The sequence below is a fragment of the Vulpes lagopus genome, chromosome 10 (genome assembly GCF_018345385.1).
Source record: "Vulpes lagopus strain Blue_001 chromosome 10, ASM1834538v1, whole genome shotgun sequence".
Lineage (NCBI taxonomy): Eukaryota > Metazoa > Chordata > Mammalia > Carnivora > Canidae > Vulpes > Vulpes lagopus.
This window is the reverse complement of record NC_054833.1, coordinates 72,839,190-72,983,368: the sequence shown is the minus strand read 5'-3', so window position 1 is coordinate 72,983,368 and position 144,179 is coordinate 72,839,190. Positions and strand designations below refer to the sequence as shown.

Below are 144,179 nucleotides of genomic sequence, written 5' to 3'. Positions count from 1 at the left end.
ATGAAAATACTCTAGCATAACTGTTTAAAATGAATTACCATATTTAAGTTTAAGCACACTGCGCCATCAAGAGGGTCTTAGAGGGCAGTTCCTGCTGAGGGAGATTCTGGCATTCTGCTTTCCTTCTGCAGATGCCCACAGTGGCCTGGGGATATGGTTCTCTTCCGTTCTTGTATATATTTAAACATGCTTTGGTTAGGCATTTATAAATTGTGCACTATGAGAAGGTTTGTTAAAACACGAGTAGACAAAATGGCCCTGAGCTAGGATGAGAGTCCTGCCCGCTCTAAGCCACAGAAGCCAGAAACCTAGATGTTAAAGTTGTGCCCACCTGACTCCCAAGAGATCATCCATGATGACAAAGAGGCCAGAAAATGGAGCTACGATGGCATAACTGGGTGCGGCTGGGGAAAGATCTTTTGCTTTAGCGATAAAACTATTATGTTACACTGTCTCAAGTGAAATGCATTCTGTGGAGCAGAATGAAGCAAAGTATGTTTAAAAATGAAGCAAAAGGGAAATAAGTATAGGAAATTCAAATGAAATTGAGAGTAAGGTTGGCACCTATTACAAAAGCCATACTGCCTCCCTGAGCTGGGCCCTCAATCAGCACCAAGTCCTAGGTTGTCAAACCCACGAGAAAAACATGATCATACAGTTCGCCATAGCTATTTGCCCTGTGTGTAGGTTTGGTATAAAAAAAGTACTAATAATATCTGCCTTGAAACATTCGTGTGACGATGAAGCAAAATTTGTGAGGCAATTATATACATAGTCTTTAGTAAACAGAAGATTTGGGTGATTCTAATGATTATTATGGTTTCTCCAAATGCCGAGGCCATTGAAGGGCCAAGGGGAGGTCTTCTGTGTCTGCTACCATATCTACCATATAGATGTCTTATTCTGTCTCTATTCATGCATTATCCCTTGAATTCCATCTGTGAGGCAGAGGTTTATGGTTGCTGTGACTCTCTGTCACAGGCTCATTGATTTGAGGCCTTTACCCTGTTGGAATTCTAAGGCAGCAGTGGGTAGTTGAAGATGGATATTTTAGGCGAATCTGTGACTGATTCCGTGGCCCAGGCTAATGTTTGCTGCTGATGGGAAGCTGCAAGAAATACATGCCAGCATTGCTGAAAACCTCCTGGACTAGATGGATTTATTCATTCACCAAGCATTGCTGAGCACTCTCTGTATGTACAGGCACTGTGTGAGACGGCTAGGGGTACAGAGGTGAGTAAGACAAAGTCTTTGTTCTCAGAATGCTCATGCTGGTAGAGGAGCATCCACAGGTAGTTAACAAAAATATGGTGCAAATGCTAGTGTGTTCATTTCCTCTGGCTGCTGACAGATGACTGTAAACCAGGTGGCTTAAAACAACAGAAATTTCTTTTTTCACAACTCTGGAGGCCAGAAATGTGAAATCAAGGTGTTGGCTGGTCTACGCTTCCTCTGAAGGTTCCAGGTTCCTCTGAAGGATCCTTCCTTCCTTCTTTCAGCTTTTTGTGGCGCTAAGTATTCCACATGTGTGGCTCCAGTCTCTGTCTCTGCTTCTGCCTTCATATGTATCTGTCTTCTCTTCTCTCTATTTTAAGGATACTTGTTATTGGATCGAGGGCCCATCCAGATAATCCGTGATGGTTTCAGCTCAAGATCCTTAATTAATCTTTGAAGACCCATTTATGAAACAAGATCACATTTGTGGGTTCTGGGTGGACATATCTTTGCAGGGAGTAGGTGGCAGTGGCTACACTTCAACCCGCTTCATCTGAGAGAAGTCCAAGGAATGCTGGAACATAGAGGAGAGCAACCAGCCCTACCTTGAGTGGGGAGGGAAGAACAGGATGCCTTCTCTGATGAGATGATTTTGGGGGGCAAGTACAAATCAATGAGGGAGACCTTGGCTGAGAGTGAAGTAAAGGTGGAGGCAGGAAGTAGTCACTGATTTAATGCATATGGTTTCAATGCATAATACCTTTGTTGTTCTATTTAAAAGTATACTGCTGGGAATAATTGTTGGGAAGATTCCAGAACTCCATAATCCAAGGTGCTTCTGTAGACTACTGACTTACTGCTAGATGGAAGGCAGGCCACATGGTAGCTACCCAAATCTTACCAAACAACTTAAGTGCATAGTGATGGGCTGGAATTGAAGATTTTGGTGCAAATCTCAGTTGTGCAATTTACTGTACAATTATCATGGAGCCTGCTTAACTGATGTAAAGCTCAGTTTCTCACTTGTAAAAAGGGATTAATTCTAATATCTGTCTTAATCAGAGTGTTTTATGAGAAATAACAGGCACACAAAGGTTTTGGGAACTCTAAGATGCAACCCAAATGTGCATTATTATGGTTGTTTTGAAATTCCACTGTTGCTTCAGGAAAGTCACCCCACCGAGCTGATGTATACCTCCTGCCAAAACAAATCTCCACATGTGATTTTATCTAGCATCTCTCAAAGTCCAAATCCCAGATGTGCTAAACAATAACCAGAGAGTAAAGATATCACGCCATTTTGAGGATCTTAGTGGGATATCAAAATGACCTCTTTTACATTAGAAATTTGTGACAGTAAAGTTTTGATATCAACTGACTTGAATTTGATTCTTGGATATGCCGTTTATTAGCAGTTTAATCTTGGGCAAACCTGCTTGAACTTTTTTTTTTATTCCACTTAAAAAGTAAAATAATTTGTTATAGAGGTGTGTTTAGGAAATGTGATACACATTGGAAGTTACCTAGCATAAATCCTCACACATAGTTGTGATAAGCATGTTGCTAGTGGGGATTTCGATGGGAAATATACACTTTATTTTTTAAAATTTTTTATTTAAATTCAATTTGCCAACATGTAACACCCAGTGCTCATCCCATCAAGTGCCCTCCTTAGTGCCTGTCATCCAGTCACCTTATCCCCCCACTCCTTCCATAACCCTTTGTTTCCCAGAGTTAGGAGTCTCTCATGGTTTCTCTTCTTCTCTAATTTTTCCCCACACAGTTTCCCTCTTTTCCCTCATAATCCCTTTCACTATTTCTTATATTCCACATATGAATATAGATACTTTAAACTTCTCTTTGCTGAGGGGTCCCCCAGCCAGCTCCCCCCTTCTCAGTTTTACTTCTCAGCTTTGTCAATGACCTATCAAGAATGTCCCCACCCCTTGGCCTAGAAATTTCAGAACAAATAGGTCTTTTCTACAGGGAGTAAGTATTTCGTGCCCAGGGCCTGGGAGATGGAGGGGGATGGGGGACCTGTTCTGTATAACTTTAGGCTTTCAGTGATATACCATCAGCCTGATATTTAGTTATCTCATCTCAAAAGAACACAGCAACTGGCCCAAATGACCCCAAATAAGCAAAACTGTCCCAGAGTAGCTTAAGTGCTAGTCACGATGTTTGGTGTTTGCACCCAGGTCTACCCATCAGTGTAGTGGTTCTACTAAATGGTTGGATCTGCTGAATCATATTTGAGGGGGTGCCATCTGTCCCTCAGATATTTGCCAAGCATTCTGTCATTGCTCAGTATTGTGCAGTGCATTTGGGGTCACACACAAGTGCAGTGAGACGGTCTCAGCACCCTGCAGAGCTCATTGTCCAGTGGGCATTATGACAGGGTGTGCCAAGTGCCTCCTGGAGGGTGCCGTTGGGAGCCCTAGAGAAGGGTGCTTGGAGGGGCAGTCAGGGGAAGCTTCCAAGGGAGACGTATTCAAGCCAGGTCTTAAAGGATGATGAAAAAGAAGCCAGGAAAAAGTGGAGACATTCTACATAGAGGGAGTAGGGGTGAAACAAGGAGGCCATTGTGGAAAGTAAGCCCAGAGGTTTAGACCTTAAAATAGAAGTCTTCATAATTCCTGTATTATAGGAAGGGAGGAGGACGGCAAGGTAGCCGGTGGTGAGTTATCACCACACAAGTCCTTAACCCCCGTTGCTTTCTTTTATATACAGGCCAGCCTAAGATGCAGTCTAAGAATTGTCTTAAGACTCTGGTAGGAAGGGAGAATCATGGGACTTAGACTAGCAAACCTAAAAAGCTATTTATAAGGAGGACTGGGCCACAGTATTTGTCCAGTAATGCATCAAAGCTCTGTTTGCTGACTGTCTTTGACCAGCAGAATATATGACCTATGATAGTCTGTGTATGACCCGATGTTTTCATCAGGGCAAGTCTTGTACTGTGGGTGGGTTGATCTAAATCCATATTGTAGAACCTGTGATGATGCACAGTCCACTCAGTTAAATCACACATTTACAGACACAAAAATTTACCAAAAAAAAAAAAAAAAAAAAATTAGACATGCATTGTAGCTATGCTGTTTCCTCTAGATCTCACCCTGATATTAGTGAAGGGTGCTGGGTGGGCCATGACCCTTTTTTCCTCTTGTTAGCTTTAAGTCTCTGTCTTCCCCCAACTGTTTCTCATCACTTTCCTGCCTCACACTGAAGTTTGCTTCTGGGAATGAGCGTCTGTCTGTCTGCTGCCTGTCGGCTCCTCTTGGAAGCAGCCTAAGTGTTGGGCCTCAACCATATGGACTAACCAGCTCTACTCCCTTCATTATTGCAGTTTCTAGCTCTGTTCCTAATTGTTATTGCACAAGTTTGTGTGCTCTAGAAATTAAATGCCAGTACTCAGGCAGAGTGTGCTCTGTTTTGGATGTCTTGTGGTTTGGGGAATCGTCTAATGTTGATAGTAAATTTATAGTTGAGGTTGGTCTCAGGGCAGGAGACCATGTACTGGGCCACTGCCTGGAAAAGCTCATCTATGCCCTCAGAAACTCCAGTCACAGAGCTCATAGAATGCTCTTACTTCAGCAGTGCAGGCATCAAATATTTAGCGACTGTCCACTCTTCTAATTCCAGGTACCAAAGTTCGAAAATGTCTTTCTCCTTCTTCACTGAGCCAGGACGGAGTGTTTGTATATTCCAAGCCATGGTGCATACTGCATTATTTAGTGCTAAGAACCAAACATTCTGGGGCAAAGAAGAGGGATACCTGTGGGAAGAAGTCTATGCAAGGGCCTCTTGCTCAGACCAGCCACCCTGCTGCAGAGTGATCAGCTGTCCTTGGAGCTGGGCTTGCCTTTAAAAAAATTATTTATTTTTATTAATTTTTAATATTAATTTCATAGGGCTGCTGTACCAAAATACAACAAACAGTGTGGCTTAAAACAGAAATTTACTTTCTCACAGTTCTGGGGCTTACAAGTCCAAAATCAAGGTGTCAGCAGGGCCATGCTCCCTCTGAAGGATCCAGGGAATCCTCCCCTGCCTCTTCCAGCTCCTAGTGGTGGCCATAGTCACCAGTGAGCAGAGCTCCAGTCTCTGCCTCTGGCCTCACTTGCTTTTCTTCCCTCTGTGTCTCCGTCCCCAAATTTCCCCTTCCTTACATTAGGTTTATGGCTTGCTCCAATCTAGTATGACCTCATTTTAATTTGATCACCTCTGCAGAGACCCTTTTCTCAAATATGGTCATATTCACAGGCATCTGGGGTTTGAAATTTAACTTTTTTTTTTTTTTGTGGAATTTTCAACCCACAGCCTGGGCTCTATCCACCAAATGCAGGTGGGCTGTGCTGGCCACCAAAGCTCATGTGCTTTGCCCTTGGGATCTGTTTTCATTTTCTAGTTCAAATATGCTTGGTCATCCAGAGGAATCAAACAGCTTAAGCATGAGCTTGGGCATTAAAACCAACGTTGAAACCTGCCTTCCCAGTGTATTACTTGCAAGATGTGGAGCAAGTCATTTCACTTCACTCAACCTCATTTCCTCTTCTGTAGAATGGGAACAGTGAGATTATCTGCATCACTAGGCTGTTATTAAGCCTATATGAGAACCTACATGTACGCTCTGCACTGTGCTATATGTTCTCATTTAATCTTTTCAGTAACGCTGAAGACACTGATATTTAGACCCCTGTTTCACAGTTGAGGAAATAGAAGGTAAGTGATTTACCCAAGATCACTAAGATACTAAAAATTATCCAGAGTTGGGATTCAAACCCAGATTTCCACTATGCTGCATTCGTCAAGGTAGACTTTTTTTTAAAGATTTTATTTTTTTATTTTATAGAGAGAATGGGGGAGAAAGAGCACATATAAGCAAGTGGAGGGGCAGAGAGGCAGAGGGAGAGGAGGAGGGAGAGAATCTCAAGGAGACTCTCCTGAGCACAGAGTCAATCTCATGACCCTGAGATCATGACCTGAGCCAAAGTCAAGAATTAGATGCCTGAGCCACCCAAGTGCCCCAAGATTAGACTTTTTTTTTTTTTTTTTAAGATTCTATGTATTTTTTTGACAGAAAGAAAAAAAACACAGGCAGGGCATGGGGCAGAGGGAGAGGGAAAAGCACACTCCCCCCTGAGCAAGGAGCCTGATGTGGGACTTGATCCCACGGATCATGACCTGAGCTGAAGGCAGATGCTTAACCCACTGAGCCACCCAGGTGTCTGCCAAGGTAGACATTTTGAATAAAGTTATCTAGAGCTGTAATCTGAGGGTTCCCAAACTTTTCATGTTGTGGTCCAACTTGTTATTTCTCTGAAGCCTTGTTTGCACTTAAGCCTTAAGGGTGGGAGAGGGTGCCTCGATGCAGCCAACTTGAACTGCTTGCTTTTCATCCCAGGAATTCCCATACATGGTTCAGAGTGGAGAAAACATGCACAGTTCTTTAGATTGCTGTTTTATTTTATTTATTTATTTTTAACTTTAAAAATATTTTATTTTTTCATGAGAGACACAGAGGAGAGAGAGGCAGAGACACAGGCAGAGGGAGAAGCAGGCTCCATGCAAGGAGTCCGACGTGGGACTCGATCCTGGGACTCCAGGATCACACCCCAGGCCAAAGGCAGGTGCTAAACCACTGAGCCACCCAGGGATCCCTAGATTGCTGTTTTATTTTTTTTTTTTATTTTTTTTTTTTAGATTGCTGTTTTAAAAGCTATTGTTGATTATTTGCTGTTCACATGGCCACATACTACAGTAAGAAGCAGCATAACATGATGGTTGTGTGTGGGCTCTGGAGCCAGATTGCCTGTGTTCAAAATCCATCTCCACAATATCGCAGTTATTTGGCCTTGGGCAGATTATAAATGTGTATCATCTGTATCCCCAGGTGTCCTTGTCCCTAAGATGGGGCTGGGAATGATATCATTGATCTTAAGTGTAAAGATCTAATGAGCTAATTCTTATAAAGCTCTTGGAACACTGCCCAACACACTGACCTACTGTGGTTATTTCCTGTATACAACAACCTCTAAAGCAGGTGTCGTCATCTCTATTTTACAAATAAGAAAACTGAGGCCAGAAAGGCCGTACACAGCCAGAGGTGGCAAAGGCAGGGTTCAGACCCAGGCCCACCTGATTCCAAAGCCCTTTGGTTAGAGCAGGGGTCGTAGATTCCCTACCACACCCCCCATACCTCTCACACACTGCCCGCTGCCTTTCCCTGGCCCATTATACATGTTCACCACCCAGACCCTCCATTGATTCACCTAGCATTGATTGATTCCTGCCTGGTCTAGCATGCTCTAGAGATCAGAGGCTGTGTTAGAAGGATGTGATCTGTCCTTTTCAACATGTCTTTCTGATTTTGGTAGTTTGGGAAATGTTTATTGAGTGCCCCTCTCTGGTTAAGGCATGGTGATAAGTACTTTACGTGACTTTTCTCATATACTTTCAGATTTTTTATTTATTTTACTTTTTATTTTTAAAGATTTTATTTTTATTTATTCATGAGAGACACAGAGATGGGGCAGAGAATAGGCAGAGGGAGAAGCAGACTCCCTGCAAGGAGCCCCATGCAGGACTCGATGCCAGGACCCTGGGATCACACCTGGAGCTGAAAGTAGACGCTCAACTACTGAGCCACCCAGGCGTCCCTCCTTTCAGATTTTTTAAAGGGAGCTTTACTATCTCTATTTCACAGAAACTTAGACTCACAAAGATTCCACAGAAAGACATCCCCTTTTTGTGGGCACCTTCATTCACTTCCTTACAGCTGGACATCCTAGTTTTTCCAGGCTGTGCAATTGAGAAAATCCTTAATAATGAGACAGAGAACCTCACCAAACCTTTCCCCTTATTAAAAGCCCAGAAATCCCACTGTGTTTTAATCATTTGATAAAGGGCCAACCACTGGCACAAAACTAGAGGGGGCATGATTCCCATTGTATTTGAAGTGTATGGGGCCCCCTAGAGTCGTGTGATGCCACTAAGCCCAGCTAGTGTGCGTCCTTGTGAAGTCGTGAGAAATCTTGCATGTTTTTCCATTTTCCACCACAAGAGGGAAGCATGCAACCACAAATGATTTGAAAACAGAGCAGGGATCCCTGGGTGGCGCAGCGGTTTGGCGCCTGTCTTTGGCCCAGGGCGCGATCCTGGAGACCCGGGATCGAGTCCCACATCGGGCTCCCGGTGCATGGAGCCTGCTTCTCCCTCCGCCTGTGTCTCTGCCTCTCTCTCTCTCTGTGACTATCATAAATAAATAAATAAAAATTAAAAAAAAAAAAAACAAAAAAACCAGAGCAATTCTTTAGATCTACTTCTTAAGCTAATTAGTTAATTAATTTTTACTTTTTTTTTTTTAAACTGAGGGGTTTCCATATGTAGTTTCTGGTAATATCCAGAATATAGGAAAATGTTAGCACTAATGAATATTCTTAAGGGAGTTAAATGAAAATTTTCTTGAGAATGCTCCAAAAAGGAAGTAAAAGACACATAAAAATTCTATATAAATTGCCATTTTTATAGGTCAAAATGGTTGAATATTGGCAATTTCTTTTTTTTTATTTTTTTTTAAAATTTTTTTAATTTTTTTTTTTTTTTTTTTTTAATGATAGTCACACACAGAGAGAGAGAAAGAGAGGCAGAGACACAGGCAGAGGGAGAAGCAGGCTCCATGCACCGGGAGCCCGACGTGGGATTCGATCCCAGGTCTCCAGGATCGTGCCCTGGGCCAAAGGCAGGTGCTAAACCACTGTGCCACCCAGAGATCCCGATACTGGCAATTTCTAATAAAACAGGAGCCCTCCTCCTAAGTGCAGTATGTAGGAGAAGGTCTCTCAAGCCTTGTGCATCTTCAAAGATTGTTTTTAGATTCAACCACATGAATTAAGAATGGCATTTGTGGAGATGGGGATTGCCTTCCTTACCTTCTCCCTCACCTCTGAGAATTCACAACTCTCTCTTGATGTTCCAGATTAGCACTTCTTACTTTTTTTTTTTTTTGTAATGATTTGTCAACTTATTGCTTTCTCTTTAGACCAAAAGTTTCTTGACAACTTGAGTCTGTCCTCTTCCCATGGTGCATGGTGTTTGGTGAAATGAATCCAGCAGTTTATGTAGTAACTGCTGGGTATGTGGGTGGATAAACAGATGGACAACAGACTGACCAATGCTAAAGGATGTATCTGCTCTGATGCAACCATTTTGTCTTTAATTTCAAAATATGCTCTAGGAGTCTTTTTTTTTTTTTTAGGATCATTTTTTTATTTATTCATGAGCAACAGAGAGAGAGAGGCAGAGGGAGAAGCAGGCTCCTTGCAGGGATCCCAACGTGGGAGTCAATCCTGGGTCTCCAGGATCACACTCTGGGCTGCAGGCAGCACTAAACCCCTGCACCACCAGGGCTGCCCTGCTCCAGGAGTCTTTGAGCCTGAGATTCTGTGCAACTCTGAGCCATCCAGCCCTTGGGATTCTTCAGACTTTGTACTTTCTTTATCATTTAATATAATTTCTCCTTTTCTTTGAAGGACATTTCCTAACTCTGTTAAAACACATATACTCATAGATAGGTATGAAACACAGCTACGTCGTTTCAGATTGATTCAAGGCAGTAATAAAGGCTAACACTTATGTAGGACTCACAAGGTGCTAAAACCAGCTATCCTATTCTTTATCTTTATTAACTCATCGTGTCTTTATACAACAAACCATGCAGTATGTACTGTTTTCTTTCTTTCTTTAACTCTTTAAAGGATGCATTGTTTAAATTGAAGTACGATTGACATGTAATATATTACTTTGAGGTGTACAGCATAATGATCTGCTTATTTGTATGTATTGCAAAATGATCACAGTAAGTCTAAGTAGGTGTTATTTTCAGGTCCCATTTTAAAGATGAGAAAGTAGGAGTACCAAGAAGTTAGATATTTTGCCCAAGATGACCCAACTAGTAAATGTTACTCTGCCTTTCACCTTGCTGTTGACTGGGGTTGCTCAAAGGGAGAAAGAGGACGACTTTCCTCTCTCCCTCTTCTTGCCTGGGTGAGACAGCAGATGGCTCAGAGCTGGCAAATGGGAGCCACACACCACTGAGCTCTGCTCAATGCTGGGAAGGGCTGCAAGTGGTGGCAAGTAATAGGAAGCTGGTCAGACTACGGTGAGTTGCCAGGAGGATTGCTCTAGAAGAAGTGTCTCCCAAAAGCCGATGGTAGAAAAAAAAAAAACAAAAAAAAAACAAACAAAAAAAAAGCCGATGGTAGAGTAGAAGCAGAGCCTCCCAGGAGCCTGAGATTGGAGGAAGCTTGGCAGCCACTCCCTGTCTACCCGCTGAGTTTATCTCAGCTTTGTTTTCCTCTCTCTCTCTGCAGACTCGGTTGTCAGTGTAAGTTGGTGGGTTTCTGTGTGTGTGTGTGTGTGTGTGTGTGTGTGCATGTGATCTTAGTTATAAAGTCATTTACTCAAATTCCTATGAACATTGCACATTTGTAAATCAAATAGGCTTATATACTTCTAAAATTCTTTGTCTTACAAGCAAATCTTGAAAATATTCAAGTTGTTCTCATATAATCTAATAATAATAACAGCAGATACTTTTTTTAGGGCATCCTATACCAGCTCTGGTTTTAGAACTTTCTGTGTATTACCTCATTCAACCGTAGCTGCACACAGCGAGTGAGCTAGGGGGTCTGTTATTCTTCCCATTTTTACAGATGAGGCCATGGACACACAAAGAGGCTAAATGACTTTTCTGAGGTCACACAGCTAGTGACCAGCAGAGCTGGGTTTCCAGCCCTATTCCCTGCAACACTACAGCAAATTATCTGCATCTGATGATTGAAACTTCAAACTGTGGATATGGTACAAAATTTTCTTGCATGTTCCAATGTTTATAATTTTGATAAAATTCTCTTACCTCCTTAAAATTGTAAGTCAAAATAGGTTACTTAACTACACATTATAAATTGGAAATGCAAGACTAATCTGTTAGATAAACTAATACCCCAGATTCTCCTAACATATTTAAAATAATACCCCAGATTCTCCTAACATATTTAAAATACCAAATATACTTAGATTTTCTCCCAAACTTACAGCAAAAATATTAATGCTACAAGTCTGATTTATTTTATTATTTGTATACTATGAGTTTGATTTATTTCATGTGCATACTTAATTCTAAATCTTTCTGTGTCTAAATATGCCCTCTTCAAGGAGCATCTGGGTGGCATATTTGGTTGAATTTCCAGCTCTTGGTTTTAGCTCAGGTCGTGATCACATGGTCATGATCTCACAGTTGTGAGCTCAAGCCCTGCATCAGCTCCACACTCCACTCAGAGCCTACCTAAGACTCTTTTTTCCCTCTCCCCCTGCCTAACTCCCCATGCATGAGCATATGTGCATGCACTTGCTCTCCCTCTCTCAAATCAATCAATCTTTAAAAAAATGCCCTCTTCAAAAACCAGTCTCTCACCCCAAATAATTAGGGGTGACCTTTCCAATTGAATTGGGGTGACATTGTCAGCTGACTGAAGTGCGTGTTGACCAGAGATCGGGATATGAAACCACCCCTGTCCAGAACACAATGCCAGTAGGGAGTCTCAAGCAGCTTTTGTTCACAGACCACATTCCCTAATTCTCATGTCTAATGAATCCGCAATCCCTACCCTCTTGAGGAGATTCATCTAACCTATTTTATGCTTGATCCTATTCTGAATTGTTTTCCAATTCTTTCCGTACATTGGGTCTACAAATCTTAGAGACATCTAGATGATTCATAGTTGCATCCTGCATGTAGCATTCAGGTATTCTTACATATTATGTGACTGTCAGTCATAATTTATGGATATTCTCATGATATGACTGTCCCTGGCCCACAGCTCCTGAGTTTACCTATCTTCTCAGTTCAAAGACTAACTGAATCAAATCTGTATACTTTTGAGTCCTAATTCTAGATACCTGGGAGGGAAAATATGATTGATCTAGTTTTGGTCAGGCATCTACTTCTGGTGATCATGGCCTGGCATCAGGGTCCTATAGTAGAATATGGCTAGGAGCCTACTCTTGTGTGGTGAGTAAGGGATAGTTCTCAGAGAAGAGAGGGGATAAATGGAAGGAAGATACTATGTGTAGAAGGAGTCAGAGGAAAGAGGCTGTTTGGGTGGTGTCTTCATGATGGAGGGAAAAATTCCAACAGGGCTCAGAGTAGCCCAAGGACTCAGAGTTGAAGTCTTGTGCAGGAAGCCGGCAGAGGAGCAGCTCTGGGCAAGACCCCATTGATCAGGATTGTCAGAGCTGCCTCAGCTGAGGAAGGAATCTGTTTTTGCATCCTTGTTAATCTTTTTCTAGTCTCTCCTTCTCAAAGCTATTTGATGTACCACTGGCAGCCAATTCATTTTCCAAAAACATACCAGTTTAGATTCCTTTTGCTTAAAAATTTCCATAGATTTCAGTACCTACAAAAGAAACTTTAGTGTGGTTCATGAGATTTTGTAATCTTGCCCCAACTGTTTCTCCTGTCTCACCCCATTACTGTAACCTCTCAAGAGCCATAGGTCTGTTCATGTACCTCTGGGACAGGGCCGAGGCCACCACATGAGGGTGGCTTCTCTGACATAAACTTAAGAACAAAGGTCCATGCTCTTCTTTCTCTTCTCCACCTCCTGAATATGAAAAAAAAATTCCTTATTTTATATCATTTTCTAGTTCACAAAGGCTTTCACAGACATTTGGTGAGGTCTTCATCACAAAAATTTTGTGAGGCAGATATTATCCCATTGTAGAGATAGGGAAATTGAGGATTGGAAAGGTGAGGGGGCTAACAGTTACTGACATTCTACTAGATGCCAGACGCAGCACTAAGTGTTTTCACATATGGCACCTGATTCAATTCGTGGAACAACCTTGAGAGCTGTCCCCATCTTACAGGCTTAGTTCAGTTAAGTAACTTGCTCAAGATTAAATTTCTTATGCAGTTGAAAGTCAGAGATTTGTATCTGGCTTCTAAACATGTGGTCTTTGCATTATCTTGCAATGCCTAGCCTGGGCTAACATTTACTCTATGCTTCCATACTGTTGGTGGGAGAAGTGAATGTTTCCCATCCATTGGGTCACACACCTGAACCACTCAAGCAGGCACCCACACTGTCACAAGGGCAGGGCTTCAGGCTGGGGGTCTAATGATCTCTGCTGCTTTTGGCACAATTAATAGCTTTCATTCTAGTGCTTACCCCAGAGACAGGGTTAGCGGTCCCTTTCCCCACGCCTAGTACTGTGGCATCAGCTAAAGAACGTAGTTAGCTACCCAATAAGTATTTACTGATGGAAAGAAAGCCAAAATGAATAAAGGATGGGCAAGCTTGCAGTTTCCATTGTGTTCTACTAGGGAGGTATCCGCAGCTCACAACAGGAGTTGGAAGTCTTTGTGAGGCCGGGAGCAAAGGGGTTCATAACTCTGCCATCGTGAAATTGATTGTACCCAAGACCAGTATGAAAGTTCCTTGTCTGAAGGGAGTAATCCTTAAATCCCCCATATGGTTTAAATGTAATTTGTGTCATTGTGAAGGAGTACTGGCAACGCAGGTGAATTCATTAGGCCAAATTGGGTTCGCTATGCTCGACAGTAACGTTTCCGAAGATGAAGTTCAACCTTTGCTGGAGAAGCTAAAACAGATGAGTTTCTTAATCGCTGCCCTACTTAGTCTGAACACCGTAGGAAGCTTCATGTTCTTACTGCCCCTTCTTTTTTACCACACTTCACAGCTCATCTAACATTGCTGCTTCTGGTCATATTTTTATATGGGGTTGAGTTCTACAGTGTCCATAAGATGATGGCTGAAGCCCATTTTTAGAATAGAAGCTTTTCTAGGGCAAGGGTTACTTACATCTTTTTGCTTTCGTTTTGCATATTGACAGACACGGTGCCAGACATATGTAGTTTCCGGCCGCGTTACTCTCTGTTCTGGGGTACAGAACTCTTTCCTGTGGAGGCTTGGAATCACTGTGCCCTTAAATTGCTGGGTATTTACTGACATGTGCCAGAGCCATGAGAGAGGGAATCTTCCCCAGTCCATGCCTCGCTGAAGAGGCTCATGCACAGGAAGGTAAGAAGGCCCACAATCCTGCCTAGATGTTTCCTGCAAGAAGGATGCAGTGGTTCAGCCACTGCTGAACTTAGTGATCTGATTCCACAGGGTAGACACGTGATCTCTCTTGATGCTCAGTGACTGCTATCTGTTTCCTTCTGTGTTAAACAGTTTTTAAAATATGAAGATGATCTACATGGGAGGTATATTTAAAAATCTTGAAATTAAGAGGCAAATAATAATCAACCTCAAGATCGCATATCAGGTACCTAGAAGGTTCAGATTGGAAAAGCACCAGTATTACTAAATTTGCAATATTTCCTTCAAAACTACTTTGGAAAACTGTTGTTTTTTAACTTTTAAGAATCAGAATAGTTACATTTGGAATACTTTCTGTATCAGTTTTTAGATGCATTAGAAACTGTTACTCGGTCCAGGTTTAATTCTGGAAAAGTGCAGCTTTTTATAAACTTAGAGTGTAAAAAAATATTTTTAGAAACAAGTTATGGTTCACACAAAAACACACTGGTAAGCAGAGGTGTTCTAGCTTGTGATGTGGCTACAGGCTTCAAGATAATAAAGCAAGTATTTCCTATCCTTTGAAGCCAGCTCTGTTGGATCTCATGCTGTGAACAAACCTACTTTTATGCTTATATTTTTTTTGTACTGAACATCTATTTTGAATTTGCATGATTATACCTTGATTCTTCATAACTTCTCATTCTATGAAATTGATTTGCATTAACTATAAACAGTAAATAAAATCAATGCGTGGGCAAAAAACTAACAAAATGTTAACTCTCTTAGTTCCAGCTTCAGGAGGAGCTTCACTGAGAGAGTGGCAGACCAGCAGCAGAGAACATGCTGTAATGTGTGGGCAGAGAAGCTTCAGCTGGGGATGTTGGAGCACCCTTATGACCAACTGCCCCTCAGTCTACCCTGGGATTTCAAGAACTTGTTAAGAAAACTACCAATTATGTGGTTGGCTGCTCTGTTATTCCCAGTGAAAAGATTATTGGGTTGATATTTCATAAATCTTGATTATTAAATATGTCAAGACACATATGCTGGCCTAATTTGCAAACCTATCTAGAACCAGATAAAACTTGGCACCAAACTTTAAAAAAAAAAAAAAAGAATTAAAAAAACTGTTTATTGTAAATCACAAAACAGTGGGTATGTAAACTGCTGTTAAAACAGCAAGCTTCTCTGCTTATGTCTCTGCCTTGCTCTGTGTGTCTCTCATAAATAAATGAATACAATCTTTAAAAAAATAAATAAAAACTGCAAGCTTAGTTCATAAATTAGTTTCTAAAGAATTTTATTTTTAAAAAGTAAATAAAGACCCCAAATAAATTATAAAAAGTGTCTTTTGGCCAACTGGTTTTTTCCTTAATAGATGTAGTCTTGTGAATTGTTTTAATGTTATGTCTCAGTCTTCCCTGCCCTTGGGCCAGTACCATTTGTCACTTGAAGGAGACCAGGCTTCCTTGCCAAGTGGCTGCTTTTGGCTCTTGGGCCTGTTCATTCAGCTGGTCCTGCACAGAGCAGCCCCCTAGTAAAGGAGCATTCTTGATTCAGAGAAGACAGTCTGCTGCTCCCCATCCTGTTTGCTTTTGGACCTTGCTTAATGAGTTAGTCGAAAAATAGCCAGGTTTTGTTTATCAAGGGATTATTCATGTTTCACGTGAAAACCTGGACTCCCAGTGCAAGTCAGACTCTCTAAACATGTAGTGTAACTAATCCTGGTTTACTTTTTAAGCATCCTTAACAAGTTCACCAAAACCTTGACAATGAAGTTTCTTAATTGTCAATTTCTGCTGAACTACATACAAAAGACACATGTATGCATTTAAATAGATCATTGATAAAATCTGAGGGACCAAATGGAGGTTGGATGTTAAATTTATTCAGGTAGAATGTCTTAAAAACATCTTAGGTTTAGTCCAAATGCATAGGACTTAATCTGCTTCACTAAAAATATTTTCTTAAAAGCCAAGTCTATTTAAAACTGAGAAAATGAGGGGTGCCTGGATGGCTCGGTGGTTGAGCGTCTGCCTTTGGCTCAGGTGTTCCCGGGGTCCTGAGATCAAGTACTTCATCGAGCTCCCCATACGGAGCCTGCTTCTCTCTCTGCCTATGTCTCTGCCTCTCTCTCTGTCTCCCATGTATAAATGAATGAATGAATAAGACTGAGAAAACAAAAACAAAATTTAATCTTAAGTTTGTATTATTTTTCCAGATAATAACTTGATCAAACCTCGTGCACTTAAAATACTTTTTTCCCCTCCCTGTGTTGCTTACATTTTCAAGGATTTGGTGTATCTCCATTCCCACATTTCCTTAAGTTCCAGGGACTGACCAAGCTGTTGATCATTCAGGGCATATTTGTAGATATCGGTTCTTCTAGAACCGAATTACTGTTTTGTTAAATCCTTTGGTGGGCAGTGAATAAATCTGTTCTGTTGGATGACTTCCTTCCAACTGGAATTGCATGTGGCTTGTAAAAAAATTACTTGGGTATCAAAATAATGGTGATATAAGGAAACCAGAGGTAACTGAGATCCCTCACTTCCATTTTAAGATTGACCTTTAACTTGCTAGATGGCATGGGCCAACTGTAGCAGCAGATGGCCTTCTCAGTGATGAGTACCCAGAGAGGCTCTGCTCTAAGGAGTGTTGGGAGCAGAGGGAGCCACACCAGGGTGTCCTGTTCGGGAGCCTGTTTCTTGGGACTGCACTTGCTGCATCTTTGCCTGGGCTCTGAGAGTGGAGTCTGGCAGGGATCCGGTGTTTGTGACTGAAGTCCGCCACATGCAGTATCCTTTGGAGCTATCTAACGGGGAGATGAGGCAAAAATAATTGAAGGGTATTCGGCGTGGTTATGTGGGCAGAAGTGTCTTCACCAAAACAACTCTGAAGATGTGGTGTGGGTGTGGGTGGGCGTGTGGCCCGTAACTTTTCAAAAGGGGTGACGACAGCAAGGAATTAACCCAGCTTCCTCATTGAGAGTGATCGTCCAGGCAAGACCTCTATTTTAGTTACTCAGATGACACTGTTGCAGCTTCAGATCGGACAAACTATTTTGAGGACCCTTGACTGCTCTCTGGACACCCGCTGAGCCAAGTGGTGAAAATGAAAGATGAGTGATTTTGATGAATGGATTTCTGGGAAATACAGAAAAATGGAAGAAGGGCCTCTCCCCCTGTTGACTTTTGCTACTGCTCCCTACTACGACCAGAAACCAGGAACTAGTGGATTACGGAAGAAAACCTATTGTTTTGAGGCGAAGCCATGTTATCTGGAGAATTTCATCCAAAGTCTGTTCTTTTCCATAGACCTTAAGGATCGCCAGGGATCCTCAATGGTGGTTGGTGGAGATGGGAGGTATTTTAATAAATCGGCGATAGAAACAATAGTGCAGATGGCAGCCGCCAATGGGGTTGGTATACGATAATTATTGTTACATATCTGGCTCTCCACATATGTTTCTTTCTTCATTTTGCAGAAATATACAAAAGTACAAAGATTAGTATGTTGTTTACACTTCAGTTCTACTAACATCCAGTTAGCGTTTTGTTGTGACTTCAGAGAACATATATTGGGATATTACTCCTGAAATTACATTAGTCACATTAGGGTATAGGAATGTAAATTCGGCTCCTTATGTGTTGTACTTTTTGCCTTTTGCTTGAAAAAAATACCTGTTGCTTTTGAGACATTTAAAGCACACCCCCAGCCTTCAGCTGTCTTATCTACATTCTAACCTAGTCCCCAGGGGTACCCTATCCTGTGTAAGAAGGCTCTAATGAGTGGTGGAGAGAGAAGGATTTTGTTTTCTTTCAATGGCTTCCTTGTTGAAGTTCAGTCATTTGTCAAACAGGAGAACAAAAGCCAGGGCATGCTGTTGTTTGTGGATCCTGGTAGTCATGCAGAAATGCCAGGAGGGAATTGGAAAATGTTAGGTGTAAGCCTACCAAGAGGACCTGTTACAGGGGAACCTGCTTATAATGACCTTGGACACAAAGAAGCCCTGTGTGCGGTGAATTTGTGCAGTAGGGTAGAGTTAATAACTCCTGTAAGACTATAATATAAGGAGGCTCTGCTAGTTGCTCTGCTTTGTGAAAAACTGCATTGGCTGAATTAGTTAGCCAAATCAGAAGGAATCTTGCACCAGTCTCAAGGATTTGCAGGAAGGTAGGCATCAGGACATTCTGTTTTGGCTCTGCAGATTCCTCCATGTCACCAAAAACATATTTTTAGTGTTTTCGATTATACTTAGCAATAATTTGGAGCACACGGTCCCTCAGAATTTATAAAAATTTAGCATGGCAACCAAGTGTGTTGGGCATTCATTGTCAGTCTATTTTAATAATATGCCAAGCAGATGTGATTGCAAAACCCAAATTAAAAACAAAAACACACCACCAAATTAAATTTTAAAATGTTTATAGATCCTATTGTTTATAATGCAAAGTTTCCTTCCTACCCCGTTGCGGAATCTGAATGCCTCTCATGTAAAAATTGCTGATAAAGCACTCAAATATGAAATTATTATGAAGCATACACATTTTTAAGATAAAATGTGACATGCTATAAATTTCACCTTTGAGGAGAGCTGCAAAGGGAATGGTATTAATATGCTTTTAATCTTGAGAGAAAGAACGAAAGGAACATTATTTCTTCGCATATATCTAGATCGTTGAGTGGATCTGGTACACTGTCCCCTTTGCTGTGATATATTTGACTTCATTTCATTTTTGTATGAAGCTGAAGGATGTGGAAGAGGTGGTAGGAATATGTAATTTAGGCAGACCCTATAGACTTGCTCAGATTTACGATCTGAAGTTTTGCTAAATAATACATTTAAGTGATAATAATTGACTAAATATGGTAACTGCCTATTTGTTAGAGCTGTGGCAGCCAAGCAATATTTTCAAATCTTCTCAAGAGCATTCTTTATTAAAAATAGTGTTGCATTTAAAGCAGTCCTGCAACCAAACTGAATTATGTAAAACATTTATTAGAGGACCAATAAAGCACTTTAATCTGATAAAGCCTATCAAATCCTAGATGGTCTGATTCCTTCTTTTCCTAACATATCCTCAGTTCTGACTATTTTCACATCCCTTTGCTTGTGGACAGAGCTCTAGGGAGGAAATGTAAAGGAAAGAAAATTCATTGCCACAGATTTTGGGAGAAGTCAGTGTTTTTTCCTCACCCCTGTCAATACCCACTCTACACTTAAGCTGATTCTTGGAAGGCTTTTCAGCCTATTGAGCTAAATGAAGATCATTTCATTTTTTTTCTTTTTATTACACTTTTATCTGGGACACTTATAGATCGTGGAACATAATTTGCCCTTATTAGGAGTTTCCCCTTTGTTTTTATTTGCATAGAGCTGTCTGCATTTACAGGAATTTTTTTTTTTTACATGATGCTTCTGTGAGCTAAGAAGTACAGGACATTGTAATGTACAAAATAAGACGTTAGTGGGGCCCTGTATATAATACTGATATCTCATTTTGGTCCCCAGAACTTTAAACTTAGAGATATGTTTAGAAATAAGAATATGTATGTATGACTAGCAGGGCAAGAAAATGGAACTTATTTTTTTGTGAAATATAAGAAAACACCAGGCCCTATTTATTTATTTATTTATTAATTATTATTATTATTTTTTTTTACCAGGCCCTACTTTTTAAAAGGAAATTTAGTTTGCACTCTGTTGTGTTTGAGTACAAAATGGCAGGTAAACAGTGAGTTATCCTTTCTGGTAGTGTGAATTATGTCACTTGGGAAAGAGGGGTGGGAGGAGAAAGGAAAAGTTTGATGGACTTTGAGTACTGGGTAGAGTGAGTTGGTTGACACTTGGGAGACAAGGAAGGATTTTTCTTTTTTAAAATTATTTTTTTTTAAAAAAATTATTTTTTTGTGTGGTGAGCTATACATAAAATTTTAGCAAGTCAACCATTTTTAAGTGTGCACTTATATGGTATTGATTACACTCACCATATTCTGGAACTGTCACCATTATCCATTTCCACAGCTTTTTTCTCATCCTATCTGAAACTCTCTCTACTCACTAAACAGTAACTTCCCATTTTTCCTTCCCCACCCCCTGGCAACCTCTGTTCTACTTTCCGCCCATGAATTTGCCTCTTCTATGTGCCTCGTGTAAATGGAATCCTACAATACTTATCCTTATGTGTCTGGCTTATTTTACCTAGGTATTGTTTTCAATGTTTATTTATGTTGTAGCATGTATCAGAATTGCATTCCTTTTTTAAGGTTGAATAATATTCTGTGTGTATACCATATTTTGTTTGTGCATTCACCTGTTGATGGACCTCTGGCTATTGTGAATAATTCTGCTATGAATATGGGTATACAAGTTACCTCTTTGAGTCCCTGCTTTCTTTTGTGTCTATAGCTAGAATTGGAAAATCTGTATCGTATAGTACAGGAAAGGTTTTTGAGTAGAGGAGAGACGCAGAAGTATGGTTTAAAAAGATGAACTAGGTGGGCCTGAGTTGGAAGGCTGGATTCAGCCAGGGTAGAATAAGGGAGGTACAGGTGGAAGAGAGAAAGGGGAGCCTGAGTCAGGAGCTGTGGCAGTGCTCCAGACATTGTTAAGGGAAGGAGGGTAGTAGAGTAATATCTCCTCTATATTGGGTTGAGGATTAATATTCCCAAGTGGGATTCACAGGGGAGAGTCTTCTTTGAGAGTAGAGACTTGGATTAGCTGTTACCTCTTCTTAGGCTGAAGAGAAGGAAGGTACCATGGACTTCCTTGCTCTGGTCTCTTGACTTTCTTATTCTTACTCCCAATATACTCCCCTTGTTCTTGGACCATTACTGACTGCAGATTTCACAATAACAAATGGTAGAGTAAGAGGTGACTCGGGTGGTGCAGCTTAATATTCATTCGTCAGTCTCCCTTTCCATACCAAATACATATAAAATCCGAGTACATGTCAGTATGCCTGATGTGCAAGTACAATTTCCAGATAACTCCATCCCCACTCTGGCTAATTAAATTGCCATCCTTAATTAAGCTCCTCCTACTGTTCAACCATATACTTTCACTCTTATCAAAACCACACCCAGAAACTGCTGGAAGGATGAGATGTTACTGTTCCCACTGTATTGAGTTAGTGGCCATCGCTGGCCACTAATTTGCCACGTGACCTTGCCCTGTCATCTCTCCCAGTGCCTCCCATACCAACTTTCCATAAACACTTATTGCTTTTGGATGGATGCAAGAATAGACAAATGAGCAGCATCATAACTTTGGACCTCAGCTTCTTCATCTACAAGACAGTATGAGGGAGCAGCTATGAGAATGAATCAAAATGCCATGGGTTTTAGAAAGCAATCTGTGGCTCAGGGATAATCATTAATCTTGATTTCACACCATCCACAGGTCCCTCTAGTCTATAGAGGAGCCTCAGTATAGCATCTACCCTGGTTATCACCACTTCCTTACAGAGACAAGGCATAACAAATGTATTAGTCTAACAAACACTGTTCTGAGATGGACAAATGAAAGCCAAGAAGCAACTGAAATGAACTGGCTGCTTTCTGGGAGGTGGTCGACAGCTGAAGGGTTGATGATAAGACAGACAAGCTTTCAGTGACTTGTAGGGGGGCAAAGGTAACAGTACCAGGAAAGTTTTCCCAGGGAATCCAAGTATCATCGATACATTTTCTACCATAAGTTATTTCTTCAAGCCTGTTTATCTGGGCTGGGTAAAAAGAAATAACAACCAGAAAAGTTTAAAACATTCCTGTACCTTTCTTCTCTCAAAACGGAGAATGGAATGAGGGCACAAACTCCTAGTTTTATGAATCTTTTTATGCAGTAGTTAGGTTTTCTCCAAGCATGTTAAGGGAACTGATGGAACTTCATCTTTTCCAACTTAAGTCATGTTGAAACAAATATAAATTATATTTTAGTGAAGGAGGATTTAGGAGCTGTGCTGATAGCATCTGTGAGCGATATGGGAAGATGAGTTAATAACACAGCAAACTACCACCTGTAGCCCTTTCCTGTGGGCGGTTCTGACTGGTTTAATCAGGAATAACTGCCAGCATCTTCTGCCGTAGGCCGGCAGGTCACCCAGGTACACCCACACACAGGTGGGTATGTCCTGCTTTGAGGAAGCCACCATATCAAAATCCAGGCTTGGCCAGAAAGATGAATTTATGAGGTGCATTTTGTAAAACTCTTCATATAAAGTTTGCCCTTTTTACTTTTTAAGAAAATTCTAATTTACATAAAGCCTTCTCCTTGTGTAGAATCCCTTTAACTAGCTAAACTTATATCCTCTCCCTCAATGTAGTTTAAAGTATGATTGAATTGGATAAAATGTGGATGATTGAATTGGATAAAAATGTGGGTTTTCTAACAATTTTTCTTTTTTTTTCTTCTAACAATTTTTCAGCGAAAATGATGAACCTGTTCTGGAAAGACTCTTTCAAATACTCTGTTTTCTTGCCAGAGCCTTAGAGCTCCCCCAGACCATACACTATTTTAAAACTACAGAGTCCCAAAACACTATCTAAAGGAATGGCTTTGTGTGAAGGAATGGCTTTGTTCAGCAATGCTGATTCTATTTAATAATAATAATATTCTACTTCATAATAAGATAATAATAACCCAAGATAAAGATGTTTGTTAAAGAACACCTTTTCTGGTTCAATACTATTTTTTTTGTCCATCTGCATGTTGTTCTGGTGTTTTTTGTGCAGTAGCTCTGGATTTATCGATGTTAAAGTGTGTGTGTTCTGAATTTCTTCTCTTAGATTGGTCGCTTGGTTATTGGGCAGAATGGAATCCTCTCTACCCCTGCTGTATCCTGCATCATTAGAAAGATCAAAGCCATTGGTGGGATAATTTTGACAGCCAGCCACAACCCAGGAGGGCCCAATGGAGATTTCGGAATCAAATTTAATATTTCCAATGGAGGTGAGTTTGCTGTCATTTTGAGGATAGTCAATTTATGTTCATTAGGATAAACTAATAACTGAAGCCTTGGAAGGCCAGGGTTCTGGTTCTGATCCTTAGCAAAGGAGTTCTTTGTTTCTTTTCAGTGAAAGTAGAATGCTTCTTATTCTGCTGTACCTGAATATGAGAAGCCATACACGAATGCTCATTAACATGATATTTTCTTCTAGAAAATTTTGATACTTTGCTGCCTAAATGATGGAATGGCAAATGTGCTGGTGAAAAGGAATTGACAAGCTCTGTGTTCTTTGCATTTTTGAGTCAGCTCCACAAAGTGACCCATGGTTCACTGTTTGATTTCCAGGTCCCGCTCCAGAAGCAATAACCGATAAAATCTTCCAAATCAGCAAGACAATCGAAGAATATGCAATTTGCCCTGACCTGAAAGTAGACCTTGGAGTTCTGGGAAAGCAGCAGTTTGACCTGGAAAACAAGTTCAAACCATTCACAGGCACGTTGACTTTCCTGCCTCTGCTCACTCTAGTTCCAGCTTCAACAGTTTGCCTTCCAAGGTTTTAATAAAATGGGTCTTCAGTTTTGGAAAGATCATGGTCACTAACCTCTGCATGCCTTCATTAGCAGCTCTGCGATTCGGTCTGGGAATCCAGAGACCTGGGCTCTCTGGCCCCTGCTGGGTATCAGCCCTGTGACTTTGGATAAATCCTTTCCAACTTTCTTGGCCTTGGCTTCCATAGCCATAAAATGCATAGCCTTGACCAGAAGACCTGTAAGATGACCTTCATAGCTAACTTTTATTGAGCTTTTATTGCATCCTGAGCTCTTAACATGCATTATCCTGCTTTATTCTTGAAGAGCCCTTGTGAGGCCAGCACTGTCTCAATTCAGTGTTTCCAGATGAGGAAACAAAGGTTGGGAGAGGTTACACGACAGGCTCAAGATCCCATAGTCAGTGAGTGGTAACCAGATTCAGACTCAGGTGTGAATGGTTCCGAAGACTGGGCTTTGAATCTTTTTTTTCCTGCCTTAAAACTCATTAAAGTCAAAATAAGCCTTCTTGGGGGCTAAATTGAAACTCCCTACATAGGAAACTGTGGTAGACACTTTGTGGTTGAGTGCCAAGGTATTAACGGTAACTGATGGAGTAAATGTTTATAACATTGTTCATATTAACACGAGGATGAGATGGTTAGTAATGGGACTTGCGTTTGGACTGTTCCAACATGTACTCATTCCTCTGGATTGCAATTTGATGGAATGCATTTTTTTGTTTGAACCTACACATCAAGAGCTGGCAGTTGCACCCTACCAAAGATAAACTAGCACCTTGGTATACCTTGAAGACATTCTTAGGGTTTAGAAAACACCAGTAGAGAATTGCTTAAACTCTTAATGTTTTGAAAATGTTCAGACCCCTGCACGTCCTACCAGAGCAATACTAAGTCCTTATATTTGTTTTATTCCTTCAGCAGTGCATGTGAAAAGTGGTTTATTAAAAAATTTTTTCCCTGCTTTTTTTTTTACCATTAAGTCCTATGGCAATTGGCCTAGAAAAAGGAAAGAAAAGCGGGCATTACGTTTTCTGTTACTTGTGACACCAAAATATGCTTCTTACGGTAATAGGCGAGGAGTGAGTGTAGCAGCAGAGCAGAGTTTACAGTCAGGCAAAGCTCTGTCAAAAACCCGAAGTGTGGGGATCCCTGGGTGGTGCAGCGGTTTCGTGCCTGCCTTTGGCCCAGGGCACGATCCTGGAGACCCGGGATCGAATCCCATGTCGGGCTCCCGGCATGGAGCCTGCTTCTCCCTCTGCCTGTGTCTCTGCCTCTCTCTCTCTCTCTGTGTGTGACTATCATAAAGAAAATAAAATAAAAATAAAATAAAATAAAAAAAACCCGAAGTGTGCCCCATCCCAGCTGTGTGGGCAAGTTACTTAACCTTTCAGACTCAGCTTTCTTGTCTATAAAATAAGATTAATAACATTTACCTCTCAGGAATATTGTTAGTATTGAAAAAAGAGATCATGTAACAGCCCAGGTGTATTGGAGCTACTTGATAATTATCCATTTATTTATTCATGAGAGGCAGAGAGAGAGAGGCAGAGACACAGGCAGAGGGAGAAGCAGGCTCCATGCAGAGAACCCAATGTGGGACTCGATCCCGGGACTCCAGGATCATACCCTGAGTCAAAGGCAGACACTCAACTGCTGAGCCACCCAGATGTCCTGATAATTATCCATTTAAAATAACTATTGTGGGTTTACAGAAATATAATCATTTCAGAATATAGTGTTTCTTTTTTTAAAAAAAATTTTTGAGGCAAGGAGAGGGAGAGAGAGAAGCCTAAGTATGCTCCACGCTCAGCACAGAGCCCAACACAGGTCTCAATCTCACTACCCTGAGATCATGACCTGAGAGCTGAAATTAAGAGTTGGACGCTTAGCAGACTGAGCCACCCAGGTGCCCTGAGGATAATATTTCTTAATGTGTTTAGTTCCCATGTTTTAATGTTGCTTTATTCTCACAGTGGAAATTGTGGATTCAGTGGAGGCTTATGCTACAATGCTGAGAAACATCTTTGATTTCAATGCACTGAAAGAACTGCTTTCTGGTCCAAACCGACTTAAGATCCGTATAGATGCCATGCATGGAGGTATGGAGCCATTTTCCTTTCTTTCCTTTCTCTCAGAGATATGAAGCTGCTCTCTACTTTGTATATCATAATGCTTTAACATGCCTTTTCTCAAGACTCTCTGTGGCATGGGTTTCTAAATGGTGATTTTGCAACCATGTCAGAGCATTATTCACATAGATAAACATCTAATTGTTGGCAGCAAAAACAGTAGAGGCGTTCCTCATGGTAAAGTAGGGCTGCGAAGATCAGAGTTTCCACATTAAGCATCAGGTTTTGAGTGCAACTGTTTCTGTGGATGCTTCCTCCCCCTCAGAAGATACCTTACATTCTTCCTAAACACCCCCATCTCTTCCAAGGGGGTGGGTGTCATTTGCTAGATGAGGTAAAAATGCTCCTGAGTCCCATACCCCACTCAGCTGCCCCCACATGTGCCTTTTCTTAGAAGAGCAGAGCTTACAAGAGCAAGCTGAGGATTAAATTCAGGAACAACAGTTGGGTGTCTCTCCCTTTTCTTCCTCTGTGGGTGTGTGGCTGGGTCAGCTGAGACAGCAGCCATCACTGTGAACTGGAACCATGAGGCTTTCTCACATGGAAGAACACGGGCATTCCCCAGCACTGAGGTGGTTTATTTGTTTTTTAATAAATTTAGAATCTTAGAGTCATTGAGCGGGAAGGATTCTCCCTAGCTTTGGAATCTAGCTGCCTGCCTAGTTGGGAAGACTTTCTCTCTGTAATTGAACCCTTTTGATGGTGCTATTCAGAGCCTCCTATTATACTGCAAAACCACAATTAGAAAACCTTCTTCCCATAGGCTGAAATCTTCCATCCCTGAACCTCACCTTTGGGTCCACAGTTGCTTTTGGAGTCCCACAGGATGGGTCTACTTCCTTACTTAGACGATACGATTCATCATTTCGAACTATTCAACAGGCATGTGTTGAGCACTCTACTACATATGCACATGCAGGCAGGCAGGGACTCACACGATGCTTGGGGAGATGAGATAATGTTGAAAAACCACTGCCAGGCCAACAAAATGAGGGTTCGATAGAATTTCAAGTATTCTCTTTGTGGTGTGGAAGAAGACATAGCTTGACTAGCAGTATTAAGAAAGGTTTCCTGGAAGAACTTGGCAACCAACTCAGCTTTTATGAAAGAAAGATCTAGGGTAGGGTGGTCATTTCCAGCTGAGGCAACAGCTGCCACAAAGCCGTGAAGTCGTAAGGCATATTATATATTATGGTAGGGAAATGAGAATGGTTTAAGAATGGACTTTGTTAACTAACTAGAATGTAAATAAAAACTTGAAATGAAAAAGCAAAAAGAATGGGCTTGTGATAGGCTGTGGGGTAGGAGAAGCTGGTCATGAAGTAGGCTTTGTTCTTCAGGCCTTTCAGGAGTTCCTCTAATGCCTCAGTTTCCATATTCTTCATAGCCCTGGCTCTTCTGACCTTATCCCATGGTGTGTCCATAGCCTCCTTCACATGTGGCCCCTAACTGGAGATGCATATTCTATACTGCTCTGAGCTCTGTGGCCTACACTGGTGTCAGTACCTGCCTTGATGAAAACACATTCTCAGCGTTTTAGAGATGAATGTTCTCGGTAATTGTATTGAATGTCGCCATAAACGTTATATGACTGGTTTTTCCTGATGTTCGTAGTTCTTCCTTTTTGTTTATGGTTTGTGTTTTTAACGAGTTTGTCTGATAGCTGGGTACAGCGGGAAGATTAGGGCTCAAAATCCCAGCTCCCACTCCTACTGGATATGACAATTTGGGCACATGGCTTCAACTCAGACTGGTTTTCTTATCTATAAAGTAGAGGTGATAATCATAATGCAAACATTTATAACATACGTACCAGATACTGTTCTCAGGGCTTCCTATCTATTAACTCACTGAATCCTCACAGCAACCCTGTTAGGTTGTGAGCTAGTACTCTGTTAGCTACTATTATTATCCTCATTTTGCAGATAGGGCAGCTGGGGACCTAGAGAGATTAAATAACTTTCCCAAAGTTGTATGGCCAGTGATGAACCGAGCTGGGGTTTGAACCCAGACACTCTGATTCCAGAGTCTAAGCTTGTAAGCACTCAGCCCTATCGCATTGTGAGCTCTTTTTGTTTTTGAAGGTGAAAATGGTCACCAAGAGCATGGCATAGGTATGCAGTAGGTCCTTCAAAGAAGTTAGCTCCCGTCCCTTCCCCTATTTGCTGTCCTCAACTAGCCCTACCTTTTCCAACCGAACCTCTCATTATTCCTTTTGCTAAATCCTTCTGCCTGACTTACTTCTCCACCAGTCCCTGAATAGAGGTTTCATGTTCTCATGGTCATTCATGCCATTCTCCTTAGAATGCCTCCACCTCCTCCCCTGATCCTGATGTGCTTTATTTAATAAGTCATATTTTCTGATTCTTCATTTTACATTTTCCATAGTTGTGGGACCATACGTGAAGAAGATCCTCTGCGAAGAGCTAGGCGCCCCTGCAAACTCAGCAGTTAACTGTGTCCCTCTGGAGGACTTTGGAGGCCACCACCCTGACCCCAACCTTACCTACGCTGCTGACCTGGTGGAGACCATGAAAACAGGAGAACACGACTTTGGGGCTGCCTTTGATGGAGATGGGGTGGGTACACGTGAGTTTAAGTGAACTATGATTATAGACCAGGCCTGGTCCTTCAAAGTGGGAAAAAGCAGGCTGCTTCTCTTGGGTCCTGTGGACTTCATGAGTGAGTGACAGTCAGGGCTAAGTTATTAGAAGACTCTCTTGAACAGGAATGAGTCCTTGAAATCTGTCCCATGTGTTTAGTTTTAAACATTCATGTTTTCTTTTTTTTTTTAATAAATTTTTTAAAAGATTTTATTTATTTATTCATGAGAGATACAAAGAGAAAGAGGCAGAGACACAGACAGAGGGAGAAGCAGGCTCCATGCAGGGAGCCCGACGTGGGACTCGATCCCGGGCCTCCAGGATCACGCCCTGGGCTGAAGGTGGCGCTAAACCGCTGAGCCACCCGGGCTGCCCTAGACATTCATGTTTTCTAAGAGTGGCAGGGTGATCAGGGCTCAGTTGTGATATGATGACTGGTGTGCTTCATGAGCTGGTCACGTTCTAGAAATCCATCCTAGGTTTATTCAACCCCTGGAAAAGGTTTTGGCCTTATAATATACCCATTTGTTCATTCACCTTAGCTAAATGATAAAACTATAATGAGAGAATTAACCTTTTATTCTTTCTCTACAATTAGTATCTTTATAATAAACAGGCTGTTTTATTTACACTGGTGACTAACAGACAAGGAAGAGATGTATTTTAGTTAGGTTTATATCCTTGGTACTTAGAGATGGTAGGCACTACACATATACTTAGCTGAAAAAAGTTTTTGTTGCTCTGTTCCTTAAATTCAGCTAGAATCCATTATTTCTTTAAAAAATTAACTTTCCAATATCAAAATTTTCAGAATCTTTCTGAAGCAGTGCATGATGGGAGTTTTCCTCCATACTCTGAGTTACTTGAGTACTTCCTGTATACCAGGCACCAAGGAAGCAGTGATGGTGGCAGCATGTTTTCCTGGTTTCTGCATCAAAATGAAGGGGTCACAATTTAGGAGCCCTTTCTTGAAGAAATCTGCTTTGTCCCTTGAAAGATGCCTGGTAGACTCACCAAACTATGTGAATAGCCAACATTTCCTTTCTTATTTCAATTTCTTCTCTCCTCTGGGAGAGAGGTGATTGATTCCAGAGTTTGGAAAAGGTCTGGGAGGTTAAAGTCAGCTGGCCTCTGGAGGAAGAACAGAGTTTTCGGTTCAGAAGGAGTTTCAATTCACTTTAATTGAAAACAGTTTTAGATTTTTGGCATGGGGATGCCTTCGGCACCGTGGTACTGTGCAGATCCATTAGAAACAAAGTCCAGTGTTTAGAACCCCGTATGAATAAAAGTATCCGTTTTAAATTTTATCATTTAAAATTCTATAACCCCTCCCCTGCCCCAATGTAAGATAGTTTGTTTTTTTTCAGCAGTTTTATTAAAAGCTCTTCCTTTGAATTCCCCCTTCTCCCAAAGGATCGAAACATGATTCTTGGCAAGCATGGTTTCTTTGTGAACCCTTCAGACTCCGTGGCTGTCATTGCTGCCAACATCTTCAGCATTCCATATTTCCAGCAAACTGGGGTCCGAGGCTTTGCCCGCAGTATGCCTACCAGTGGGGCCCTGGACAGGTAAGTCTCTCCATTTTCTTGCCTCACCAGGCTCTTCTCTATGTTAAGAACATTCTTCTTCCCCTTGCAGCTAGAGCATCTGAGATATAGTATATGCGAAATGTTTATTGTATTAAAAATTTTTTATTGAAGTATAATCAATATACAGTGTTTTATTAGTTTCAGGCATATAATATATTGATTCGGCAATTCTATGTATTGTTGGTACTCACCACAATAAATGGAGTCCCCATCTTATGGTTACACATAACCATATGATGTTATTGCAATATGTCTGACTATAGTCCCAACACTGTGCTTTTCATGTCTGTGACTTGTACCTCTTAATCCGCATCTCCTATTTCACCATCCCCACCCACCTCCCCTCTGGCAGCCACCCATTTGTTCTTTGTATTTAAAAGTCTGTTTGTGTGTTTGTTTTGCTTTTTATATTCCACATATTAGTGTTTATTTTATGAAGAGTGGGTGGGTTTTTTTCTGGATTAGATGTCCCCTCCCCATGCTTCCTTATGACCCTGCACTTCTCCCATTCCAGCACTTACCACACTGTTCTGATAGCTTGTTTGCTTAACTGTCTGTTCTGCTGGACTGTAAACTTCTACAGAGAAAAGACTATCTTATTTATTCACTTATATCCCATAGTGTGCCTGGTGCATAGTAGGACACACACTCAACACACCTTTAAAAAGTGAACAATTAGGGCAGCCCGGGTGGCTTAGCAGTTTAGCGCCACCTTCAGCTCAGGGCATGATCCTGGAGACCTGGGATCGAGTCCCATGTCGGGTTCCCTGCATGGAGCCTGCTTCTCCCTCTGCCTGTGTCTCTGCCTCTCTCTCTGTGTGTGTCTCTCATGAATAAATAAATATAATCTTTAAAAAAAAAAAAGGGGAACAATTAAACGTTAATGAAGAAAGGAACAGCTGGCGGCCTCACTACCCTGAAGACATCATTCTAGGGAATCATCACTGTCCTTTAGCACAGGTGCACAGTTTGAGCAAAAAAGTGATTTGAAGTAAGATGAGTGTATCAAAGAACTTTCAGAAAGACGTTCCACCTCCAGCCCTTGCTGAATGCCCATCCATACCCAAACACAGTAAAGGTTCATTTATCCCAAATGCAAATAAACAGAAAGCTCAAATAGTTAAGGAAAATTATATTCAGTTTTTATAAGAAAGGAACCAGTGACAATAAACACTTGATATCTCTGATTTGCTTATTTATTTGCTTATTTATTATTTCATAGCCCCTCATTTAAAAAGGCTTTAAGGTGTCTTGTGAGACTGCATGTAAAACAATTGCAAAAATATAAGAAATAATATATGAAGATTAGGGAGAATGTTTTTTTTTTATTTATTTATGATAGTCACAGAGAGAGAGAGGCAGAGACACAGGCAGAGGGAGAAGCAGGCTCCATGCACCGGGAGCCCGATGTGGGATTCGATCCTGGGTCTCCAGGATCGCGCCCTGAGCCAAAGGCAGGCGCTAAACCTCTGCGCCACCCAGGGATCCCAGATTAGGGAGAATGTTAATTAGAATGTGTTAGGTACCCAGTAAATCTTTGCTGAATGAATGGATAAGGAATGAGTGAATGAATAAAAGGTCAAGGTCAGAGAAGAAAGCAAAATGGATATAGCTAGGTTCTTCTAGTAATAAATAATGTTTGTTGAACATGGCCTTGTGCTAGACACTGAGTACTTTGTGTTTTAAGTCATTTAATTATCAAGCCAACCTCGCGAGGTCAATGCTATCTATAATCCTACTTTACAGGTGGGAAAACAAAAGGACAAGGAAATAAAGTTACTTGCCTGAGATTACCCTGTTAGTAAATGGCTGAGTCAGAATTTGAACCCAGAACCTTTGCTTCTAATGGGCCCAATTGGGCCATGTAGTAGTTTCCTACTGTGGGGGAGGGGAGAAGTGTGTGTTATAGAATTAGTGCTGACTTCCTTCTGCTAAGAAAAAATTAATGACTAATATTCATAGAGTGGTTTATACTCTACATGGAGCTTTTTAACATTTACCATCTTAATTGATCCTCACAGCAATCCTATCCTAAAGAAGAGGAACCTAAAGGTCAGAGAGGTTAGCTGTCTTGTTGAGGACCCCATAGCTAAATCAGAGCTAGAATTAGAACCTGGTGCTTCTGCCTCCACATCCTGCACCTGAAGTTGTGAGCTGGTTTCAGCCAGGCTGTTGTAATTAGACCTAGCAGGTCTAATTCTGTGTCATCCAAGAGCAGTTTAATTCTAAATTTTGGAAAAATTAATAATCTAAATATAGAATCACAATGGAAATAACTCATTACCCAGGTAAAAGTTTATTGTACTTTGAGCTTTCAAGATTATAGATTTAATTCTCCTCAAATGTTAGCATCTGACATTGCTTTGCTAGCAATAAGATGAGCATTCTGGAAGGCAGAACTTTTTTTTTTTTTAATTAATTTTTATTGGTGTTCAATTTACCAACATACAGAAAAACACCCAGTGCTCATCCCGTCAAGTGTCCACCTCAGTGCCCGTCACCCATTCCCCTCCAACACCCGCCCTCCTCCCCTTCCACCACCCCTAGTTCGTTTCCCTGAGTTAGGAGTCTTTATGTTCTGTCTCCCTTCCTGATATTTCCCAACATTTCTTTTCCCTTCCTTTATATTCCCTTTCACTATTATTTATATTCCCCAAATGAATGAGAACATACACTGTTTGTCCTTCTCCGATTGACTTATTTCACTCAGCATAATACCCTCCAGTTCCATCCACGTTGAAGCAAATGGTGGGTATTTGTCGTTTCTAATTGCTGAGTAATATTCCATTGTATACATAAACCACATCTTCTTTATCCATTCATCTTTCGATGGACACCGAGGCTCTGGAAGGCAGAACTTTTTTTTTTTTTTTAATTTATGATAGTCACACAGAGAGAGAGAGAGGGGCAGAGACACAGGCAGAGGGAGAAGCAGGCTCCATGCACCGGGAGCCTGATGTGGGATTCGATCCCGGGTCTCCAGGATCGCGCCCCGGGCCAAAGGCAGGCGCCAAACCGCTGCGCCACCCAGGGATCCCTGGAAGGCAGAACTTATTAAAACAGTGAATGAAATGCAGATTATTCCTCCTTTTCAGAGGGAAAGGGATCTTTTAAAAAAAAAAGTCATTTAAAAGTCTTAAATAGTCTACAGGTACATAGAAAGGAGTAAAAGATGTGTTGAAGGGGACAAGGGACCAAGGAGCAGTGTGCGGAAGTTGTACAAATGGGAGACCCCCTAGACTCTGTCCTTTCTGAGCCTTCTGGTGAAATGAAAGGAGCATTGACTGGGCAGCTGAATAGCAGGCCGTTGGTCATCCTGGCTGTGTGACCTTAGCCTGGTCACATAACCTCCTACACCCTGTGTCCTTTTCTGTAAAATGGTGATCTCTTAGACCCAATATTCTATGATTCTGTGATTCTAATTGCAGCATAACATCACTCTTTTGTTCTCTATGGAGTGGTGACAGATGCAGTCTGTATCCAAAACATGTTGAGTTTAAATAGCCTCAAAATTAGCTTTGCACTTTTTTGCTACTGTTGCTTCTTCTAAGATATTAAACTCAGTGACCTGAATTAATTCTTCCTTCTTCCTCTTCTACCCCCTTCTCTGACTCCACGTATAATGGCCCATTGTGCACAAGTTTTCTCCTACGATTTTCCACCCATCTTAGAATTATGTGTACCTCTGAGCAATGCTAAATGGGACCCTTGATTACAATAATGGTTGCTAGTTTTCCTCCTTCACGTGGCTAAGCTAACAGTCCTGCTGTGATGTAACTTTGATTTCATGCCTTTGAAGGGTGGCTAATGCTACAAAGATCGCTTTGTATGAAACCCCGACTGGCTGGAAGTTTTTCGGGAATTTGATGGATGCAAGCAAACTGTCCCTTTGTGGGGAAGAGAGCTTCGGGACTGGTGAGTGCGTGGCCTGTGCTATCGTTTCCTTGCCTGTAAACATGACTTGTGGGGAACGCTTCCCACTGCTAAGGCAGGACTGAAATAGCACCCGTGGCCGATGTGGCCTAAATCAAGATGCAGTTTATTTATAACAACCCTGATGAAGTGTACACATTTGAAAAGCCATGAGTGTGCTCAGCTGAGGAAGGCTAATTTTACTTCCAGAGGATTGCATCCACTAAGACAGGAAGTTTGGGGGCCTCCTGGGCGGCATGGTTAGTGCGTCTGTAGAGATTAAACAGAGCGATAAACATAGGTTTCTTCCCTCCGTGGTCAAGGAAACTTTTATAAATGTTTTCCTTTCTGGAAAGAAATATGGTGGAGCGAGTCAGTTTTTCGTTTTTATTTAAAAGGAGGTTTCAGTGCAGCATTAAATCTTTATCTTTCACAGGCCCAAGTTTGCTGTGGCAACAAGTTATGATTCATTTCGGTTAAAAGAAAGGAAACTGTTAGGGTGGAACATTTGCTAGGTGGTCAAGAAATTAAAAATATGTCCTTGTCCATGAGGATGTCTGCATAAATTGTTAGTCTGAGGAGAGAGGGGAACGTGGTGGCATGCTGGGGAGACATTTCAGGACCCATACACCCTACTTTCTGTGCTCTCCCTCCTCCTCTCTACCTGGCTGTCCAAATACTGAAGTCCTAACTTCCATGACCTTCCCTATTGCCTCCTCCGACCTACATCAGTTTCTCACCTCTTGAAACATCCATCCAGGCACATGGCCCTTTAGTCTTTTTACCCAATATTTTGAAGTAAAAGGACTGATCTTGGTCCTTCAGTACCAAAGCAAAGCAAGGATCAAAATCGAGCCTTCTCTAAGCCTTGCAACTGAGTTGTAGTTCATACTAGGTTAAAGAAAGGAGAATGCTGATTTTATTTCATTTCTTACAAAATCTGGCATAGGATGGATAGAATGAGCTGGTAAATTTGAGACATCTATGTACAAAGTTCTTAGAAATTTGGTATCCCTGAGGGAATTGTAATGCTCCTTGGTAATGAATTGATTTGATAGAATTGGAGAATATAAGAAAGATAGATGAATCTTGGGGTTGAACAGTGTCCACCAAGAAGACTTGATGGTTTCTGAACATTCTCTGTCTTTGGTCAGGGAATACAAGGCCACTGCTTAGCCCTATCCTACTTCATAAATATGGATGATGCCACGTTACTCCATGGGATACCAGATGAATGTCCACGAACCGATGAGGTGGTCTTATTCCATGAAATACCCACCCCTTCCCAATGTTATCAAGTACAGGCTTGCTTTCAGTCATTCTTTTTTATAGATGAAGCTGTCTTTGAAGGCAAGGGACCATGTCTTAACCTTTGGTTCCCTAACCCCCTGTACATGTATCAATGCTAAACATAGTGAAAGGGAGAAAAGTTTAGAACAAGGTTTCCCAGGGTGTATGGGTGTGTGGAAGGATACTAATTCCAGAACAGGGTTCTGAGTTCAGTAGAGATTGGGAAACTTAGAATATAGCTCTCTTGGATATTCATAATAAAATTAGCATTCAAAGATTCCAAAACATTCTACTGTAAGGAATCCTCTTTATACAGTTTTACCTAAACATACTTAGCTGTATCTCTCTCTCTCTCTCTGTCGTGTGTGTGTGTGTGTGTGTGTGTGTGTGTGTGTGTATTATATCTAGTAACATCTTGGCCCTACAGATCCATGTGGGAAGCACTGGGCAAGGTGAGTCCAAACCCTGGAGCCATATAGGAGTCCCTGATATGGACTGGCTGAGAAAAAACTTGGAGACAGCAAGTGGTTCCTTTCACATGACAGGCTTCACCTACTGGAAGGCAGCTTATGGGTCCTCTCCTCTCCAGGCTACCCATCCTTAGTTTCCCTGGTCATTCCTCACTTCACATTGTTTATATACCCAGCTACCAGCTTCTAGATGCTTCCAAGTTCATTGGACCCCTTAGATCATGTCCAGAACTGAGCCCAAATCTCCAAATGACCTAACTGAGAAGTAAAGACTAGAGCGGAATGATTATTTCTAGAGAACTGGACCCTGTGCTTTTTTTGGAAATAGCTTTCATTTATGTTAGCTTTCAGGACAGTTCATAATACTGTTTAGCCCATATAATGAGGATAATTAATCCCCTTTAATTTTGTACTCAGGCAAATTTGCCACGAAAGTTTGTTGTTCATTTGAGGGATTGATTTCTTTGAACCCAGACATTAGACTTTAAATTATTTCTTGCTAAAGTTTCTACCTCTTTATTTATTGACCCATTCAAATACTAAGTGCCAACCATGATTTTATCTTCCCTTAGATGTCTCTTCTATCCAAAGAAAGAATGCATCATGAGAATGATCCACAAGCTCTCTTTCCCTTTGAAAAAAGAGAAAATTGTTCTGTAATGTTTCTGAAATAAACATTTTAAAAACCAAGCTGCATAGCTATGGGTCTCTACTGCTGTGAATGAGTGGCAGCTGAAGTCATTTAACTGAACTTCTGATCTCCTTGTTTATAGAGGAGTTAATTTCCACCTGCTAGTTCCTTTCTGGTGACTGCTTCCTGAAGTTTCTTTACAATTTCTCAGAGTGGACATTAGTGATTAAACAAGCCTTGCAGTATTTCAATTCTATAGCTTCATTGAGTACAGGGTCATTTATTTCCGTATTTTTTCAGGTGAGAGCAGAGGCAATTTCTCGGGAAAGCCTCCCTAACCTTCCATTGTGGGTCCAGTCCCCTTCTTATTGACTGGGACACACATTTGTTGCATATACTGACACACACATGGCACACACATTTGTTGCATATATTATAGCTGTAATTTTAAAATTATTTATGGTTACTTAACTAAAATCTGTTGGCAGCACTAGACTATAAGTTCTGTGAAGACAGGAATTACATCTGTCTTATTCTCCATCATATCATATCCCCAGAGCCTCCTATACAGGCCAACATGGAATAGGGGCTCAGCAAACACTTGTTCAATGCATGAGTGAATGAACACACTATTCACTTGGTACCTTCCATTTAGATAAACAGAATCCTAGTGTTGGAAATGAACAGACTTTAAAAGTCATTCAGTGTGATTTCCTATGTGTTGTTGGAATCATAGTTGGCAGTCAGTGCTCTTCTACTTAAGCACCCATCTCAATGAAGAATCCTTACCTGATGTTTTGAAGCCATCTGCCACTCTTGTGGGGACTCTAACACCATTCCCACTCTGTAGTCCAGAGTCAGGGACCCAAGGTCTTTGTTGAGCTTTTATAAAGGAAAGGATGTTGACTTGCAAATAAGTGCAAAAGAGTCAGACTTCAGAATAACTGGCTCACCAAATAAAACAAACCATCAGCATTTCAAAACACAAGCCATAATATTACCAATGTTACCAAGCATACATTTGTCTGTCTGTGATGGAGGAACAGCAAGTGTCCACAGGATTACCATAGCCACAGAGGTTAGGACACTTCCTCACACATCAGCATTACAAATGCCAGAGTAAAGCGACTCAGAAGTGGGCCCCAGAACTAGACAGGGTGAACCTATTATTTTGGGTTGATCTCATGATGCAAAGTTATTTTTCCCCCTAACTGTGGATGATGATACACTTGTTTATACACAATGGCAGAGGGCAAAATGGTGTTCTGTCCCGCCTTGATTTTGTTGGGAAATAGGGAAGGAAATAGAAAGTGCAGTCCCAGATAGAATAGAATATCACTGCCTTTGAAATTCTCCCTCAGGAAAATGGAGGGCTGGGACAGAAGGTTAGGAAAGAGTTGAGGACGAACCAGGTATCATATAGAAATATGCCAGCAAATTATGATCTGGCCAGGTCTAGAGGTTAGTAACATTTTTTTCCTGTTTCATCTTTAAAAGGTTTTAGCGATGATGCATCCTATAGGAGAGATAACTTGAAGGAGCACAGCATTGATGTTTTGCAAATTTCTTTTAATTTCTTATGAAAAGTTTTTCATGTTTGTACTTCTTTTCATTGACTCATTCCTCAAATGTGTATTGAACTTTAACTGTATCCCAGATACTGAGTGAGACTTTGGGGCACAGTGGGTATGATCTTGTGCAGGGCTCTGTAGAGTCCACATTTGGGAAAAGAAGTCAGGCTGTAATCAGGTAATTACAAGTGTGCAAAATGATCAGTGGTGAAGGACAGGGTGCCCTGAGAGCTTTACTGTCAGGTAACCTGGTTCTGTGGTGTAGGGGATTTGATTTTCTGTCTGGTTCTCAGCACATTCTAGTTTGCAGAGCTCTTGAGTACATTTTCCTGTAGGTAAAGTCCCCATGGAAAAGTTAGAACATCCTGTCTCTGGAGATTTCCCAGACAGACTACCCCACTAAAACTAGGCTGATAACCTAATTATAACTAACTCAGTTAAACTATTACCTGCATGTCCATCTCCCTCACCTGTATGTCTATGCTTATCTGTGAGGGCAAGGAACATGTCTTATTCATCTTGGTATTTTCTCATGTACTTGGAACATGATAGGCACTGATTCGTATTTGTTGAGTATAAAATGGAGTTTGGGTTAAGACATGGTTCTTGCCTGTCAGATGCTTACTAGATTCCTCCAAAAGAAACAGTTCCAGGGTTAGTCACAAGGCAGTTCTGGGTTAAGTGCTAAATGGAAGGTCCGGAGGTTGCTAGGGGAGAGCCCCTGAAGGTTGGAGTGATCTAGAAAGCCTTCCTGAGGAGCTTACTTGAACTTTCAGAGTAAATTCATTTGTGTAATAAAAGCCAAAGAAGACAAGACTGTGGACAGAGCAGCTCTGCTGAACCTCCCAGCCAGTCAGCTGGCATCTGACCATTCTTGGGGCAAACTCTTATTGACTGTGTGCCAGACACACCAGCTAGGGATACAGCTCATGGTCTAGGTGGGGTAAGAACAGATAGGGGTGTTAGATAGACTAGGGGTGAGCATGGAGGGAAACAAGAAAGCCATCCTGGGCTGGGGTGAAGTTGAAAGTAATTGCAGATGTTAGCCAGGCAAATAGGTGTTTATGGAGTGGAAATTTTCAGGCAGAGAGAGTAGCGTGTGTAGAAGACCAAAAGGGAGGAGTACCTGAGTGGTGCCATTGGCTGAGCATCTGACTCTTGGTTTCAGCTTCAGTCTGATCTCAGGGTTGCAGGATTGAGCCCTGTGTTAGGGTCTGCACTCAGCAAAGAGCCTGCTTTTGTTTCTCTCTCTCCCTCACCCCCTGCCCCTCACCCCGCTCCCCGCCCTTTCTCTCTAAAATGAGTAAAATAAATCTTTTTTTAAAAAAGATGAAGAAGACCAAAGGGGAGCTAAAGATGGACAGAGAAAGAGAAAGACAGATGCAGATGCAAGTGTTTTCAGACAACTCCATATAGCTCTATTTCACTTGCTATTGCCCCATCCTGAGACCCATCCCCTGGCAGAGGCAGGCAACCAGCACTCCCCAGATGCCCATACTGGTAAATTGAACCTGATCCGATCCCTAAACTGTTGGCTTTTGGCTCCCTCAGCAAGGATTGACATTTTTCTTGGCTGAGGCCCACAGTACACCGTGACTGAGCTGGGTTTATACTTATCACAAGGTGCTGATTAGGCTAAAGCGAAGTGGCAGGTGTTTGAAGATGCTGATGGGGCAGGATTCCCATGCACTCAGTCCGTGAGCTGGCCCAAGTGTGAAGACACCCAGTGCAAACCCCACCTCTGCCTGTGTGTCAGCTAGGACACAGAGGGGTGTTTGCTGGCAGTGTTTCCCTTTTCTCAAAATTATAGGAGCTTGGCTTCTTTTCCTCTTTTTAAATTAAAAGAAATGATGCCAATAATTCACATTCATAGTAGGAAAATTAGATGAGGAAGAAGAGGAAAACACTGTAATGCCACTGTCCAGAGAAAGAAACATACTGGGTTCTATTCCATTTTCTTTACCAATATGTACAGTTAAGAGAGATTCTTTCTGAAAGTTTAATAAGATAGTGGAAAGCCCTCATTTTCCCCAAATGTTTCTTTGTTTTTCTCTTATCCATAATAGTATTTTGCATTTATACAGTACTTAACAGTTCATAAATATTTCAACTCTCTTATCACAGTAAAGTCTTACAGTTGTGTGAAAAAGGTAACATTATCCCCATTTTATAGTCAAAGACACCGAGACTTAGAAAAATTAAGGTAATAAGTAACAGAGTTTCAGATTCTGGTTTTGTGACGTTTAAATATAAAGCATCTTCCACTGAAACACAACTGCCATGACTACATAAGCAGCAACTTTAGAAACATACACACACATATATACACTATTGCCTTATTTTTTAATTTTTATTTTGTTAACTAATAGCTTGTCATCATTCATCAGATCCTAAAGAAAATGAAATGTGCCCAGACTTTTGGAGCACCTAGGTGGCTCAGTTGGTTGAACATCTGACTCTTGATTACAGCGCAGGTCATGATCTCAGGATCCTGAGATTGAGCCCCATATTGGGCTACATGCTCAACAGGGAGTCTACTTGAGAGTCTCTCCCTCTGTCTCTCCCCTGTTCTCTCTCTAAAATAAAATAAGTAAATTTAAAAAAAAAGAAAGAAAGAAAGAAAAAAATGTACCCAGACTTTCTGAGTATTAGAGTTACCTAGAGTTTTGATAACATGAAGGTAATTAGTGAGAGTAGTTAGAATTTCCAGAGAGACTAGAGGCTGTGCAAATGGAATAGAATATTTGAGTATGTTATCCAAGGCAGATATTTTGTTGGTGATATAGGTATGTGATTTACTTATCTCCAAGTAACTTGGTCAAGGTAAGATGTTTAGATTTTATTTTCATTTCCTCATAAAATAAAAAGCTGAATTATTTACTTAGAACAGGAAAAGAACAAAGGATAACTGCCTCCTATGTTCTCAGTCTAGCCTAAAGAAATAAATAAATACAAAATAAGAAAAAGAAGAAAAGAAGGAAGGAAGAAAAATACCCATGGGAGCACAGACAAATAATTCCAAGTTGTATACTTTTGTCATGAATTCTCAATATATAGGAGAAGCTGCCAGAATCTTGCTGCTCAGGGTGAACTATTGCCAAAACATCATTTGTAAACACTATAAGAGCCAGAGAGCTAATTTCTGTTCCTTGAGATAGCAATACAGGCAAATATAAAAGTTCATAGATAATAAAATCAGGTAAACCAAAAAATTGTTACATAAGATGCTAAAAGTATTGCCTAACTTCCATTTTTGTCAGCCTCCAAGTTCTGAAAACTGTTTATAAAAGTGGTATCTTGCTGAAGAGATCTTTTGAAAAAAGTTGGTGTTTTTATGAACCAAACAAGGGAAGGAAAAAATATTGTAGTAGATTAATTAACTGATGAACAACTGTAAAGGAATGCAGTGGATGAGTTTAACTATTCTGTGTGCTATTCTAGTCACCAGACTTAATTATAAGGATATGTAAGAGATGTCTCTAAGAAATACGTGAAAAGTGGGGTGAAAGGCTCAAAAATAGATGATTAAGGAATATGGTACCACAGCAGATGTTTTGAGCAGGTTGCTATGGGAGAAGAAAGAGAAAGAAAGTAGCTCATAACTGTGTAGGGAAGCTGGAAACTAGTCCCAGGTGGGAAAGGACATTTGAGTTGGGTCTAAAAGGATGAAAAGAGGAAGGAAACAAACTTAACTCATACTTATTACATAGTCAGCATTGTGAGATACTCGATGTTCTAGGAAGAGTAAGACCCAGTGGGAAGTCAAGAAGGGCACAAAGGCACATAAAGAATTCAAGGTATACTAATATACAAAGCACTGTCAGAGAGGGGTTGTACTGACTCCTATTCAGAAGTCGGAAAGTAGTGCTCAGTATGGTCCTCGTGTGGTGTGTTTTGTTTTTTTTTTGTTTTGTTTCCTTTTTAGCATTAGGATGTTAAGGGCAAAAAACGAGAGTTGTGTCCCACATCAGGTTCTTGGAAAAGGGTCTCCATGCTTAGAAGCACATCCAGATGAGCGAATCTGTGAGTTTTGGTAAAGATTTTAGCAAGTGCCTTAGAAGGGGACAGATGTGTCATAGTTGATCTAACCAAATCCCTGTTGGTTAAAGTAAGATGTCCTAGATTGGGGTTGCTGGATCCACAAGTAGATCCATTTTTAAGACTTTGATACTTTTTGCCAAATTACTCTCCAGAAGATTATACCTTGCCCTGCAGCAGCGTGCTGAAATCCCATTTCCCTTATACCTCTCCTGGTACTGGGTATTCTCATTTAAAAATCTGTGGCCATTTGTCAAGCAAGTTGCAATTTCTTATTGTAGTTTTAACTTTAATTTGCTTTAAAAAATAATACTAGCTTCTTATGTAATTGGGTACCTGTATTTATTCTTTGGTAATTGTTTATATCCTTGGCCTATTTTTCTATTGAAATCTCACTTTTTTCTTGTTAATACATAAATTTTTTTCTATACTGAGGTGCATTAAACATCTACTTTATATTGCAAATGTGGTTTTTTAAAAAGTTTTCTAGTGGCCTTTTATCTATAGCTATTTTGGTGGTAGAAATGATCATTTTTAATAGACAGATACATATTTTTCCTTTATGAATTCTGAATTTACCTGTATTTGCCATCCCCATGACTTAAAATATATATTTATATTTTTTTCTATTATATTTCTATTATATATTTAAATTATATTTATATCTCTATATATCTTTTATTTATACATCTCTTTGGGGATTTAAAGGTTTCCAAATTTTATATTTCAATGTGTAATCCATCTGAAAATCTTTTTTGGTACAGTGTTTTATAGCAGAAAAAGTTGAATTTTTTTCCAACTGTCTAGCTAGTTATCTAAATACTACTTAAAAAAGTAATTCATTCTTTTCCTACAGGCTTGAAGTAACACCTTAATCATATATTCTAGTCACATATGTGTTTGGGTCTCTTTCTAGATGCTCTCTTTTGTTTCATTAAACTACCAGACTTAATTATTGAATATTTATAATGGTGATGTTCTTCTGTTGTTTGGGTTTTTTTTTTCTCACATTTATACTTTATAAATGATATATCAAGTTCCACCAAACTATTCCACTTACATTTTTTTTTTTCCACTTACATTTTTATTGGCATTTGCTATAAATATCTCTATTACTTTGGGAAGCATCAACTTCTTTTCAGTATTATTTTGCTTTGTTCAGTATGTGGTTCCTTCCATGTATTTAAGTTCCTCAGTAAAGTTTTATGACTTTTTTGGTTGGGTCTATATGTTTACTCTTGAGTTTATTCCCAAATTATTTGGAGAAATCACAATTCTCATTGCTGCTTACTGTCCCTCTGCCAGGTTCTGATCACATTCGTGAGAAAGATGGACTCTGGGCTGTCCTCGCTTGGCTCTCCATTCTAGCTGCCCGCAAACAGAGTGTGGAGGACATTCTCAAAGATCACTGGCAAAAGTATGGCCGGAATTTCTTCACCAGGTAAGTCACAGCCTGGCTGGGGTACGGAGGTAGGGTGGGGAAGTAGGCAGAGTTCTCATGTGTACAAATTTTTTTGTCTCTCAAGTGATAATAAAATCCTAGTTCATCTAGCCTCTACAAATTGAGGGTTTTTAAAATAATTCAGTCTGGGTCACCTTTTATGTCAGCCACAAAGAAGAGGCTTAAAAATTTAGTTATCATAGTCAAAAGAATAAATGTTTTGTAAGCCTTTTTAAAATGTACTTGCAGGTGGCCATGATAATTGCATTGGATTTGGATTCTGAAGCACATATTAGAAATTTATTTCTGCCCCTTTGTGGATTGGGAAATCATTTAACCTCTCTCCAACAGAAAACTGTACTCATTTTTCTCATTTGTAGAAATGGAAATAACAGTCCACCGTTGAGTGGATTAAATGAAATATGAGTCTGAAAGTGTTTTATAAACTCTGGAGCACTCAAAGTATGGAAACTTTTTTTTTTCGTGAAATTATGGAAACAATTATGCTTAGTCTAAATCAACTTTTCTGACTCATTAAAATAGGTCCCCAAGGGCTGCATACTTGTCAATACTTCATTCATTGATTCAATAAATACTGTGTGCCTACTTTCTGCCAGGCACTGGGGATTCAGCAGTGAACAAAATACTTAGAATACTTAGTAATTCTTCTTTGCCTTGCATACTTCTATTTTTAAAAGTCATTAATGTTTTTTTTCAAGTGGTGGCTTTTTACTAATTCCAATATGCCTTTCCCCTGGTAAGCATAAAAATCTAACAAAATTTTTCCTAGACCTCACTGTTCTAATTATTGAAAGGAATTATGAGAAAAAGAAGAGTGGATGAATTGCTTATCTATAAGAAAGGCATACATGTAATTTCTTTGGACCTCACTTGCCTTTTCTATAAAATAGGTGAGTTAAATTAGAGAATTTAAAAAATACATCACAGATTGAATAGTCCATGATCTCTGGATAGTCTCACAAGAATTAAACCTTAAGCAACTCAGCCTCCTTAATTAGAATGCTTTTATCGACTTTAGAGACATTCATTGCTGTCTTTCTCCCTCAAGTCATTCTTTTGAGGATGGTATAAGTAAAAACTATCACATGGTACCACAACAGTAGCCCTGAAAACCAAGACAAGGATCTCTACTTTCTAAGAACCAGAAAAACCTGATAATTCAGAGCAGTAGTCATGAACTCTCTAGAGCCTAGAATGTCATGAAGACAGGACCATGTCTGTTTTTGTGCTTCATGGGATCACCAAACACTTCACTCATAGTGACACTGTAAATATGCTTTGAATAAATAAATGAATGAGTTAACAAGTGAATAGTAGCCACAATGGAATAAGGTTACGAAGGTTTGTTCAGAGAAGGGATCACTCTTGAATCAGTTAAAAGCCTCCTTCTAAAAATCGTTTTAACATATTTTTGTTAATTTCAGGTACAGCTTACTATCACAAATAAAGTCTCTAGAACCTGCATTTAGGCACTTTGTGTGCATTCTTTCATGCCAGCCTCAAAACATTTATTGATAAGGCAACAGATTTTGCTAGATGAAGCAACTTGCTCGTAGTTGCACAGTTAGTAAGTGATAGAGGCTAGATTCGTAGGTAGTTCTGATGCCAAAGTCCAGATTCTTTTGATTATGCCCTTTTGTGTCTAGGATTTATAGAACACTTCCCTCAAACACCCAAAGGTCACAGATGTAAAGCACAAACACCTGGTTATAATTTCTTGCTGTTTATCATTTTAACTAGGGGAAAAAGCTGACTTAAAGATTAAGGAGACTGTTGTCCTTGATTCATAGAATCCTGGAGCCAGAACAGGTTGGCCTTAATTCTCCAGTATTTCTCATGTCTCAGAGGTGTCATCTTGCACATATCATATTTGTTTCACTATTGCAAATAAATATAGACTCTGCTGTCTTGAGCTTCTAAAAAAATAACTCTCTCAAGAGGGTCAAGAAAAGCTACCTGTTGGGGATCCCTGGGTGGCTAAGTGCTTTAGCGCCTGCCTTTGGCCCAGGGCGTGATCCTGGAGACCTGGGATCGAGTCCCACGTTGGGCTCCCTGCATGGAGCCTGCTTCTCCCTCTGCCTGAGTCTCTGCCTCTCTCTCTCTGTCTCTGTCTCTCATGAATAAATAAATAACATCTTTAAAAAAAAAAAAAAAGGAAAAAGAAAAGCCACCTGTAAGAGTCTTTAACTTCATAAGAAAGAAATCAAGAACAGTTCTTAGAGTAATAATAATAGTCATAACAGTCAGATTTTTTTTTTTTTTTTTTTTTTTGCTTTGACATTTCTGTGTCTACACCAGCTCTTCTCTGCCAGGGTGAACCCAAAGCAGTTTAGACCAGAATCCACCTTCACTGATAGGACAGGGGTGTTTCAGATATAAAGAGTTAGGGTTTAGCTACTTCTATCTAGTCAGTGAAAACTTGGCCTCCCTTTAGGAAGCTCCTGTGGAGACTGGAACTCTCCTTCACCAAAATCTCAGCAGCCTCAGGCAGGTCCCAGACTGGGAACCATCTCAGCATTTATCCCAAAGAAACTCTAGGAGTTTGGAAGAGAAATGCCTGACTCATGTGTTTCTTGATACAGAGTCCTCTAGAGAGAGCATTGCATTTAATAATACCTCCTCAGGATGCAGTGATTAAATGTTAGACTCTCTCAAAAGCCTTTGAAGCTTCTAGAGCGAGCTTGTTCTGTAGAAAAGCCAAGATGGGGGTTTTCTGTTTACTCAGAATCTCTTAAACCTTCCCTGAAATCCTGCAAAGCCTTCTTCTCATCCCTGATCTGCTCCCTCCCCAGAGACGGACAAGCTCAGCCTTTTGCCAGCTTCTTCTAAAGTTAGGAGGTTTTAGGGGAGGGCCAAACAAATGATGAAGAAAGTCATAATCTACCTCAGTGTGATCTGAAGTCAGTGCATGGCCCGACCTTTGTGACTTCTTGCAGGTATGATTACGAGGAGGTGGAGGCTGAGGGTGCCAACAAAATGATGAAGGACTTGGAGGCCCTGATATCTGATCGCTCCTTCATGGGCAAACAGTTATCAGTGGGTGACAAAGTTTACACCGTGGAGAAAATTGATAACTTTGAATACAGTGATCCAGTGGATGGAAGCGTTTCAAGGAATCAGGTAGGAACAGATTGATGTGTAGTGGGAGAAAGGCCTCAGAGCTTCATCTCTGAAATCTCAAGAGAATAAGGCAAAAAGCCACTTAATCATTTGTCCTTTGCTACCTTTTTTTGTTGTTGTTGTTAAATGATTGCCAGCTTTTTGCTGGGTCACATATAACTTGCAAATATACTTGTAGGGAAAATGGGTTTTGCCCTGATTCTGTGTACTCCCCTATGGCCCTCATTCTGAGATTCTTAGCTTTGGCTCCAGAGGGATTTTTACATCCCCCAGAATTTTGTGCAAGACATGTGTTGAGTGCATGTGCAGAAGGGAGACCTAGAATCTAAAGCTGAAAAGGTGAACTACTGCCTTAGCTACCAATCCCCTTTTTTCTCTCAAGAGATTATAGCAGAATGCCAGCCATGAGAGTGGCATTATCATAGACATTTTTCTGGTATGTTCTAAAAAAAGAGAGAGAAAAGAAGAAGAAAATAATTGATGAGGCGTTCTAGACTTAGAAATGTTAGATAGCTGTTACTGTCGGCAGCACGTGACTTGCAGCCAGTCCTAACACAGCAGTGCATAAGCAAGACATCTCAGTTGAGAACCTGGATACAGACAGAGCTGTTAGGGTTTCCCTCACTGGGTGCCAGAGACCCAGGGTTGCAGGCTGGGTTGGTCCTTGACCAGGTTTCTCACAAATACCCGGGGCCTGGGGTCCTCTCTCCTCTGGTTCTGCTGTTGTCACAGATTAGACTCACCACTGATAATTTAGAAGTAGAGATAATAAAGAGGGAAATGAAAATTCTTTTACAGCTTTCCAGGTTGCTTTTTTCATGGACCTAGATTTTTGGCCTGGTCCTTCTCAAGGCATCCAACAACTTTGAAGGAGATGGACCGCAGGATTGATTTAGTGTCTGTCTGGAGAGCAGGCAATGGATGGGTGGGTGGAGCATGGCCACAGCGACCCTCAGCGCCAGAAGTGTCCCATCCTCGAAATGCTAGCACAGTAGGCTTTTTCCTTATGCCTTTTCACCCTCTGTGAGAACTCTGGATGATTGTAAGCGATGTCTGAGATAATTGGAAAAAGAGAGGTCAGGGGTAGAGTAGGAAGTGGGTATGGAAAGGGGAAGGTGGGGTCCAGAGGATGGCAGCGTATAAGTTTTTGTAGAGAAGCCTTCAGAGAGAAAGTGGGCAATTAGGGAAAGTAAACCCCAACTCTACAGTGTACCCAACATCTGTGAGGAAGGAGGAGGGGAGCTGAGGTGAATGTGGATGGGTGTCAGCATGAGCACGGGTATTGCTCTCTGCACTCTGTGAGGAAGGACTCAACAGCTTCATGTTCTATAATCAGAAAGTCTGAGCATCTAAATGGAAGACCAGGTAGGAGGGAGAATCTTCCAAAGTAGATATAGCATCTACCATCAAGTGAAAAGAATTTGGAAGCTTCAAGTTGAAGCTGTGGGAGAGGTAGACCAACCTGGTAGGTTTCTGAAAGCAAGAAACGATAAATGAGAATTAACGGTATCCTCCCCCTTGATGATGACTGAATCAGGAAGGTACTTCAAGTGTTTCATCTGCTATCTTTACTGCCGAATGGCACGATGAAACATGGGATGGGATTTGGTGACAAGCAGAGCTGTCTTTGGTGACATTGAGGAGCAGCGTCTTTCCTCCTGGTTGGTTTTTGACTTTATGTGAAATTCTTCTTTGTATGGAAGGATGATGGGCTCACGAAGGCAAGAGAGTTCTCAGATAACTGTCTTGCTGAACTTTCCTACCTCAGATGACAAAATACCTACCCAAGAGTCTTCAACCTCAAGTCCCCTGAAGCAAGAAGATTCTTGAGGATGAGAGATGCTGCCAGGAGGGAAAGAAGAAGGCAGCAGGGGGTCAGGGGCATGGGTTTGGCATGGCGCCCACACACACCCTGCTTGGAGTCCTCAGGCGTGGAGGGGAGGGGAGTGGAGGGGAGGGGAGGTGATCACTCAATCCTGCTTGCTAGGTTGGGAATAGCTGGCTTCATGTGAGGGCATGTGGCCTCATGTTCTCTGTTTGAGGCTCTTTATTGGCGATTTGCAAAGAGGTCTTCCTCTCATCTGTCTGGAATCTGTTCTGCTCTGGTTTCAGCCCATTCTGCCCAGGTTTTCCTCCTGATCTGGGGGTCAAATTTCTGCATCTAGCAACTTATTTGTTTACTTATTTATTAGGCTTCAAACTGGAATGGTTGGTCCATAAATTACAGGGAAGTGGGGAGAGGCAAGGGAGGGAAGGCCTGTGTCATACAGCATCTCTAGGCCCTGGATCAGATTTCCCACCTGACCCTGGGAATGCTTCTCTCCCCATGAGCTCAGTCCCCCTTGGCTGGACGCAGTGACAGTCTGACCAGGGCAGGATCATGACGCTTAACTGCTGTCATTTATCACAGATCTAATCCTCCGATTGATCAAGTATGGATGAAATTAGATCTCCAGGCTAATCCCTTGTAATTTGCCAGTCTTCAGTTTCCCTTCCAGCGAGTGAGGAAAACATCTCTGCTTATCCTCTCCAGGGCTTGCGGCTCATTTTTGCGGATGGCTCTCGCATCATCTTCCGACTGAGCGGCACTGGGAGTGCAGGAGCCACCATTCGTCTGTACATCGACAGCTATGAGAAGGACATTGCCAAGATCTACCAGGACCCTCAGGTGATGCCCAAGCCCTGTGCCCTGACTGGCTCATTCCGTTGGAGGGAATGATGGTAGTCGCACTATTTCTCAAATGGTCAAACACGTGTGCTCACTTTTCTCCATGTCTCCTTCAGTACATCGTAACAACAGTTAAGAGCTAACAATTATCTCAGCATTTTCTATTTGCCAAGTTCTGTTCTAAACCCATTACCGAAATGGAGGTACTCATTTAAGTCTCAAATGAGGTAGACTCTATTATTATCCCTGCTAGAGATAAAGAAACAGAGAAAGATGAAGTGGCAGCTAATAGGGTCACATGCCTGGTAAGCAGCAGATTCAGGATAACTCATCTTTATTTTTTCTAAAGATTTTATTTATTCATGAGAGACATAGAAAAACAGAGGCAGAGACATGGGCAGAGGGAGAAGCAGGATCCCCAGGGAGCCTGATGTGGGACTCGATCCCAGGGCCCCGGGATCACGACCGGAGATAACGGCAGACACTCAACCGCTGAGCCACCCAGGTGTCCCAGGATAACTCATCTTTAAACCAGCTCCTCTTTTGGCATTCTGGTCTGTCACTGGTCACTTGCCACTTTGCTTGGGCTGATAGCCTTTTCTGGCAGAGCACACACTGGTTCCAGATTTGGTGGTGGGGCAGAGAATTTCATGACCCAGCAACAAATGTCTATGTGGAAGAGTCTGCAGACTTGAAGCCTGGTGCTTTAGACTCCCAGCTGCCCAGGGTCTCCAGAAGTATGTCAGAGTGAGGAGGGTCCCTGGAGCCAGGGCTGGGGCAGAAAACTGGGATGACAGCCACTCTAAGGGAGGAGCCACGGGGAGACTATGACCCACAGGGGACTTTCACCTCGTTTGTTCCTCACACGATGGTCTTGACAAATGCTCCGACCAGAGTTCCATAGCCAAAAGAAGTGTAGGAGGTCCTGTGGTACATTAACCCCTTCTTCAGGATTCATAACACACTGTACCTTGAGGGCTCTGGGAGAACTTACAGGAAAGACACCTGTGAAAGTGGCATTTCACTATGCTTATTATTCCACAAAGATTTTTTTCTTCTAACACCTGATTAAAATCCTCGGAAACTCATTTGGAAAACCTTGGCATAGCAGTTTTGAGCATAAATTTTGGGTCTAGAAAGATCTTGTTTTCTTTTCTTTTTTTTTTTTTTAAGATTTTATTTATTCATGAGAGACAGAAAGAGAGAGAGAGAGGCAGAGACACATCTTGTTTTCTTTTTTTTTTTTTTTTTTAAGATTTTATTTATTCATGAGAGACAGAAAGGGGGAGAGAGAGAGAGAGAGGCAGAGACACAGGCAGAGGGAGAAGCAGGCCCCATGCAGGGAGCCCGACGTGGGACTCGATCCCAGGTCTTCAGGATCAGGCCCTGGGCTGAAGGTGGCGCTAAACCGCTGAGCCACCTGGGCTGCCCAGATCTTGTTTTCTGATTCAGCTCCTGCCACCTGAGTAGCTGTGTGTCTGTGGGCAAGGCGTTTCAGTGCTCTGAGCCTTGGTTTCCTGGCAGAACACGACCTACTTCTCAGAGTTACTATAGGGATTTAAGGAGACACGGGGTGCAAAATTCTAAACATTGTGCCTGGCACATGGGATTAGCTTTTGAGGAAGCTCTTAGAGTTATTTTTATTACAAAAAAAGAGGGAGGTGAGAGGATGCTTCACTTTTACATTTTTTACGGTGGCCAGACTTCAGTTTCAGTCATTGCCTGATCTCTGTTGTGCTACAGGTGTCCCTAAAACTTAAACCAAAGGCAGTGGTGTCTGCATTGTAGACCCACAAAATAATAGAGCAAGAGGGAAAAAAGCAGGGAATTGTGTTTTTTGTCTTAATACCTGGCATGTGGTAGATAATAAAGAATGAATGAAAGATGAAACATAGTCCTTGAAACATAGTCCTCTGGAGGTGAGAGGGAAGTGGGGGAGGAAGGAGGGAGGTAGGTGGGAGGGAAGAGGGGAGGAAAGCGAGAAGGGAAGGGAGAGAGGAGGAGGGGGGAGGGCTCTGAAGGGTATGTGGTGCCCACATTGCCTAGGTGTACCACCATTCCAGCTAGGAGATGCCTTCCCTTACTCTGGAGCTGCTGGGCCTCAGCCTTGGCCCTTAATGGGACCATTGGAGCCCCAAGGGGAAAGGCAAGTGGTGTGGTCAGCATATGGAGCTGCTTCTCCAGCTTTCATCCAGGAATAATGAGTTGGTGGAGATTAAGATGAGGGAAAGTAACAGTGGGCAGTAGGAAATGAACTATTTGTGGCTCTGTCCTTGAGTCATTTGGTTAAATCACTTCATGTTTTTAGGTACCAGTTTCCTCATCTCTAAAGTGGGCCGTTGAGCTAGAAAAGTGGTCTTTAAAATTTTTTTTAATTAAAAATTATTAAATAATATTTATATTTATAAAATATAATGTTCTATTATTCTGCAACAGCAGAGTTCTTTTATTTTTTTCCCCCTAAGTGAGAGGTAGTTGGGAGGGTAGTGCTGTCACATTTTGGAAAGATCTCTTTGGGTACAGTGGAGGAAACAAAGTGGAGGATGCAGAAGTGGAAGTGGAAGCACTGTATTGTTCCAGGTGAGAAAGAGAATGTTGATTAGGCAAGATCTGTGGCCCCAGGATGGAAAGAAATGGTCGCTGTTGAGAGATACTTAGAAAGGTAAAAGCCACTTAGGCTTATGAATAAATTGGACAAGGGGGATATGGGAGACGAAAAGGGTCAAGTGTAACTCTAAGTTGTTCATTAGCTTTACATGATAGACTGAGGTGTTGAGTCACTGAGATAGGGAATGCTGGAAGCAGATTTTAGGGGGAAAGATCTTTGTGTTTAGACTTACAGAGTTTGAGGAGACTTTGGAATATGGGAGGAGGCAGTTAGATGACTCTTGGAGACAGTCTTGGGGCTGGTACTATGACTCTGTGTCTAGAGAAAGTAATGGAAAAGATTCTCCTTGTGTCTCCCTCAGGTCATGTTGGCCCCCCTTATTTCCATTGCTCTGAAGGTGTCCCAACTCCAAGAGAGGACAGGACGCACTGCACCCACCGTTATCACCTAAGAAGACAGGCCAGATGCGGTACGTCTCTCTACCCTAGGACCCTCCAAGTCATCTGATCGAAGAGCATGGACACAAACAAAATGTATTCACCCAGGCTTTTTAGGATTTGTTTTTTTCTACTAACCAGTTGTTGGTGAATGGCATATTAGTGCAACACTGCCGATTGAGATGCCATGAGGGAAAGAGGACCCAGGGGCTTTTGCTAATGTCCCTCCCTTTTCATGCCCCTAGGCCCTGCTGTTGTGTGGGTTTTGTCTCCCTAGCACCACCTTCTGTTTACAATGTGAGATGGAAGTTGAACATCAGCTAGTGAGGCCATTTCTCATCCTTAGGATGTGCCAATGAAATGACAGCACAAGTTCCTTTCTCTTTGGTGATTCTTCCCCCATTAATTGTTTACATGTGATCCAGCAAAATGCAATTTCTGGTGCCTTCTCTCTGATCTGTTCTTTCCTCAGAGTGAGACGTACTTGTCTACAGATTTCTGCCTTGTTTTGCCACATAGTCCCATTCACACGAATATTTTGGGATATTAAAGCAAAATAAGCCACTATTTCTTGATGTCTTTTTTTCTTAACTTCAAAATGCTCTCTCAGAAAAGAAAGTAGGTTTTTTTTTGTTTTTTTGTTTTTTTTAAAAGAAGGTATTGTGTTTTGGTTGGATGTCCTAGCTAGAAAACAAAATGTTCTCTGTGCTAGGTTTAAAATTCTTATATTCAGGAACTGTAATTTCATATCTTAGTAGGGTCAACTGAGCCCTGGATCCATCTGAGGCAGATAAAGTAAGCACAACATAGTTAATTTGGAATGAAGGAAAGCAAGATGATTTTTAGGAGATCTTTTTGTTTGTTTTTCAGGAGATATTAAATAGCAAGCACGGTCATGTGCCTTGTGGTGTTGAGATACCAAAATGCCTATTGAGAGGACAGAAGCAGAACTCTTAGAATCTGAGAGCAGGATTACTGGCATTTGGCTGGATATCTTGAGCCCTTTGGCATCTTACTCATCTTAGAACAATTATTATCTTTAATTAAAGATTTTATTTATTTGAAAGAGAGAGCACGAGCAGGGGAGAGGGAGAAGTAGAATTCCCTGCTGAGCAGGGAGCTCGACATGGGGCTCCATCCCAGGATCCTAGGATCATGACCTGAGCTGAAGGCAGATGCTTAACCAACTGAGCTACCCAGGCACCCCATCTTAGAACATTTATATTCAACCCATGAGTGTAATGTAGTAGTTAAAAGCATAGTTTGGGGAGCCAACAGACCTGAGTTTGAATCCTTCTTGAGACTTTGAGTCACCTTTGAATATGTTCTCAGTATCTTTAAAATTGGGAGGAAGGGGTGCCTGGCTGGTTCAGTTGTAGAGTTGCAACTCTTGATCTCAGGATTGTGAGTTTCAAGCCCCTCATTGGACATGGAGCCTACTTTTAAAAAACATTTTAAAAAATCAGGATGAAAATAGTTCCTACTTTATAGGGTCATTGAGAGCATTCAATGAGTGAACCTGTGTAAAGCAGTGGGCACTTTATCTAGTTCACGGTAGGTTATCAAGTGGAAATTAAGATTAGGTTTATAATACTGTTTCAAGATTTTAAGGTGTTAGGAAAAAAGAAACTAACATTAACACTTGTAATGCATTTTATGGTTTACAGGGTATTTCCACAAAGTCATCTTGCCATACAGACTATTCCAGAGAGGTAGCTCAGCTCTGTACCCTTCCTCCACCCAGAGTGAACTCCCTGCTCCAGGTGACAGGGTCTCTGGGGTAAGATTTCCAGTGTTGTCACTTCACAAGAGGGTCTAGCCCAGCAAACAGAACTGAGTTTTCACAAAGATGAGAGGAAGCTGAGTGTTTATTGAACATTAAATGTCAGATGTTGTTCTGAGTGCTTTCCACATACTCTTTTTTTTTTAAGTTTTTTTTTTTTAATTTTTTTAATTTATTTATGATAGTCACACAGAGAGAGAGAAAGAGAGAAGCAGAGACATAGGCAGAGGGAGAAGCAGGCTCCATGCACTGGGAGCCCGACGTGGGATTCGATCCCGGGTCTCCAGGATCGCGCCCTGGGCCAAAGGCAGGCGCTAAACCGCTGCGCCACCCAGGGATCCTCCACATACTCTTTATATGCTGTCAGTCACTCTGTGAGGGACATACTCCAAATATTCCCTTTTTAGAGATGAGATCTGGTTACTTGCCCAATGTCGCACCACTGGATAGTGGTGACATATACCCAGATGGTGAAGCTCTGTTCTGCACGGTTTGCCAATACTTTGTCTTGCCCCTTTGATTGACTGGCTACTTCAAACAGGTGAAAGAAAGGTTTGTGCAGTTGCACAAATGCCCCTGTATTTTATTTTTTAAGGGGTCATGTTGTGTGCCTTGGGTGCCAGAGAGTGTTAATTTTGGCATCAATGTCTCCACCACCCTCTGGCCCTGGGATCTTTTTTTTTTTTTTTTTTTTTTTTTTTGAGAAAGAGCATGCAGAGGTTGTGGGTAGAGGAGGGCAGAGGCAGAGGGAGAGAGAATCTGAAGCAGGCTCTGCACTTAGTGTGGGCTCGACACGGGGCTCGATCTCATGACCGTGAGATCATAACCTGAGTTGAAACCAAGAGTCAGACACTTAATTGGCTGAGCCACCCAAGTGGCCCTGGCCCTGGGATCTTGATACTTGGGTATATCATTCAGCTAGGAAATGTATATTGATCCACATGAGGTGTGAGATGTCACAGGAAGGGAAGAATGTGTGGCACACAATTACTGCCCTCCAGCTGCCCCTAAGGCTAGCAGAGGGAATGAAGGCCAGCACAAGTAGGAGACTGTACAGGAGAATGGCCTAACGAGCTGGGTAGGTAGTACTTGATGCTGGAATCCAGATTTTCTAAGTACCTATTCAGTCTCAGATGTTGGGCTCCAGGCTTGCTAGTAACCCTCCAAGCAAGACATTATTATTCCTGTTCTAGAGCTGAGACAACTGAAACAGAACAGAAGCCTGAGTAATTTACCCCAGGTTCCCAGCTACCATCATGTGGTGGAAGTGAAATTTTGAATGCGAATCTCACCGACTTTCCCTGACCCTTTTCCTGACTCTCCATCTGTTGAATCAGCTGCAGAAACTCCCAAGTCTGTGGCCCCTGGAATGGCTTTAGAAATTTCTTCCTCAAAAAAAAAAAGAAAAAGAAATTTCCTCTTCACCCCGGATCATAATTCAGCTGCTTTCCCTGACCCCATGTGGCTACAGGTTTGGGAGTTAAAAGCTCAGGGTGAAAGAGGGAGATGGCTGGGGCCAAGGAGCAGTGGGGATGGGCATGGGTAAGTACCACATTTCCTCTTTCTGTGGCTTCTAGAGATACACCCCAACACATGTGCCCGCCAGGAATGCTGGGGGATGGGGCCCTGAGAGGCAGGCAGGCCAGCAGCCTGAAGCCAAGCTTCCCCGCCTGCCAGGATTGATGTGGTCTGTGAGTCAGGCCTGTTTTCCTTGGGGTGTGGTGGGGATTACAGTGAGAAAATTGGGTTGGAACTGTTGGGGCTAAACTCTGAAATTTCACATTTCCCCCTCCCTCTTGACATTCAGCTTTCATTTTGGAGAAGCAGATTCCAGTTCAGAGAAACTCCCCAGGTCCAAAAAATGGCCAGGCTTACAGGAGATGGGCCCTGCTTCAGAGAATGAAAACAAATACCAAGCTCTCTGCATTTCAGGGGGAGGCTAGTCCTTGATCCCTCTGCTTCCTCTGCCTCAGAGTTCATCCACTAGAGAAAAACTGGCCTTCCTGTAGCAGACACACCCCTCATGTTTTCACGTTCCGAACCCCCCGCAACGGGGGGTATGATAGGAGTAATTGCAACCATTATGAACGGAGTCAAATCACCTTACCTGAATTACTACAGAGATCCCCTCCTGGCCTTAGGCCTCCATTCTTGCCCCTCTAGTCCATTCTCCATGTCATCAGCTAGGTGCTCTTTCCAATGCTAATGTCCAAATGCCTCTGTGTGTACGGCCTGTAAGGCCATATATCCTGTCTCCCGCCTTTCCCACCAGCTCCTTGTCCTCTGCTCTCTGCCTTACATTCAGACATACGGAGCTACCTGCAGTTCGCTGGAAATACTGTGCTTTGTTGTCTCCTTGTCTTTGTAGCTGTTCTTCTGTCTGCCTGGATCACTTTTCCTTTCCATCCCATCCTCCACCACATCCCTTTAACTCCTGCCTGTTCCTTAAACACTGTTTTCTCTAAGAAGCTTTCTCTGAGCCTCCAATGTCTGGTTTGGGAATTTGGGTATTCCCATAGAACCCTCCACATGGCACTTACTATGCTCCATGTTGATAGCCTGTTTTCTTTCCATTTCTCCTGCTGCCCTGGGAGCTCCTAGAAGGCAGGGACTGGTTTTTCATCAGTGTTGAACCAGGATCTGCCTCACGCCCAGCACATAGCAAAAGTTCAAAAAGCAATTTTTGGAAAGAGTGAAGGAAATCTAATTACATGGCAGGATGCTTTCTTCAGCTATGACCCCCTGCCCTCACCCGGCCTGTGGGGTGTGATCATCTTCATTTTGCAGGTGATAAGTGAGTTGACCAACTTTCACAGTGAGTGAATAGCCAGCTAGGAACTCTCATAAAGTTTAGAGGTTGGAAGTGAGAAAGCACCCAGGACAGAGGGTCTGGGTAGATAACAGCAGCAGATGGGAGATATGTGTGTCATGGTCACTCTGCATAAAACTTAAATTTAAATGTTAAAAAGTATTTTATCTCCCATTGCTATAAAAGTTATTTGGAGGTAGGGTCGGGGAAGGGTTCTACCAAGTTAGCCTGGTATGGAAAGAAGTTATTTTTCTTCAAGAAGTAGAATCACCAAAGCCAGGCCCAAGTCCTGAAGACCACCTCCGAGCAGATTCATGGAAAGCAATGGGGTAAGGTAGGCACAGCAGCCCTGGGCCTTCCAGTGTTGGGGTGCACACAGTGTATACCTTCTGGAAGAGGGAGAGGCTTGTGTTGGTTCCCATTATGAGAACAAAAAGCAATCTTACAATTTGGCATGTCATTATACAAAAGAAGTGAGGTCACTGCCAGCGAGAGTCTGTCTCATGTCTGTCTGCTTGTCCTGTGGGACTTTTGAGGGCTCTGGTTTGGTTTTCAACAAATGTGAAGACTCTACCTAGATCTGTTAAGTTAGATTTGCGGGTGTGGGCTAATAAGTATTTTGTAAAAAGCATGTCTTCGGTGATTCAGAGTGCTGTTTTCCAGTTAAGAGTAGCAATCTGTTTGCTTTTCACGACAGCGTTTATTTTGTGAAAGTTCTTTATACATTGCTTTCTGACTTCATTTTTGCACTGTGATTAGAAGGGCAATTATCATCCTAGATAAAGAAATAGAAACTCTGAGAGCTTACATGGCCTGTGCAGTCTCACAATCACAATGTAGAGAGCAGACCTGCCACCTCCAACCCTTGGTGTTTGGGATTCTTTTTCTAGTTTACCATTGTTGTCAAACAAAGCACCCCCAAATCTAGTGTTGGTAAACTTGTGCATGATCTTATTATGCTCAGGGATTCTGTGGGTCAGGAAATCAGGGCACAGTGGAAATAGCTTGTCTGCCCTACAGTGTCTAGGTCCTCACCTGAGAAGACTCGACCAGCTGGGGAATGAGGAATGACTCAAATGCCCAGGGGCTGGTATCATGTGGAGGCACCTGGACTGGAAGGGTGGGTTCAATGGGAACTGTTGATGGACAGCTGCTCCAGTTCATGACCTCTTTAGCCTTGAGTTTCTCACAGCGTGATGCTAGCTACTTAGGAAGGAGCTTCTTCCCAAGAGCAAGTGTACCAAGAAAGCCAGGCAGGAGCTGTATTTTTCTTTCCTACCTACCTATATCCAACTGGTTTTGCCCAACTCACTCAGGCCGGCCCAGATTCAAGGGCAGGAGAGTTAACATTCTACCAATCTTGGGGGAATGGCAAGGTCACATTGCAGAAGAGCATGTAAGACGGGAGCTCTTGTAGCTGTCTTTGGAAAATACAATACAATCTGTCACAATTTTCAAATTTTTTCCCAGTAAATAAACCGTTCAGAGTCCTATGAATATGAGAAGAAATTTAATTTAGAAATTATTTTCACCAGGAGCATCCATCTGTCACTTATCTGAGTATAGACACGTGCCAGCACATCACATTCTCATACCCAGTACAGACATAATGAATCAATCGCAGCACTATTTCAACTAAGCTCAGATGGGGCTCCAGCAACCTCAATACAATACATTAGACAGGAAATAGTAATCAATTGCAGTGGGGAGATGAATGAAGACTTATTTGCTACTTGGGAATATTCTTACTTTCTGACCTTTACAATGTCTAACTAATACTTCACAGAGGGTGCAAAAGCCTATTTGAAAATAGATCAGTCTGTCTGTAAATTGATGAAAAATATGTGTCCAATAAGGAGAACATTAGTGATTACTGTTAAATGAAATAAATAGCCATTGATTTCAGAAACAGCATAAAACATACTAATAAAATAATTTTACTGGTATTTTTAAACTCCGAAGTGAACTGGAGTTTGATTTCACTATTTTAAAGTCATGGACCCAGCTTTTTCCTACACTTTGGTGCTTTCCATCTGCCACTTTGCTGCCTTGGCTATAATCATCCTCCATATCTGACTTCATGATTCCTATAGCTTGCATAGCACTTTTCAAAGCACTTCAGCTCACTGTCTCATTTCATCCTCAAAGCTGTCCTGTGCAATATATTTGCAGTAAACCTGACATTTAGCAATCAGATTCTTTGCCCCAGAGTGTACAAATTACTACTACAACTGCTACTACTACTACTTTTACTACTACTACTACTACTACTACTACTACTACTACTACTACTATTAATACTACCACTAACATGTATTGATCACCTTATTAAATGACAATGTGGATTGTCATTTAATTAAATTAAATCCTTATTACAACCCTAAAGATGGGAATTATTAGCTCCATCTTACAGATGAGGAAATGGAGGCTATGAGAGATTAGGTAATTTGCCTAAATTTGAAATTAGCAAGTGGTAGAATTGAGATTTGAACCTGAGTTCATCAGATTATAAAGTCCAAGTAAAATCTGGAGCTAGAACCAAAGCCTCACTTCTGTTGGAAAATAATTTTTTCAGGTCTAATTTTTAAAATGAATTTGGCAAGATAAATTGATAATAAAATTTGATGTATATTCTTTTTACAAAATTTACTTACTGGAGAAAGGGGTGAAAAAGCAGGGGCAGAGATGGAGAGAATCTTGAACAGACTCTCTGCCAAGCGTGGAGCCCCACAGAGGGCTTGATCTCACCACCCTGAGATCATGACCTGAACCAAAATGTCGAGTGTCAAGTTGGACACTCCACTGACTGAGCCACCCAGGCACCCAGTGTACAATTTGATAATATAATATAATGTTTTCTATTGATGGGTGGTGGTGGTCAGACATATTTATGCAACTGATAGTTGGGAAGGGGTCAAAGCTAGTTTAAAATAGAAGCCCAAGTTTAGGGGTCCCAAGTGTCCTCAGTAGGTCACCCCTTGCAGTGTGGTTGATTTATGGAAGAAAGACTTGGGGGTCTGTCCCATCTTTGTAGTCTCTCCAAACCAGTGTGGTTATTCTGTGGTTATTCTGGTTATTCTGTGGTTATTCTGGTTATTCTGTGGGGTAATTGCTTGGCATCATAAGAACAGCTCCTCTCAGAACCCCTAAATTCATGTTTATGTTCCTATCTCTATGCTCATCTGCCTTGAGCATGCTTTCTATCATGTTGCAATTTCCAGAGAATAAAAGACTACCTTCAAAATGTCTTTTATGTGTATGGATGGGTGGGAAGAGAACCTCTGACAACAGTGACCACGGATTCCTGCTTCAATATCCAGTATGACTCTGATCCAGAGTGGGCCCATCATGAACATTTGGGGTATAATGACCACCATCTCACCTGCCCTGCAGTCCAATAATGTCCTGACTTCCAGAGCAGGGGGACAGTGTTCAGCCCAGCTGGCTCCTTTCCAGCCTCCTTTTCCAGTTTTATCTCCAATCACAATCCACTTCTTCACTCCCTGTCTGTATAGTTCCCCGGGTATCTCATGCTTTTCCACATTGGCCTGACCTAGCTCATACTGTGACATCTGTTGGAAAATTTTTCCTTGTTGTATCAATGTGTTGTCTGCAGTGTCCCCATTCCTCTTCTTTTATTTTTTTAATGATTTTTATTTTGTATTTACTCATGAGAGACACAGAGGGAGAGAGAGGCAGAGACACAGGCAGAGGGGGAAGCAGGCTCCATGCAGGGAGCTCGATGTGGGACTGGATCCTGGATCTCCAGGATCACGCTCTGGACTGAAGGTGGCACCAAACTGCTGAGCCACCGGCTGCCCGCCCCCATTCCTCTTCTTTTTTTTTTTTATTTTTATTTTTTAATAAATTAATTTTTATTGGTGTTCAATTTACCAACATACAGAATAACACCCAGTGCTCATCCCGTCAAGTGTCCCCCTCAGTGCCCGTCACCCATTCACCCCCACCCCCCGCCCACCTCCCCTTCCACCACCCCTAGTTCGTTTCCCAGAGTTAGGAATCTTTATGTTCTGTCTCCCTTCCTGATATTTCCTCTTCTAAGAGAAACTAGCTTCTGCTAGAAGGGAAGACACAACCATGCTTGGTACAATGAGACACCATCACATTTCCTGGTCACGTCTGATTAGACCAGGGGTGAACTCCTGACTCAAGAAGGGCAGCCAATCTGCTGGCTAGTCAGCAACCCATCACCTATGACCTATGGCTTGGTTCAAAAGGATGAGTTAGAATAATCACACTTTCTATTGGAAATTTGAGGTAAGACAGGAACAAATTTGCTTGATTTGCCTTGCCAGGAGTAAGACTCTCTCCTTTGGGTGACCACAATACTTCATACCTCCTTACAGCAGTAGAAAAATGATGCCTTGCATTGTATTCCCAGGGATTAGTTCAATGCCTGTGAGTAGTAGGGACTCAATAAACGTGTAGTGAGTCCATAAACTCATGCAAGAAAAATTCACATTTCTTTTAATTTCAATACGATTTAAATCTGGCTCTGACCCTTATTCCAATAGGCTGCCAGGAATTTTTTTTATTGGACACTGTGTGTGATTTTTATTCCCATTTTCTACATCAAAAAGCAGAGGCACAGATAGTCTAGGTAACTTGATTGAAGTCACAGTTATAGTAAGTTTCAGATCTCTGAATGAAACACAGTAAGTCAAATTCTTGCTCTTAATCACTACCTCTCAGATTTCGTGTCCATCATTGTGATGCACTGATGAATGAATAAAATGCTCTTCTGACCTACAACTCCTTTCCACCATCAATTGGTTCCTCTCCGCATGTTTCTTCAGCACTTATTTCAATCATATTTAATCTATCCACACCTTTTGCAGAGAACTTCCCTAGTGTAGTAATTAGAATTAACAATGGGTACTTGCCTTATGCCAGTTACTGTTCAAGGAATATAGAGAAATATTGACTAAATATGGTTGAAAATTATACATTTTGAAATCTTAATTCAAGGTGCTGTTGGTTCAGGAAGGGATTCTTTTTTTAAAGCCCAGATGCTTTCCTTTTTGAAAAATTTAACTTCAGAGTAAAATTTTCCAGATCATCAAGTTAGCGTGCTTTCCTTTGGAAGTTGGAGCTTAAGTTACAAATTGGTATAGGTTCCAAATACTCTGGATATTTCCCATAGATAAAGTGAAGTGTGATGTGACATACCTAAGCAGTATGTTTATAAAAATTTTTTTAATGGATCTTGCTCTCGTCATTCTCTGCCTGGTGATTTGGAATTATTTTGCAATATAGTGCATTAATATCACACTGGTAAAGAGGTTTCTGCTCCAAAATAGTAACATAGGAAGACCCTGAACTCACCTCCACAGACACACCAAATCTACATGTACTGATAAAGCAATTCCTTCTGAAGAAATGAGGGCTGACTGAGCAGCTTTGGCACCCCAAAAATAGACCACACAGTGAACAGCAACAGAGAGGAGACGTGGAAATGAAGGGAACTCCTACCCTCCCCACCTCCATGCCATCAACTGCAGTGGGGAGGGATAATACTGAGCAATTGTGAGCTGATTTGTCTGCCCTGGGGAACAGAAAAAAAACCATGGTTTAAAAAGGCAGTTAGAGGGGCGCCTGGGGCTCAGTCGGCCTTTGGCTGAGGTCATGATCCCAGGGTCCTGGGATCGAGCCCCACCTCGGGCTCCTTTCTTGGCAGGGAGTCTGCTTCTCCCTCTGCCTTTGCCCCTTGTCCCCCACTCCTGTTCTTTCTCTCTCTTTCTCAAATAAGTAAGTAAAATTTTTAAAAGGGCAACTAGAATATGAAGGTACCATCCCTAGAACTTGCTGAAAGTCAAGGGAGCCACTAGAACTCTCTCTGGGTCAGAGGGGCTGGCAAGTGCCATGGTTTACATTCCCCTTCCACCTTGATAGATAGCAGCAGGGGCTGAGCATCATAGCCAGCCTGTCTCCTCAGGACACCCCTGTAGTGCTTACTATAGCTCTAACATCTTGCCAAAGTGACACAGGTGCTAAGAACCCTGAACACTCCAGACCAACACCATTTCAGTTCCAGACAGCTTTCTACATCCTTGGAACAAAGTGCTCTGGGACCTCCAGGCTCACACCTGTTTCAGTTCTAGCTGCCCCACCAGGTGCCCCCTGTGCAGAGCACCCCGAGAATGCCTAGCCCATCCCTGCCTTGGTTCTAGCCATCCTGCTAGGATGCCCCCTGTGTGGAGTCCCCTGGGGTACCTTGCTTGCACCCACTTTGGCTTCAGTTCTCCTGCCAAGACACTCTTTCTACTGGGGCCCTGGGACCATTCAGGCCCACTCCCCCTTCAGCTCCAGCCTTCCACTGGGGCAGCCCCAGCATGGAGTATCCCAAGACACCCAGCCCATCCAGCCACAGCTCCAGCCACCAGGCATGCACAGTCTCCATTGGGGACCATACGCATAAGACCATTCCTTCAAGTTTATGAGAAGTAGTTGTTCCACCTACATAGAAACGAACACAGAAAGTTAACCAAGATGAGGAGACAGGAATATGCTCCAAATGAAACAAGACAAAATCCCAGAAAAAGAACTAGATGAAACTGAGATAAACAATATTCCTGACAAAGACCTTAAAGCAATGATCATAAAGATGCTCCCTGGATTGGAGAGAGGGGGTGAAGAACTCATTGAGAATTTCAATGAAGAGAAAATATTAAAAAGTATCAACCAGAGTCGAAGAGTACGATAACTGAAGTGAGAAGTCCACTAGAGGGAATCAACAGTAGACTAGTGGATGCAGAAGCACAGATCAGTGATCTGGAATACAGGATGATGGAAAGCACACAAGCTGAACAGCAAAAATAAAAAAATATTTTTAAATGAGGATAGGTTAGAGATCTCTTGGACAACATCAAGCAAACAAGCATTTACATTATAGGGGCCCCAGAAGGAAAAGAGAAAGAGGCAGAAAATTTATTTAAAGAGATAACAGCTGAAAATTTCCATAAGGTGGAACCAGATGACCCAAGGAGGCCCATACCATGACACCCAGTAATGAAAACGTCAAAGGTTAAAGATAAAGAATTTTAAAAGCAGCAAGGGAGAAGCAAACAGGTATGTACAAGGGAACCCCCATGAGATTATCAGCTGATGTTTCAGCAGAAACTTTGCAGGCCAGTCGCGACTGGCAGGACATGTTCAAGTGTTGAAAGAATATTCCACCTGGCAAGGCTGTCATTCTGATTCAGAGGAAAGAAAAAGAGCCTCCCAGACAAACAAAAGTTAAAGGAATTCATCACCATTAGACTGGCCTTGCAAGAAATGTTATGGAGATTTCTTTAAGTGGGAAGTAAAAGGCCATAATTAGAAGTAAAATTATGAATTAAACGATGTAAACTATGATAATATACACATAAAACATGTCAGAGGGGATTTCAAAAAGTTCTTTTGGGGGCATCTGGGTGGCTCAGTGGTTGAGCGTCTGCCTTTGGCTCAGGTCGTGATCCCAGGGTTCTGAGATTGAGTCCGGCATCAGGCTCCCTGCAGGAAGCCTGCTTCTCCCACTGCCTGTGTCTCTGCCTCTCACTCTCTTTCTGTGTCTCTCATGAATAAATAAATAAAATCTGGAAAAAAAAAGATTTTTTAGAATGTGTTCAAACCTAAGTGACCATCAACTTCATGTAGACTGCGATATACTTAAGATGGTATATTAACCTTATGGTAACCAGAGACCCCAAACATATAATAGATACACAGAAAATAGAGTGAAAGCCAAGCATGACACTACAGAAAGTCATCAATCACAAGGAAAGAGAACAAGAGAAGAAAGGAGCATGGAAGAGCTACAAAAAAAAAAAGGCAGAAAAAAGTGAACAAAATGGCAATAAGGACCTACTTGTCCATAATTGCTTTAAATGTCAATGGCCTTAGTGCTCCTTAGAGATAGAGTGGCAGAATGGATAAAAACCAAACACGTATCCACATGCCATCTGCAGGAGACTCACTGCAGAGGTAAAGACACAAGGAGACTGGAAGTGGAAGGATGGGGAAGGATATCCATTCCCATGGAGCAATAAAATTGCACTGACAAAGGCAGTGTGGCGAGTGAGCTATTTTCCTCAGTGCTCTGTTAGAGGATTCTTACTATCCCTCTTTTCACTGATGAGGAAACTGAGGCCCAGAGAGGTTGTAAAACTTGTGCAAGGTCCAGTAGCTGTAAGTAGTAGTCAGCTACTCTAGAGTGCTGTTTTTAAAAAAATGAATTATAACTCACATCCCATGAAATTCACCCTTTTAGAGTATATGATTCATCTGTTTCTAGTGTATTCACCAGGTAGTACAGTGTGCAACCATTACCACTGTCCAATCCAGAATACCTTCTTTACCCCTAAAAAAAAACTGGTACCTATTAGCATTCTCTCCCCATTCCCTCATCCCTCCAGCCTGTAACCACAAATCTACTTTCTGTTTCTATGGATTTACCTGATGTGAGAATTTCATATAAATAGAATTGTATGATTTGTAGCCTTTTGTGTCCTTAGAGCTTTCTTGTTATCTCTCAGTGACAATGGGTGCCTTTTTCTTTTTTTTCCTAGTCCGTTATTTTGCTATTCACTGAAGCGCCCAGCTTTATGTGTGGTATGGGTATAGAGGGAAGAAGGTCAAGGCCAAAAAGCATTTGTGTCTTGGCCTAGTCTGTGGATGGAAAAAAGCCATCCCCTTTGAAGGGCACCTGGGTGGCTTAGTTAAGCATCTGACTTCAGCTCAGGTCATGAACTTGGGCTCCTGGGATTGGGCCCCAAATCAGGCTTCTCACTCAGCAAGGAGTCTGCTCATCCCTCTCCTTCTCCCTCTGCCCCTCCCCTTGCTCATGCTTGTGCTTGGTCTCTCATAAATACATACATACATACATAAATCTTTTTTAAAAAAAGCCACCTCTTTGATACTTTATAAACATGAGTTTCTCATAGGTTTGGGTTGAAATTCATTCCACTTGCATGGTCCTAGAGCCACCAACTTTAAAAAGGGCTCCAGACTAGTCACACCCTTGGGGTATCTGGGAGAAACAAACATGGAACTTCTCTGGAGACCCTCAATCCAAGATACACCCAAAGGAAAGTCCCACTGAGCAAATGCTGAGGTTTCTGGCCATCTCTTTCCCCCATGATGACCACACAGACCTTCAACTGGCCACTAGGGCATTCCTGGCCCCATCCCAATCTGTTTCTGACCTTCCTAATTTCTGTCTTCAAGATTCCTCTTCCTATCTCTGTCCTGAACTGAGCCAGCGCTAGCCCTGATACTTACATCACTTCTCTGGGTGGGAACCTCTATCACCCTCTCTCTACATAGCTACAGAACATGGTTCCATTAGTTCTGAGGCTGCTGGCTGCCTCCAGGGGGGGCAATTTTTCTTCACCTCTTAGACCCAGCCTAGTGGTGGGATACTACATCTGGGCATGACCCCACATGCATGGGGGGCCATGTGCCTGGACCCTACATGCTAGACCAGTACTGAGAGAATGGAGGGAAAAAGGGAGAATCAGGGACAAGCTCTAGGTTGGTCCTCATCCCAGTCTGTGGCATCTCGTGGACATGGCTTGGCCTGGTGAAGCCTGGGCTTCTCCTGCTACCAGAGCCCTCTTGTTGGCCAAGCCCAAGTCTGGTACGCATTAGACAGTGGGTGTGGGGAGCCTCTCCTGACTCCACCCACCTGAATTGAAGAGTGTAATCTCTGACTGTGCTCTGGGAACCCGAATTCCTTCTTCCACCACAGCCTGTGGCAGTGAGGCCGGCTACATGGAATGCTGGCGCTAAGTTCTGAGGTGGAAATCAAATCACTATCTGACTTAGAAAAACAGATTCAACACAGCAGTCTTTGTGAGAAGAGAAAAGACACGGAGCAGGCCAGAAACACGAAAGGAGTTGGTTGGCAGCTCCTCCCTGCCCTGCAGTAGGGAGCAAAGGCCCTCCTGCCTGTTTTCCTGAGAGACAAAGGCAGGGCCTTCACAGCCATTGCCAGGGCAGGATTCTCTACCTGGACCCTAACGGGCCAGGAAAATAACCAAGTCGGGGCACCCCTCCCAGACATGTTGAGGGTGTTGAGGAGGGTGTTGAGAGTGGTGACAATGAGCTCCATGAGCTCACACGTGGAGATGTGCTTTGCTAACAGCAGAGGACAAAAAGGTTGGTTCAGGCCCTGGGCTGTGTGCCCTGCATAGCGCCTTGGGCCTGCTGTTCCTATAGCCCTCGCTGCACACAAACACGTGACCCGGTCCCTGTTGCAGGGAATTGCCATCGAGGGCTAGCGCTGGCTCAGTTCAGGACAGAGATAGGAAGAAGAATCTTGAAGACAGAAATTAGAAGGTCAGAAACAGATTGGGATGGGGCCAGGAATGCCCTAGTGGCCAGTTGAAGGTCTGTGTGGTCATCATGGGGGAAAGAGATGGCCAGAAACCTCAGCATTTGCTCAGTGAGACTTTCCTTTGGGTGTATCTTGGATTGAGGGTCTCCAGAGAAGTTCCATGTTTGTTTCTCCCAGATACCCCAAGGGTGTGACTAGTCTGGAGCCCTTTTTAAAGTTGGTGGCTCTAGGACCATGCAAGTGGAATGAATTTCAACCCAAACCTATGAGAAACTCATGTTTATAAAGTATCAAAGAGGTGGCTTTTTTTAAAAAAGATTTATGTATGTATGTATGTATGTATGTATGTATGTATTTATGAGAGACCAAGCACAAGCATGAGCAAGGGGAGGAGCAGAGGGAGAAGGAGAGGGATGAGCAGACTCCTTGCTGAGTGAGAAGCCTGATTTGGGGCCCAATCCCAGGAGCCCAAGTTCATGACCTGAGCTGAAGTCAGATGCTTAACTAAGCCACCCAGGTGCCCCTCAAAGGGGATGGCTTTTTTCCATCCACAGACTAGGCCAAGACACAAATGCTTTCTTGGTATCTCTCAGTCGCAATGGGTGCTTTTTTTTTTTTTCCTGGTCCGTTATTTTGCCATTCACTGAAGTGCCCAGCTTTATGTGTGGTATGGGTATAGAGGGAAGAAGGTTCTCAGGTCCAATACCATCTATGTAGGCCCAAGACCTTCTCTTCTTTCCTCACACGACTGTTAAAATGTTGGTCTCTTGGTTACCAGAGGTTGGTAGAACTTTCCTGGGGAGTTATAATTTCAGCTACTTAATTAACCCTTTGTCTTCTAGCTTTACCCCATGAGGATTTCTCATAATTTCTTGCAAGTTCTATCGTGCATTTAAAAGGAACATTTTGCTATGGTTTTCGGAACATTTCTAGATAACTCCTAGGTAGTTGGGAAGCGTTTCAGTTGCTTAAAATCTGAAGTCCTTTCTGCTTCCACTCTTGTCCCTTCCATTTCAATCTTACAATAGCCTGTGTGGTCTTTAAAAAAAAAAATGCTATCCTGTTTTTCACTTGCTTACAACCCTCCAGGGGTTTCTCATAGCTTTCTACCAATTATGATATTGTTTTGTCAATGTTTTTGTATATCCTACAATCTTCTCCACTTCTCTCCTATGATGGAGAACCACTTTTCCATGGGGGAAATTCCTCCCCTATCCCATATGGCCCTGGGGCTGTCAGGCATGGTGCCTCCCTTTCTCCTTTCTTCACCCTCCACTTCTGTTCTAGCTACAGTTTTAGGAACACAGCCCCGGTTAGGTCAATCATGATAAGGCATCCCCAGGGACATAGTGATTGGCCTAATGGATATATATGTGACCCAGACTGGGCCAATCAGAGTCTTGTCTGCATTTTATTTTCCAAATGGAGATAGAGGAGTAACCTTCTCTTCCTTTTGAACCATAGGATTGTGAAGATGGAGGCCTAGTGAATATCAATTACTATTTTCTTACTGGATTGATAGAATCTGTCAGTGCAGAAGAAAATTAGGCCTGCTTAATACGAAATGCGGAAATAAACAGAAACAATTGATTAGCTGAAAAGGAAGTCTTAATGATACTATATGAGCTCCTGGATCCAGCCCTACCTGAAGCTTTACTCCAGACTTCCTAATTTAATGAATCCATAAATTGCCTTATCACTTAAACTAGTTTAAATTAGATTTTTGACATACATAACAAAGATACTTGACCAATATGAGGCCAAATCCTTTACATGGCACTCTAAGACACTGTGATCTGATCACTGCCTATTTCTCCTCACATAGTCTTTTTCTCTCTCTTGATGGCCCATCAATACAGAACTTTCCATTTTTCAAATGTTCCAGTCTCTTTCCTGTCTCAGGGCTTTCTTTTCTTTAAGCTTTTATTTATTTATTCATAGGAGACACACGGAGAGAGGCAGAGACATAGGCAGAGAGAGAGGGAGAGGCAGGCTCCCTGAGGGGAGCTCGATGTGGGACTCCATTCCAGGACCCTGGGATCATGACCTGACCCAAAGGCAGACACTCATCCACTGAGCCACCCAGGTGCCCCTGTCTCAGGGCTTTCACACATGTTGTTCTCCTCAGTCACTTGGCTTGACATATCCCTATACATCCTTCAGGTGTCTGCATATGGATCATGGCCTTAGGGAAGGCTTTCCTGACTGACTAGGCCAGAGTCCTCATCTCCCCATAAGCACCAAGTTCTCCTGCATCACCCTGTGCTTTTTCTTCTAAACACTCATCACCATATAATGAACACATTCCTTGTTTACTATGAGACAATTCCTTATTTACAGTCCATCTTCTCTGCTGGAATATAAACTTCATGAAGTTATGGACCATTTGCCTTGACCATTGTGTATTCAGTGCCTGGCACAGTGTTTGGCACAAAATTGGTGCTCAGTAAATATTTGCTGAATGAAAAAAATGAACAATTGAGTGTTTGGACTCCTAGGCCCATACTCTAGGTCTCTGTGGGCTTTGGTAACCAATGAAGGAACACTGGGGATCCTGATTCATAATGTGACTAGAGAAGGTTCCCTTGGGGAAGCTTAATTTGGTCAGGGTTTTTTTGTTTTGTTTTGTTTTGTTTTTTTTAAGATTTATTTATTGATTGAGAGAGAGAGAGAGAGAGTAAGGTAAGGGGCAGAGGGAGAGAATCTCCAGAAGACTTCCCTCTGAGCTCGGAGCTCAATCTCAGGACCCTGAGATCACAACCCTGAGGTCATCGACCTGAACAGAAATCAAGTAGGGGGCTTAACCGGCTGAGCCCCCCAGGTACCCCTGAGTCAGGTATTCTGAGCTGGATTTCTACCTGGCCAGGCCAATGCCGGCCTTGCTCCCAGGAGATGGCAGTGTTGTACAGTCTCTGACTCATCAAGCCTCCCAAAACAAACTCCCTTCTCTGAGGCCTGGGACATACCTTGCTGGACATTGGCACCTCATGTCCTGGAAGCCAAAGTCGACGGCCCTTTGAAATAGCTGTTTGTTCAAAGCAGCTCTGAAGCAGATCTTTGTTTCAGAGACCAGCAGTCCCCTGATCCAAGATAAACAAGCTCCTGATGGATGGAATGATCGATGTGGGGTGGTACTCTGTTCTAGAACTCCACCTTCCTCAGGGCATCAGCCTTTGTGCTCTACGACCTCCTAGGAGAGAAGGCTCAGGACACAGCACCTCCCAAGGCTGTGGGGAGTCTCCCCACTCACAATTTCTCTCCAACCCACAGGTTGCTACTGAGGGTGCAAAATAGGCCAGTGACCAGCATGGATGCCCCGGTGGACAGTCCTCTGTTCAAATTCTGGCTGTATCACTTCCTGGGCAGCCCAGACTAAACACATTACCATCTCTCAATAAAGAATAGTAATGTCTGCTTCACAGGCTTGTGCTGAGTGATAGAGCCAGTGGTGTGCACACCCCCTTGCACCCTGCCTGGAGCATAGTAGGCGCTTAGGAAACAACGGTTCCCTTCCCTCCTTTTCCCCCTGGCCATCACTGTGGGGCCATGTGCACTGAAGGCAAAGTGAGAACACCTCCTCAGCAGGTTTGTACTGGCAAATGTCTAATAACAACAACCTTCCTCACTTCCCCCAAGCACTTTCCTCTCCCCGGTGTGACTATAAAACCAGATTAGAAAGTGCCCATAGTCTTTGGAACACACCCAGTCAGATAATCCATATCACCAGTCCCATCCATGTGAGCCTTGCTGCTGCTGCTCCCGCTGTGGGGAAGCAGGTCTCCTGGGAATCCTGAGATCTACCCCGGCCCAGAGGCCTTGGCTCCTTTTCAGTTCATTTCTTTCTTTTGTGGTGCAGCATCTGGGCTGTAGCGCTGGAAGTGTTTTGGCCCTGGTGCTGGGGCCCTTATCTCTGTGCTGCGTGAGCCCCATCCCTGCCGTGTCAGAGCCCATTAGAGGCCACTCTGCTGAGGCTTTTGAAGGAGTAATCAGTTTGTAGAGGGAAGGGGCTGTGCCAAGCCAGGCCAGATGGAGTAAGTAATGAAGGCCCCAGATTAATCAAACTTGTCTCTTTTTTCCAATATGAAGGCTCAACCCAAGAGCTTGGCAGTCTCAAGACAAATTATACTTGTCAGCTTCAAAGCACAAGTTCCCTTCCAAGTCAGAATGTTTGTGCTTTCTCTTTCTCGCCGTCTCCTTCCCCCTCTCTCTTGAAATAAAAAACTAGAGTAAAAAATGGGGTGCACGTGAAATGTGACTTTTTTGCATCATTGTAATAATAAGAGCTTCCATTGGGCATCTACTAGATACCGGCAACTGAGTCCTCAACATGCATTCAGCTCATTTACTTCTCATCATTACCTCACAAAATAGGAATATACTAGAACCCCCATTTTACAGATTAGGAAACCAAGGTTCAGAGAGGATGACTGGCTCAAGGTCATATAGTTAGTAAATGTGGAACAAGGATTGAAACCCAGGTTTGTGTTACTCCAGCCACTGCACTTTGCATATTTTCCAGTGTTCAGAGCCGTTAATCTCACTGACTTAAGTCTCTGCCTGAAGGAAGAGTCTGGCTCTGAAGCCAAGAACACAGTTTCCTGTTCCTTCCTGTTATTAAAGATTCCCCTTGGAGTCTTGGGCCAAAAGCAAGAGGTGAGGAATGTGTTCCCAGAGAAGCATTTCTAGAGGTATACTTTATAACATCCTGGTGTTTGAGATATATGGGGACAAAAAAACCTGTGGTTAAATAAATTTGGGAACCACTGCATATAATTGATCCCCCCTAGTGGCACAAGTCATGGGGGTCTGCAAGATGTCCTGAAAATAGGAAACTCGATGAATTTGCTTTACCCACGGTTTCCCTGAATTATTTGATCTAGTTGTGTTTTTCAGGGCACACCTAGAAGCATCCCTGAAACTAAGTCCTGAGAAACCAATCTGCCCCAGAGCCCTGCTACTTAAAGTGCTCAGACCAGCACAGCAGCATCAGCCGGGAGGTTCTTAGAAATACAGACTCAGGGGCACCTGGGTGGCTCAGTAGGTTAAGTGGTTAAGTGTCTACCTTCAGCTCAGGTCATGATCTCAGGGTCCTGGGAACCAGCCCTGGATCAAGCTCTCTGCTCAGCAGGGAGTCTGTTTCTCCCTCTCCCTCTGTGCTTGCTCTCTCTGTCTCTCTCAGATAAAATCTTTAAAAAAAAAAAAAAAAAGAAGAAGGAAAGAAATGCAGACTCTTAGGGCATGCCCCAGACCCACTGGATCGCCGGGTTATCTGAAGGCACTAGCATCTTGGGAGCCCTGCTCTACATTAGAGTATAGCCACCCTAAGATCAGGACCAGGAAGCTCACTTAAGTAAATAGGCCTTGTTCAGCCACCCAATTTTTTAATGATGTCAACACAAGTGTTGTTCATTTAGAAAACTAAATTAAAAAGAAAGATCAGTTTCTCCCTTGTCCAAACAGCTCTAGCCCCACAACTGAACACAAACACGACATGAAGGAAGAATGCCATATTCAACGAGGGCATTGCCCCTTCGTTGTGAGCATGCAGGGGCTACGTGATGGAGACAAGGCATAGCAGAGGATGAGAACGACAGTGAGCCATCAGAGCGGGTGTGTGCTGAGCTGTGGCACGCCATTGGCCCAGCAGTGAGTCATACCATGTATTATTTCCAGGGGCTGCTGCAACAAATGGCCACAACAGAAACCAATCTGCCCCAGAGCCCTGCTACTTAAAAATATCTGTGCTTTAAAACAACAGAAATTTATTCTCTCATTGTCTAGGAGGGCAGAAGTCTTAAATCAAGGGGTCAGTGGGGCTGCACTCTGTCCAGAGGAAAACCTCCTTGCCTCTCCCATCTTTTGGAGGCTTGTGGCCACATCACTCCAATCTCTGCCTCTGTGGTCACACTGCCTTCTCCTCTGTGCCAAATATACTTCTTTCTCTGTCTTATAAAGGCACTTGGAATTGCATTTAATGCTCTCTTGTATAATCCAGAATATTCTCTCCAGCTCAAGATCCTTAATTGAGTTATATCTGTGAAGTGGAAGCAGCCATCTCTGTTCCCTGCTTTGTGACAGCAGTGGGAAGTAACAGAGTTGGAATATGTGGGACTGCCCCTTCCTCTTCTCTAACTAGGTGGCATCATCCGGTTCCTTGGCTTCCAACTGTTCATAAACCAATAAATCTCAAATTTATATCTCCTGCCTAAGTCTCTCCCCAGAACTGCAAGCTTCTATACCTCACTGTCCATTTGTCATTTACTTGAGTCATTTTCAAATTAATGTGGTTCAATCTGAAATCTTGATTCCCTTGTACTATTGTGACATTATTATTTCTTCCCTAGTAAGATGCTGAATTTTATGTGTCAACTTAAGTAGGTCCCTGGGTGCCCAGATATTTGGTCAGACATTATGTCTGGATGTGTCTATAAGGATGTTTCTGGAGGAGACAAAGCATTTTAATCAGTAGACTGAATAAAGCAGATCGCCTTGTCCCATGTGGGTGGGCCTCATCCAGTCTGCTGAAGGTCTGAGTAGAATAAAAGTCTGGATAAAAAGAATTCTCTTGCTTTGGACTTTTGTACCCTTGAAAGCAAGATGCTATCACCCGCAGGTGTACTGGGCTCTTTTGTGAGAATGTAGCTGGAGCTCTGGTCTTGCTGTTCCTGCCTAAACCGTCATGGTCAGATCCAGAAACACAGCCTCAATGTGGCTGTCAGTGTTTCCATCAGGATGAGAAAGATATCAGCTTTATCAGGTTGGACTAAGTGACCTTCCTTGAACAGATCATATAAGACATTAATCTGATGCAAGAGACAACACTAGCTCTTCATATGTTAAGTACATTAAGTAACCAAAAAATTAAACAAAAAATTTGAAATAGTTCATTGGTTATGGAAATCCCCTTTTTAAAATTTAGTGTTATTTTCTCAGTAGAGTCATCCTCAAAATATGTGGCTTATTTTCCCTTAGTATACAAAAGTATTTATTCTGGGGGAAAAAGAGAGAGAGAATTCTTTCTTTCTGCTTGTCTTCCAATAGGGACATCAGTATCTTCTTACCTTTGGACTTGGACTCAAACTAGAACTACACCATTAGCTCTCCTGGATCTCCAGCTTGCCAATGGGAGATGTTGGACTTCCCAGCCTCCATAACCATGTGAGCCAATTCCTTATAGTAAATTGCTTTATATCTCTCTTTAGATATATTTATACATGTATATCTATATCTATTTCTATCTGTCTATCATTTATCTTTCTTTCTGCCTCTCAATCTGTATGTATCTCCTGTTGGTTCTCTTTTTCTGGAGAACCCAAACTAGTACACTTGGTTTTTTTCCCATCTCAATAAATAACCCCCAGGCATCCATATGCCCAAGCCAAAAATCATCCTTCGGTTCTTTCTATCCAGTGCATCTAAGAGTGCTATCAGCTTGGTCTCAGAAACACATCCTAAACTCTCCACTTCTCTCTTCTCCATGAGTACCACCACAGCCCAAGGACCCAGCCCCCTGACCCAGATTGTAGCAGTGGCTTTTATTTAATGGTACTGCTGCTTCTTCTGCCTCTGCCTGGGTCTCCAAATAGCAGCCAAAGTGAATTCTTAAAAACAGTCACCACACATCACTCCCCTGTTTAAAATCCTCTAAAGGCTTCACAACATACTTAGAATAAACTCCAAACTTCTAGCCTTAGCCAGCAAAGCCCACATGATCTCCCCATCTGCCCCTTCAGCCCTCCACTCTGGCCTCTCTTGATTCCTCACACATCTAACTTCCTTTTTGGACTGACTCTTTGCACTAGCTGTTTCCTCTTTCCAGAATCCCCTCCATTCCTAGACCCCCTGCCAGTATTCTCTTGAGGCAAATGCTGCGACCTCAGGGAAGCTTTCCATGGTTAATTCTTCTGAAGTAGCTAGTCACTATCCCATTACAATATTACAATTGTCAGCATGGTTAGCATGTTACTAGCAAAGATTTTACTGTGTTTTTGTTTATTCATTTCTATCTTTATTGCCTTCCCCTCATCAGGGTATAAACTTCATGAGAAAGAGACAAGATCTGTCTTGTTCACTACTCTATGTCCAGTTCCTAAAACAATACTGGGGCCATGGTGGGCATGAGACAGACATTTATTAAATGACTGACTTATGGCTTTGAGAAGCATGGTATGTTCTTGCCTCTTTGGAGCATGAGGGTAGATCAGCCCGGTTAAAAATAAATATTGGGTTAGACGGATATTGGCTCCTGGCACATAGTTGGTCTGTGTAGAAACAATTCTAGTGCCCGATGTCACATCTCCTTAGCTTGCTTCTGATTTCAGCTGCAGCTATGGTGGACAGTTCTGTGGTGGCAAGCTGATTATCAAGATTTTTTTTATTTAAGGCTTTTCAAAGAACTGGAAAGGAAAGGAAAGGAAAGGAAAGGAAAGGAAAGGAAAGGAAAGGAAAGGAAAGGAAAGGAAAGGGAAGCAAAGGAAAGTAGAGGAAGGGAAAAGAAAAAGGAAGAGACAAGTGGAACAATCCACAAAAACAAGGACTGAATAGATATGATGACACTAAACTCATATCTATCAATAGTAACTCTGAACGTGAACGGGCTTAATGACCCCATCAAAAGGCGCAGGGTTTCAGACTGGATAAAAAAGCAGGACCCATCTATTTGCTGTCTACAAGAGACTCATTTTAGACAGAAGGACACCTACAACCTGAAAATAAAAGGTTGGAGAACAATTTACCATTCAAATGGTCCTCAAAAGAAAGCAGGGGTTGCCATCCTTATATCAGATAAATTAAAATTTACCCCAAAGACTATAGTGAGAGATGAAGAGGGACACTATCTCATACTCAAAGGATCTATCCAACAAGAGGACTTAACACTCCTCAATATATATGCCCCGAATGTGGGAGCTGCCAAATATTTAAACCAATTAATAACCAAACTCAAGAAATACTTTGATAATAATACACTTATACTTGGTGACTTCAATCTAGCTCTTTCTATATTAGATAGGTCTTCTAAGCACAACATATCCAAAGAAACGAGAGCTTTAAATGATACACTGGACCAGATGGATTTCACAGATATCTACAGAACTTTACATCCAAACTCAACTGAATACACATTCTTCTCAAGTGCACATGGAACTTTCTCCAGAATAGACCACATACTGGGTCACAAATCGGGTCTGAACCGATACCAAAAGATCGGGATAGTCCCCTGTATATTCTCAGACCATAATGCCTTGAAATTAGAACTTAATCACAACAAGAAGTTTGGAAGGACCTCAAACACATGGAGGTTAAGGACCATCCTGCTAAAAGATGAAAAGGTCAACCAGGAAATTAAGGAAGAATTGAGAAGATTCATGGAAACTAATGAGAATGAAGATACAACCGTTCAAAATCTTTGGGACGCAGCAAAAGCAGTCCTGAGGGGGAAATGCATCGCAATACAAGCATCCATTCAAAAACTGGAAAGAACTCAAATTCAAAAGCTCACCTTACACATAAAGGAACTAGAGAAAAAGCAACAAATGGACCCCACCCCCAGCAGAAGAAGACAGTTAATTAAAATTCGAGCAGAACTCAATGATATCGAGACCAAAAGAACTGTGGAACAGATCAACAGAACCAGGAGTTGGTTCTTTGAAAGAATTAATAAGATAGATAAACCATTAGCCAACCTTATTAAAAAGAAGAGAGAGAAGACTCAAATTAATAAAATCATGAATGAGAAAGGAGAGATCACTACCAACACCAAGGAAATACAAACGATTCTAAAAACATATTATGAACAGCTGTATGCCAATAAATTAGGAAATCTAGAAGAAATGGATGCATTCCTGGAAAGCCACAAACTACCAAAACTGGAGCAGGAAGAAATAGAAAACCTGAACAGGCCAATAACCAGGGAGGAAATTGAAGCAGTCATCAAAAACCTCCCGAGACACAAGAGTCCAGGGCCAGATGGCTTCCCAGGGGAATTCTATCAAACGTTTAAAGAAGAAATCATACCTATTCTGCTAAAGCTGTTTGGAAAGATAGAAAGAGATGGAGTACTTCCAAATTCATTCTATGAGGCCAGCATCACCTTAATTCCGAAACCAGACAAAGACCCCACCAAAAAGGAGAATCACAGACCAATATCCCTGATGAACATGGATGCAAAAATTCTCAACAAGATACTAGCCAATAGGATCCAACAACACATTAAGAAAATTATTCACCATGACCAAGTAGGATTTATCCCCGGGACACAAGGCTGGTTCAACACTCGTAAAACAATCAATGTGATTCATCATATCAGCAAGAGAAAAACCAAGAACCATATGATCCTCTCATTGGATGCAGAGAAAGCATTTGACAAAATACAGCATCCATTCCTGATCAAAACACTTCAGAGTGTTGGGATAGAGGGAACTTTCCTCGACATCTTAAAAGCCATCTACGAAAAGCCCACAGCAAATATCATTCTCAATGGGGAAGCACTGGGAGCCTTTCCCCTAAGATCAGGAACAAGACAGGGATGTCCACTCTCACCACTGCTGTTCAACATAGTTCTGGAAGTCCTCGCCTCAGCAATCAGACAACAAAAAGATATTAAAGGCATTCAAATTGGCAAAGAAGAAGTCAAACTCTCCCTCTTTGCCGATGACATGATACTCTACATAGAAAACCCAAAAGCCTCCATCCCAAGATTGCTAGAACTCATACAGCAATTTGGTAGCGTGGCAGGATACAAAATCAATGCCCAGAAATCAATGGCATTTCTATACACTAACAATGAGACTGAAGAAAGAGAAATTAAGGAGTCAATCCCATTTACAATTGCACCCAAAAGCATAAGATACCTAGGAATAAACCTAACCAAAGAGGTGAAGGATCTATACCCTAAAAACTATAGAACACTTCTGAAAGAAATTGAGGAAGACACAAAGAGATGGAAAAATATTCCATGCTCATGGATTGGAAGAATTAATATTGTGAAAATGTCAATGTTACCCAGGGCAATTTACACGTTTAATGCAATCCCTATCAAAATACCATGGACTTTCTTCAGAGAGTTAGAACAAATTATTTTAAGATTTGTGTGGAATCAGAAAAGACCCCGAATAGCCAGGGGAATTTTAAAAAAGAAAACCATAGCTGGGGGCATCACAATGCCAGATTTCAGGTTGTACTACAAAGCTGTGGTCATCAAGACAGTGTGGTACTGGCACAAAAACAGACACATAGATCAATGGAACAGAATAGAGAACCCAGAAGTGGACCCTGAAATGTACAGTCATCTAATATTCGATAAAGGAGCAAAGACTATCCATTGGAAGAAAGACAGTCTCTTCAATAAATGGTGCTGGGAAAATTGGACATCCACATGCAGAAGAATGAAACTGGACCACTCTCTTTCACCATACACAAAGATAAACTCAAAATGGATGAGAGATCTAAATGTGAGACAAGAGTCCATCAAACTCCTAGAGGAGAACACAGGCAACACCCTTTTTGAACTTGGCCACAGTAACTTCTTGCAAGATAGATCCACAAAGGCAAAAGAAACAAAAGCAAAAATGAACTATTGGTACTTCATCAAGATAAGAAGCTTTTGCACAGCAAAGGATACAGTCAACAAAACTAAAAGACAACCTACAGAATGGGAGAAGATATTTGCAAATGACGTATCAGATAAAGGGCTAGTTTCCAAAATCTATAAAGAACTTATTAAACTCAACACCAAAGAAACAAACAATCCAATCATGAAATGGGCAAAAGACATGAAGAGAAATCTCACAGAGGAAGACATAGACATGGCCAACAAGCACATGAGAAAATGCTCTGCATCACTTGCCATCAGGGAAATACAAATCAAAACCACAATGAGATACCACCTCACACCAGTCAGAATGGGGAAAATTAACAAGGCAGGAAACAACAAATGTTGGAGAGGATGCGGAGAAAAGGGAACCCTCTTACACTGTTGGTGGGAATGTGAACTGGTGCAGCCACTCTGGAAAACTGTGTGGAGGTTCCATAAAGAGTTAAAAATAGACCTGCCCTACGACCCAGACATCGCACTGCTGGGGATTTACCCCAAAGATTCAGATGCAATGAAACGTCGGGACACCTGCACCCCGATGTTTCTAGCAGCAATGGCCACAATAGCCAAACTGTGGAAGGAGCCTCGGTGTCCATCGAAAGATGAATGGATAAAGAAGATGTGGTTTATGTATACAATGGAATATTACTCAGCAATTAGAAACGACAAATACCCACCATTTGCTTCAACGTGGATGGAACTGGAGGGTATTATGCTGAGTGAAATAAGTCAATCGGAGAAGGACAAGCAGTGTATGTTCTCATTCATTTGGGGAATATAAATAATAGTGAAAGGGAATATAAAGGAAGGGAGAAGAAATGTGTGGGAAATATCAGGAAGGGAGACAGAACATAAAGACTCCTAACTCGGGGAAACGAACTAGGGATGGTGGAGGGGGGGAGGAGGGCGGGTGTTGGAGGGGAATGGGTGACGGGCACTGAGGTGGACACTTGACAGGAGGAGCACTGGGTGTTTTTCTGTATGTTGGTAAATTGAACACCAATAAAAATTAATTAAATAAATAAATAAATAAATAAATAAATAAATAAATAAAAAAGAAAAAGGAAGAGACAAGAAGAGAAAGAAAAAGTCACTAGCAGAGCCCAGAAGACCTAGGAAGGTCATGTTTGGAGGGCAAACCTCAACACAGGGAGTGGGAATTGATGAATAAAAGGCCTTTGAGGGCAGCCCCGGTGGCCCAGCAGTTTAGCACGGCCTTCAGCCCAGGGCGTGATTCTGGAGCCCAGGGATTGAGTCCCACGTTGGGCTTCCTGCATGGAGCCTGTTTCTCCCTCTGCCTATGTCTCTACCTCTCTCTCTCTCTCTCTCTCTTTCTCTTTCTCTCTCTCTGTCATGAATAAATAAATAAAATCTTTTAAAAATAAACAAAGAAACAAACAAATAAATAAATAAATAAATAAGAGGACTTTGATCTTCTGGGGTGCCTGACTGACTCAGTCCGTACAGCATGCAACTCTTGATCCTGGGATTGTAAATTCAAGTCCCAAGTTTGGTGTAGATATTACTTAAAAAAAAAAAGAGGCCTTGCATCCTCTAGTGGGACTATCCTGAGATGTAGTCTTCACAATTCCTCACGGAGTTGCCAGCAGAAGTGGACAACAGCAGCCCAGAGCAGAAACTAGCTCACAACCTCTATTCGTGGTTCCTCCTTCTCTGTCTTCCTCCCACTTCCCTCACTGCCTCCTGCTCTTTCTCACCTCCTCAAATCCTTGTCCTGGGCTCTCTTTCAAGGGTTCCCAAACTAAGGTGGTGCTTCATAGTTCTTGAGCACATGAATGGTTCAATTGCGGTAGACAATTGCAAAACAACTTAAGAAACGTTCCCCACCACAGTCTTGAAAAATATTAAAAGCTATTCTCAACTGCCCACATAGCCTGTAGATTTATATATTTTTATGTTTTTCCTTTTGTAAACCTTGTGTGGAAAATATCCATTTAAAAAATTATTTATTTATGCATGAGAGAGAGAGAGAGAGAGAGGCAGAGACACAGGCAGAGGGAGAAGCAGGCTCCATGCAGGGAGCCTGATATGGGACTAGATCGGGACTCCAGGATCATGCACTGGGCGGAAAGCAGGCGCTAAACTGCTAAGCCACCCAGGGATCCCTGAAAATATCCATTTATAAAAGAATAGATCAGCATTCTTAATTTTCCAAGGTGCAGTCTCTCTTATGGAACCCATTTGATTGTTAGACTCTAATTATTCTAGTCTGTCCTTGGACAGGAAATATGTCCTTGACCAAAACACTTTACTTTTGTCACCTTGTATGTAAAATTAATGGGATAGATAGCTCCTTTCTGAGGTGTATTTCGGTTCTGAGGTTCTGGAGGTCTTTATCCAAACTACATAATGTTTGCTGAGGGCAAACACAGCCCCCCTTAGAGGCAGGGCACACCTATGGCCAGCGGCAAGGCACCACAAGGCTAATGGAATTTAAGCTTCAGACTCCCTCACCTGCACTGACTTCCCGTGAAACCTTAGGAAGGACCCTCACCATGTGCTTACAGGGTCATGTGCTTTGTAAAATGTGCAATAGTAACGCAGTTTCTTCTTGTTTTTCTTAAAGAAGGCCCCCCAAGTTTTACAAGCTTCAAGCTGTACAAGCCAATAGCTGTCCATGGCTGCATCCTGTGCTCTGGGTAATTCTGTTGTGACTCCACACTGGGGCCTCCACTAGCTTCAACGGCCTCTGGGCTGTGTAGAGAGATGGATTCTTTCCCACTCTTAAGCCACAGATTTGCCATGAAAGTAAGCAATGGGTGCCTTCAAGTTTCAAAATGGCTGTGCCTTTGAAGTCTCTGAGTATGAAGTCCCTGTGCTGCTGAGCTGTGTTTTGCATTTTAGAAGCTGAGCGGTTTGAAATTTTGCTTTCTGGCCTGTCATGTGTTTATTTAGAAGCTTTAATTAGTATACTTTAATCTAGACTACTTCTGTATCCCTGAAAATGTTTTTTAACGAATGATAGGTTTTGCTTATAAGGTAGGCTGCTGGCCACAAAAAGTTCCCATATTAATAATTTGCCTTGCAGTATTTATTTATTTTTAAAGTTAACTTAGCATTCATTAAATGCCAGGCACTATGTTAAGAGCTATATAAGCATTGGTTCATTTATTCCTCTGGAGACTGCTGTAAGGTTTTATCCTCATTACACGGATGAAGAAACTAAGGCCCAGAGAGGTTAAGAAAATTGCCCAAAGTCCCACAGCCAGGAAATTGTGAAATACAAATTCAAATCCGTCTTTAATCTTAACTATGGCACCATCTTAACTCTAATGGCAGGTGAAACCCTCTAGGAAATATGTTCACAGACTATTTGAGTTACAACATTGATTTTTGAGTTGAGATATTGATATACTTATTAAAAATCACTCCCACTTCCATTTTTATATTCATGTTTGTAAGTGGCTATCATGCTATACATGCAGTGGCATCTATCCATCCATTCCTTCACTTACTTGTCCTTTCCTTTATCCATCCACCTACCCACCTACCTATCCACTCACCCTTCCACCCATCCATCCACTTACTCACTTATCTGTCCATCCATCCATCATACAGTCCTCCATGTACCAGGCCCCCTTCTAGGTGCTGGCATCCCATGACATGTTGCCTTTCATATTACGTCCCACATTCAGACAGACTTCCCTTCTCCTCTCTGCCCATCCAAATCCTACCCAGCTCTCACATCCAGTTCAAGTCCCTCATTGTCCTTGAAGTCTCCTCTCACTACATTAATCCAAATGAGCTCAGTGTAACTTTGGATTGGATGTAATATTAAAGAACCCAAGACTCAGAATTAAGCAGACTGGGCTCAAATCCCAGCTCTGCTTCCTCCATAACTATGTGAGTAAATTGTTCCTTCTGGGTCTCTGACTTCTTCATTTCTGTGAATTAGAAATAATAATAAAAAGAATAGTAATAATGATAATATCTACCTCATAAGGTAGTTGGAAGATTAAATAAGGAGCTGAATGTAAGTTATATAGCAGCCAGTAGATGCTTAATCCAGGTTAATTCCTCTCCTCTCCCCTCTGCGCCTTTCTCTCTAAAAACACTGGACGAACGGTCTGTACTACATCTGACTCAGATTCAGGCTCTTAATTAATTGTTAAATGTGTATAAATCATTTCCCTGATAAGAAGCCTATTAATTCCTTAACTGCATAGGACACATCTTATGCATCTTTAGCATCTTTCCTCTTGCCTGGGGTTTCAATACAGTGCTAAGGGCATAGTGAGCACTCCATAGTTGTCAGGTCAAATTGGAGTCAATGTTTCACCCATTTCTCTCAGTTGTCAAGAAAAAAAAGTCAGGAAGCTGCCTAGCAGGTTCTCAAAACCCACACTCGGGCCAGAGCTCCCACGTGTATGCTTGCTCTGAATCTCTACGTTCATGTCCTGGGGTCCATGCCATCATTGTGGCTCTTGCCAGGTTGTGTTGACAGCAGTATAGCTCCCACTTAGGGCCTGGGGAAGGGGTAGGGGTTGGGTGGAGAGAAAGGCAGATGCTGAAGCCATGTCCTAAGTCTGACTGACGTGCAGGACTTACCGTGGCATCTGGCCCTGGATCCCAAACCTCCTGCCAACCAGGGTCTCTTACTGCAGATCTAAGGACACCAAAGGGAAGGCAGAGCAACATGCAGGCAAATGGAGTTGAATCAAGGAGCAGGCCAGGCAGTGGCCAGTCAGGATGTCGATCTACACAAGATATAAGCTGTTTTTGCTTCTACTAAGAGAGATGACATTTATCATTGGGAACTAAAAATGCTCCTTGCTATCCCCTGCCAATCACGATTGGGGTTTTGTGAAAGTCACCATCAGTCAGAATCTGACGAGGTTGTGAAAATCTTCCAATGCTTAGTGCTATTAACTGGGAACTTACAACTTATTTTATCATTAAATTTAAAAATCCTTTAAAGGGCCTCCTTAAGAAGTCCACTTCAGAAAGGCAGCAAAGAAAACTGAAGAGAGAATCAGAAATTCTGAAAGGGGGAACATTTTGACAGATTTTCCCGAATATTGATTTTGCTTCAGGCCTACTAATTAATTTGTTTCTGTTAAATTGTATTTCTTCACACGAAATCCATATTTGTTCATAATATTTATCCATAGGAAATTGCAAGCCCCACTTAACAACTGGTGAATAAGTAATCAGAGAATAGTTATTTGAAAACATAGCAATGATTGCTGCATGAGTGTGCTTCCAAGGGTGAGGACATGAGCTTTGCACAGTTTGTCTTGATTGGCGTTTTCCCAGAGGCCAACTCCAACACCAGGAAAATGTGGAGAGTTTATTTAGGAGGTGATCCCAGCACTGGGAGAGGGGTGGGGAGGCCAGACAGGAAAGGAAAGGCAGCAAATGAAGAATGCATTCTTAATCACCTTTCCATTGTGAGGAAACTAGAACCTGACCCTGCTGAGAGACGCTGGGAGCCCATGTAGATTACCTGGCTTAGGCTTATCCTGCTCAAGGAGCTAGAGCTGAAGTATTTACATGCCATCTCCCATAAATCATGGCGAGAGGGCTGCCCCAGGGGGTGTTAATTCTGGTACTTCTCTGACCTGCCCTGTGCGTAGGCAGAGCTGTTTCCCTCTCTTTAAAAAAATAAATAAATAAAGACCCTAAGGCATGGGTGTCTGTTGGATCAGCTCACCCCAAAATGGGAGGGAATATAAGCAGGTACCAGTAGCATCTGCTACCTCCAGTATTGCCAGCTGCAGCACAGTGCCTGGCCACAGTGGACACTCAATATTTTTCTACCAAATGAATGAATCCATGACCACATCTGTTTTAGGAAGGCCACAGTGGGGACACCTGGGTGGCTCAGTGGTTGAACGTCTGCCTTTGGCTCTTGTCACTCCATCCCAGGATCAGTGGGATCAGGCTCCCGCAGGGAGCCTACTTCTCCCTCTGCCTATGTCTCTAATGAATAAATAAAACCTTAAAAAGAAAAGAAAAGAAAAAAGAAATGAAAAAGAAAGAAAAGAAAAAAGTAAAAGAAAAGAAAGGCCACAGTGATGGCTGAAGAGGTAACCTATGGGGGCAGCATGAAATGGCAGGGTACCCAGGTGCTCCAGGCTTTTGGATACAACTGTAAGACAACTTTGGGAGTCTTGAGACTCCACTGTGATAGAGATGAAGAAAAGATTGGAAAATTATAAAAGCAGTTGAAACTGGAAAGGCAAAAAGCCCACCATGGGGACATACTGTGGCAGTTGAGCACAATGGTTAGCTAACCGTGTCTGGATTCTAAATGTAGTTTTATCATCTGTGAGTTCATAGATGGCTTTGGACCCTTGTTAAACTCAGTCTTAGTTCTTATTTATACATCGAGCTAATTCCCTCCTCGTAGTTCTGTGAGAATGAAATGAGAGAATGTATGTAAATGACTTTCCACTATTGCATGTACTAGAGCTGAATATGTGGCTGATATCTTTCCCAGGGACCCTGGCTGTTGGGCTCCCCTCAGTGTGCTGAGCAGCTGGCAGAGTGGCTGGCACAGAGCAGGTGCATGAGAAATAATGTTGAATTAAAATAATCGTTTGCTTTCTCCCTATGTCAATTAACTCATCACCTTATCTCCTTCTTCTTACATTTTTTTAAAAGTAGGTTCCACATGCAGGGTGGATCTCAGTGCGGGACTTAAACTCACGACCCTGAGATCAAGACCTGAGCTGAGATCAAGAGTCAGACGCTTAATCAACTGCGCCCCCCAGGTGCCCCTCACCTTTTCTCCTTCTGTCCAAGAATTGTTGTGGTTTATCTCCGATGTCCTGAGTGTGTGAAACGTGAATTGAAAAAAATCTGCCAGAACTTGGGCTGGGGACATATTTACTAATCTTACCTTGTGTCCAGAACTGTGGCAAGCACTTTCTATGGATAATTGTATTTAATACTAAGAACGGGCATTAGATTGAACCATATGGAATTGTCATTTCTTTAGGTCAAAATGGTTAAATGTCAACAATTTCATATGCTTCTAATCTATACATGGGTTAAATCTTATTATTGTTATTCTCAATATATAGATGAGAAATCTGAGATTTGACAGGGTAAATAACTTAATCGCAATCGGATCCATGCTTTTCAAATTGTATTGTGCATATAATCATTGGCGACCTTGCCTCGTGCAGATTCTGATTCAGTAGGTCTGGGGAGGGGCAGATTCGGCATTTCTGCAAGTTCCCAAGTCGTTCCTGTTGGTCCGTGGACCACACACTTTGAGTAACAAGGATTAGAGAAAAACTGACTTGAGCTGACCTTGTCCTTAAAGAACCCCTAGAGCTGTGATGGGGATCAAGTTAGGAGACTACCAAACAAGCATCGTCTAGACATTAATTTTTGATAAAAGGATTTGCCTTGCATTCAACCAATTGAGTGCTTCTATGCATTGAGCTAGACCCTCATTTGTGGATCAGAAGACTTCCCTCCTCCCATCCTTCTTTCCTATCTCTCTTTTTCTCTCTCTTTTGATTTCTCTTTTCCCTTTGATTACGATTGTATTAAACTTTTTGCAGGTACAAATAACAGAAACTGACTCTCACTTCGTAGAGTCAAAAGACAAATTGGTTGGCAGACTATGTGGGCTCACAGAATTCCCAGAAAGTCTAGGGGACCATGCTTGGAATAGAGGCTAGAAGCAAAACAGCTCCAGAGGGTCAAGAAGCCAGAACCCCAACCCCAACTGTTTCTCAAGAGATGTGGCTCTTTCACTGTCCCCTCATGGCCACTCCAGCCAAAGATACCCCTCTGCTCCCCATAATAGCTGCTACTACAAAGGAATTTTAATGACCATTCACTTTTCCACCATCCCTTCAGGAGTCCAAGTCAAGGGCAAGAGAGCTGGCTGCTCTCGGGCTAAATTCTAGGAGTTGCTGCCAGGGGACCAGGAAGAAGCAGGGCACTGCACTTTGCAGGCTGCTCCAGTGCACAGTTCCCTAATAGAGGACTGATGCTGGACAATCCGACCTACAAATATCCACCACAGCTCTGCAGGGTTAGTCTCCTTTAGTCTTCCTTCTGGAACAGAGAAAATACCTGAGCTGCTGTGCAATTACTGAAAACCTCAAGGAAATAAGTGGAAAGCACAGCCTGTGAACCTGAAACTCTAATAACGACAACCTAAAGAGCACCAAGCTTTTCATCCTGCTCAGCCACAGGAAAAAGGGAGGAAGGAAAAAACAAGAATTTTACCCTAATTGTAGAATCTGCTGATGAAAATCCTGAAGCACTTGCTGATGACTAAATTATTCTGTAAACCAAACATGACTCTCTGTAGCTCACCAGGAGCTGAGAGGCTTAGACAGTGCCTTTCCTTCCTGCTTCTCTCCCTCTCTCCCTCCCTCCCTCCCTCCCTCCCTCCCTCCCTCCCTCCCTCCCTCCCTCCTTCCTCCCTCCTTCCCGCCCTCATTCTTCCCTCCCATCCTTTCCTGCTTTCATTAATTTATGCATACATGTACATAATAAACTTTTACTGAGTACTTTCTATGTTTCAGGTGCTGTGCTAGGCTCAGAGGAAACAAAGATGAACAAAAAAGAATTCCTCAGAAGGAGCTCCGTGCAATGAGAATGTGGGGTATGATCACGATAAACTGAAAGTAGGAGTTATTGTACAGCTAGTGATGGAGGGCTCTGAGAATGGGGTAAGCTTTTTGTTTAGTGAGAGAAACATGTTTCCTCTGGTTGGCAGATTTGCTGTAGAAAGCAAAATGTTTTTAGCTGCAAAAGCATGGGGATGTTTTCAAGACAAGAAGCTCCCAGTCCTAACTTGCTTACAGAGCAAGTCACCGTCCAACTGTCACCAGTAGGGGGCGACAACACGATGGATTAAAACTGGTCCTGAGAAGGACTTCTACAGGAAACATCTAACCTCTTCATTGTAGGAGCTGGAAAAATAAAAGTCTGGCAATAATATATATATATATTTTTTCTTTTATATATATATAAAATTATATTACTTATAATTTTATATATATTTTTTTTCTTTTATAGAATGCTGTTTCAAAACTTTACAGTCTGTTCTAGGGAGTAGGTCTTTATGTTAGTGAGGGAGGAAATTCACATAAAGAAATCAGGTCCCGTGTAAAATCAGTGGGATTTAAGTTATAATAATAAGAGTCCAGGGGACCAAAAACTTCACAAAAATATATTCCTCAGTGTTAAAATGTAATCTGTCCTTATGTACTAGCTGATTAGCAATATTTAGAGAGTCACTACTTGGTGGTGTTCCAGGGACTGAGTGGAATCAAAAAAGGCAACCCATCTTCAAAGGAAATATGAATATCAAGATTTTTTTTAATTGAGCACGTAACAATAAGTTGGCTATTTTTGTTCTCGTATCTATTTTATAGGATATGAAAAGTAAATGGGATCTGCAACTACTGCTTCTACAGTGTAGCTTTGGGTTGCTGCCTTCCACCAACTTCTCCATACTCAGAAGATGCAAGATTTGTTTCCATTGCTGAGTAGTCTCATTCATCAATTATCTAGTAGTGCATAAGCACCTATGTGTTGGTAGCAGTTTGTTGGGGCCCTGAGGGACATTGAGATCTCCAAGGCATTTTCTCTATCCAGAAGGCATTTGCAATCCAGCTAGAGTAAAACATGGGAACAGACATGCGATTTAATAACAACGGACAGAGCCAGATGCCTCGGGTGCACAGTCGGGGCTGCAGAAGACTGACTAGCACAGGGGATGAAGTGTGAGCTTTCAGCAGGCACCCTGGCTCTGCTGTGCTGGAGGCTGGTCCTCCCTAAGTCCTCACTCACCTCACTGGGAAGTCAATGGGCCTATAGAGACAGTATACGGTGCTTGATCCTGGAACCAGCTCATCTCTATGGGAACTTGGACAAGTTAATCTCTGAGCCTTAGTTTTCTTATTAGGTAAGTGGAAATTATAAGAGTGCTGACTTAATGGGGTTGTTATGTGGATGATTCAGGCAATCTGTGAAAGATGTTTAGTCCAGCTTCTGGTACATGATTTGCTTTTATTATCTTGATGGTGCCTCAGTTTCCTTTTCTGTAAACTGCCAATAACAATGATCTATATTTCACAGGGCCACTGTAAGGATTAAGTGTAATAAAAGTTATAAATTGCTAAGCATGAGGGCGGGCGCCTGGGTGGCTCAGTGGTTGAGCATCTGCCTTTGGCTTAGGTCATGATCCCGGGGTCCTGAGATTGAGTTCTGCATCGGGCCTCTAGCAGGAAGCCTGCTTCTCCCTCTGCCTGTGTCTCTGCCTCTCTCTGTGTCCCTCGTGAATAAATAAATAAAATCTTTAAAAAATTGCTAAGCATGGTTCTTGGGATGTAATAAGTATCCAAGAGCTACTGCCAGTGGAAGAGAAAGATCACTTCATGCCAAGGTAGTCAAGGAAGCCTTCCTGGAAGGAAAGCGCCCTGAAGGATAATCTTTGGAAAAAATAGAGAAGGAGGCATTCTAGGCAGGGCACAGACATGGAGGTGGCAATATAAAAGTTAAAAAAAAAAAAAAGTAGAGGGTCAGTTCCCTGAATGGAGCACCTGATCAAATCAGAAAGTTAGAAAAACCATTAGACACAAGGAAGGCCACACTGCAGCAACCAAAATTGTGGCTGGCTCATGAGACAAATCACTTTAATAAGCCACTTCCCTCTCTGGGCCTCAGCTTCTGGGCTGGAAAGATTGGACAGGAACAATTCCTCATCAGGGACTCTTCCAGTGCTAACATTCTCCATTTAGTCCAAGTTTGTTCCACAGTGGATTAAAATAAATACGTGAGCGCACATGTTTACACAATCCCAAAGGACGTTGAAATTCACGTGGAATGTCAGTGCTTCTGCCAGGAGGCAAAGTTTCCTGAGAGTGTCTTATTCTTTATATCATTCCTCCATCCCTCTAGTCATCCATCAAGTGTGTAATGAGCACCTACTATGTGCAAAACACTGTTCTAGATGCTAGGCTTTCTTTCTAAAACCAGGATCTGACCATGTCATAGCCCTGCTTAGATACTTTAGTGAGTTCCCATTGCTGAGGGCAAATTCCAGGTCACGCACACCAGGTAGTCACCCACCTGCATGCTTTTCTTGTCTTTTTTTTTTTTTTAAGATTTTATTTATTTATTTATTCATGAGAGACAGAGAGAGAGAGAGAGAGAGAGAGAGAGAGAGAGAGGCAGAGACACAGGCAGAGGGAGAAGCAGGCTCCATACACGGAGCCCGATGTGGGACTCGATCCCGGGACTCCAGGACCACGCACTGGGCCTAAGGCAGGCGCTAAACCACTGAGCCACCCAGGGATCCCCTGCATGCTTTTCTTTATGCGGTTTCCCCTCTCTGGATTGCCCCTCCTAGTGATCCAGATGCTTCTGAGATATCCCCTCCTCTCTGAAGCTGTCAGGAAAGCTGTCTTGGTTCCCATCCCTACCCCAGGCTGGCATCATGTTCTCTTCTCTGTGCTCATACAGCTCTTTGTCCCACCTCTATCGCTGTACTGGTCGCCTTTTACTCTAATTCGCTGTTTGTGTGGCTTTCTCTCCTGCTGGATTTTTAATTCCAGGAGGCAGGAAGAGTGTTTCACTCCTTTGTAACCTCCGCACCTGGCATACAGCTTGGCACAGGGGACAAAATGAAGTCTTTGATGAATTTGCTTATTGAGACTTTGCAAGTCGTTGAGAACGACGATGTGAATAGTAGTGACAATAATAGTAACTTTCTTATATCATGTATTTCTCCCATGCCAACTCTGAGCCAAGAGCTTTGGATCTGTGATCTGTTTAGTTTTAATCCCTACAATGCCCTGCGAGGCCAGGATTGAGGACTGGAGAGGCGCACAGCGTCTCAGGAGTCAGAGAGGCCAGGGTATGAGTTTCACCTCCACATGCCTGCACTTTGTGCCTGAGTCAGGGGGCATGGCTAAGGAGGCAAGTGGGGCTAAATGCCCCCTCTGTTTGCCAATCCAAGCTCTCTGGATCAGGGCTGCATCTGCCCAGAAGAAAGAGGCTCCTTTTTCAAATATGAGAAAAGACACCTTAAGGGCATTGCACTAGCCTCATCTGACTCCACCTCTTGCCAGTGGTGACCTTGTACATGTTCCTTAACCCAGTTTTGGCCTTGATTCCTTATCTGTGGAATGGGGTTGTAGCGCCCCAACCTCAGAGGGTCCTTCTTAGGGTGAGGCGGGATAACACATGTGATATGCTGGCACATGTCTGACATTTGGATTCACTAAATGTTCGCTATTGTTATTATTATTAGTGGTAATAGCCCTATTTTCCAAACGAGAATTTCAACAGAAGAGTTGGCAGAGAGAAGAACCTAAGGGCATCCTTCCATGTAGGGGCATCAGAAGGAACAATGAGAGTGAGGGGTTAAAAATGTTGACCGAGAGTGAGTTAGAAGAGATGCTGGCCAGGTGTCAAGTGCTTCTGAGAGATTAAGTGGGAAGATGCTGAGAAAAATCCCCTAATTTGACAGTTAGAGGTCATTAGTGACCTTTGCATGAAAGTACCAAGACAGCAGGAGAGGAAGCCAGATTGCTGTGGGTTAAGGAATCAATGACTGATAAGGTAGAAATAGAAACTCTGGCCTCTTCACCAGAAACTGGGACCTAGGTCAGTTGTCTCAATGAGATACAGGATAGATATACATCCTCTCTCACATATTTTATTTAGGGAGAGAAGCATCCCCTGCAAAGGGCCAGATCAGCAGAGCTCTCAAGGAGCATGGGCCACCCCCTCCCCACTGAACCCAAATCTCTTTGGAGTATCTGGCAAACTATCCAGATTTCTGGGATGACAGGGAGGATTACTGGCCTCAACTACCCACTTCTAGGTGGGACTCTCTTTTCTTTAAGGAGAGAGGAGAGTTAAATGAATTTTGGCGGGGGCAGAGGGCAGTCAACAAGACGCAGGTGCAAAACAGATGACAGGATGAGATTGAGCACCCACATCGATGGATCTGTCCTCTGGAGTGGTGTGGATGGGGAAAAGCAAGGAGAAAGACACATGGACAAGTCAAGGAGGTAGCAGAAGGAAGTTGAGGAACTCTCTGGATGGCCTGTCTTTCTGGGAACAAAAAGAGGCAAAGTCCCCTGAGAAAGTGATGAGTATAAGGTGAAGGGCAGTCCACCAGTCAGGATAGATTAAATGCTATAACAGGCAGTCTCTGAGTTTTAGGGGCTTAGGAGAGGCCTTTGATTTGTGCAGTGGTGTGTGACTCCTTTCCCCATTTTGTGGCTCCTGTAGGATCTCAGAGTCCTGTTCTGGACCTTCTGCATCTGCTAGCAAATACAAGAAGAGAGAAAGACTGTGGAGGATTGTGTAGGAGATTTTATAGGCCACTCTTGGAAGTGTTGCACATCACTTTGCCTGTGTTCCATTGGCCAAACTTCAATCACATGGCCACCCCTAACTGCAAGGGAGGAATATTAAATGGTATGCACAATATGGTCTTGTCTGTACTTTCAAGGCCTAGAATGGAGTGGATGCTGAGTAAGCACCACTAAATAAATGAGGAGATGGATATTATCTCATATGCTTATCGTCACTATTCTACTTGAGCCATGCTGCAAGTTCAAAGACAATATAGACTCAATTTCCTATATATGAGCTAAAGGTTGAACTTAGAGTTATTCCTCCTGTGATGTAGATCTCAGGGGTTCCTCCCTGGGATCCATTCATACTTAGTACCAGGATGTTTGCTACCTGGGGTTAGGCCTGAAGTGTGTGGTTAATGAATCTGGTAGAGTGATGCTGACTTACTGTCAGAGAGATAAAGATCAGGGTTTTTCTTCCAAAGCCCAGTGTTATAGCAAGTTGAGCTACTCTGCCAGAAAAATACATTAACTAACCCTTGAGCTATAATTTGCAAACCAAATATGAGCTAACCAGCCCAAGGTTTTGCTAGCCAGATTTCAGCTGAACTATCCAGCGCCTTGCTAAACTAGCCACTCCCAAGATGAATAGACAGGTCACTGAGATAAGCATCCTTCAGTTAAGCTAACTCATTTGAAATCAAACTATTTGTCCTCAAGTTACCACTGAATCAACTGTATCCTACAGAAAATGTTTAAGACCCAGGACTGGGATTAATCTTCTCCATGACCTTTATAATGGCCCCTTTTATGGATAACATGAGCTCTAGAAAGGGAAGGAAAGCTGGTGATATGAGTCATATTCCCTACAGGGCAAGTAAAGGGCTCCTTATCAGGCTGGCAAAGCTTGCCTGCAAGTAGAGCATGATGTGGAACCATGTCAGGCAGGGAATGCCAGAGATATTTTTATAAATGACTCCAGAGATATCAACAATGTGGGACTGGTGCAAAGATTCCCATATTTGCAGATGCTATTCCATTAACAAGGGTGCCCACAAATGAGAGTGAGTGCCAATAAGCCCAAGAAGGAAGAAGGAAACAGAGGCAGATGGTTATAAAAAAAATCAGTGTTTCAGACTTGGGGAGACACAGAAGCTGGGCTGACATCTCTGAGTCAGCCAGCCTGGCTGGCTGGGTAGCTAGATGGTCGATGTGAAGGGGGATAGGTGCCCAGGGCCAGAAGCCCTGCCCAGACTGAAGGGATGCTAAGGATGAGGGCTCTGATGACGAAGAGATGGGCATCCCTTCAAAGGGCCAGATCAACAGATTCCCGAGGGAACATGGACCGTTCTCTCCTACCTGAACCCCAGATATGTCTGGAAAATATAGCCATCTCTCCAGATCCCTGGGATGGCAAGAAGAAGGACTTGCCTCAACTACCCACCTCCAGACAGAACTTCGTTGAACTGATCAAGATAAAAGAACTCATTTCAAAGCAATAGTTGCGGTGTCCTGCCTAGAAAGAGGCCAAACTTTGGAGTCAGTGGGTGCTTTTTTCTTTTTAAGAGATTTTATTTATTTATTCATGAGAGACACACAGAGAGAGGCAGAGACATAAGCAGAGGGAGAAGCAGGTTTCCTGCTGGAAGCTCAATGCAGGACTCAATCCCAGGACCCCAGGATCACAACCTGAGCCAAAGACAGATGCTCAACCACTGAGCCACCCAGGTGCCCCTGAGTCAGTGTGTTCTAATCCCACCAATTACCTCATAATAACTCTGTGGCCTTGGGCAAGTCATTCAGAATCTCTGGGTCTCACTTTTCTCTATTCAATTTTGCAGGTTAGTGAGGATTTAATGAGATTGTGCACGGAAACAGTAGGTGCTTATTAAATGTTTCTCTCCATTTCTTCCAAGCCTTACTCAGTGGTCCTGGGGCCAGGCTTAATCCTTCCCTCACCACAGTGGAGCCCTGGGCTGGCTTGTTGCGTCTCTCCTACGCTGCCCAACTTGACCGGCCTGCCCTGGCCCATGCACACCTGCTGATGGCTCCCGTCTACCTGCCAGGAATTCCAGCTGCTCCCTGGCTATGATCAAGACTCAGGCTCAATCTACTTCTCTGATTTGGGAAGTACAGGCAGGCAAGTTACTGGCAGGTAAACCATCAAGACTGGGAACGTCTGCCAGATTTCACACAAAGAAACAGCCCATCTCATGAATAAAGAAATGGCTCAGTACCTCATGCCTATAGCTAACAATGTCCAAATTAATGTCCAGTTCTGCAGATGAACTGCAGATTCTAAAACACAGTGTCATTATCTAAAGATGGGCTAAAATTTATACCATGTAGTTTATACGAGCTGAGCTGGTGTGAATGGGAATATGTTCATGGGTTACTAGGAAGTGTTTTTGCATCTTGAATCAGGTTGGGATGGTGTTGATTGTGGTCCAGGGAATCCTTTGCACATGCAAGATTCTGAGCTGCCATTTATTACAAGGTGGGGGGATTCTCTGGATAACCTTTCCCAGTACCCCCAGGGATGCTTATGTATGTTAAATTTTGGGAACCCCATCCTTCCCCCTTGATCCCACCTGCTATCCCTCTTCACTCTCATTCTGCTCCAGCAGCCTTTGTCTTCGTACTTGAACACTCCAAGCATTGCCACCAGAGACTTGTTTCTACTCTCTCTCCTGTCTGGGATTCTCTTCCCTCACCTCCTTCAGGACTCACCTTATCAGAGCCTCTTACTGTCCTCCCTTTATGAAATGGCAACCCACCCCATCATCCGCTATTTCCTTATCATGATGATTGTTCCTCTTATTGCTTAGCATCAGGCCTATTACTTATGTTGTGTTTATCATCTATCTGCCCCACACTGAGTGCAAGCTCCACGAGAACAACTACCCACATTTCATTTTGTTTGCTGCTGTCTTCTCAGTTCCTAGAACTGCCAGGCCCCTAGTAGCCTGTTGTTAAATACTTGGTGGATGGATATTGAGCTTCACCTTCAAGTTGGTCTTTTTTCCCCCTAACATTTATTTATTTTAGAGAGAGAGAGAGAAAGAGTGAATGGAGGGAGGGGAAGAGGGAGAGAGAGAATCTCAAGTAGACTCCCCCCTTACATGGAGTCTAACACAGAGGTGGATCTCACGACCCCAAGATCATGACCTGAACAGAAACTGAAATTTGGACACTTACCCAACTGAACTCCCCAGGTGCCCCTGGCCTTTTGTCAATATAGTGAAGTAGGTGGAACATCATTAGCACATTATTCAGTTGAAGAAATTGAAGTTCAGAGAGGTTAAGTGACTTGCTCTGTGTCATCAACTAGTTAGAGACAGGGTCAGAACCAGAACCCTGATATCCTGAGCTCAATCTGATGTGTGTACTGAGAGCCACTTGTGTCTCCCTAATTCTTCAGCATGTTGCATTGCTTTCAAGACCACCCTTAAATAGAGCACCGACTCCATTTCAACTTGATTGGTTTTGCTCATGGACTTGTCAGAAACTAGAATTTAAAGGTAACAGGCAGGGACTAGAGTTTTTTAGTAAAAACCACTTTTCAATTCCCCCAGTCTCTCCTCTGCACTCTGTTTATTCCAGGTCTAATGCAGAAAATATACACACTAAAAAACAAATTAAAAATAAACGATAAGTGAGTTAGAAACTGCCCAGGGCTGTCAGGAATTTATGCTCCATGCTATGTGGGTTTTGAGTAAATATTTGCTTTGCAAGTCAAGGAGCAATACGTATTTACTGAGGCCATTTCCGGCTGAAGGGCACACATGCTGCTTTTGAGAGTTGGCACAATTTTTCCAGGAAAGTGTGCACACAGGCCTAAGCACCATGGCATTCTGCAAAGAGGAGGCAGCATGGCATTGGGAGGCCTGGGTTCTTGTTTGAGCCCTGGCCCCTCTCTTGTTGGGGAAAGTGGGGCAACTTACTGCCCTCTCTTGAACATTTTGTTTTCAGTAGCAACTACAACTTCAAGAAAGAATGTCAATGATTTTTTGATCAGTGAGTGACTCAGGAGAGAGAGAGAGAGAGAGAGAGAACCTTAACTCTCTCTCTCCCTCTCTTTTTTTGGTCTTTTCCACTGAGTCAGCTCTTTTCTTTTTTCGTCTTTTCCCCCAACTCAAGCATCTTTTTCAAGGAGCCTGTAATCAATGCCAAAACCTTCTGAGGGCTTTTGCTCTGTTCTTCAACAACAGTTAGCACCAGTTCCCAGGACCATTGGGCTTGAGGAGGAAGCGGTTGGCTACGTGCGGTGACATGGGGGAGCTAAACGCTGAAACACATTTATTCTGCCACTATTCATTTTTTTTTTTAAATTTTTTTTTATTCATGATAGGCACACACAGAGAGAGAGAGAATGGCAGAGACACAGGCAGAGGGAGAAGCAGGCTCCATGCACCGGGAGCCCAACGTGGGATTCGATCCCGGGTCTCCAGGATCGCGCCCTGGGCCAAAGGCAGGCGCCAAACCACTGCGCCACCCAGGGATCCCTCTGCCACTATTCATTGACTTTTTGCCACAAGGACACACTAGGGAGCAAAGCTCAGACCTCACCCTCATGAAGCTTAAGGTCTGGGGGTAGAGAAGTGGTTAAGGAATCAGGCACATTACATGCTTCCGTGACACAACGAAATAGGGAGCTAGATCTATAGGAGGGCTAATTAATTTGGACCCCTTAACCTTAAAAAATAAAATTGCCAGTTATCTATGAGCGAAAAAATTTTTATACCCGAATAGCCGAGAATTACAATGCAGGACATGCAAGCTCTGACAAAATCATAGACAAATCTACAGAACAAAGGAGAGGAACCCCCATTTAGAGAGAAAGAAAGGAAGTTACAAAGGCTGCTATATAACAAAAAATCCATTGGAGTAAACTGGGAGTTTGAAGTATAGTGGTTTTTCATTGGCTGAGCAGTGACAGGCTCTCATTGGCTGGGCTGTTGCAGCAGGAATAGGAAAAGCTTTCTTCCTTCTGCTGGGATACTAAAGGGGTGACCGCATGCAGGTGATATCCTGTCTTCCTATTGGGTCTGCAATTACTGACAAATGCTGGGGCAGAGAGCTCCCCTTGCTGGCCTCTTGGCTCCGTTCTAAATGAGTTCCCTTCCCCCGTAGACTTGTTTTGAGAGGAAAGCTTCTGGCGAACCTTCCCAAAGTAAATGACATCTACACCAAGATGTGAAATTGGGAAAGCAGTTATTCAGGCAAAGGTGAGGATGGTGCAAGCATTGGAGGCTGAGGGTATAAGTGTGTGTAAATAGGGAGGCTGAGTGGCTAAGTAGAGAGTGTGAGCTATGAAGGGCCAGGCTGTGAGGTCTGAGAAGAGTGGCTTACGTCTTGCACAGAGCCTTGCGAGCCACTTGAAAGAGTTTGGATTTGGGGCCCAGGGTAGTGAGGAGTTTCTGGAGCTGGGGTATGACAGATGTGCATTTTAGGGACAGCTTTCGCTGCAGTGTGGAGCTTCTTCTGGAAGGAGGCAAGGCTGGAGGACCAGACATGACCTGAGAGAAAGAACAATATAGAAGACTTTTTTAACTCCAAAGAGCAGGTCTAGTCTTTGAAACTTCTAGAACAAATTTTGTCTCCTGCCTTTCTCAGACCCCTGTTGTTCCTTTTTTCCCATGTGTCACAGCATTCTTAAACTTGATTTTGATAAATTCTGGGGCTTTTGTCACATGAAGGCAATGAGCTCCAACCCTTCTGAGCATGACAACCCTTGGTTAATATGACACCCCCCCCCCCCACAACGTCACAGTCTTGTACATTTCATATCTGTTAATTGAGAAAATACCTGAAGAACAAAGCCCCCAGTAGATGCATGCACACTTGAAAATTATGCCTGTGTATATGTGGGAGCCAGTGTTTAGCTAGTCTACTGACATGGCTATTGCAACGTATGGATCCCCAGAGCCATCTGAAAGAAGTCTGCATCCCCCCGAGGGTTTGGGAACCACTGCTCTGGAACATGTGCGTTAAGAAGCCACATAGACATCTGTCCCCAGAGTGCAGTGCATGGCTGCCTTCTCTGTAAACCATGGGGTGCATAAACTCAGCTGGTTCTAATTGCACAGGGCATGCCATATTGTTGCCCGATGTAATGTCAATTTTTATTTATTTGTGTTTGTGAAAAGCAGGGCTGATTAGACCACTTAAAACTACACAGGCTAGTTAGAGACAGGCTGGCGTTAGTGATTTCAGCTGCCCTCTAGAAAGTCATCAGCGCTCCCAGCCCTCGGCCTCCCTCTGAGAATGTAAACTTGGGGCCTTGTGCTATCATGATTTCTATTTCATCCTGACTCTTATAAACTACCATATAAAAAGCAGCCGCTGAAGGTTTTTTTTTTTTTTTCAATTTCATTTTGAGGCTTGGAAAATCACAAAATAAAAATAGCCTTGAGAGTGGAAAGTTTGGGGGAGTTTGTTTAGCTTTCTTTGAAATGCACTTTGTGAAGGAATAAGTAAGTCATAAGATCCCTCTTTGTGGAGTGCTTTACAGTTTACATAATTTTTTCACATCCCTGTTTTCCTGTTTGATTCTCATGGAGACCCTGTGAGGTGTGGATTATTACTGTCCTCCATTTTGCAAATGAGACAGAAGCTCCGGGAGATTAAAAATTGGCCTGGGCCAGGATTATGTGACAGGGTAATGGCAGGCATCAGCCCAGGGAGACCCTGGCCCCAAATCCTGGCCTCCCTTGTGCTCCTCAATCTCTCCAGAAGTCCCCTCACCCAGGCCCGGCCTGCATCTTCCTCCTTCCTCAGATCCGTTCTCCTGAAGGGGAGGTGTCCAGGCCATGTCTGGACAAGCAAGGCTCTGTCCTGCTCACTTGGGGTCTCTCTTCCTATCAAGGGGCCCACTACTTAGTATAACATTTACTTAGAGACCATCTAAGTCCCCTCACAGGTGACCAACTCATAACATTCCTCAAGGCAATTTGGGAAATAATGAGCCTAGTAACAACTTCAAGATTTTGCTCAGTCTTCCAATGGCCAATTCACAAATCAGGACATAAATTGAATGAAATAGAAGGATGATTTTAAAAAAGCTTTTTTGGCACCTGGGTGGCTCAGTCTACTAAGTGTCCGACTCTTAATTTCGGCTCAGGTTATGATCTCAGGGTTGTGGGTTATGAGACAGACACATCAACAGATATTCCAGAAAAATTAAAAGTTCAGTGGTCATATAAGTTTGGGAAATAGTGATTCAGTAAATTCAACAGGTTTTTTAAATTGTAAATTTCCTGAAAGCATAAATTCTCTTCTAGGTCTGGTTCCCTTCAAGATCTCCCCATCTGTGTGAGTTTCAGGAGTACCTCTCCATTCTCACAAGTGTTGAATGAGTAACTTAAAAACGCACATCTGCACTCATACACAGAGCTTGTTTCCCAAATGGTCCAGAGTTTTCAAGGCTGTTCTCTTACAGTACCATAATTCTCAACAAAGGGCATCCTATCCACTGGCGGGCCATAGCCCTCCTGATGGCTGGAAAACTCTCTCCCTGCAATTCCTCCCCTTTAGCTTAACATCTTTTTCACTTAAAGAAATCTTTCCCTGACCATACTACATCCTCAAAATGGGGCCCGATTGCTCTTATTTTAAAAATTATTTATTTATTTATTCATGAGAGACACACAGAGAGAGGCAGAGACACAGGCAGAGGGAGAAGCAGGATCCCTGCAAGCAGGCTCCTTGCAGGAAAACAATGCAGGACTTGATCCCAGGACCCGGGAGCATGCCCTGAGCCAAAGGTAAATGTTCAACCACTGAGCCACCCAGGCACACCTTTTTGCTCTTCTTCTTCTTTACTTAAAACTTAATGTGAACAGTAGCTCTTATCCAAAGTCACACCCCCTTCCTGAGGGGTCCTGAGAGACCCTGTGAAGGTCTCTACACTCCAGAGCTCCGCCTGGGATTAGCCGAGAACTTTGCTGTGAGTGCTTCAGCAGCCTAACTTCTCCCTCTGCTCAATTCTGCTTTTTCATGCTTTTCAGTGTGTTTATTCTGAGAGTATTCCCCCAGTAAGTTTATTATGTGCTAATGTCCATCCCAGAGTCTGCTTTTCAGGAAATCTGACCTTCAGCAGTCAGTTCCTGGAGCGTCCCAAGAAAGCAGTTGTGAATATGAAATTTTTGATCTGATCGCTAGCAATAAGAATGCCACGACTGGTGGAAGATAAAACATATATGTTCCTGCCACAAGGTGGGAGTGAAAAATTGTTAAAATTTTCACCATGGTGAACTGGGAAGTTATACAAATATTCCTTCCATACCTGTATGGAAATAAATATATTTCCATACAGTGGGTGGGTCAAGTGTTTGGGTAATTAAAAGAAGACAGGCTATAAAGGGAACGGAATTGCATGGATATGGTTGGGAGCAGCTGATGTTTTTGAGGAAAGATATGGTGAATAAAGATTTTGGTAGATTTGTAGACAAAACTAAGAAAACATTTAATTTCCAAGATAATGGTAATGTCTAATGTCTGTTGGGGCAAAGAAACTAGAATTATAATATGGACAAAAATACTATGTAAGATTGGAGGAGTAGGTGATCAGATTGAAGATCTGGCCCTGCCTACTTCAAAGCTCATGGTATTTTTTGAGAAAAAGGTAATGACACCATTTAAGCTTTGTTGAAAAAGGTAGAATGGGGTGTTTAATTTCCAAACAAGTAGAAGGAAAAGTGAAATTAATAAGAGAAAAAAATGCAATCAGGTCAAAGAAGGTAAGAAGGGTGAGTGTGAGACAATAAAAGTGGTATGAATAGAAAAGACAAATAGAAATAAGAGAGTAGAAATAAATCCAAATCAATCAGTAATCCAAATAAATGTAAATGGATTAAACTCTCCTGTTAAAATATAAAGACTCTCAGACTACAAAGAAATAAAATTTAGCTACATGCTTTCTATAAGAGATTCAATTATAATGTATGAACACAGAGAAGCTTTAAAGTGGGAGACTATACCAGGAAAATATTAACCAAAAGAAAGCAGATTTAATCAAATCAATGTAAATCAAAATAGACTTTGAGGGAAAAAGCTTGAAGAAAGAGAGCATCATGCTATGAACTTCAATTTATCAGGAAGATAACAGTCTAAAACATATTCAGCGAATAGCATAGCTTCAAAAACCATAAACTCTTTGTTAGATCTATAAAGAGTTATTAACAAATCTTTCAGTATTTTAATACAGCTTTCTTGGTTATTAATAGATCAAGCAGAAAATAACATTGGCAAGGGTATTTAAGATTTGAATAGCATAATAAAAAAAAAGCTTTAGGAAATTTCTTTGGTTTACCACTGTCATCACCCTTTCCCCACCCTGTCCAGTTCCTTCCTTTAATCTAAGTATACTCCCATCATGCTTGCTTCTAGCACTTTCAGTTACTTATCCCAGGGAAGCTCTTGCATGTGTTCTGTGCCTCAGTTTTACTTTTTGCCTCTGATTTGAGGCTCTATTCACACATATACTCAATGGGTTTTCTTCAGCAACTTTTTTTTTTAAGATTTTATTTATTTATTCATGAGATATACACAGAGAGAGGGAGAGATATAGGCAGAGGGAGAAGCAGGCTCTCTGCAGGGAGCCCGATGTGGGACTTGATCCCAGAACCATGGGATCACAACCTGAGCCGAAGGCAGATGCTCAACCACTGATCCACCCAGGTGCCAGCTTCCTCAGCTTCTTAAGCAAGATTTTTCTGTTCTAGTATCTTAGGGGAGGGAAGTCACTAGTCAGCAGGGCCAGACTTTAACCCTTCATGGTCCTCACATTTCAAAGTGAGTGGGAAGACAGGTTCTGACACCACATAAATGTTAGTGGTGAAACATGTTAGGTAAGTGCTCATAAATGTATGTAGAGTAAAAACAGTAAACATGAATTTATTTGAAGAGTTGTCTCCCAGAATCCTTTACTTCCAGACAAAAGTGCTTGGTCATGTCACATCCTGTCCAAGAGAGCTTGATCAACCTTCACTCTCCCAGCCCTGCCTCTTTACACATTCCAGTTCTTTATCTTTCTTCTCTATTTAGTCTGAATTTCCTACCACCTAGTGCCCATTGCAGGATTTAAGAGTCTGGGAATGGTTTCTCCAGTAGGTTTTGTGACAGGAACAGCAATGACAGATGGAAACCATCCATAATATCTACCACATATGCTGGGCTTTCCCAGCTGACAGACTTCTTAGAAAATGAAAACTCATCTGGCAATAAACAACAAGGGCTACAAAGCTGTTCCTACTCTTCGATCCAGTAATTCTACTTCTGGGAATTTACTCCAAGGAAATAAGGAGAAAAAAGGAATCTGTCTAAAGATGCTCATAGTGGTCCAGCTTATAAGAAAGGAAAACTGGAAACAATCCAAATTGCCACCACTGGAGAAATGGCAGGGCAAATTATGACATTATTGCAATGGAATACTCTACAGATACTAAAAATGGCAAATATACACAGCAGGCCAATTCTTGGAAATGTACTTGTGAGGTGACATTCAGTGAGGGGCAGTAGACCAGAAAACATTTACTGAGTCTCTATTGCATATAAGACACATCAAATCCTGATAGGATGAAGAGAAATGACTCTCAAGGGGTTTCATGCCCCCCCTCAAGAGGAACTAGAATTCAAGCCTGGATCTCTCTGATTCCAAAGGCCACATCTTGCAAATGCAGCTCCTGGTTGGTCTAATTTTCCAGCAAAGATATAAAGAAAACATAGAGTGATCCAAAGGGATACAAGTTTATTTTTCATTGTCTGGTTAATGAAAATTTGTTTAATTTGTTAGAAAAAAAAGAAATAAAATGATATCTGTCTGGTCTACGAAGCTTGACAAGGCTGTCCCCTATTAGGATCTGTGTCGTGTAGAAGCCCACACTAATTATCTCGCCACTGTGCATCCAAATCACTTGAGGGGCTTTTTCAGTTCACATATGCGTTGTCTTCACCCCATCCTCCCACCATGCAGTGAAACTCTGTGTCTATGCCATAGTGAGTTACTGCTGCTGGTGGAAACATGAATATTTATTTTTTTCTTTGTTTGGAACCAAAAGCAAAGACTAAAAATCACTGTACAGATTTTCCTCAAAAGGTCCCTACGAAATCCCAAGAGCTTATATTTCACTTGGGAAGAATAAGCATTTCTTATACAAAACATGTCACCCGTATAGGTAACAGTGGATGAAATGGAAGATGCATGGTATTGTGTAGATTTTGGAGTAAGGGTTATTTAGGTTCTTTACAGTCTTGGCCCAACTGTAATTGTAGGTAAGAACTATTTATTTATTTATTTATTTATTTATTTATTTATTTATTTATTTAGATTTTATTTATTTATTCATGAGAGACACAGAGAGAGAGAGAGGCAGAGACATAGGCAAAGGGAGAAGCAGGCTCCACGCAGGGAGCCCGATGTGGGACTCGATCCCAGGACTCCAGGATCACGCCCTGGGCCAAAGGCAGGCACTAAACCGCTGAGCCACCCAGACATCCCGGTAAGAACTATTTTAGACACACACACACTAGGCTTGTACTTAGCTCTTAGAATGGCCTGTTTATCTTGCCCTTTATCCTAATAAAGTTTAGTTTTGTAATCAAGGAAATGTCCTCCTTCTTGGGCTAACAGTTTCTCAGCAAAAGATACAAATTAGAAGTATTTTGTTCCTAAAGATCTTGTGCTCCCTGGCTGCTATAGACTGAATATTTGTGCCCCCTAAAATCATATGTAAAAACCTAATCCCCAGTGTGGTGGTATTTGGAAGTGGGGCTTTTGGGAGGCAGGGCCTTTGGCAAAGCCCTCATGAATTGGAAATAGTATCCTTAAAAGAGAGATACCAGAGAGGTCTGTCATTCCCTTTATTTTTTTTAATTTTTATTTTTTTTGTCCTTCCTTTTAACCATGTCAGGTCACAGCAAGAAGATAGCCATCTATGAACTGGAATGTGGGCTCAACAGATGCCAAATCCACCAGCGCCTTGATTTTGGACTTTCCAGTCTCCAGAACTCCGAGAAATAAACTTTTGTTGTTATAAGCCACCAAGTATACATGTTCTGTTACAGGAGCGCGAACAGATGAAGACATTGGCCTTTGCTTGTGTTTTGACTCCTTAGCCTCTTGTCGTGCACCCAAAGGTACAATGGCAGCAATCCCTCTGACTTTTTCTGAGGCCCCTGCACCTGCACTCCAGCTGGCTGACTTCACCACCTCCTCCTTAACTGCTTGTGATTGAAGAAGCAATCAGGTCACATTCTTGAAGTGACCAGTGAATAAGGGTGAGGGAGCCGTTCTGAAGTGGCAGCCTCCTGGTCCTAAAGAATCTGTAAAACCAATCTAGGCAGAGAAATGATAGAGTGCTCTGGGCTCAAGAGCAACAGACCTAGAAGACACCGTGTCCTCAGAGTACCAGCTTCTGAATTGTCTTCCTTGGGTGCCCTTCAGACCCAGAAGCTGTTCTCTAAGTGACTTTGCAGTAGTAGCAAGATGAGGCTACTAGGAGAAGCCAGGGAAGGTAGATTCCTGAGACTCTGGCGATCGCCTGATCTACATGCTCTGCTGCTGTCCTCCTGACAGGACCACATCCTTTTAGATAAAAGTAATACTTTTCTGAGAGACACAGAAAGAGGCAGACCTAGGCAGAGGGAGAAGCAGGCTCCATGCAGAGAGCCCAATGTGGGCCTCAATCCCAGGTCCTGGGATCATGCCCTGGACTGAAGGCAGACATGAAACCAGTGAGCCACCCAGGCATCCCAATACTTTTCTTCCTATTAAAGGGCAGGTAGTTGGAGTTTTTCACTTTGCTATTACAAACACATAGGAGGGAGACTGTAACCGTAGGGTTCCCAAGCAGGTAGAACAGATATTAAAGTCAGGATCTTGGCCACAGGGCAGGAATTAGAAGATGCTTTTACAGACCTCTAAGAGCCACTAGCAGATACAATGACTTATTGGTAGTGTGACTTTGGGCCAGTGCTTAACCTCTCTGACCTTGAAGTTCCTTATCTGGAGAATGGGGCTCATTTTCCCACCTTGCATAGTTGTTACAAAGATTAGGGAGCATGTGTCTAACATGCCTGGCTATAGTAGCCACTAAATGAATGAGATTTACTCTCATTGTCATTGTGCATTGATTTATTGGATTCTCTTCCTCTCCTTTTTGTTTCCAAAAGTGAGCTAGCTGTGAATTAATGGGAAAGCGGCCTGGACAGGTGTCACCAGCTGTGATGGTTAATTTTATATGTCAACTTGACTGGCCATGGGGTGCCCAGACATTTGGTCAAACATTATTCTGGATTTGTCTGTGAGGCAGTTTCTGGATGAGATTAACATTTGAATCAATAGACTGAGTAAAAGCAGATTGCACTCTCTAATGTGGGTGGGCCTTATTCAATCAATGGAGGATCTGAATAGAACAACAACAAAAAAGCTGAATAAGAGGGAACTCCTTCTGCTTGACTGCTTTGGAATGGGACATCGGCCTTTTCCTGCCCTTGGACTTGAACTGAAGCATTGGCTCTTCTTGGGTCATGAACCTGCAGACTTTCAGACTGGAAGTTATACTGTTGGCTCTCTTGATTCAAGCATGTAGACTTGGACTACAACTACAACATTGACTCTCCTGGGTTTCCAACTTCCTGATTACAGATCTTGGGACTTCTCTGCCTCCATAATCACATAAGCCAATTCTTTTCAATCAATCAATCAATCAATCAATCATCCTGCTTCTCTGGAGAATCCTGACCAGTATAGCAGCTGAGGGCTCTGAGTTTAGAAGACAGGCCTCAGGGAAGGCCTGCAGAGCCAGGGGAGGCCTTCCACATTGAGAAAGGAGAGCTGGCGTGCAGAAGCCAACAGCAGGCATGGTAAGGAAGAAAGGAAAACTTTGCCCCCTTTCCTTGTTTGCCCACTTTAATTGCCACAGATAGTCTGACCTGGTCTGGCTCCTGTGAGTATTCTAGGAATGGTCCCTGTTTGGCTGAGCCCAGAGGTACCTGAATATGGAAATAGGCAGAATGAATTGTCCCACCCTCTGTGTGCCCTGAGCCTTTTGTACATAGAAGAGCTTTAACTATGCAGTATCCCATCATATTTTAGTAAATTCCTGTCTTTCTTTTTTAAAGATTTATTTACTTGAGAGGGGGGGCACGAGTGAGAGGAAGGGTAGAGGAGGAGGCAGAGGGAAAGAATGTTTAGCAGACTCTGCTCTGAATCAGGGTGCATTACAGGGCTCGATCTCACAACCCTGAGATCATGACGCGAGCTGAAATCAAGTTGTATGCTTAACCAACTGAGCCATCCAGGTGCCCCAACATGCCTGTCTTTCTTACTGGTCTGTGATCTATGCAAGGAGTGGAATAGAGTCAGATTCATCCCTATTTTCTCAGTGCCAAGCCCAGAACCTGGCACCATGCCTGGCTCAGAGTGGACACTCTTGTACTTGAAAATTGTAGATTAGTATTTGGGTGATGGAAACATCTCATTCTTCCCCTCTTCCCCACACATGTGCCTCATCTATTTCTCAGATGTAAATGAATTTGAACCAAATAGACTTTTTTAAAAAAATCAGGTTGGGCTGGGCTGTTGTAACAGCCCACTCTAAAATCTCAGTGACCTAACGTAAGTTTATTTCTGACTCATGAAAAGTCCCCTGTGGTTATGGGCAACTCTCCAGGGCAGCTGTTCTCCATACAGTGTCTCAGCAATCCCACACTCCTTTGATTTGGTGTCCCCATCAACACAGCATAAGGCAGGGCAAGAGCTGGTGGAGAAAACACGTCCTCTCAGCTGTGCTTCAGCCCAGGAGTGCTAGCTGTCACTTCCCCTCAGAGTCCTTTGACCAGATCTACGCATGTGGTCACACCTGATGGCAAGATTGTTGGGATGCCTAGTTTTCTATATCCACAGGCAGGAAGAAAGAACTGGATGTGGTATGTACTAACCATGCCACCCCAAAGGCTCAAGGTGACATGTAGGACAACCCAAATCAAAAGTGAGAAGACTGCCAAAATTTGTTCTTGTTATGATACATACATTTATTTATTTATTCACCCAACAAATATTTATTGAACACCTATTAGAGGTCAAGCATTGTTCTTGGTACTGGGGCACAGCAGTGAAACAAGTCTTTGACATCATGAACTAACTTTCTAATGGGGAGAGATGTTCAGGCTACAGAAGGTTAGAGGAAATTGCTATTGTGGATATGGTGGAGACATGCCAATGCATGGAGGGAGGGGAGACAGTACTGCAGGCAAAGAGAAAACACAGTGCAATGGTCAATTTTTAAATTTGGTTCATTCATTCATTAAACATTTAATGAGCTCTTACCACTATATCGGGGCTTGCTTCTCTTATACAGCTGGTGATATAAATATGAATGAAATGCAGACAGTGGCCTCTAGTAGTCCATACTCCAGTAGGGGAGACAGATTAGGAGTCAGAAGGGACACAAAAGAGAGAATTGCCAGTTCCATTTAGGTGGAGAAGGGTCAAGGAAGATGTTATGCAGGAGGTGACATGATGGTCTAAAGTGGAAATTAGGAAAATTAGTTATTAAAATAATAGTGTTGCATGTGTTATCTACTGCTGTGTAACAGAACCCTCTCATGTTGTGGCTAAAACCCACAACATTGTATTATTTCTCAAGATTCTGTGGATTGGCTGGGTATTGCTGGAAAATTCGTCTGGTGATGTGGTACTAACCAGGTCACTCATGTGGATGCATTCAGCTAAGAGCAGGGTGTTGCCTGTGAATCCAAGGTGGCTTCACTCCCATGCTTGATGCTGTACTGAGGTGGCTGGAGCATCTGGAGCTGATTGGGCTTCTCTCTCTCTCCACGGCATCACTCATCCAATCTAACTTGAATTTCTTTATATGGTGGCTGGACCCCAAGAGGATACACAGAGGCTCCAAGACCTCAAAGGAGTGGAAGTCACAGGGTCATTTCCACTGCTTTCTATTGGTCAAAAAGCCAACCCAGATTCAAGGGGGGAAATGACTCAATCTCCATGCCCCCAGGTATGGGAGGAATTGGTAGAGGTGATATTATCAGTCTATCACAGACATTGACAATATAGAAAAGCAGATATGTCTGTGTGCTCTCACACTATCCTTTCTCCATAACAAGCGTCAGTGGCAAAAATCACTAATTATCCAGCACACTTACCTGCTGAGTCTAGGATTTTTTTTCAAGTCAACTCCCCAAGTAGACTGACCAAAGTCAGTGTAAGAGATGAGGCCCATTTGCCATCCCAGCCATAAGGGAATATAGCAGTTGCCAAAATTGTATCTGTGATATAATTATGCTAAACGCTGTCACTATTGTGTTTGCAAATGCACAATGCCTAAGAAATATAATTTTTTTAAATGATTATTCTATGGGACAAGGATAGAAAAAGGAAAAGAAAACCCATGAGAAAACCCATGTAAAGAGCAAGAATGGCTGGCCTAGAGAGAGGGGAATTCAGAGAGGCTCAGAAAAGGAGGTGACATAGGCATGTCAAGGGGTCCTGGAAGAAACAATTTTGGCCTAAGCTCTGGAGACTGTACTTGGTTTCCAGCCAGAATGAGCTTGGCACTCCCCAGCATTGGGGCTTGGGGAAATCGTCTAGCTGGGCTTAGAGGTATATCAGGTTGGAATGCAAACGCAGCTTTATGTGTCCAACTCAGCAAGCTGAATTCTACAGCAGACTCAGTACCTGCATTTGACCTACTTCCAAGAGGTTTGAATCCCCAAATGTACCATAATGTGTTAAAGTCAGTTTTGTGCTCTAAACTGCTGAGAGTGTTATATTTCAGGCACCTCATCGTAAAAGAAGGTTACAGAACAGCAGTTAATGCTATGCTCATAAGGCTAGAGGCAAAAGAGGAGAAATGCATGCTATTGCCTTTGGTGGTGATGGCAGTTGAATTAACTAGACACCAAAGCAAGGGGCCAAGGGGTTTCCTGAGAGATCATGTATTTATGATATCTCCTGACCCTTTAAATTATAGATATTTTAGCCCTGCCCCTTCAGCAAAGCCAAATCCTGATGTGGAGGCACTGTGTGTATTTTAAGGCTAGAATGTCTTTCCCTTTGCTCTAGACAGTGGTGATGTGGTGGGAAGCATGTTGCATCTGAAGTCAGGAGGGTACTGCCTAAGGGACATCTGTGGTGCACTGTGGGTTCTGGCATCCACTAGATTTGGACTTGAAGCCAGACCTTGCCATTTCCTAGCTGGATGGCTGGTATGCCTCAGTTGGATGAGTTTTTAAGGTGGTAGAAGGATGCCTGCTTTTCAGAGTTGTTGTGAAGATAAATATCTTCAAAGTACCCATGGTAAAGGAGCACTATCTGCAGAGCACTTGCCACCTAGTGTGGGTTCTCCTCATCTCCTCTGTATTTAACAGCCTGCAGGCCTTCAAATGAATGAATCTCTTTCTTAGTTGAATCACTTGAATTTTACTGCAGTTTAGTTAGAGGGACCTAGTCCAGCTGCTGAGTGGTCCCAGATGTAAAGGGCCAGCACCCCCTCCCAAACAAATACAAAGAAATCCTTTTGTGTTGAGGCTTCAAGTTCCTTCTTTTTGAGGCCAGATCACCGTAGGTTCTGGAATTTAGGGAAAATTTTTTCCCCAGATAAACAGAAAATTGTATTTCCTGACATTTCAGCCACCATCTGGGTTTCCTTCCACATCAAGTATCATATTTTGGCTACTGTACCCTGTTAAAACATTTACCATAAGCTTTCCCCCGGGGTATGTCAAGGCCCTCCCCATACAACTTCCTAAGCAGAAAAATCCTTTGGGAATACGAGGGCTGGTCATGGATTAGGACAAGGATTGAAACACTTCAATTCATGCCATAGGATACCTTCCCTGGCGGGGCTGTCACAAAGGTATTTTATTAAGGGATTTCTTTTTTTGTTTTACTGTAAGTGTAATGTCGTTTAAGTCCAAAATATTTCCATATTGCTGTCTGCTGTCATGTGTGTTGGGTCTGTCTGATGGGGAGAGGCTCAAGGCTTAGTTAAGATTCTTTCCTGGATGTTCTAGAAATACTCCCTTTGTTTCTGGTTCCATGATATTTGCCACTAAATTTCAGTCTTGCATCCGTTTACTATGCTCTAGTGGCAAGGAGGACCTAGGAAGTTGTCTGTTCATTGGACACATATTGGATGTATACTGGGAATCAGGCACTGTGCAAGACCTGGATGCAGAGAGCAGTGAAACAGCTCTTATCCTTGAGCACGTTGCTGTCTAGTGAAGGTTGCTCCTCTGACCAAGGCTGTTTCATGTATATGCACTTGTGATTAGAAACAGGTACATATAGATTGATTTATTGATTACCTGTAAGGTGGATTGAATTATATTCCATTATAACTCAGAGCCTGACACTTTGGCCTTATCTACCATATTTAGTTAAGGTCATGCTAGGTGCTGTAACAAGTAACACCCCCCCCCCAACACACACACACACACACACACACACACACACACACAAATGTATAATGGACCAACAGAATGGAAATTCATTTCTTGTTCACATCAAGCCCAAATGTCTATTTCTCTTCCCAGCAGGGTTGTGGGAAACTCAGTGTCCATAGGCTCATCTGCTTTCCAGTTGATGGGAGAAATGGGAGTAAAGAAGGCACATCTACTTCTTAAATACTCCCACCCATAAGTGATACACATTGCTTCTGTTCACATTCTATTGGTGGGAGCAAGTCATGTGGCCATATCAAGATGCAGGGGAAAGGGAAACCCTGGCTTGGCAGTCACATCCCTCCAATATCTCTCCACTATGGAAGGGGAACATGACACATTGTCTGGTAACTAGCTGTCTTAGTCACATCTGCTTTTCACTGGTAGGTAGAAACAAACAAACAAAAAACTTAAATTCATTTCTCATTGATTTGCCTCTCTGACTCCTTTTTGTGTGTTGGCTTTGCTGGTAGGTCTCCAAGATCTTAAAATTCCCTTTCTTGTATGATAGGATTAGAAGAACTCTGAACTGAGGGCACCTGGCTCTTTTTGTTGGTAGAGCATACAAATCTTGATCTCAGGATTATGAGTTCAAGCCCCGCATTGGGTATAGAGCTTACTTTAAAAAAAAATAAAGAAAGAAAATAAAAGAACTCTGAGCTGGAAGTTAGATCTGGGTGCTAGAATTATTAGCACTATCTCACAGGATAATCTTGAGCCAGTCATTTTCCCTGCCTTTTTCCTCAGTTTCCTTATCTGTAAAATAAAGATAATAATACCTCCCATACAGGGGTGTTATGAAGATTAAATGTAATTCACATCCAAAGTGCCTAGCAGAGTAGACAAATAAGGGAAAGTCAATGTATATTTACTATTAATTGAGTAAATGTTGAAAGGAATTTTTATCAGCTGTTTTCCTACTAACTTCCACTGGTTCCTGTGATAGTGTTTCTTTTCTTTTCTTTTTTTTTTTTTTTTAAGATTTTATTTATTTATTCACGAGAGACATAGAGAGAAGCAGAGACACAGGCAGAGGGAGAAGCAGGCTCCCTGTGGGGAGCCTGATGCGGGACTTGATCCCAGGACCCTAGGATCACGTCCTGAGCCAAAGGCGATGCTCAACCACTGAGCCACCAGGTGTCCCTGTGGTGGTGTTTCTTGACATTAATTGTGTGTGGTGGGGGTGGGGAGGAGAGAAGGAAACTAGAAGTTTTCAGCTACTCAGTAAAGTCACTGAAGGCAGGAACTGTGTGTGAGCTCCTTTATGTGTGTCCTCCTCCTAGTGTACCTATACGGAGGGGATGCCTAGGAAGCCCATGCTGGGAAAATGAGTTTTGTTGAATTATGGATAAGTGATTACACCATTGCCTCCACAGTGCTGAGCACTGAGGTCACCATGGTGATGACCATAGACCAGAGTTGGGGTTGCCTAACCTCTAAGAATAGGATTATTTTTGTTCTTCTGGTTCAGGGTGTGAGACACCATTTCCAAGGTGGAGAAGTCAGTGTTGGTACTTTGCCGACTGAAAGTGTGAGAGGACCTGTCTGCTCACCAGATAGGTGGCTTTGACTTCCAGGCTGACTTTGTTTTTTGTTTGTTTGTTTGTTTGTTTGTTTTTTCCAGGCTGACTTTGACTAATGAATTTCCCACTTGGAGATTCAAAGCAATGAGGCTTTCTAGCAAATCATAAGAAACTGTGGTTGGGTTTGAGTGATACATTGAGAGACTTGGTTTCAAGTCCTGAATGTACCACTCAACAGGGCTGAGGGGCAAGAGTGGAAAGAGCATAGACTTTGTAGTCCAACTGCTCTGGCTTCAAACCTGGGCTTGCCAGGAAGGCTTTATTTTTATTTTTTTTTTTATTTTTTATTTTTTCCAGGAAGGCTTTAGACATCTTATTCAACCATCCCAAGCCTCAGTTTCTTCATTTTCAAAATGGGAACCATAGTCCTGCCACTCTCCCATTCCAACTTCTTCCCTCAAAGAGTTTTTGAGGGGCCAGTTCCCTTATCTGGGAACCAGGGTAAAGATTGAGAGATTAGATTCTGGAGGCAGACTCCCTGCACTCCTATGATTATGGGCTAGTTATTTAAACTTTCTGTGCTTCAGTTTTCCCATCTGTAAAATGGGGACAATAATACTTCCTACTGTATATGCTTATTCTGAGGAATAGCTGAGTTAATTAATGTGAAATGCTTAGAAGAGTGCTTGGGGGGATCCCTGAGTGGCTCAGCAGTTTAGAGCCTGCCTTCAGCCCAGGGCATGATCCTGGAGTTCTGGGACTGAGTCCCACATCAGGCTCCCTACATGGAGCCTGTTTCTCCCTCTGCCTGTGTCTCTGTCTCTCTCTCTGTGTCTCTCATGAATAAATAAATAAAATCTTTAAAACAAAAACAAAAACAACAAAAAAAGAGTGCTTGGCATAAAATAAGCAACTGCAGCGAGTAATAGCTGTTATAATGATGATAATGATCATCATCATCAAAAGCATTAAATGAGGGGCACGTGGGTGGCTCAGTGGTTTAGCATCTGCCTTCAGCTCAGGTCATGATCCTGGGGTCCTGGGATCGAGTCCTGCATCAGGCTCCCCACAGGAAGCCTGCTTCTCCCTCTGCCTGTGTCTCTGCCTCTCTCTCTCTGTGTCTCTCATGAATAAATAAATAAAATCTTTAAAAAAAAAAAAAGAGAATTAAATGAACATCGAGTTGTTTGCTAACTCCAGAGCCACAAATCTTCAGTTTCATTACTCAAGCAATAGGCTTTACCCCATGCCCGCCCAGCTCTATTTTCTGGCCTCTCCAGAATCATGGGAAATTTCTCATCATGGAGGGAGAACTTGCTTGACTTTTATGCTTCTGGTTCCTGTGGCTAACAACTGGTGGTCTTCCTCCAGGTCTGAGCCTGTGCTCTGGTGCTTTCGCCCCATTGTGTTTGGAGTACACGTTCAGTGCAAGTTCAATTGCACTAACCAAAGCACTTTTCACCATGTGCTCACACTGTCCCTGGAATGGAAGGGAAGTGGCTCCAGACCAGCACCATAGGCTACAGAAGAGAAACTGGGGTGCCAGCACCTCTCTTACTGGGAACCATGTTCTGATACTCCACCCTAGGAAACAGAGTGGGTGTAGATTAGTGGTAAGAAAGACCACAAAGCTAGAGACTAAGAGTGTGGGGCTTGAGGTCTGACCAGCCAGTGTCTGACTTTCAGCTTTCCCTTTCCATAGCTCTGTTATACTGGTTCATTGACTTCTGTGTGAGCCTCAGCATGTTAATCTATAAATGGCCATAATAATACCTACTCCATGGAGTTGTGGTGAGCATTGGATATGATGGTTCAGTGTCTGCCACATAGCAAACGTTCAAAAAATACAAACTAAAGCCAGTTGGCAAGGAGTCAACAAACCTGGGTCCTGATAAAATGTCTACTACCATTGTTCTGGAAGGCAATGAGCAAGTCAGTTGATTTTTCTGGGTGCTAATTTTCTTCATTTGTAAAGTAGGTGTGGTGGCTTTATACCAAGTCAACTTAACTAAGCTGGGATCCTGGTTCCCAGAATTCCCTTCCTAGTGGATCCCATTTAGAATTGGCCACAGAGGGCAGCCCCGGTGGCTCAGCAGCTTAGCGCCGCCTGCAGCCCGGGGTGTGATCCTGGAGACCTGGGATCAAGTTCCGCATCGGGATCCCTGCGTGGAGCCTGCTTCTCCCTCTGCCTGTGTCTCTGCCTCTCTCTCTTTCTCTGTGTCTCTATGAATAAATAAAAATAAAATCTTAAAAAAAAAAAAGAATTGGCCACAGAGCACATGTGTGCTAGATTTGGAAGGTGGAAGTGGAGCAGAAACCATTTGCAAGCTGTAGCAGGCACTGTGGCAGCACAGGCACGTTGCTGCTGATGTACTAGTTCAGCTAGTTGGTGGAGCTGAGCCTGTAGCACCTTCAGTTCCTACGAGATCCTCCTGTAGCTTTGTCAAGTCCTGGCCAGAGTGTATGCATTTGCATGCAAAGGACACAGCTTCTCCTACAGGTCATCCATGACAGATGTGGGTTCCAGTTGATCTACATGGGGTCTAGATTTTCCATGTGGGTTCTGGTTTGTTCTTGTTCATATCACTTCATGTCCAGCTTGTCCATTTGTTGGGTCCACTGATATGGGTCCATTGACCCATATCAACCTCATGCACAAGACTTGATGCACACTTCTCTGGCAGTTCAAACATCACGAAGTCTTATTTCTATCACAAATCCCTTCTTCTCTCTCAACTACAATGATGCCACTTCTCTGCTCAAATTCTCACTAATATAGTGGAGAATGATAGCAATTTCATGAGGTTGCTTTAAGGATCGAATGAGGTCATGGATGAGAAATCGCTTTGAAAAGTTAATGTGTGTTAGATTTATGGGGGCCTTTTCTTTAAAAAAAATCATATATGGAGGGGCACCTGGATGGCTTAGGCAGTTGAGCATCTGCCTCCAGCTCAGGTCATAATACCAGGGTCCTGGGGTAGAGCCCTGTGTTGGGCTCTCTCTTCTGCAGGGAGCCTGCTTCTCCCTCTCCCTCTCCCTCTGCCTGCTGCTCCCCCTGCTTGTGCATTCTCTCTCTCTGTGTCAAATAAATAACTAAATAAAATCTTTAAAAAAAGATTACTAAAGGGGATCCCTGGGGGGCGCAGTGGTTTGGCGCCTGCCTTTGGCCCAGGACGCGATCCTGGAGACCCGGGATCGAATCCCACGTCGGGCTCCCGGCGCATGGAGCCTGCTTCTCCCTCTGCCTATGTCTCTGCCTCTCTCTCTCTCTCTCTGTGACTATCATAAATAAATAAAAATTTTAAAAAATTTTCACCTTAAAAAAAAGAATACTAAAAATTTAAAAATATTTTACTAAAAAAATTTCTTAGTAAAACTCAAAAGTATACTTGAAAAAAATATTTTTTAAAGCAGAACACCTGGTCTCTCCATGACCTGCTCCACTGTGCTCTTTCCAGTTGCTCAGGCCAAAACCTGGGCTCATCCTTGACATCATTCTCTCCTACACATCCTTCCTTCTATTCAGACTCCTGTCACTTACCACCTCCATCACTAACTCCTTGCTCCAAACCACCATGCTTCTTGTAGAGACTATGTTCTCCTCATTGGCTTCCCTGCTTCCATAAGGATGAATCCAGTCAGACCTAAGCTGGGTCACATCATGCTCTCCTCACAGCCCTCTGGTGGCTTTCCCCTCCTCCATGATGCCACAGGCCCTTGTCGCTTACTGCTTTTCTGAGCCCATTCCCTCCCACCATCTCCCTGGCTCACTCTGCTCTGGCCACACTGGCTTCTTTACCATTCTTCATATATGTCAAGTGTGTGCCATTACTTACAACAGGACAACATTTTTCAGAGAGGAGGAATCAGACATTGGAATGATGGCTGTCTTGTATTCTTATTGGCTTAGACACATCTGGAATGTCACTTGCCATGCATACACAAGTATTTACCAGTAAACTATATGACACAGACCAAAGCTGGATGTCATTCTGAAAAGCTTTTTACCAGAAATTAAATGCAACTTGAGCTTACCGTTAGTATTATGGTTATCAATGACAATTAAGAATTTAATTATTGTGATCCACAATAATATCTCGTATCTTATGGCTATCTAGGATTTTCAAGGCGCTTTTGTGTCCAATATCTTATATAAACTTCACAACAGAGGATCCCTGTGTGGCTCAGCGGTTTAGCACCTGCCTTCAGCCCGGGGCGTGATCGTGGAGTCCTGGGATCAAGTCCCACATCAGGCTCCCTGCATGGAGCCTGCTTCTCCCTCTGCCTGTGTCTCTGCCTCTCTCTCCCTCTCTGTGTATCTCATGAATAAATAAATAAAATCTTAAAAAAAAAAAAAAAACTTCACAACAGCACTAGCAGCTAGACACTTTTCTCATTTACAGATAGGAAAACTGAGGCTCCTAGAATCAAAGAGCTAATGGTTGACAAGGCATAATCTGAACAGCAGGTTTCCTGGGGCACGTGGGTGGCTCAGCTGGTTAAGCATCTGCCTTCAGCTCAGGTCATGATCCTGGGATCCTGGGATTGAGCCCCGTGTCAGGCTCTCTGCTCAACATGGAGCCAGCTTCTCCCTCTCCCTTTGCCTGCCTCTCTGCCTCCTTGTGCACACTTTCTCTGAAAGAAATAAATAAAATCTTAAAAAAATAAGAATAAAAAGCAGGTTTCCTGATGCCAGACGCAGCATTCTTGCCTTTTACTACAGTTAGGAGATACTTGTAAGGCCAAACTGACTTATAAGTAGGATTAGATGGAACGAAAAAGTTTTGCTTTCTTCATTGCCACCATCTGCAATTGTAATGTTCCCAGGGCACTTGGCTGGCTTAGTCAGCGGGACACACGACCCTTGATCTCAGGTTTGTGAGTTCAAGCTCCACATTGGATATAGAGATTACTTAAAATTAAAATCCCGGAGCAGCGGCCGGGATGAGCGGGAGTTCCTTTTTTTTTTTTTTTTTTTTTTTTTTTTTGAGCTTAACAATGTTTAACAGTGGCTTTATTAGGTGAATGCTTGAAAGTATTCAACATTAAATTCCATTTACTTCACACTGTTTGCAAGTACATTATTAGCAATTCTTAAATATTTCAAATCAACCCAAGTGTAGATGGCTTCCCTCTAAGTCTTCCGAGGGGACAAGAAGACTGAGAGGAGCCTAGAACCTGAGTCCAGGTCTCTAACCCACAATCACCATGTCATCACCAGTGAACTCATACGAAGGAACTTCGTATGAAATGTTAAAAAATGTTAAAATGTTAAAAAAAATTCCCACCATGCCCAAGCCCAAAAGTTTACACTTTTTTAAAAATGCAAATATCCCTAGGATATGTGGCTGAGCCAGTAGTCTTGCTTTCCTCTTGAGAGTTTCTCCACAGAGAAAATAACATTTTGTTATGTGGAAATTAGGAAGAGTGAGAAGAAGTGTGGGGAAGCATATGGTTCAGGTGAGTAAGTACGTTATCCTTGTGTTATGAATGTGCAGTATGACTCAAGGTGCTCAAACTAGCAAGTTGACAAGGGGCAAAGCCTCATTTATGTTTCCCACTTAAATGAGGGATGTTGGAAAATACCACTAAATTCCCTTCTAACACACCATGTGCCCAAGTTGCTGAGCTTCCGCAGCCAAGCCAAGAAGCCCTAAGTATGCACTGTGGTTCTGATACTTACCATTTATTACTAATAAGCATGCCATTCACTGGACACTAATGTCAGGTGTCATGTTGTATTATCTCACTTAACTACCTCTCCTCCCAACCCTACTGGGAAGTTCTATGGACTTCTGTTTTATATATGAATAAACTGGGCCTTGAGATTACAAAGCTGCTATGTGAAAGAACTGGGATTTGAATGCAGGTCTATTCCCCTTTAAATTCATACTCTTTGCAGGGGAGCCTGGGTGGCTCAGTCCGTTAAGTGTCTGACTCTTGATTTAGGCTCAGTTCATGATCTCAGGGTTGTGGGATCAGCAGGTTAGGCATGGCAAGGAGTGTGCTTGAGATTCTCCTTCTCCCTCTGCCATTCCCCACCTGCACTCATGCTGTTTCTAAATAATTAATTAAATAAATAAAATATTTTTTAAAATTCATATTCTTTGCAACATGGCACATTAAGGCAAAGGGGAAATGCACAAAATCAGAGGCGACTTCTTTAACTGAATTTCAAAGACTGTAGGCTGGGCGCCTTGGTGGCTCAGTAGGTTAAGCATCTGCCTTTGGTTCAGGTCATGATCCTGGGGCCCTGGGATCAAGCCCCATGCTGAGCAGGGAACCTACTGCTGTCTCACCCTCTGTCATTCTGGTTACCCTGCTTGTGATCTTTGTCAAATAAATACATTAAAAATCTTAAAAAAAATAAATAAAAGACTGTAGGCAAAGTCCACTTAACTCCAGAAAAACTTACTGTCATTAGATACAATCTCCCTCATGGGGTTGTTTTGGGATTAAAGAAACTTATATAAAGGCTCCAGCATAGTGCATGGCACATAGTAGGTACCATGTACCTGACATGGAAGTGGTGTAGGACAGTGTTCAGGAATCATGCACTGGAGTGAGATTGCCTGAGTCCAATTCCCCCTTCTCCACCTACTAGCTGTGCAACCTTGGGCAAGTCAAGAACCTCTGAGCTTAAATTTCCTCATGTTTAAAATGGAGACAATAACTAAGAATTCAATGAGGTGATCCACACAAAGGACAACATAAAGGATCTGGCTAATTGTCATCATTAAGAGATTTTGACTGTTTTTATTATCATATGAATATTGTTTCTGTCTTCATGTGTGCTGCTTTCACTCCAAGTACAAAGACCATGGTGGGAGTTGAGGTGAATGAGCCATGGGGAAGGAGGTGAATGCCCCATTTCCTCAGAGCTCCTCATGTTTAGTAAACCCCACTGCATTAGGAGGAGGCCTCCAAGAAGTCTGCTGGACTCATTGTCTTCCCATTTTCTATCAGCTCAATTTCCTTCCTGTGCTTTGGGTAGGGGAGCTGATGAGCACAGGAGAGCAGCTTAGAGCCCTGATATGGGGGAGGAGGAGAGGCATGAGGAGAGTGCTAGTTTCCTGTCAGGTATCATGAAGACACACACATCCAGGGCTGGGGGTGGGATCCCGGGAGGATTGGTGGTCCCTGCATTTATACATTCTGGGGTGGGTGGCCCAGGGGGCCAGGGACTCCAAGCTGACTGTCACAGAGGGCAAGATGGGCCAGCTGGGGGCTGCTATCTTGTTTCAAGGGCCTGAGGAGCAGAACAGATGGTCTAGAGGTTTTGTGCTCTTTCCCTGGGACAGAGTATCCAAGGCCTCCAGGTTGTCCAAGATCCAGGTCTGTGGAGGTGCGAAGGTACAGGAGGTGTGGAGTAGAAGGGCCTGCTCCTCTCAGGGAGGAGATTTCTCTTCCTGTCTAGGGCCCACGCACTAGGGACTGATGGATCTGCCTAGAGACAAGCGACCAGCCAGGCTCACCAGCCAGGTGAGGCAGCCCCCTATTCTGGGCACAAATGAATAAGAAAACAACCAAGAGTTTAGACCCAGAGAGTCACTTCCCACTCTGAGGATTTCCCACGGCGCTCCTGGAACATCACCTTGGGCTTTGAGATAGAGTTTAATTTTGAGGGTTTTTATGTCGTCTTTTTCTTTTGTGATGCTAGAAATATAAGCATATGTTTATACTCTTCAGTGAGAATGAGGGAAAAGATTATGTTGGCACAATGGCTACAACAATGGAGAACTCAGGATCTGACACATAGCAGTTAGTCAATAAATCATTGTTGGATGGATGAATAACGTTCATACAGAGGGAAAAAGACTTAGAGGAAAAACACACACACACACACACACACACACACACACACATACACACACACACAACAAAACCCTAAAGTGTTGTTAGGAGCTGGTGATAAGGATCAGTGGTGATTTTTCTATTTTCCCTATCCTCTAGAGCTTTGTATTGTGGTAATAAGATTGTTATAATAACAGATAATTATGACCAAAATGAAATTAGAGCCAAAATTAAGGGCATTGTCTAATGAAGCAGAACCCTGCTTATAGAACTAACAGCTCAGCTGTGGGAGCCAAGGCCTAGGGGGAGGGTTACATTTTTATATCTCACCTCTGTTCCTTCTCTTCAGAAAGAACTCTCTCCCAATTTCCTTCTGCCCCAAAATGAATCAGTGCCCAATCTAAAAATCCTGCCAAGGGATCCCTGGGTGGCACAGCAGTTTGGCGCCTGCCTTTGGCCCAGGGCGCGATCCTGGGGACCCGGGATCGAATCCCATGTCGGGCTCCCAGTGCATGGAGCCTGCTTCTCCCTCTGCCTATGTCTCTGCCTCTCTCTCTCACTGTGTGCCTATCATAAATAATAAATAAATAAATAAATAAATAAATAAATAAATAAATAAATAAAAAATCCTGCCAAGATTCTAAAGAGGGGAGATTTTATAATAGTTGATTAAGACATGAAGCTTTAGAAGAGACAAATTATTTGAATGCCTTAAAATATACTGTTAATTTTGAAGTGATCTCCTCATGACATGCACTTTTTTTTTTTCAAAAAGCATTTTCTCCTGATTTTAACATTGGGTTGAGAACTTGATAAAGTTTACAGTAAACAGACCTCTTAATGTCAACCAGCATGGTCCTAAAGATTGACTGTAGTCCAACTAGGGAGAGATTAGATTTAGGGAAATCGTCTCCTAGGCCTCCCTGATCTTTTATGAGGCGTTGGTCCTAAAATATTTGCCCATTATCTTCTAACCCCATAACCTTCCAGGCTAAAATAAAGCCTGCTGTGGTGGGAGCTGTGGCCATTTAGGATCAGGCCAGAAAAATCTGGCTCCTGTGCTGTCTGGTGACAAGATTCAGAGACAAGATGGGATCACCTTCGCCCTCTTCATCTCCTAAGACTCCATGGAGAGTTGGGGTTAGGGCTGATGTGGTGACATAGATGCACTAGGAGCAAAAGTGTTATTTAAAAAAAAAAAAACCTCACCTTTTCTTTAAACTACTCAGAGGGACACTTGGGTAGCTCAGCAGCAGAGCATTTATACCTTCGTTTTTGTTTTTTTTTAATAATAAATTTATTTTTATTGGTGTTCAATTTGCCAACATACAGAATAACACCCAGTGCTCATCCGTCAGGCCCCAGTGTCTCTGCCTCTCTCTCCCTCTCTGTGTATCTCATGAATAAATAAATAAAATCTTAAAAAAAAAAAAAACTTCACAACAGCACTAGCAGCTAGACACTTTTCTCATTTACAGATAGGAAAACTGAGGCTCCTAGAATCAAAGAGCTAATGGTTGACAAGGCATAATCTGAACAGCAGGTTTCCTGGGGCACGTGGGTGGCTCAGCTGGTTAAGCATCTGCCTTCAGCTCAGGTCATGATCCTGGGATCCTGGGATTGAGCCCCGTGTCAGGCTCTCTGCTCAACATGGAGCCAGCTTCTCCCTCTCCCTTTGCCTGCCTCTCTGCCTCCTTGTGCACACTTTCTCTGAAAGAAATAAATAAAATCTTTAAAAAATAAGAATAAAAAGCAGGTTTCCTGATGCCAGACGCAGCATTCTTGCCTTTTACTACAGTTAGGAGATACTTGTAAGGCCAAACTGACTTATAAGTAGGATTAGATGGAACGAAAAAGTTTTGCTTTCTTCATTGCCACCATCTGCAATTGTAATGTTCCCAGGGCACTTGGCTGGCTTAGTCAGCGGGACACACGACCCTTGATCTCAGGTTTGTGAGTTCAAGCTCCACATTGGATATAGAGATTACTTAAAATTAAAATGTTAAAAAAAATTCCCACCATGCCCAAGCCCAAAAGTTTACACTTTTTTAAAAATGCAAATATCCCTAGGATATGTGGCTGAGCCAGTAGTCTTGCTTTCCTCTTGAGAGTTTCTCCACAGAGAAAATAACATTTTGTTATGTGGAAATTAGGAAGAGTGAGAAGAAGTGTGGGGAAGCATATGGTTCAGGTGAGTAAGTACATTATCCTTGTGTTATGAATGTGCAGTATGACTCAAGGTGCTCAAACTAGCAAGTTGACAAGGGGCAAAGCCTCATTTATGTTTCCCACTTAAATGAGGGATGTTGGAAAATACCACTAAATTCCCTTCTAACACACCATGTGCCCAAGTTGCTGAGCTTCCACAGCCAAGCCAAGAAGCCCTAAGTATGCACTGTGGTTCTGATACTTACCATTTATTACTAATAAGCATGCCATTCTGATGTGGTTCTGATACTTACCATTTATTACTAATAAGCATGCCATTCACTGGACACTAATGTCAGGTGTCATGTTGTATTATCTCACTTAACTACCTCTCCTCCCAACCCTACTGGGAAGTTCTATGGACTTCTGTTTTATATATGAATAAACTGGGCCTTGAGATTACAAAGCTGCTATGTGAAAGAACTGGGATTTGAATGCAGGTCTATTCCCCTTTAAATTCATACTCTTTGCAGGGGAGCCTGGGTGGCTCAGTCCGTTAAGTGTCTGACTCTTGATTTAGGCTCAGTTCATGATCTCAGGGTTGTGGGATCAGCAGGTTAGGCATGGCAAGGAGTGTGCTTGAGATTCTCCTTCTCCCTCTGCCATTCCCCACCTGCACTCATGCTGTTTCTAAATAATTAATTAAATAAATAAAATATTTTTTAAAATTCATATTCTTTGCAACATGGCACATTAAGGCAAAGGGGAAATGCACAAAATCAGAGGCGACTTCTTTAACTGAATTTCAAAGACTGTAGGCTGGGCGCCTTGGTGGCTCAGTAGGTTAAGCATCTGCCTTTGGTTCAGGTCATGATCCTGGGGCCCTGGGATCAAGCCCCATGCTGAGCAGGGAACCTACTGCTGTCTCACCCTCTGTCATTCTGGTTACCCTGCTTGTGATCTTTGTCAAATAAATACATTAAAAATCTTAAAAAAAATAAATAAAAGACTGTAGGCAAAGTCCACTTAACTCCAGAAAAACTTACTGTCATTAGATACAATCTCCCTCATGGGGTTGTTTTGGGATTAAAGAAACTTATATAAAGGCTCCAGCATAGTGCATGGCACATAGTAGGTACCATGTACCTGACATGGAAGTGGTGTAGGACAGTGTTCAGGAATCATGCACTGGAGTGAGATTGCCTGAGTCCAATTCCCCCTTCTCCACCTACTAGCTGTGCAACCTTGGGCAAGTCAAGAACCTCTGAGCTTAAATTTCCTCATGTTTAAAATGGAGACAATAACTAAGAATTCAATGAGGTGATCCACACAAAGGACAACATAAAGGATCTGGCTAATTGTCATCATTAGGAGATTTTGACTGTTTTTATTATCATATGAATATTGTTTCTGTCTTCATGTGTGCTGCTTTCACTCCAAGTACAAAGACCATGGTGGGAGTTGAGGTGAATGAGCCATGGGGAAGGAGGTGAATGCCCCATTTCCTCAGAGCTCCTCATGTTTAGTAAACCCCACTGCATTAGGAGGAGGCCTCCAAGAAGTCTGCTGGACTCATTGTCTTCCCATTTTCTATCAGCTCAATTTCCTTCCTGTGCTTTGGGTAGGGGAGCTGATGAGCACAGGAGAGCAGCTTAGAGCCCTGATATGGGGGAGGAGGAGAGGCATGAGGAGAGTGCTAGTTTCCTGTCAGGTATCATGAAGACACACACATCCAGGGCTGGGGGTGGGATCCCGGGAGGATTGGTGGTCCCTGCATTTATACATTCTGGGGTGGGTGGCCCAGGGGGCCAGGGACTCCAAGCTGACTGTCACAGAGGGCAAGATGGGCCAGCTGGGGGCTGCTATCTTGTTTCAAGGGCCTGAGGAGCAGAACAGATGGTCTAGAGGTTTTGTGCTCTTTCCCTGGGACAGAGTATCCAAGGCCTCCAGGTTGTCCAAGATCCAGGTCTGTGGAGGTGCGAAGGTACAGGAGGTGTGGAGTAGAAGGGCCTGCTCCTCTCAGGGAGGAGATTTCTCTTCCTGTCTAGGGCCCACGCACTAGGGACTGATGGATCTGCCTAGAGACAAGCGACCAGCCAGGCTCACCAGCCAGGTGAGGCAGCCCCCTATTCTGGGCACAAATGAATAAGAAAACAACCAAGAGTTTAGACCCAGAGAGTCACTTCCCACTCTGAGGATTTCCCACGGCGCTCCTGGAACATCACCTTGGGCTTTGAGATAGAGTTTAATTTTGAGGGTTTTTATGTCGTCTTTTTCTTTTGTGATGCTAGAAATATAAGCATATGTTTATACTCTTCAGTGAGAATGAGGGAAAAGATTATGTTGGCACAATGGCTACAACAATGGAGAACTCAGGATCTGACACATAGCAGTTAGTCAATAAATCATTGTTGGATGGATGAATAACGTTCATACAGAGGGAAAAAGACTTAGAGGAAAAACACACACACACACACACACACACACACACACATACACACACACACAACAAAACCCTAAAGTGTTGTTAGGAGCTGGTGATAAGGATCAGTGGTGATTTTTCTATTTTCCCTATCCTCTAGAGCTTTGTATTGTGGTAATAAGATTGTTATAATAACAGATAATTATGACCAAAATGAAATTAGAGCCAAAATTAAGGGCATTGTCTAATGAAGCAGAACCCTGCTTATAGAACTAACAGCTCAGCTGTGGGAGCCAAGGCCTAGGGGGAGGGTTACATTTTTATATCTCACCTCTGTTCCTTCTCTTCAGAAAGAACTCTCTCCCAATTTCCTTCTGCCCCAAAATGAATCAGTGCCCAATCTAAAAATCCTGCCAAGGGATCCCTGGGTGGCACAGCAGTTTGGCGCCTGCCTTTGGCCCAGGGCGCGATCCTGGGGACCCGGGATCGAATCCCATGTCGGGCTCCCAGTGCATGGAGCCTGCTTCTCCCTCTGCCTATGTCTCTGCCTCTCTCTCTCACTGTGTGCCTATCATAAATAATAAATAAATAAATAAATAAATAAATAAATAAATAAATAAATAAAAAATCCTGCCAAGATTCTAAAGAGGGGAGATTTTATAATAGTTGATTAAGACATGAAGCTTTAGAAGAGACAAATTATTTGAATGCCTTAAAATATACTGTTAATTTTGAAGTGATCTCCTCATGACATGCACTTTTTTTTTTTCAAAAAGCATTTTCTCCTGATTTTAACATTGGGTTGAGAACTTGATAAAGTTTACAGTAAACAGACCTCTTAATGTCAACCAGCATGGTCCTAAAGATTGACTGTAGTCCAACTAGGGAGAGATTAGATTTAGGGAAATCGTCTCCTAGGCCTCCCTGATCTTTTATGAGGCGTTGGTCCTAAAATATTTGCCCATTATCTTCTAACCCCATAACCTTCCAGGCTAAAATAAAGCCTGCTGTGGTGGGAGCTGTGGCCATTTAGGATCAGGCCAGAAAAATCTGGCTCCTGTGCTGTCTGGTGACAAGATTCAGAGACAAGATGGGATCACCTTCGCCCTCTTCATCTCCTAAGACTCCATGGAGAGTTGGGGTTAGGGCTGATGTGGTGACATAGATGCACTAGGAGCAAAAGTGTTATTTAAAAAAAAAAAACCTCACCTTTTCTTTAAACTACTCAGAGGGACACTTGGGTAGCTCAGCAGCAGAGCATTTATACCTTCGTTTTTGTTTTTTTTTAATAATAAATTTATTTTTTATTGGTGTTCAATTTTCCAACATACAGAATAACACCCAGTGCTCATCCGTCAAGTGCCCCCCTCAGTGTCCGTCACCCATTCACCCCCACCCCCTACCCTCCTCCCCTTCCACCACCCCTAGTTTGTTACCCAGAGTTAGGAGTCTTAATGTTCTGTCTCCCTTTCTGATATTTCCCACACATTTCTTCTCCCTTCCCTTATATTCCCTTTCACTATTATTTATACCTTCGGCTTAGGGCTTGATCCCAGGCCAGGATCAAGTCCACATTGGGCTCCCTGAGGGGAGCCTGCTTCTCCCTCTGCCTGTGTCTCTGCCTCTATCTCTCTGTCTCTCATGAATAAATAAATAAAATCTTTAATAAAATTAAAAAATACTACTCAGAAACCCGCTTAGACACAGGGTCAGGTTGTGGTACTTGAACTTTTCGGTAAAGATCAGGTTTCAGAATTCCTAATGTAGAAGATTCCAGGGATGCATCCTCCACACCAGGGAATTCCTGGTCCATCCTTACTGGGCAATTGCCTAGGGGATCTGGGTTTTATTCCAGGCTCTGCCAAGAATTTACTGGATGACTCTCCTCAAGTTACTTTGCTTCTTTGGGACTCAGTTTCCTCATTTTGTTCCTGCAAAATGGGAACTATAATCCTCACTTCATTGGCTTGTAGCAGAGATGAACCACAATAAGGTAGGTGAGGGGGCCTGACCTATGGAGGTGCTCAATCATTTTAACCCCCTCTTTCCTTCTTTCACCACAAAGAATCAGGACAGTGCCCAGTGCACTCAAGGTTATGAGCTGCTGCACTGACCCATGCTAAGTCCCTCTATATATACCACCTGAATCGGGACTTTTAATTAATGCCAGGTGGACTCCAGCTCAGCTCTAACCCAGTCCAGGAGCTCTGAGTCATGTTTCATCCAGGATTTATTGCAGGAGCATTTTGGGAAGGACTAGTGCTGCTCTGGGTGAGGGGGGCCACACCCTGGTGCTTGGGACTTGGTGGCAGTGGTTGCATTTTGTTGTTGGTTTGTTTGTTTTAAAATATCCACATCCTGTTCCACAGCTGGGGCATAAAATCAAGCTTTAGTTGTGGGATTTTTGTTTACTTTATTCGCTGGCTGAGCTGGTCAGGAGTTTAACAGAGGTCAATGCCTTTATGTTGCTTGGAATCTGCGAAGAGACTCCAGCAGCTTCTGGCTACTAAATCTGCTGGTGTGAAAAAAAGAACTAAAAAAAAAAAAAAAAAAGGTTGACCCTCACAGTCTGGCTGCTTTTAGGATAAATTCATTTTTGTTTTGCTTAAAAAACAATAACAACAAACTTGTAAATGTTTATGTGTTTTTGTTTGCACAGGCAGCTTTGGCAATGGGAATTTTTGGTAGAAAAAATAATTAGAGAAATAAATGGCAGCTCTCACAGCTGCAAATCATTGATTCAGCTTCACTTAGGGAAGGAGGGAGGGAGAAGAAAAAGGGGAAACAAAAAAGAAAAAGAAAGACAAAAAGAAAAAAAGCCATTAGCTTTATTGCCAGAGGATGGCTCCCTGTCAGTTCCCATGAAGTCTTCCTCACATCCTTTCTCTCAGAACACTTCAGAGGTCCTGAGAGTATTTGATTTGTAAAGGCTGAGGGCAGACAAAATAGAGCAGCTCAAAAAATATCTTTCAAAATTTAGTAACATTGCATGCAATCCAAAATAAACCCAATACATGTTTATTAAAGAAAAATGGAACATATCGAAAAGAAGAAAGAGAGGGGTACCTGGGTGGCTCAGTTGGTTAAGCATCTGCCTTGATCTTGGCTTCTTGGGATCCAGCCCCTGGTTAAGCTCCTGCTCAGCAGGGAGTCTACTTCTCCCTCTGCCCCTCCCCAACCCCCACCTCCTGCACTCTCTTTCTCTCAAATAAATCTTAAAAAAAAAAAAAAAGAAAGAAAGAAAGAAAGAAAAAGAAAAAGAATTCCTGGTTGTCCAAACACAACTATTGTTGATGTTTTCATGCACTTTCTAGCAACACTTTTGCTTTATATATGTTTCCTCATTTGTTTCTCATAGATGTAATGACAGTGGTGTGGATGCTTCTGCACTCGGCATCTTTCACATAACGGATAATGGCATTTATGAAAGCCTTGCTATGTGCCAGGTTCTGTCCACCGCTACTCAGTATCCCTCAACCTGCCTGACATTCTCACCTCTCCATCATCAGCCCTGGCTACAGAAATGTGATTAAGTTCCTGTTTCTTTGGCATCACCTCATGTGAAAACAGCTGGATGAAGTTTCACCCAGTTTGGAGGGTATTTGAGGATGATCTTACTTCAAATGAGCTATATGACATGAAATTTTCACCATGGGAAGCCTCAGGTATGTGTATATAGGGGGAGGGGCGTTGCTTAGTTTTTTATTTCTACGCAGAGGGAGTAACGTGACTCTTCTTTCTGGAGATTTTACTAAGTTGAGTTCAGACATTTACAGTTTTAAAAGTTTACTATAATTTTATGGATGGGTTCAATGTATTTCAAAATAATCATAATTTTTCTCTAGGGGGTACATGTAAGAAATTATACTTGGCCTAATGTCCTCTGAAGGCATTGATTTGATGTCAGGAAGAATTTTTTAAAAAGAAAACTTCAGAAAAGTCTAACCTGTCAGAATGGGATCTTGTTTGAAATCCAAAGAGGAGACATGCGATGAGACTTTTCATGGCAGTTGGCCAAGAGAGGCACACTTTTCCAAGGACACCCAGGGCAGGTGTCCAACCTAGGAATGTTGAAACACCCAACTTGATTGGCATTCAGCTTTCAGAGCAATGAAACTGAAGTACAAATAGAGGCATCTATGATGCCAAATGGGAGAGGTAGGCATTGGATTAAATTGTGTCAAATATGAAGCTTAACTCAAAATTCCTGTGGATAGACATTCCAAAATGTAATAATGAATCTGCTTCTCATATGACAACTCTAGGTAATAATGAATCAGAGTAAGACATGAAGATATACTCACACATATTCCAACCCATAGGACAGCAAATGGGTATATAAAAAACATTACATTGTTTTCCATTAAGTTGAAAATTATTAGAGGTCTCTGAATCATAACTCTAAACATTACTTTTCAAATGGCTTCTATTACATTTAATGATTCTCCTTGAGCAATTTCATATAAAGCAGCTTGAAATGGTAATAAGGACTGCACTTAAAACACTTCACTAAAACTTAGTAAGAAATGCTAGTGGCTCATGACATGGATAGCATTATTTTCCCTATTTTATAGAGCTGGGTCAGGACTAGAGTGAGGCAAGTGAGTTTCTCAGAGTACAAAATTTAAGGAGGCATCCATTCTCAGGCTCCTTAAATTTTGTCAAGCCTACAAGTGAGTGCTTCCTTAAATTTTGAGCCCTGAGTGCCTCACTTACCTCAAGCTAGTCCTAATGCTTTTACAGATGAAGGAACTGGGGCTCTAAGAGGCTAATTGTCTGAAGTCCTCATCTAATAAGTGGCAGAGTGAAAACTTGAGCCTGGACTTGATTAGCCCCAAGTGAATTCAGTTCTTCATTTACTAAATATTGGCTGCAAGTCTAAGATAGGAACCATGGAAACACAACTTCCACCCTTCAAGAATTAATAGACATGGAGGGAAACAGACATGTGTGTAATAATATGAACTGTACATTATCTTAACAGTAGATATCAATTGGCATCCCTTAGGGAATGAACATTCTTTGTTTGCAAAAACATCCTGATAAATTCCTGAGGTGAAGGAGAAAGTCTGTGTTGGCAGAAAAATAAAGAACAAATAAAGTGCTTAAATTGCTCATGGGAAAATAGAAGAAGGAGAAGGAGAGAGAGAGGAGAAGGAAGGAAAGAGGGAGAGAGATGGAGTAGGAAGAGCTGAGGGAGGAGGAGGAGAAGGGAAGGGAAAAGAAGGTGAGCAGAGCACAGGCTGGTTTTTTAGACCTCCTTGCCCCCCTTAGCTTGGTGGTACCCTTGAGCAGGGCACAATCTATGTAGCCTTATTTGATGGCCCTGGTCATATTGGGGTCAACATTGGGCAGACCAGAGGCAGCATGCCTAGAAGCGGGGGGTACATTTGGGGACAGATCCCTGGGAATTCACAGAAGCCATTGGAAAGGCTTCAGACTTCCATAAGTCTTTGTTCCAAGGGGCTCTCAGGAACAGGAAAGACCATCTGAGGTCTAAAGTTAAAGCATCCAGTAAGGTGAGTGCTATAAGTTTGGTAATATTTCCCCAATTTTACAGCTGATGATATTGAGGCCCAGGGAGACTAAGTAACTTGTTCAAGGTCCTCCAGGCAGCGAGGCCTAAAGCTAATAATGATAGGTAGATCTCTGGTGATGGATACTCTCTGCAGACATGGTTCTCAACATCTATTTTTTTCTTTCCAGTTTGATTGAGATTTGATGGCTCTGTAGCATTGTATGAATCCAAGGTATATGAAATAATTATTTATTATGTCTAGATATTATGAAATGATCACCACAATAAGTTCAGTTGACATCTATCACCTCACATAGTTACAATTTTTTTTCCTTGTGATGAGAACTTTTAAGATAGACTCTCTTAGCAACTTTCAAATATACAATACAGTATTATTAATTGCAGTCCCCATGCAATATGTTACATCTCTAGGACTTTCTTATAACTGGAAGTGTATACCTTTTTTTAAAAAAGTAGGCTCCACACCCAGTGTGGAGCCCAATGTAAGGTTTGAACTCACCACCCTGAGATCAAGACCTGAGCTGAGATAAAGAGTCAGACACTTAACCAACTGAGTCACCAAGGTGCCCCAGAAGTTTATACTTTCTGACCACCTTCACCCATTTCATCAAGTTCCCACCCTGCTTCTGGCAACCACCAGTCTGTTTTCTGTATCAATGAGTTTGGTTTCTTAGATTCCACAAATAAGTGAGATTATACTGTTTTTATCTTTCTCTGACTTATTTCACTTAGCATAATGCCCTTAGGGTCTACTCATGTTGTCACAAATGACAGGATTTCTTTATTTTTTTACAGTTGAATAATATTCACATTTTCTTAGTCATTCATCTGTCAGTGGACACTTAGGTTGTTTCCACATCTTGGCTGCTGTAAGTGATACTGCTATGAATATGGGGGTGCAGGTATCTTTTTGAGATGGTGATTTTGTTTCCTGGTTTTCAGCATCTTATTTGAATCATGTCATTCCTGTGACATCGATACTTATTTTGTCCCCATTTTACAGTTGAGGAAACCAAGATACAGAGAGCTTAAGTAACCTGCTCTGGGTTACAAATCATATGTGATGGAGCTGAAATTGAAATCTAGGTAGTCTGATGTCAAAGCAGGCAACCATGTTGCTCCTTTGACTTCAGCACCAGCAAAGTCTGGTCTTTTCAGTATATTAACAGTCAGTTCTTGGCATATAGATGTCAAATGTGATGCCAATAATTTCATATATAAGGGATTTCAAAGGCATACCTCTGGGGAGTTCATGATCTCAGTCACATTGTAAGAAACAAATTGCTGGAGTTTAGTGTCTTTAATTCAGATTGCAAGCACAGTATTAGCAGTGGGGTGAAGTATTAGTAGTATTCATCTTATTAAATGAACTTCTGTTTCCTGGAATTTGACAGCATTCCCATATTCCCATATACATATAGATAGGCTGGGATGGTTGACCGAGAAAGTGTAAGTATACTTCCTAATGCAACTTGCTTAGTTATAAAAACTATAGAGCTGAAGTCAAGGGGTAAGCAGTCTAAATTTTAGCACCCCTAGAAAAAAGGCATTCTTTTATTTGTCCAACTATACAGTCATTATATCACTCCCTTCCCAATTTAGTGCCAATATGACACATAAATATTGGACAAAGAAATGACATGTAGTAAGGGTTTTTGACAGGGAAGTGGGCATAGTCCAGAATATTTGAAAAATGACACTGCTTTCATCTACTTTGAGATCGAGATTGAATATTGTGGTAGATAGACTGCAAAAAAAAAAAAAATGCCTGCAGTTCTTCAAGTATTTTGCAATATGACTTTGTCAGCCATTAGGAGATGGAGTCTTTTTCCCTACCTGCTGAATCTGGGCTGCCTTGTGACTTGGTTTGGCTGGTAGAATGGGACAGAAGGTATGATTAGCCAGGTCTAAGCCTCAGGTCGTGTACACCTCTGCTCCTCCCTTGCTCTTCTGCCTTCAGCATGAGAACAATACTGAACTCACCTGCTGGAGATGGGACACTGTGGAACAGAGCTGAGTCATCCCAGCTGAGGCCATCCTAGATCAGCCATTTCCAGCAGACTTTCCAGCTAGTGGCAGACACATGAGCAAGCCCAGCTGACATGGGAGCCCATTTCAGATCAGCCTAGATGTTCAGCTAACCCTGAAATTTTTGAGAAACAATAAACGGTTGTGATTTTAAGCCACTCATTGTTGGGGCAGTTTGTTATGCAACACTACTAATGGCAATAGATAAATGATAAAAGTACCAAAGGCAAATCTCATCAGTGACACTGGAAGTCTGTTCCCCTCCAACATGCCCTCTTTCCTATGTCCCTGCTGGCTTCTTTTGCATTTGCTTCCACTAGTGCCTGCAGCTCCACCCTCACCCAGACCCACAGAAGTCAGGCCATGAGTTACCTACTTAGAAAAGGTGGCCAATGCTTATATTACAAATGTACAGAGGAAACCACACTCATGCTCCCCTAGTCAAGAAAAACAGGTCACCAACATGGAAGAAATCCAGATCTTTCTCTGGATTTTCTCCCCCTAGTCAAGAAAAGTGCATTTGCTTCCACTAGTGCCTGCAGCTCCACCCTCACCCAGACCCACAGAAGTCAGGCCATGAGTTACCTACTTAGAAAAGGTGGCCAATTCTTATATTACAAATGTACAGAGGAAACCACACTCATGCTCCCCTAGTCAAGAAAAACAGGTTACCAACATGGAAGAAATCCAGATCTTTTCTCTGGATTTTCTCTTATTCCCACACTTATATTTTAATCCATTTCCACTTCAATCCCCAACCATGGCTTCCCTTTCAGTTTAGAGAGAGCTATAGCAGAGAATTTAAAATCCGGAAACCTGCAGTTGCACAGATCTGGATTTAAACTCTGGCTCTGCTGCTTACTAGCTGTGAGTCCTTCGAAATGTGCCTTAACTCATTGAACTTCAGTTTTTTTGTACTAAAAATGGGGATGATACTCTTTAGGGTTATTGTGAGGATTAGGTGAAGTATGTGTTTAGAACATATGAAGTGCTCAATAAATAATAGTTTTGACTAATTGGTTAATTACCTGACCCATTCTCTCCAGTTCCTACCTCTGGGGCTCCCTTTCAGGACTCTGGTTTGGATTCATACTGCCCCCCCCACCCCCACCCCCATATTCCCAGGAAACCTGTTCACTTAGGACCTGAGCCCAATCTCTAGTCCCTGTGAGCACCCAGGCTGATGTCCTAGTGTGCCCTGGTGCAGATTCACTTTGGAATGGCATAGAATGGATTCAAAGCCCTTTTGCAAGTGGGTCAGTGGGCAAGCCTGCCTCCCCAAACCCCCAAGCTCTGCTGACCGCTTGCTATTATTTTCACATGATGCAATGTTCCCTCGCCCCTTTGGAGCTGTATTAAGTTTCCTTCCATTCCCATACACTTCAGAGACTGCTGCCCCTCTCACATTTCAGACGCTGACCCGCTCCTTTGCACTTTTCCCTTCTGCTTGTCTGGAGACCTGCATAATGAAATTCAGACAGTGGTGCCAGCTGGCCTCTGCCTAACTTCCCCTCAGTATGGGTGATGAGGGCTGGGCTGCTCAGCCTGGCAGGGAGTGTGCCCCTCCAATGGCCTAGACGTAGAATGGGGCCAGAGTGCCTGGTGACTTCATTTCTTTCTGTCAGGTCAGAGGTTCCTCACTCTAAGGAGAAAGGTAAACAATTTTGATCTGACTCTGGGGGCAGGAGCAGGGTGGAGCATACATGTGATATATAAAATGAAACAAGCTTTCCAAAAACAACAAAGCTGAATCCTAATAACTTATATTTGTGGAGCACTGTAGCTTGAAAGCTCTTTTCACACATAGTGTCTCATTCGATTCTCACAACAGCCCCAGGAGGAAGGTGGGACAAGGATTAACATCCCTGTTTAACCATGAGGTCACACAGCAAGTTGGGTGACAGTGTCCCAGCCCACACACAGGTCTCTGGACCCCACACCCAGCACTCCATCCTGTTTTATGCTGTCTTCTCTCTTGTGTTTTACACCAGGACTTCGGCCCAACATTTGTAAAACTTTCCCATAGCAACATCCCTTACGGCGGAGGGGAATGAACATCCTGGAAATGCAAAATTACTACCAGACTTTGTGTTTTATCTAAAAAAAAAAAAAAAAAAGCCATTCAGACTCTGAATTCTAATTCAATAATTATGTCATATTTATATTAAATATTGTTTCATAGTCTTAATATAAAAGTAAGGTTTTATTCTTTCAGATAAAATATTCCAGGAACATGGCTTTGCTTAACCCCTGGTAACTTCAGGGGTTTGTGACACTAGGTTCTAGACACTTTCAACCAGTGGGCAAGATGAGTGTGCAACACACACTCATATAACCACAGCAACCGTCTGAAGAAATGCTTGTATTAGCCTCTAGTAAGGATGTTATTTTTTAATTGGAATTGTTGGCTGGGTCTTCCTTTAAACCATCTGCCCCAAGCATTCCATTCTGTGTTGACAATGGAAAGACACATGTTTGTAAGGTATGTTTAGCATCTGAGAGGCTGAAGGAATGAGTTTTCGGGCATTGCCAGATGCAATGAGTGCATATATAGAGCAGAATCCATGCACTCGAGGTGGGAACCAAAACTGGGGAGCAAGCCTAGCCAAACGACTAGCTGTGGAGTGTTCAGGTAAGGGGCTGAACACAGGATTCAGGTCCTTGGAGTTGCTGAAAGCTCTATATAGTACCTTACATCACCCTTTGGGCAACTCTTTCCAGGCAGAGCCTTGAATAGAGATCCCACTGTCACCCAGGGAATACTCTCCTCTCTACTCCCTGCAAGAGGCCAGGATCTCTAAATTGTAATTCTGACTCCAAAGGGCTCTGCTGGCTCTAGCTAGCCTTCTCAACCTTGGCTATTCATCCTAGACCCTTGTCAGTGGGCTCTTTGCTTCAGAGAGGCCTCCTGATGCTGGCAGTCTATGCAGGTGGTAGGGACAATTGCAGCATGCTCATCAGAACAGATGAGATGTAGCTCCAAGTCAGGCGAGTCTATGATGAGATCTGATTCCTTTGGTGTGTGTTAAGCAAATGGGAATATATTACGAAGTGCTCTTGCAATCAATTCGTTGCAACCATGGGCTTGAGATTTGCTGAAGGAAAGAAAGAAGGGTGATCTCAATAGCTAGCATGTACACAAGCTGCTTCTGTGCCAAGTGCTAATCTAAGCATCTTAAATGCATTAGCTCATTGTCTTCTCACCACAGTCCTACAAGGTAAATGCTATTGTGATCATCCCCTTTTCCCTATTAAGGACACTAAAACATAGAGGGGCTAAGCAATTGGCCCAAAGTTAAATGGTTAGTATGTAGCAGAGCTGGGATTTTAACCCAGGGACTCCACACTTTTAATCATACTATACTGCCACTCATTGCCTGCACAATGCACCCAAGGATAATAGTAATAGAACCTTCTTGAGTCCTGTTTATGCCAAGCACTGTGCTCAAGTGTTTGACACGCTCTATCTCCCACAATCCCTAAAACATTTCTGGAGAGAAAGTCCTGTCATTACTTCCATTTTCTAAATGAGGAATCTGAGGCTTGGAGATGTTAACTTGCCAGACATGACATAGCTAGGAAATGACTCAAAAGCCCATGCTTTTAATCATTCTGTTTTACTGCCTTCCATGTACACTGCATATGCTGTAAATAGCACAAAACAAATGAAACAGTTTTGCACAGAATCTTCTTTGTATTCTGGACACTAAATAGATGCAAATTCATTTCTGAGGAAATGGTATCGGATTTGAGATCTGGGAGGCAAACAATATGATGAAAAGCGAGGGACCTTGAGCTCGTGGTCAGAAGATCTAGGTTCACATCCTGTCCTTGGTCTTCATGTTCTAGCCTCAGCTTCCTCATTTGTAAGGTGGCAGTGACAGTGAAACCTACCTATGGGGATTACATGGTAAAGCATATGTGGTACTGTTATTATTTAACATGAGTAGGTGGGGTTTTTTTATTGCTTTTGTTTCTGCATTACAGTTCCCTCTTGGTGCTGTACATTCTAAGGATTCTGATAACTATATAATCACATGTATCTACCATTCTAGTACCATAAAGAATAGTTTTAGTGCTCTAAAAATCCTTTGTGATCCACCTGTTTATCTCTCCTTCACCCCAGCCCACAGCAATCACTCTTTCTACTATCTCCATAGTTTTTCCTTTTTCCAGAGGATCACATGTAGTAGGAAACATGGTATGTAGCCTTTTCAGGTTGGCTTCTTTCACTTACAATATACACTTACAATAGGTCATTTCACTCCTTCATAGTTCATTTCTTTTCAGTGCTAAATAATGTCCCCTGGTCCAGATCATTATAGTTTATGTATTTATTTATCCTTTCCCAAATCAATACAGCTTTTATAGTGTCTTTAAAATATTATAAATAAGTCTGAAAAATCATCTTGCTGTTTCTGTAGCTGGACAACTTAGAACTTATTCATCAGCCTTCTGCAATGATCCTTATTCAGAAACATAGATATTAGCCATCTAAAACTTTTCTGATATCCTTGTTTTCAACTGGCTTGCTGAATCAAAGCAGCTGAGTTTGATGCATGTTCCATGTCACTTCCGTCAAGAACGAACTCGTCTTTCTGGGCTTGAGATACTGAAGAAGCAACATCTGACCTCATCTGAACTCTGCAGATGGATTTTTCACCCAAGAAATTTTGGATTTCAACAAGAGAACTGTTCTCCTGAAAAACAACATTGATGGGGAAGTAAGCACACACAGACCTCATCTGGTGACAGAAGCCTAGTATGACGCCGTTGATCGTGTTCCGTACATGACTACAGATAGTGTGAACAGTAGCCAGTTCTTTCCTAGTTCTCCACAATTTGTCAACTCAGAGCCTCTTCTTTTTCTTTCTAAGGAGACTGAACTCTACATTAATGTGATTGAAGCCCCTTCATAGGGTTCCTCTGGGGCTCTTCACGATAACAGTGGGTCCCTTCAGAGTGATGTCCACATCTCTTGGGATATTGACAGTCTGATTGCTGAGAATAGTCTTCATTTTTGCAGGAGCTGTGGCAAAGAGCTATAGTTTATTTATTAAGGTTTTTTTTAAGCCTAACTCTTCATCTTACAGATGAGAAAACTGAATCCTAAAGAAGTTGGGAAAATTTGCTGGAGTCCTATAGCTAGTTGGTGACAGCGTCATGACTTGAAAATAACTCTTCAACCTCCAGTCCAGCAATTTTGTTACTTTACTGGGCTGAGCGAGGTTCTGACATTTTCTAGTTTGTGTTTTAGGATCTCCTCTTGTTACTTGCATCCATTTGCTAAACTACTACTTCTCTTGTATTTGTGGAATTAGAGGTAAAAAAGAGTTTGGATAAGGCAAATGCACATCCTCTATAACGGTCTAGAGGTTTAAGAGCTTCCACTTCTTTCCCCATGTAAAAGTTTTTTTTTTTTTTTAAGATTTTATTTATTTATTCACGAGAGACACACAGAGAGGCAGAGACACAGTCAAAGGGAGAAGCAGGCTCCATGCAGGGAGCCCAATGTGGGACTCGATCCTAGGACCCAGGGATCATGACCTTAGCCAAAGGAAGATGCACAACTACTGAGCCACCCAGGCATCCTCCATGTGGAAGTTTTTCAAGAGCAGCTGAAAAATAGCAAAGGTGGAAGAGGGATGTTTGATATCCCCTGTCTTCCGCTTATCGTTGTAGGACATGCCACCAAATGATGATGTGAACTGGAAGACAAGGAAGGCCTAGTAGGGATTTAAGGTAGTCTTATCTGTTGTAAGGGCAGGTGCAGTGTAGTAAGAAGGAATCACTAAAAAAAGAGATCCAGTAGGGAACAAAGGAAATCCTACACTTAGGTTCAAAAAGGCAACTATGCAAGATGTAGGGATGATAGAATATTCCACAGAGAAAGGGCCTTGGGGTGCTAGTCATATAAGCTCAGTAGGAAATAATATTGCTATGCGGTTGCCTAAAAAGCTATTGCACTCTTAGAGTGCTTTAACAGGGCTGCTTACCAGTCCTGAGCCTGTCACAAACTGAGTGAGAAACTCTAGTTTTTAAACGTTGAAGAGTGAGGAATGTTGTAATCCCTCTGTATTCTGTATTTAATGCAGATGTGTAAGAAGGCCCATTTGCAGATGTCATGCCTAAACCGTGTACTGACAAGCTGGACTATAACCAGAGGCTGCTGACTGGGCAGTGGGCATTGGAAACGAACTTTATAGGGGGCTTCTAAGTACTAGGCACTGGGCCAGGGCTTTATCTACATGGGCCTTTATCTACCTGGTCTTCACACCAATCCTGGAATATAGTTCTTATTAATCTCATCTGCATATTTTTAGAGGAAGAAGCTCACCCAAGATTCCTCCCCTTGAAAGTGGCTGCAGTGGCTTCTAACACCACATTCTTTCCACTATCAGGAAAGTGAAAGCTTGTAAAAACCATATAATAAGTGGACAGCTGAAGAAACGAGGCACACACAGCTATCCAAATAGATCTGAAATATTGTTAAGTGGAACGGGGAGCTAGATTTATTCTTCTTTGGTTCTGGAGAAAATTAGAGCCAGAAGGTAAGTGTTACAGGGAAGCACATAGAAAGTTAATGTCGGGAAGGAAGAACCTTTTTTTTTTTTTCTTTTTTTAATTCATGAGAGACGCAGAGAGAGAGGCAGAGACACAGGCAGAGACAGAAGCAGGCTCCACACAGGAAGCCTAATGTGGGACTCAATCCAGGGTCTCCAGGATCACGCCCTGGGCTGAAGGCAGTGCTAAACCACTGACCCACCCAGGCTGCCCAAGGAAGAACTTCCTATCAGAAGATGGTTCAGTAAATGATCCAGCTGCCTTAACTCATCCCGCGTGCCTCCTCACTGGAGGAGCATTCAAGGAGAAGCAGACTGGCCAATTGTCAGGGGTGTTATTCATTCACTCAACCAATATTTAATAAGTAACTATGATGTGTTACCACTGTTTTAGAACTTGAGGTTTCAGCAAAGAACAAAACAGAACAAAAAGTATATATTCCTGCCTTCATAGGCTTTACATTGCAATGGAATATAGTGGTAGAAGTCCGTACAGCATTCTCTGGTATATTCAACTAGTGGACCCCCAAGACACCAGTCATAGATGGACGTCTGTGCCTGCCAGTGTTCCCTCAGCTCATACCACTGCTGGGCATGCTGGCTCAACCTCTAAATCTCAAATCCTGTGAATCTTTGCTAAGGGCACTCTGTGGTCACTGGAGCCCCTTCTACCTGTATGCTAGAAGTGATGAAGGAATTGACATTCCTCCAGCAGCTGTCACCCAATGACTGATGGGATAAAGACTGTGATCTTCTTGTGTCTCAGTTGGGATAACTGAGACACAGGATCCATGCTGCTTCCCTGTGTTCCTCAACAGGATGAATATCCAGTTGTCCACAGTGGGACCTTGCTTGATTGATTCTTTCTTGTCCCTATCTCTTTATCCATTGCCCTACTAGTGGTCCCTGGAGCTACCTCCCAAATAAACTGCATGCTCTTGAATTCTTTCCTCAAAGCCTGCTTCTGGAGGATTCCAAAATAAGAGAATCCTCATGTTTCATGAGCACTGGCTGAAATCAACGGACTTGAGTTTTCATCATGGCTCTTGGCTCTGTGCAAGGCACTAACTCTCCTAGATCCTCATATTATCACTTGTAAAATAAGAGCATCAGACTAGATGAAATATATTTGCATATATATTTGAAATATATATATCTATATTCACACCTACAGGCATGACTAGTGTTTAATTTTGTAGCCTCCTTTATGTGGTTTTGGAAGAGCCTTCACATTCTTGTCCCATTAATCCTCAAAATACCTCTGAATTAGACTGAATAGAGACAATTTTGCCTATATAAGAGATTAGACAATTGCACCACCCTAGTGATGGGTTTCCTTTTTTCTCTTCTAAACATTTTAACTAACGTCTCAGAGTTTGAGTGATTCCTATCCTATTTTCCTAGTCTCCATCTCCAATTTGATATAGAGAACAAGTTTTCAGTTTCTTGATTATTGAATTAGGAGGTTATGGCCAGCAAATGACTAGACTCCATGGCTAAAATAAGAAGGGATCCAGAGCCTTTGAAATATAAAACTCTATCTTCAAGAGCCCATACAGGTTAGGTGTTGTGTGGGACTAGAGCGTGGGGGTAGATTCAGGTTGGGACTACATGCAAATTGGTTTGTGATTCACATACCCACTCTCTGATAAGAGGTAGCATGGATACATTTTTATATTTTTATATAGTTTATAAAAGCACTTTTACATGTTTGATCTCACTAGCCCTGTGAGATACAATTTTTACTACTCTCATTTTGGTAGGACAACAGAGGCTGAGAGGCTCAGTTGAGTGGATGTGATAAATGTGAAGTATCCCTTAAAATGTTAAGGCAGATGCCCATAGAGGCTTATCACGCCCAGACCTGTTCAGTGGAAAGCTGTTGTTATGAGTTCTCTTGTATCTGTGTAGATTGAAACAGAAGGGGCTTTCTAGAATACACTGCAAGAACTCAATCATAAAGAGGGGAAAGAGTAAAGACAGTGATGCTACAGATTCCTTGACGCGATGATTAGACAGATGATTCCATGTCACTATGCAGAGAGAGAAATCAGGCGACAGCACTCCAGTAAACTTTAGAGATCATCCTGTTCCAAATTCCAATGTGGTCCAGGGCAGGGAGAGGTACTTTCTTTAAGGTTACACAACTTGTAGGGTGAGCCATCGTCCTGGTTTGCCCTGAAAGTTTTGCCTTCCAGGAAACCTCTGAGTCTGGAGCAAACTAGGATGGTTGGCCACTGTACGACTGATAAATGTATTTGACACCTCCCAGTCTGTCTGGTTCCCAAATACTACTTTAACCACACAGACACTGAAGATGATCATGAGGGAGTTACTTTGCCTCTCCAAGTTCATATTCTCATCTGTAAAATGGAAATAAAAATATCAAATGTAAAAAGTTGTACAGGGTGCTTGGGTGGCTTTGTCAGTTAAACGTCTGCCTTTGGCTCAGGTCATGATCCTGGGGTCCTGGGATTGAGTCCTGTGACAGGCTCTCTGCTCAGCAGGGAGGCTGCTTCTCCCTCTCCCTCTGTCCCTTCCCCCTGCTCATGCATGCGCGTGCACACACACTCTCTCTCAAATAAAAAAAAAATAAAATAAACTCTTAAAAAACAGAGTTGTGTGGATTAAATCAGAAAATGCATGGAAAAAGCTCACTAAATGGTAGATACAATACTATTGTTATTACCAACACTAGAGCCAGGTTATTCTGGCCTTTGACCTTCTTCTCTTTTTGTTACTCCTTTTGCCTCCAGCAGGGGTCACAAATCCCCATTAGAGTTTTTTTTTTTTTTTCTCTGCAAGTGAAATGAAGTCTTTATACTATAATTGGAAATTTTGGTAAACTTATATGCCCAGGAAGCCTACCTTTTTTTTAGTGACCAAAAAGCTTTTGCTTTCTGTACTAAAAGTCACATCTTCCAAGAGGAGTTTTAGTATACCATTCAATCATACCCAAATTATCTCTTTTTTAGATTGTGAGAATAGCTACTATCAAATACACAATTAAATGGAAGAATTTAGAGGTATCTGGCGCCAAGCGTCTCACTAATGTTGTGGCAGGGGAGAATGAGTACATTTCTTAAATCACATCCAGTTATGTAAAATAAGACTATTTTGGATATAGCTACAATTTCATCACATTTTTCTCTTGCTGTCACTCCCCATGCAACTATGCTACATCACATTATATAGGGAGAATAACAAAATCCAGCATTTCATGCTAGATTTAGAAGGCTGTCTTGTTCCCCTGTTGTAGTGTTCTGAGTGGGCGTTTGAACTCTGAAACCCTGCAGACTGAGCCCCTCAAACAGGCTCTTTCTGTGTCTCAGTGGGAAACTCTTTGCTTCTCTTCTTCAGTTTCTTCAGCTGTAAAACAGGAATCCAAATAATTCCCCCTTAGCTCAGGGATTCTTTGAGCTAGTCTGTAAAATGACACAGAGATGAAAAACCCTGTAGTGACAATGCATGCCTAACACTGTTATGAGTCTAGAGCTCAGAACTCAATGAGATTTAAAAAAAAGAAAAAAAGAAAAAGATCCAGCATCCTAGAGGAAAAACCCAAAGTACCCTCTGATCAGACTGAGGTTTGTGCATAACTTTGGGGATCAATTTCCGTGCAACTTCCTGGGATAAACTTGCAATGTTTTTCTACTCTCTTCCCTAAAGGAAGCCTTCTCCATCATAGTTTCATAGGATTCCCACACGCTTTTTTTTTTTAATGTAGTAAAGAAAAAAAATGGGTACAGTTTCCTTGCTGATTGTGGAGAACAAATCTGTATCTCTTTGGAAGCTTGTTGATTAAATGATCTGTGTCATCTGTAGGTAGTACATACATTTCTCTGAGGGGAAAAGAGGGAGTAATCAAGAATGCTTCTCTTCTGAGAGGAAAACAGATGCACCATGTGTGTATAGGGACTGTTTAAAACAGTCAAGAGCCTGGGAGAATTATAACAATGCTCTCCCTGCAAATGTTGTGGGGATAAATGGTGACTCAAAAAGAGAGCTTGCATTCCAGAGCTTTTGGTGTCTATGGCAAGAAGCTGATAAAATGTGTCAATAAAATCTGGCATTTATTAGAAAGATAAAGACGTCTGGAGTAAATGGTATACTCTGAGTAAGACAAGAGAACAGGAACATTTCTGTACCTTGTTACCAACTTTTGTCTTGGGTCGGTTGGTAACTGGGTTTATTATTTAGAATTTTTATTTAAAAAAATTTTTAAATAAATTTACTTTTTATTGGTGTTCAATTTACCAACATACAGAATAACACCCAGTGCTCATCCTGTCAAGTGCCCCCCTCAGTGCCCGTCACTCATTCACCCCCACCCCCCACCCTCCTCCCCTTCCACCACCCCTAGTTCGTTTCTCAGAGTTAGGAGTCTTAATGTTCTGTCTCCCTCTCTGATATTTCCCACACATTTCTTCTCCCTTCCCTTATATTCCCTTTCACTATTATTTATATTCCCCAAATGAATGAGAACTTCACTGTTTGTCCTTCTCCAATTGACTTACTTCACTCAGCATAATACCCTACAGGTCCATCCACGTCGAAGCAAATGGTGGGTATTCATCGTTTCTAATGGCTAATATTTCATCGTATATATTGACCGCAGCTTCTTCATCCATTCATCTTTCGATGGACACCGAGGCTCCTTCCACAGTTTGGCTATTGTGGACATTGCTGCTAGAAACATCGGGGTGCAGGTTCCCAGCGTTTCATTGCATCTGAATGTTTGGGGTAAATCCCCAACAGTGCAATTGCTGGGTCGTAGGGCAGGTCTATTTTTAACTCTTTGAGGAACCTCCACACATTTTTCCAGAGTGGCTGCACCAGTTCACATTCCCACCAACAGTGTAAGAGAGTTCCCTTTTCTCCGCATCCTCTCCAACATTTGTGGTTTCCTGCCTTGTTAATTTTCCCCATTCTCACTGGTGTGAGGTGGTATCTCATTGTAGTTTTGATTTGTATTTCCCTGATGGCAAGTGATGCGGAGCATTTTCTCATGTGCATGTTGGCCATGTCTATGTCTTCCTCTGTGAAATTTCTGTTCATGTCTTTTGCCCATCTCATGATTGGGTTGTTTGTTTCTTTGCTGTTGAGTTTAATAAGTTCTTTATAGATCTTGGAAACTAGCCCTTTATCCGATACGTCATTTGCAAATATCTTCTCCCATTCTGTAGGTTGTCTTTTAGTTTTGTTGACTGTATCCTTTGCTGTGCAAAAGCTTCTTATCTTGATGAAGTACCAATAGTTCATTTTTGCTTTTGTTTCTTTTGCCTTTGTGGATGTATCTTGCAAGAAGTTACTGTGGCCGAGTTCAAAAAGGGTGTTGCCTGTGTTCTCCTCTAGGATTTTGATGGAATCCTGTCTCACATTTAGATCTTTCATCCATTTTGAGTTTATCTTTGTGTATGGTGAAAGAGAGTGGTCTAGTTTCATTCTTCTGCATGTGGATGTCCAATTTTCCCAGCACCATTTATTGAAGAGACTATCTTTCTTCCAAATGG

The 144,179-nt window shown here is 42.4% G+C and overlaps 1 protein-coding gene, 2 long non-coding RNA genes and 1 pseudogene across 4 annotated transcripts in view; 3 read left to right on the top strand and 1 right to left on the bottom strand.

Annotated features, from left to right (window-relative positions):
• LOC121499649 overlaps nt 1–15,604 on the top strand; it is a 26,192-nt gene extending 10,588 nt beyond the window's left edge. Inside the window, exons 2-3 of the long non-coding RNA XR_005990199.1 lie at nt 14,131–14,318; nt 15,108–15,604. This is a non-coding gene — a long non-coding RNA (uncharacterized LOC121499649). The remainder of the gene's footprint in view (nt 1–14,130; nt 14,319–15,107) is intronic.
• The window catches only part of PGM1 (phosphoglucomutase 1), a 64,149-nt gene extending 11,235 nt beyond the window's left edge, over nt 1–52,914 (top strand). Inside the window, exons 1-11 of one of the 2 annotated variants that reach the window (XM_041770527.1) lie at nt 17,010–17,742; nt 23,109–23,271; nt 23,615–23,761; nt 25,793–25,918; nt 28,337–28,527; nt 29,965–30,119; nt 33,940–34,055; nt 43,358–43,493; nt 46,451–46,634; nt 49,168–49,302; nt 52,272–52,914. In XM_041770527.1, coding sequence (XP_041626461.1) covers nt 17,443–17,742; nt 23,109–23,271; nt 23,615–23,761; nt 25,793–25,918; nt 28,337–28,527; nt 29,965–30,119; nt 33,940–34,055; nt 43,358–43,493; nt 46,451–46,634; nt 49,168–49,302; nt 52,272–52,361 — 1,743 coding nt within the window. In that variant the 5' untranslated portion in view covers nt 17,010–17,442 and the 3' untranslated portion in view covers nt 52,362–52,914. Of the gene's footprint in view, nt 1–17,009; nt 17,743–23,108; nt 23,272–23,614; nt 23,762–25,792; nt 25,919–28,336; nt 28,528–29,964; nt 30,120–33,939; nt 34,056–43,357; nt 43,494–46,450; nt 46,635–49,167; nt 49,303–52,271 lie in introns of those variants that run through there. The other variant, XM_041770528.1, reaches the window with a different exon arrangement.
• Nucleotides 52,915–74,283: 21,369 nt separating this feature from the next.
• Nucleotides 74,284–128,209, top strand: LOC121500219. The gene is made up of 5 exons (XR_005990335.1): nt 74,284–74,436; nt 87,388–87,467; nt 88,243–88,775; nt 104,094–106,047; nt 127,895–128,209. It is a non-coding gene; the product is annotated as an uncharacterized LOC121500219 (long non-coding RNA).
• Nucleotides 128,210–136,543: 8,334 nt separating this feature from the next.
• LOC121500218 lies at nt 136,544–137,202 on the bottom strand (annotated as a pseudogene).
• Nucleotides 137,203–144,179: the final 6,977 nt, after the last annotated feature.